This window comes from Cervus elaphus, chromosome 19 (genome assembly GCF_910594005.1).
Source record: "Cervus elaphus chromosome 19, mCerEla1.1, whole genome shotgun sequence".
In the NCBI taxonomy this organism is placed as follows: Eukaryota; Metazoa; Chordata; class Mammalia; order Artiodactyla; family Cervidae; genus Cervus; species Cervus elaphus.
This window is the reverse complement of record NC_057833.1, coordinates 3,250,729-3,394,907: the sequence shown is the minus strand read 5'-3', so window position 1 is coordinate 3,394,907 and position 144,179 is coordinate 3,250,729. Positions and strand designations below refer to the sequence as shown.

The window sequence follows — 144,179 nt, the reverse complement described above, 5'->3', positions numbered from 1 at the left end:
CTCCCATGAGTTCTCAGGTCAGTTTTTGTCTTGTTTTGTTTCATTGAGGTATAGTTAATTTCATAACCATTTGTCTTCAATACAATACCTTGCCTGTTTAAACTTCTTTTGATCTTGAACTCAAAGGATTTCAAACTCATTTTAAGAGCTTTATTGTGACGTTACAGTCATGCCATGGTGTCTTCAATGAAGCAGTGCACCTGTACTGAGTTTTCCTCTGTCTTGTTTATAAAAAAAGTTTAGTTATTCTGTCAAAGTTTTGCTGTTATCTTCCAAGGGCAAACAAACCAACCAACAAACAGATTTAAAGACAGGGTTTAATATTTTCCAAACAGTTTGCATCTGGAACTATGTTATGAACTCTTATGGAATTAACACATTTATGGGTTATTATTTTACCCCCCCGCCATGCTACATCCTGACCCTACCTAATGGGACACACTACATAAAAATAATCAGATATTACACTTTGAAGGTTTTTCTCTTCTCCTCAGAGTTTATGTTCTCTGAGATATTTGGTCAGCCTAACCCAAAGACTTTCAGCAATATCGGAAAGAAAAATGCTTTACCAAAAGATGCTTAGATTGACTGACCCTTATGGACCTGGGGAAAGTCAGTGATTTCAGTCTGTATGCTTTCTAACCAGATGTTCGTGCCGGCATTCACCTTCATCGGGCTGGACCAGGAGGACTGCTGCGGCTGTTGTGGCCACGAAAACTGCGGCAAGAGATGCGCGGTAGGTCTCCCCGCGCTGGTGGGGAAGTGGTCCCTAAGGCGCAGCTGTGATGTTCTGTGCCTCACTTCTGGTGGCCCTCCCTCCCCTAGATGCTGTCTTCTATACTGGCCGCACTCCTTGGGATTGCCGGCTCTGGCTACTGTGTCATTGTGGCCGCGCTGGGCTTAGAGGAAGGACCAAGATGCATGGATGCCAGTGGCCAGTGGAACTACACCTTTGCCAGCACGGAGGGAGAGTAAGTGATTGTACCCTAGAAGGCTGCACGTTCTTATCCACCACGTCCGTACAGTGGTAAACCCGTCAGACTCAAAAGGCATCGACCGTTCATTCATCCATCCGCTTGCCAGGTTTATTCTCACTGACCTGGGGACAATTCAGGCAATGGGTATCAGAGGATGGATTCCCAGTCTCTGACCCAGAGAAGCTCTTTAATGGATTCACTGGCTCAGTCCTCTTGATGACATGTAAGGGGGCTTCCACTGTTGCTCCCATTTTACAGAGAAATTTTATGGAGGCCCAGGGAGATCAGGTAACTTATCCAAAGTCACACTGGTAAGATGTGGCAGTCAGGATTTGAACCCAGGCAGCCTAGCTATAGTCTGTGCTTGTATAGTGTGTATACTATACCAGAGCAATTGTCTGATTCTACTATTTTATGAGAAAATCTTATGGAATCCTATGTAGCACCAGTGAAAACCATGTGCATTTAACCAAAGTCCAGGGTCAATCATACTACCAAGACGCACACACTCACATATAACATAGCAATTATGTATAATACACCCTTTATTCAAAGTGGTCAGGCTGTATAAGACAGATCTTATTCATGACTTTTTTTTTTTTTTATTCATGACTTTAACACTGGGAAAATCCAAGTGGCTCCACTGTTTTATGCTGATACTGTATTTCTTATCTATTATTGAGAAAAGGACAGAAATAGCTGATAGAAACTGATGTACATAGTGATGAATGACATACTGAATTTTGAAAGGTTTAGTCATGAGATTAATGAGTGAAAATAATATGAATCATGAATTTGAATTGCCTGTATACTTTCAAGAATGTTTTGTCTCTCATGAATTTTGTGGCGTGGAGTGATATCTTAAGATCATGAATATGGATTCAGTTCAGTTCAATTCAGTCGCTCAGTCGTTTCTGACTTTGCGACCCCATGAACCACAGCACGCCAGGCCTCCCTGTCCATCACCAACTCCCGGAGTCCACCCAAACCCATGTCCATTGTGTCGGTGATGCCATCCAAGCATCTCATCCTCTGTCATCCCCTTCTCCTCCTGCCCTCAATATTTCCTAGCGTCAGGGTCTTTTCCACTGAGGCAGTTCTTCGCATCAGGTGGCCAAAGTATTGGAGTTTCAGCTTCAGCATCAGTCCTTCCAGTGAATATTCAGGACTGATCTCCTTTAGGATGGACTGGTTGGATCTCAGTCCAAGGGACTCTCAAGAGTCTTCTCCAACACCACAGTTCAAAAGCATCAATTCTTCAGTGCTCAGCTTTCTTCACAGTCCAACTCTCACATCCATACATGACCACTGGAAAACCATAGCCTTGACTAGATGGACCTTTGTTGGCAAAGTAAATGTCTCTGCTTTTCAATATGCTGTCTAGGTTGGTCATAACTTTCCTTCCAAGAAGCAAGCATCTTTTAATTTCATGGCTGCAGTCACCATCTACAGTGATTTTGGAGCCCCCCAAAATAAAGTCAGTCACTATTTCCACTGTTTCCCCATCTATTTCCCATGAAGTGATGAGACCGGATGCCATGATCTTAGTTTTCTGAATGTTGAGCTTTAAGCCAACTTTTTCACTCTCCCCTTTCACTTTCATCAAGAGGCTTTTCACTTTCGGCCGTAAGGGTGGTGTCATCTGCATATCTGAGGTTATGGATATTTCTCCCAGCAATCTTGATTCCAGCTTGTGTTTCCTTCAGCCCAGCGTTTCTCATGACGTACTCTGCATATAAGTTAAATAAGCAGGGTGACAATATACAGCCTTGATGTACTCCTTTTCCTATCTGGAACCAGTCTGTTGTTCCATGTCCTGTTCTAACTGTTGCTTCCTGACCTGCATACAGGTTTCTCAAAAGGCAGGTCAGGTGGTCTGGTATTCCCATCTCCTTAAGAATTTCCCACAGTCTATCTGTCAAATATGTATTAAATAGATACCATATCTATCGAATATGGATTAGATAGATCCTGAGTTCAATTCCAGCTCTGTATTTACTGTCTCAGTAATTAGGAAAAGGTGAACTGAGCTTTCTGCATCTCAGTTATTTTATCTGTAAAATAAAGCTAATGGCAGTTGTCAGGAAGGTTAGTAAGTTACTATATGTAAAATATTTGTCACAAAAGCTGACAGAGTGAGCACTGCCATCTTCTTACAGCTTTTGCAACAGGTACAGCCCAATGGTAGGAAGACAGTGTTCACTGGAATTTGAAATTTTGATGTTCAAAATTGTTATTGATCATGATTTTCAGATCATACTTTTCATGCTTTGTTCTGAATATACTGAATGTATATGAATTCAGTAACCGGTAGAAACTGGTTACTCCTGTATTCAAAACTGGTTACTCCTGTATTCAAAAACACACAAACCCACGGCTAAAAACATTATGATTCATCCGAGGAGAGGTGATTCATCAGCTATAAACTTATAGGAAAGTTTATAGCTGATTATTCTATCTCCCCTCTCGTGGATCCAATCAACTTCTGCAAGAAGCCTCCAGTTTCTATGTCATTCCTCATTTCAACTTCTTTAGAGATTTCAGTATGGGAAATAAAAAGCCAGTGGTTAGTTGCTTAATAGCCAAGTGGAGCCAAAGAATTTTTTTCTATTGTGTCCTGAAATTATGGATTTTTGTTAAATACAGTGTCAGAAGGACAGAATTTTTTTCGTAATCAATCATAATTCCATCAATCAAACTGAATTTCTGATTGGCTCCATTAACCACTCCAAAATAAGGTCTGTAATCCTCAGTCCCTTTGTTCTGTTGTGGTAGGAAGACATTACAAGGAAAGAATTATTCTAGATCTCTCAGTGGAATTAAGTCAATCCTAGATTTTCCCATATGATTGAATCCTATTTTATTAAGAAAATATATATATTCAGATAATGACTCCAGTCTGGTTTGCTGAGGCTTCCCTGCTGGCTCAGTGGTAAAGAATCTGCCTACAATGCGGGAGATGTGGGTTCGATCCCCTGGAGAAGAAAATGGCCACCCACTCCAGTATTCTTGCCTGGAGAATCCCATGGACAGAGGAACCTGGCAGGCTGCAGTCCATGGGGTTGAAAACGAGGTGGAGACGACTTAGCGGCTAGACAGCAGCAGGTGGTCAGCTGACATTTCACAAAATGACTTCAGATTGCTCTCTGTCACTCAGTTCCTTTTCCAATGTGTTGAATACTTACTATGGGCCAGATACTGGTCTAGGGGTTGAACAGACAATGATGAATAATAGCTCTAGTTCCTACCTTCATGGAGTTCAGACTTGTGGATTAGATACATAAGCAACTCTTCTCCCTTGCCTAAGTTTCCTGTCCTTCCTCTGTGACCCTTTGACACTTAATACACCTGATCAGGGTACTGGTTGCATTGAGACTGCCTGTCATTTCTTCTCTTAAGAAATGCTTTTCCAGGACAGAGTTCAGGCTCTTGTATCCTTAGACTTGTCTAGATGTCTAACTCACACTGAGTACTCAACAGTCTTTGCTGAATTTTCTATCTATTATTGCAACAAGATCTGGGCTAAATTCCTTATTCTGTGGAAAGACTTGGATTGGAAGCATCTGATATAAGGCGTTGAATTAATCTTTTTTTTTTTTCCTAAGTGAAAAAACACGGCATGAGAAGTATGTTTATGAGACACCCCACTGGATGTGGCTGTGCGTCAGAAGTTTCTCTTTTTATCCACAGCTACCTTCTGGATAGCTCCATGTGGTCCAAATGTGTGGAACCCAAGCATATAGTGGAATGGAATGTTTCTCTGTTTTCGATCCTCTTGGCACTTGGTGGGATTGAATTCATCTTGTGTCTCATTCAAGTAATAAACGGAATGCTTGGAGGTGTCTGCGGTTATTGTTCCTCTCGCCAACAGGTAAGAACCTGTGTAAAAATGCACTGTTGTTTTCATCCTAGAGAAAAGAAGACAAAAATTAAACCCTGCTCTACCTACTAGTGTTTATCCCATTTTTGTGGAAAAGCATTTACAGCAGTTGGGTTTTTTTAACTTTTTATTTTATCCTGGGGTAGAGCCAGTTAACAGTGCTGGGATGATTCAGGTTGACAGCAAAGAGACTCAGTCACACATATACATGTATCTATTCTCCCCCAGACTCCCCTCCCACCCAGGTTGCCCTATAACACTGAGGCAGAGTTCCTTGTGCTATCCAGGAGGACCTTGTTGGTTATCCATTGTAAATATAACAGTGTGTACACAGTGATCCCAAACTCCCTAACTATCCCTTTCCCCGTTGGGCTTTGCTCTCAGGGGTAAGCTTCCTTGAGAGTCACAGTTCCTGGGTTATCTTGGCTCTTTGCATTTGGCTCTGTGTAAATAAGACAATGTCGCCCATAGACACAGTGCTCCTTCAGGATTTAACCCATTACCCCTTTCACCACTCCTGCTCTGGCTACACAGACACAAAAGAAACGTCCTCTCTCTGCCTGCTGTCACATTCCCAACTAGTATACACAAGTAACTGCTATCACCCATTGCCCTAGGCATCGCGTTAAACCCCTATTCCAGAAGAGCGTATGATGCAGAGATTAAGCAATGTTTCTAAAATCACCTAGTCAGGAAGCAACAGGCTTCAAAGGCCACGGCTCCTGCTCTTAACCTGTATGCAGGACTTGCTGTTCTGTTGGGTTTTCTACAGTTTCTTTCTAATAAGGAGTCACAAAAATGCCCCAATAGCTAAGGATAGAGAATCACTAGTAGCCTTTGAATAGAGCTTATTAAAAACCTTTCACTGTCAAAGAAAACCAGGAAGCGCTTGTTCCCTGGGGATGTGATTTGGAAAAGAAATATGCATTTGTTAGTAGTGGGGAAAGTTCTTGTTTCTTTATTTTCCTAAAAAAACATATATTACCGAACTGATGGAAGTCCAGCTTTGGTTGAATTTGGGGGAAGGGGAGGGTTGTTTTATGTCTTGTTCTGTAAAGCAGGATTAGGAAAACTGAAACTTACTTAATTTGTATTTTCCTAACCATTCACTTCTCTGGTTTGGGGTTTCCTAACTTTCTTTGAAAGTAAGACAAAACCTAATGAAAAATGAAAACCCCATGGCTATCATGAAAAGCTTTGCTGTAAATAGATGGAAACTTTCTATAATTTTTGAGGGGAAGTTAAAATAAAAATCTAGATGTCCTTATCAGGCAAATACAGCAAGATTAATAATTGCTTTGGGAGCCTGCCAAATTTCTGAGAAAACAGCAGAGTGGAAAACTTTCAATATGGAATTGTTTCCAGGCAATACGGTTGGGCAGAGGCAAAGAAGGCTCTTGGGATTACTATAATATAACCTATCTTTAGCCTTGAGTTTCCTACAATTGGGTGAGACCCCACTGTGCTTCAGCACTGGTGCATTTCGGGAACAGGTATCCACCGGCCAGAGCAGGATCCCTGGAGAAGGAAGATCCCCTGGAGAAGGAAATGGTAACCCACTGTCCTATTGCCTCATGGCAAGAATCCCATGGACAGAGGAGCCTGGCGGGCCACAGTCCCTGGGGTCGCGAAGAGTCAAACACGACTTAGTGATTAAACAACAATATAATGTGTCAATGACTAAAATTGCTGCAGTGGTTTAGCAGAATGACTCTCGTTTCCGGGTTAAGGGAGCTGAGAGTCTTACTGGGTTTCCCAGTCACTATAGGGGTGGCTTCTTCCCAGACACTGCAGGTCAGATCTGTTATATTTGTTTGCAAGACAAAAGACAGTTTCAAAGAGCAAGGCTTTTAGTATAGATTGGTCAACTCTGTATGTAGCATTTAATTCAAAAGTTGCCCACATTGAGTTGGCACCAACGTAAAAGTCCCATGACATTATCTCTTAAATCCTTGAGGTTAAAAACCCACCCTGAGCATATAAAAGCCAGCCAGGCCTTGTAAGCTGCACTTTCCAAGGCCTCTTTCTTCAGCTTTTACTTGGGAAGGACAATGGTCCGGTTTGTTTAGGAAACTTTTTGTGAGCATTGTCCAAGCTCTCATTGTTGTTGGCCCAACCCCTGCTGAAGCTGAGATTGGTCGGCTTTACGTTTGCTTAAAACAGATTTAAAGCACCAAAATGTCATCATTGTTTGTTTAGCCTGATCAGAACCTGATACTTATTTCATTTTCTTTACAGCAATATGACTGCTAGAAGAATTACCCCAAGACAAACCTGAAATCTCCCTCAATGTCACTGTAATTTATATATTTTACTTGTATTAATTTGTACGACTTTGTACTAGTGTATCATATACCACATGTTCTACTTTTATAAGTGTGTATAAAGACTGGCATCTTCTCTGGATATTGGTGTTTGAACTTAGCAGGGAAATTCTTTTTATTTTTTTAAGAGTAAGAAAATAAACCACACTCTGGAATTAATTTAACAGACTGACAGTTCTCAGCCCACCTGAGATAAACTCTGGCTAAAATCATGTTTTTGAGAAACATTACAAGGATAAATATCACATTCCAGTTACTATTCTATATATTTATATGTGCATGCATTTATTAAATGAAAGATTTCTAGTTGCTTTTTTTAAAGACCATTAAGGAGAAAAATCCAACAACCTGAAAAGACATATTTTTTCACTGTTTATATGGTGTTTCCCATTTGTATGCAAACCTCTAACAAGGGGCCTTTTGAACTGATTCATGTTATGAAAGAGACATGTAATTCCCTAGGTTGGGGGTTGGGAGGTAGATTGAGAATACTTGAATCTAAATAAATGAATGAGTCAAAATAGGCAAGGCAGTGAGTTATTACAAGGACTGCCAAATCCTGAATTTTTCTGACACTTGGAAAACTTTTTGGCCTTCAAAGACAAGACTGAGGATCATGGATGTAAAAAGAGGAAGGCCTGGACAAGAAGAAAGATGGGAAATGGAATAAAGCAGTTGATCACCATGGGAACATGGGGAACGAGGGGCGGGAGGACCGTGAGGAAATGCCCGCCAAATTTACTGGTTTCATGCAACAAATAAAGCGCTCACTACCATTTTGTTGTTTGGTGTCATCGTCCTTCGTTTCATGTTCCTCCTTTTTTCTTCCTTTTTTTTTTCAGTCTGCAGACAGTACAGCCTCCATTGCTAGGGGCTTTGTGTCTTCTGGGTTCTTGATTCCACTTTCTCTTCTTCATCCTCTTTCTCCTTTTCTGTCTTCCTCTGCTATCCATGCATTTGGGCCATCCACCTCATCAGGCAACTTTGCTTTGCGTTGGGTGCTCCACACAGCAGGCTCCTCCGGAAGGTAACAGACATTTTCTCTCTTGACATCTCGCATCTGTTGTCTTGTTAGGTTCTTTCAAGTGACAGAGTCCCCTGCCCTACTGGGAATTGTACACAGAAACTGTCTGCATTTGGTGTTTACTGGCCTAGGCAACAGACAAACTAGTTAATAAAGAAGCCTCACTGGCTGTTAGATGGCAGAGCTCCTCCTGAGACCAAGGTCTCCTGCCTGAAGAGTTCTAATCTTTCTTATGCTTTGGTCTTTCAGGCAGTCTGGTGAAGGTTATGGACTTCTTTGAAGAATACTATTTAAAATGCAAAAAACAAAGACATAGGATGAGAAAGTAAATCCAGATATTGACTATTTTAACAAGACATTTTTTAAAATCATAAGACAGTTGTCTTGCAAGGCACCTGCATCACACCAGGACCTGTAGACAGGAAGGCAGTGATCAAGTGTGATCTAGCAGTGGGCTAAAGAGAGGGTGTCTGAGAACTACTGTACTTCTTTTTATTTATTTATTTGGCTGCATGGGGTCTTCATTTCGGCGTGTAGGATCTTTACTGGCATGTAGGATTTTTAGTTGTGACATATAAACCCTTAGTTGAAGCATGTGGGATCTAGTTCCCTGACCAGGCAGCAAACCTGGGTCACCCTCATTGGGAGCATGGAGTCTTAGCCATGGGACGACCAGGGAAGTCCCAGAACTACCGTACATTTGAGATACAATTCCAATTGAAATGAAATTTTGAGATATATCCAATGATTTTGATGTGATACAAAAAGGTGTGTAATTTTGTATTGTTGTTCAAAGTATAATCAGTATCCTGATTCTGCTGTGACTCCTTCCATGCAGTCACAGTAAAGGATATATTAATACAAGATTTTCATTAGAGGTTAATAAAAACAATGATAAAATTTCTTTCCATCCAAGTTTAACAACTTCCCTCGCCATAGATAGTAATCCCTGGGCCTCTTAGGAGTCCTTAGGCCTTAGATTACCCAGGTGGGGCTAGCAGTAAAGAACCCGCCTCCCAATGCGGGAGACATAAGAGACACAGGTTCTATCACTGGGTTGGGAAGATTCCCCGGGAGGAGAGCAAGGCAACCCACTCCAGTATTCTTGCCTGGAGATTCCCCTGGACAGAGGAAACCGACAGGGTACACCGCATAGGGTCACAAAGAGTTGGACACGATGAAGCGACTTAGCAAGCACAGGCATAAATAAGAACTCCTGCAATAGAAAGAAAAAAGCAAATGTCATATATTAACATATGTACATGGAATCTTAAGAAATGGTAAGATGATCCTATTTGGTAGAGATACAGACATAGAGGATGAACGTGTGGACACAGAGGGGGAGGGAGAGAGTAGGACAAGTTAAGAAAGTAGCATTGACGTATATACACTACCACGCGTGAAATAGATTTATAAAGCAATTATACTCCAACTGAAAAAGATAAATAAATACTTTTAAAAAAGAACCCCTGCAACAACAGAGGATCCAAAAAAGAGGCATAATGATCCCCTGAGTGAGCACTTTTCCCCCCAAATCTATCCTCAAAGGAAATGGCAATAATGATTATTAATCATGACAGTAATGATAGCAACTCAACTGAGTTCCTTCAGCGTGTTCATTACTCTCTTAGTTTCTACACAGATTTCACTGAAATCTCTTAACAGAACTCTGAGGTGGGGCATGTCTCCACTTTACAGAGCTGAAGATCAGAGAGATTGACTAGTCTGCCCCAAGCCACATTTTGCAAGTGCAGAAACTATGTTTAAATCCAGGTGAGTCTAACATGAAAACCCACTAGTTTCCTCGGCCCCTCCTCTTTCTCTGCTGCCCCTGTCCAGAAGCTGGAGTCTTGTCTCTTGAACTCAGACCCTTCCCCCACCAAAGGGGGCTTTGGCAGGCTCCTGTGACCCTTTGGAAAAGGGTCTCATTGGAAAATGAAACTCATTGGAAAAGACTCTGATGCTGGGAGAGACTGAAGGTAGTGGAGAAGAGGACAACAGAGGGTGAGACGGCTGGATGGCATCACAGTTCAACGGACATGAACTTGGGGCAAACGCTGGGAGGTGGTAAGGGACAGGGAATCCGTGCATGCTGCCATCCCTGGGGGTCTCGAAGAGTCGGACACCACTTGGCAACTGAACAACAGACCCTTTAGTCATCCCCATCAGAGCCCAAATTTGAGTGACTCAAAGTTTCTCCTAGTTTGTAGATCCTTTAACAGAAATTGTCCAGAGGCAATAGCTTACACAAATTCCCTTCTACCTTAGTTTATTTCTATTCATAGCTCATATTCTGCATCTGTCATCGTCTGAACTCCTCAATTTGGCTGGGAATTCCCCCCGGGAACTGTACTGAAACAGCTTATTATCACCTGGCAACACGAAAACAAAAATTCCTGTAGAAACGGAGTCACCTTGGCTTCAAGGTTGGGTAGTTCCCTCTGAGGATCGGTTCTCTGTTGTTACCAAATTTACAAGCGAACACTTGCATCAAGGAAAACTCTTGAACTGAAATCTAAGGAAACTGATGGGATGTACCTTCACTACCATTTGGTTTTTATGGGTTTGTGAGAGCTCTTCGACTATGTTTTCTCTGACACTTAATGCTAGTGGGAACGGGTATGGGACTTGGTGCAATTTTTCAGAAAGGTGACAATCTAGAACGTCTGCACATCCTTTTTAAGCCAGTATTTTTGCTTTTAGAAATTTAAGAGGATCATCAAAGATGTTCCGTTTCCAGGGATAATTTTGGGAGTATTGTTTATACCTAGAAAACTGACAAGAGCCTTAGCGTCTGACAACAAGGAGCTGGTTTGATAAAACATAGTCAGCACAGTAAAATATTATGCATATTTATATTTCTAGCATATATGTATACATACTAGAAAGTATTTTGGGTCAGATTCTTGGTGGCTTTTGTTTTGATTCATTTTGCTTATCTATACTTACTGAAATGTCTTCCATAAACACATATTACTTTAGGAAAGAAAAGAAAAAAGAAAGATTCAGTCCTAAAATTTGAGGAGCAGTCCACAAGTCTTGGTGCTTCCCTGGTGGCTCAGAGGGTAAAGTGTCTGCCTAAAATGCGGGAGACCCTGGTTCGATCCTGGGGTGGGGAAGATCCCCTGGGGAAGGAAATGGCAACCCACTCCAGTACTCTTGCCTAGAAAAGCCCATGGACGGAGGAGCCCGGTAGGCTACAGTCCATGGGGTGCAAAGAGTTGGACACGACTGAGCGACTTCACTTCACTTCCACAAGTCTTTAAAGGACACTCCCCAAGTGTATGAGAAAACCATTGTTCGTGTGGGCGAACAGAGGAGTCACTCCGCGGTAAACACTGGAGAACAATTGCACCTGCAATTAAGTAGAGGGATGGGCCAGCTGAGACGAGCAGTGACCACAGGCTAAAAACATGACAGGGAAGCCGTAATTCCCACTCTGTTTGGGAAACGCAAGCACGTGGTGTCTACTTAGTCTAGCTACTAAATGAGATTTTTCTAATAAGTATCAAGTGTATACCTTTTTTGGGGTTCCTTTTAAAAATGAAAGTAATGAAGAGCTCTACTTTGAGCGTTTTATCAGGACATTTTGTAGTGCAGCCTGAGTGTTTCTCATTTCACGTCTCTGAGATGAGAGGAGGATTAACAACAGCCTAGGTTTAAAGGACTTGGCTCAGCCTGGTTTGTGAAAATGGTCCAACAGGTCTCAACAAGTAGAGGAATTGAGTCACCTACCCAAGGCTAGTACACATTGTTCTTCCTTCTCTTTTCACATGAAATATTTCTCTGTGTGTGTGTCTTGGTTAATTTAGACACTTATTTCGATTATTGCAGTTACAGAAGTCTACCAGGCCTTTCTGGAGCTGGGTTTCATGTGAACTCTTGGAATCGAATTGATTAACCAATCTCTCTCTCACACTCTTACACACACACACACACACACACTTGCCACATACACACATATGTTTCCTGGCAGTCTGGTGAAGCTTGTGGACTCACTCACTTGCATAAAACAAAGACATAAGATGACAAAGTAAACCCTGATATCTGACTCTCTTATCAAAATGCTTTTTAAAATTATAAGATAGTTGTCTTTAATAGACAGCTCCTTCACAGCCAGTTAGAAGGAACAGACTACTGCAAATGAGACATCATGGGTGAATCTCATGGACAATGAGGGCAGGACCCTTCTGCACTAGCCCCTTTCCCAGTTTTGTCTACAAGATTCTGGATGTCATACTGACTGATGGAGTCAAACCTTTAAAATAGAGGGAGAGATGGTGAGTCCCCTTATACAAGATGTCACATATTAGGTTTTTATAGGAACAACACTATTAAGTCCCCAAGAGGGGCTGTTTCAAGATGTCAATATCCACAAGTTGCATCCTGGAAGTGGAAGACTCTGCGTCAAGTGTTCCACTTGCTAATTTTCACCACAACCCCCTTCGTAACATGTGTACAAATATCACTGATTCGTGTGCAGGGTTTAGGGTCAACGGCAGTGACCTCTCCTGTCTCAGCTGTAGACAATGCTACAAGGGTCTGAGAGTAAAACTGAGGTCACCAGGCTGAGATCTCTCTTGGTACCTGATTCCATGTCATTTAAGGCACACCTTTCACTAAAGCAATAACTTTATTTTTTAAATTTTATTTATTTATTTTTAAAACGTATCTATTTTTAATTGGAGGATAATTGCTTTACAATATTGTGCTGGCTTCTGTCATATAGAATGGCCATTATCAAAAAATCTACAAGCAATAAACGCTGGAGATGGTGTGGAGAAAAGGGTACCCTCTTGCGTTGGTGGTGGAAATGTCAACTGACACAGTCACCATGGAGAACAGTATAGTGTTGAGTTGCTCAGTCATGCCCAACACTCTGCAATCCTTTGGGTTGTAGCCAGTAAGGCTCCTCTGTCCACGGGATTTTCCCAGGAAGAATACTGGAGTGGGTTGCCATTTCCTCCTCCTGGGGATTCTCCCAACCCAGGGATCAAACCAGCATCTCCTGTGTCTCCTGGATTAGCAGGCTCATTCTTAATCTGCTGAGAACAGTATGGAGATTTCTTGAAAAACTAGGAATAAAGCTATCATATTAAAAAAAAATTTTAATGTTGACCATTTTTAAAGTCTTTATTGGATTTATTACAATATTGCTTCTGTTTCATGTTTTGGATCTTGGCCCCAAGGCATGTGGGATCCTAGCTCTCTGACCAGGGATTGAACATGCACTTCCTGCAATGCAAAGCAAAGTCTTAGTCCCTGGATTACCTGGGAAATCCCCCAAAACAGTAGTTTTAAACCTACAGTCAGCTTTCCCCGCAATCTCTAACAATTATTATATTTTGAACCTTAAAAAAATTTTTTTGTTACATGCAGTAAAATACATGCAAAAATGTACAGCTCGACAAAGTTTTACATGTGTTTATTTATACTTGTGTAACCACCAACTACATCAAGATACAGGACATTTCCAGCACCCGGAAAACCCTCTCATGTCCTCACCCAGGCAATAAGTACTCCGGGAGTAACTACAGTTCTGATTTCCATCAGCATAGATTAGTTTTGCCTGTTCTTGAGCTCAGTATAAATTGATTCGTAAAGCATGTTTTCCTGTGTGTCTGGTTTTCGTCACCACACGTTGTGTTGTTGATTGCTGACTCCCCAGATATCAACAGAACAATCTGTTCATAAGACGAAGCTGTGTGTGTTACTCTCTGCCATCAGGGAGGGCATCACCTTGACAGAGCTTTGTTGGAGGGGGCAGGAAAAAGATGAATTTGAGATTTTAATTCTGGTTTAAGGTGAGTCCTTTGATGGGAAGGCTTGACTAGGATTAATAAGAATTATGATATCTTTTTAGGATTGATGAGAAGAGCAAGGCAAGGATTTTGAGGTGAGAGGTTCAAAGACTCTTTGAGATGGAAGTTGCTGTCATTCACTGTTGAAGAGATAATGGGTCTCTCAGGAAGTTCCTGTAGTGAATAAAGTTATTTGTCTCGGCAAGAGCATCCTGGAATAGGGACCTTCACTGTGCTCCAGTGGCCAAGACTCTGTGCTCCCAAAGCAGGGGTCCTGGGGTTTGATCCCTGGTTGGGGGTCTAGATCCCACATGCCACAACTAAAGGCCCTGAATGCTGCAACTAAGACCTAGTGAGATCAAATAAATACAAATAATTTTTTTTAAAGAGTATTCTGGAAGAGTAAAACTGTGCCAACAAAGACTGTGTGGGCGCTTAGTCGCTCAGTCACGTCTGACTTTGTGACCCCGTGGACTATATATAGCCAGCGAGGCTCATCTGTCCATGGGCATTCTCCAGGCAAGAATACTGGTGTGGGTTGCATGCCCTCTTCCAGGGGATCTTCCCGACTCAGGGACTGAACCCGGCTCTCCCACATCGCAGCAGATTCTTTATCACCTGAGCCACCAGGGAAGCCCGTGCTAACAAAGACTGTGGAGGAATAAACCGTGAAGTGGCTTATAATTTCAGTCCTCGGTATCCACGTTCAGGGTGGGGGATAGATGGTTCGAGTTTGTGACATTTTTGAGATTCATCTGTGTCACCTCATGTAGCAGTAGTTTGTTCATTTCCTTTGTTGTATAGTACTCCATGGTTTGAATATACAACAGTTCATTTACCCATAATTCTATTAATGGATATTTTGTGTGGTTTTCAGGAAATATGTTGCTATAGTCATTCTTGTACACGTTTTTTGGTGCATATAAGAACTTGATGTAAGTTTATTTTTGTCTTGTGAAGGAATCAAACTGTCAATGGAGACTGTTTTGTTGGGCTTTAGTTGGCATCTCAGGGGACCCAGAGATTCCCCTTGGCCCAGCAATCCCACAGCTTGGTTCATATCTTCCTGCCAGGGGACTGTCAATCACTTACTGGTTCAATGCATATCTTCCTGCCAGAGGACTGCCAATCACTTACTGGTTCAATATTTCTGGATTGTACATTGTGAGCCCTATACTTCCTGACCCAGGGACTGAACCCATGTTTCCTGCATTGCAGGTGGATTCTTTATTATATGAGCCACCTGGGAAGTCCCATTACAATGGAAGTGGAGCACAATGAGTATTGTTATTCTTAAGCTTATTATAAAATTTCTCAAAAAGTTTACAAAAAGAAGTAGAGAGAGAAAAAAGGGAACCCAATTCACCTGCCATCTAGCTATAAGCATGGATATTAAGGGATGTATTAGTCCCCCCGTGACTCACCAGTAAAGAATCTGTCTGCCAAGAAAGAGACCTGGGTTCAGTCCCCGGGTCGGGAAGAACCCCTGGAGAAGGAAGTGGCAACCCACTCCAGTGTTCTTGCCTCAGAAATCCCATGGACAGAGGAGCCTGGAGGACTACAGTCCACGGGCTCGCAAAAGAGTTGGACATGGCTTAGAAACTAAACAAAAACTAAACAACGACAATAGCTTCCTAGTTTCCTAGCTGTAACAAACTACCACAACTGGATAGCTTAGAACAACAGGAATTTATTGTCTCATGGTCTGGAGGCCAGAAGTCTGATATCAAGACCTCAGTCCTTCTGAAGATGCTGTTTCAAGCTTCTCTTAGCTTCTGGTAGCCTCAGGGATTTCTTGGCTTGTAGACAATCATCTTCTCCCTGTGTCTGTTCACATCATCTCCCTTCTGCGTGTCTATTTCTGTGTCCAAATTATAAGGACACCAGTTGTGTTGCCTTAGGCTCACTCTAAAGATCTAGTTTCAACTAGATTATCTCTGAAGTAAAGTCACTCAGTTGTGTCTGACCCTTTGCGACCCCATGGACTGTAGCCTACCAGGTTTCTCCATCCATGGGATTTTCCAGGCAAGAATGCTGGAGTGGGTTGCCATTTCCTTCTCCAAGATTACCTCTGCTAAGACCATATTTCCATATAAGGTCACACTCTGAGGTGCTGGGTAGTATGACTTCAACGTATCTTTTTTGAAGGGGACACAATTCAACCCAGAACAGAGGAAGGGATAGCAGTCTCTGACTGAGACTTTATCAGTACCTTCTAAACCAAACTGATGTCCTATGACATGTCCTTGAAAAGTCTGGGAGGAAGAAAGACAAAAGAAAAAGTCCGAGAAAGAGTGCACACAACACACATCTTCCCGAAGATTCACCACACGCATTTCCTGAGCACTGAGAAGTCTTATGGAAAAACCTGTTTAACTCAAAACTTCCCAGATTATTTAACTATCAAACCCTACAACTGCAGCTTTGGAAAGAAGTGAAGGACAGATGAAAAGAAAAGCACAGAGCTGGAAAATGAGAAAATCATTAAATGATGACAGAGGATACAGATTAGAGGAGTCCTTCCCTGCTGGCTCAGAAGGTAAAGAATCTCCCTACAACACAGGAGACCTGGGTTCAATCCCTGGTCAGGAAGATCCCCTGGAGAAGGGAATGGCTACCCACTCCAGTATTCTTGCCTGGCGAATTCCACGCAGAGAAGAGTCTGGCGGGTTACAGTTCATGGGGTCACAAGGAGTTGCGCATGAGTGAGCAGCTAACACACTCAGTGACAACAAGGAGTTTAGAGTGAAAAGAAAATTTCGTGTAATTAGCTGCTGCCTGTTCAGTGGACAGGAACTCTGACGTGTACTCTGTCCATTTCTTCTACTCTTGAATGGGTGTGCCGATCTTGCTCCAATTCTAAGGGAAAATGTTATGTGCCCTTTAAGCAATACAGCTCCCTAGGTTTGGGAGGAATCCTGACTCCCAATTTTAGAGAAAAATTTTCTCCAAAAATTTTCACAATTTTGGAGAAAAATTTCTATTGTAGCTATCTTGGCCTCCAAGGGGAAGACCTCTCTGAGTGGGAAAGGCAAGAGAATTTCACAGATATGATAATCCAGTTGTCAGACGTTTCATCCCTCCATAGTTTAGGATCAAGTCAGTCCACCCGCAAATTCCATTTCTGAGTCCATATGTGTTTATCACAAGGTGTTCTTGTATTGGGTTGGCCAAAACATTCACTGGGTTTTTCCATACGATGTTACAGAAAAATCCAGATGAATTTTTGCCCAATCCAATATGTGCATATGGGCAGTGGTATATGTAATCTACAAAGACCTGCAAAGGTTGAAAAACAACTTCCTGCATTTGCCAATAGTTCCCTTGGGCATTGGTGCAGAGGTAGGGGCCGGGGGCAGGTAGGGGAGAACGACATTCCAAAGGTGTGTGACAGGCAAGACTGGAGGTTGGAAAGAGACAGAAATGAAATGACATATTAGTAACCAGTTTCTGCAAAGGCAATCTTGGTGATTCAGTCTTCAGCGTCCATGGCCAGAGGGTCAGGGAGTCATGAGTCAGGTAACCTGTGAACTACTGTGTGTTTCTTTGGCTCAGGGAAGCGTCACCCTAGAGGCAATGATGAGTCTCATGCTGAATAATGAGAGAAATATTCATGTCCACATCCTCAGGGTTCCCTATGCAGCTGAGGACATCAGAGTTTGGTGGTTCGTGGAGACGGCCCAGATGGAAGCATGGGGCTCAGGTATGGCATGTATAACACCAACAGTGAACCCCAATGTAGCCAATGGACTTTGAATGATTATATTGTGTCATTGTAGATTCCTCAATTGTAGCAGAAGTACACGCTGGTGGAGGAAGTTAATAATGGGGGAGGCTGTGTCTGCATGGGGGCACGGGGTATACAGGAACCCTCCGCACTTTCTGTTCAGTTTTCCTAAAATTGAACCTAAAACTACTCTAAAAAATTAAGTCTGTAGAAAAAAAATTTGCTGTAGCTTTTGAGATTTCCAACATCTAAGCCACACCCCAGATCAATTAAATCAGGGCATACAGGGTTGCAATCTAGACATCGATAAAGTTTTCATACACATTTACGTACAACTTTTCATACAACCCATGTAATCCCAGTGTACGGTCAAGACTGAGAGTTACTCCCTGCTGCTGCAGCCCACCAGGCTTCTCCGTCCACGGGATTTTCCAGGCAAGAGTACAGGAGTGGGTTGCCATTGTCTTCTCCGATTTACTGCCCCAGGAAGTGATAATCTCACAGCAGTGAATCTCAGCTCGGGATGCCAATTAGACTCACCAGCACTTTAAAAATATGTAGATATACTTACTCCCTGGAATTCTGACTCAGTTGGTCTAGGATGAGTCCTGGGCACTACTGTTTTTTAAAAAGTTCCTCAACTGATTCCAGTATGCAGCCAAGGTTGATCTGCAGCAAGAAGGGCAAATTCCTGGACCTATGCTTTAAACTCTCCAGTCCGGTCCCCAAGGGAGACATCACCAATCCGTGCCAGTACCCAGACATGGCCTTAGCATCCTTCCCTACTCAGCCCATCAGGCAGTCACCGACAATGGATCAGAAGAGCCAATGGAATCCCCTTTGGCAGCTCCGTGTGAAAGATTTGCTCCCTCTCCAAGGCAGAGCCAACAAAGCCATCTCTGGTTTGGAGATCAGAGACGGCTTTGTTGGCTCTGCCTCCCTCAATTCCACCTCTATCTCCGTGACTTGGAAAGTCTGACACTTTCACAGAAGAACTCACTAAGGCTGTGACTCTGTGACGGCTGTTCGGGCTTTAGAATAATGTTGCACCTTCTTCATACTGTGCCTATGGTCTTCAGATCTCAAGGACTGTTCTGCAAACATTAACTCATTTGTTTGAAAAGCTGTGGTGCTGTAAAGACTAATGAGATGATGTTTATGAAACACTCCTCTGTTCCCAAGATGAAAGGCAGCATGCTATTCATGTAAAAGACAGATTCCGAGCCACTGAAAACTCTCCCAGGAATTGGCAGCTTTTTTTGCTTTGCTGTGAATATTGTTTAAGGTCAGGAGAGGGGCCACCCCACTGTTCTTTGGAGAAGGCTCAGTGACGCGGGAGGGACAACAGCAAGAACAGCTTGGGTGAATGCCAGGCTGTGTCACCTTCTAGTTTTGTTACCGTAAGTAAGTTTCTTCATGTCTCTTCCCTCATACGTCCAGTGGGAGTGATGATGCCTAATATGTGTGAGAATGCTGGCTTGGACCCTCAGGTCAGCTCTTATAAGGAGCTTAGAAGCCGCCTTGGGCTGGTGTGAAAGAGCCATATGTGAGTACATTTTCTCATCACAAAGAGGAAATGTACAGGGCAGTTCTGAATAAGAATCCAGAAAAGAGGGACTTCCCTGGTGTTCCAGTGGCTGACTCCCTGCTCCCAATGCAGGGGGCGTGGGTTCAGTCCCTGGTCAGGGAGCTAGATCCCACAGGATGTAACCCCGGGTTCCCATGCCACAGCTAAAGGCCCCATATGCCACAACTAAGATTCAGCATAGCCAAATAAACAAATGAGAAAGTGAAGGTGCTAGTCATTCTGTCGTGTCTGACTCCTTGTGATCCCGCGGACTAGCCCACCAGGCTCCTCTGTCCATGGAATTCTCCAGGAAAGAATACCGCAGTGGGTAGTCAATCCCTTCTCCGGGGCATCTTCCTGACCCAGGGAGCAAACTCGCATCTCTTACATCTCTGATATTCTATCATTAAAAAAAAGGGGGGGATCATTAGGCGCTACGTGTATGTGCATGCTAGTTGCTTGTTGTGTCTGACTCTTTGTGACCCCACGGACTGTAGCCCACCAGGCTCCTCTGTCCATGGGATTCTCCAGGCAAGAGGACTGGCGTGTGGTGCCATTCCCTTCTCCAGGGGATCTTCTGGACCCCGGGATTGAACCCGCGTCTCCTGCATTGCAGGCAGATTCTTTACCATCTGAGCCACCGGGAAAGCCCAAATAAATAAATAAATATTTTTTTAAAAATCAGGAAAAAACTTTCCCTTGACTAACATGAGAATTGTGAGAATTAGAATTCTGAGAATTGCAATTGTGAGATCTATAATCAAGAACAAAATCTATACTGAGTCCAGCTTGGCCCTAGCAATCACACCGACCTGTCTAGTGAAAATAAAACCTCTCAAAGGGTGTATACTAAGCAGTCGCGTGGCCCTGGGCAGGGAGCTTCAGTCTCTTGCGATGTGATCCTTCCCGCTGAGCTGCTTGCACCAAGGCAACTGGTTTCTCCTAGAGTGAGTTATCCGAGAGAAAGACAGAGAGAGCCCAGGATGGAAAGATGAGAACTGCAGATGTTACATGCCATCTCTTCTGGCATATTCTATTGGTCACAGGCCCTCCCTGGTATAAGATAAGAGGGGAGAGCCTGGAAGGCAGGGATCCCTGGAGCCATCTTGGAGACTGGCTACCACAACACCCAACACAAGGACTGATGAAAAGGAAATAAGAAACAAAAAGTTAGTTTTTCTCCCTTGTTCAGCATTTTCCTTTTTACTTCACATGAGTTTTGTTGGAAGAGATTGAGTCTTCCAATCTCCTGATTGATGGGTACTATCCTAGGTTGTACCACCATCAAACTTACAGCTTCAGTTTATTCAGCAGTATAGCCATAGTGGCAAATGGGATGAAGGTGAAAGGATGCTGAAAAGAACATTTTGTGTTTGGTTATTTGGTATAGCTGGAGGTGAGAGTCTTTCCTTCTGGCTTCCAGGTGCAAAATGGAGACTCAGGGTTTCAGTAATCCCTCTTTTGAAAGAAATGTGTCCAAGCTCTAGGGGCTAGTCACCCAAGAGAATTTGGCCACCCTAGTTCTTCTGACCTTTGCAGAGCCGTGGTTTGGCACCAGATGGGCGCTCTAGATATAGCAAGAGCTCATTGGACCTCAGACCCAGGCTTTTCTGGTTGAGCACAAGGGGATCAGCTAAGCAAATCACCATCAGTTGGCATAGGGCAAGGAATAAATATGTGCATTATGAAATTCTGGAGCCATGGAACCCTGATTTTCACAGTATTCTTAGAAAAAAAGAAGCCTGGTTATTAGAAGATGAATTTATGACATCCCTGGATATCACTCCACATATCCTAAGTATATGATTCTCAAAGTGTGGTACTAACCCAGGATCATCAGCGTCACTCGGAAACTGGTTTGAAATCCAAAGTCTCAGTCCTCACTCCAGATCCAGTGGACCACAGCCCGCGTGGACATGGAGCCCAGTGAGCCGTCTGGGTTTTACTCAGCCCTCTAGGTGATTCTGATGCTCGTTGAAGCTTGAGAACCAAGCCCTGAAAAGCTTGAAAAGCACTGCCCACTGTAAAACCCTCTTCCTTGGTGTAAGACACATTCTTTCTTTAATACCCCACCCCGCTCGCCAAATACACACACACAAAGGCAAAACTGAGTTTTAGTATATAGGGATGCACTTGGGGGATAAAACTATAGTCATGTCCGACTCTTAGCGACCCCCGGGACTGCAGCCTACCAGGCTCCTCTGTCCGTGGGGTTTTCCAGGCAAGAGTCCTGGAGCGGGGTGCCATTGCCTCCTCCTTTTAGGGAAGAGGGAAGGACAAATGGGCTGCGAAGGAAGAGGCACACGGAGGGCTTCTGATGTGTGTTACCCATTCGAAGGAGCGTGGACATTATGTGTCTAGCTGGGCTTCAGGAAGACAGACAACACAAACATGATGGCTGGGCATTAGATACACATACATAACTGTTCCCAGCACAGAATAGCTAGGCAGCTCTCCCCATAAAGCTAGAGTCTCCAGCAAATGAAACCCAGTATATTTTGACAAAATATGGGGTGTTTTTCAAAACCCACAATTGGTTTTCCAATTATCTGGACACCAATTGGGGGTCAAACAATTAAATACAATTCTGATACTAACTCCCTGGAGTTAACTCCACAGATTTAAGGGTTTGGTCCCCCCAAGACTGCCCCTACTTCAGATGCCAGTTGCAAGTCCTGGCCACTCACACTTCTGAGCAAATGGCTATAGGTTGGAAGTTCTCACCACCCCCTTCTTAAGCTTGATAATTTGCCAAAATGACTCAGAGAACTTGAGGAAACACAATGTTTGCTAATTTACTATGAAGATATAACTCAGCAACAGCCAAATGAAAGAGGTGCTTAGGGCAAGGCCCAGGAAGATGGACACAGAGTTTGACTCCATCTCCGGCTGGACCACCCTCCCCAGCACCTTGATGTGCTCACCAGCCTAGAAGCTCATCAAATCTTATTGTTCTAGAGTTTTTATAAAGCTGCATCTCCAGCCTTCCTTCCACTTCCCAGAGGCTAGTGGGTGGGGTGGGGCTAAACCTTCTAACCTTCTAATCGCTGGGTTTTTCTGGTGACCAGCCCCATCCTGAGGCTCTCTAGGGCTGTCATCCTAAGTCACTGCATCAGCGCAAACTCAGGTCTGACCAAAAGGGGTTAATTACGAATAACAAAAACATCCCTATCACTCAGGAAATTCCAAGGGTTTTAGGAGCTCTGTGCCAGAAACTGGAGACAAAGGCCAAATCTATTTCTTATTATCCAGCACAGAGGAAAAATCTGAAAGGGGAAGTAAGTTAAATGTGACCGAAACTGGACTGGGACGTCAATGAGTTCAAGAGACTCCAGGCCTCACCCAGGGCTGTCTATACATCGTGTCCTCTTCCTCTCTGCCATCTTCCATCTCTCCACCACCTGCTGTGCGGCCCTCGTTTCTCTTATTGCAGATGACCCTCCTCCATGTGGCAGTGTGTGGGCAGAATGCATAGTGTCCCATAATTCCTGAATTAAATGATTTATCATCCTAGCTCATGGACGCCAGAGGAAAGCGCCATCTCTTCCAGTGTTCATAAATAAAATTCCGGGGAGAGGCCATATTTGCCTCGCTTGTGCCGCAAAGCCAACTTGCTGTGGCCCTGGAGTTTGGGTATTTTGACTGTCTGGTGTAGAAGGAAAATAAAAATGAAGTGAACATTACCAAGAGAACACTCTAAAATAGAGCCAGGGGGCCGTTGAAAAAGTGTGACATGTACCCGTCTCAGCCTGGATGGAATCTGACCTTTTGACCACGCATTGTCCTACTCCAGATACTTATCAGACGCTTACTCTAACATAACTCATGGTGGCCTATCTACTTATCAAACTCCTGCCCTAAAATTATTTTCTGACGTGGGTCAGAGTGATCACAGTCTTCACTGGGCAACTTTAACCGCCCTGTGGCTTTTGTCTTTGTAAGCGCTTGACCTTTTCTTTTTCCCAGCGCACTCTTTCAATTTACTTGAATCTGTGTCTTCTGAATTATAATTCTTAAGGCCTCACATAAGGCTGTCTATTCTTTGTGGCCTCAGTACTGGGCATGGATCATACAAGCGGGTGGCGAGGGGTGGTTGGGACTGGCCAAACCCACCAGGGTCACACAGAATGCTAGAGGGTAGCTCCCCAAGGAGAACAGGAACTCCAGGTGGCCAAGACAATCATACATGTTTGCTGTCAGTTTTGATGGAAACCCCACATGGGGGTATTTTTTGCCTGGGATAGAGAGAGGGACAAATAGGGAGGAGAGTGAGGCTATTCTGAAGATAGGCTATAGTCTGAACTCACCGGTCCCTGGAAAAAGACATGTGTGGTCAGCGGAGGGATGCAGAAAACTAGAACAGATGCCTTGGGCTCTGCCTTGCCCATCTACCTTGAGTCATTTCCATCTCTCATCAAACATCTAAGGAAATCCTTGACCTTCCCAGACTGGGAGTATTCTCCAGAAATGGAGATGCAGTGCTGTGTGGCAGAAAGGGCACTGGACTGGATCAAGTTCACCCCCTTCTCCATAAACATGTCATTAGACCGGATCAGACTGCGTGCTGCAATCCATGGGGTCCCAAAGAGTCGGACACGGCTTAGCGACTGGACAACAACAATAAGACCAGATCAAGGTTAAGCAGAATATTGTAAAAACAGGGACAGGTCTGGGACTGGGGAGAAATAGAAGGATGAAACACTGCCAAGGGGTTGGATACACTGACTATCACAATGTTATTATACTGCAAATCTATAACTTCATCGAAAAATAAAAATGATAGATAGCAATATATTTTGTATTATTTTATTTCAGCCCTGTCAAAGGAAATGATCTGCTCTTGTATCTCTTCACTTTTTTAGTGAGAAAAGTACAAGCTACCTTTCTCTATGAACCAGGATGAAAAATACCTTGTGGACTCCTGGGGAGAGTTTTCCTTTAAGAGAATACGTATCATTTATGCCATAGGAGACACGTAAATGAAGGGTGAATAGCACAGACTGCCTAGGGAAAGACAATATTGAGAAAGCCTTTCTGTTTGGGAAGCTGGGAGTCAGGAGGATAGATGGTAGAAAATATGCTGCCACCTTCTCCCTCGGCCGTCACTGGAAGAAAGCTTGGGAGGGAGCTCCGTGAACAGAAGTATCTATTTCTCATCCTAAGGGCTCCTCCCAGAGAGGAAGCATTTTAAGGTGAACCAACTTGGCTTCGACAGCGACACCGTGTGGCCGAGAGAAGTAAAGACAGCCCTGGATCAAATGCCTCTTCTCTGGGGTTGAGGCTGCCTGGCCAACCTGCGTCCAGACTTAAATAATTGGAGAGGGTGCGCTTCAAAAGGGAGACAATGACCTCATTTCTAGGCCACAGGGAGCTACAGCGATTTTTTTCAGAATTGCTGTTTTGAGTTGTTGGGGCAATTCATTTTGGTTACATATATTCTGAAACGAACGTTATAAATAGACTAACATTTCTGAAAATCTATAACCACATCATTTGACTTTTGCAGGTTCTGCTGGAGTCCTGAGCATCACGCTCCAGGCCACTAGACATAGCTTTGTTTCACTTCCTCTTTCACCAAATGATATGCCGACTTGTTTTCTGAAAAGGGGGAACAGGGACGAGGGGGAGAACTCAGTTTTTGACTTTCAAATGGGACTCCTCTGGGGTCATTACATTTTCCTCTAAAGTAACGTTAGCTCAAGGGTCTACATACTTAAATGGAACTGTTTAATATTTTAAGAATTTCCTGGGAAAGTTACTCATGCTACTCACTGTCGATTTCCTGTTGAAGAAATGTTTCATTTTTTTTTGTCCCTAGCTGAACACCATAGCATTGATTTCTCAAATCACTCTTAGATTTATTGGGAATATGTGTCATCTCCAACTCTGTGACACTGTGGGCTGTAGCTCGCCAACCTCCTCTGTCCATGGGATTCTCCAGGCAAGAATACTGGAGTGGGTGGCCACACCTTCCTCCAGGGGGTCTTCCCAGCCCAGGGATGGATCCTGTGACTCCTTCATTGCAGGCAGATTCTTTACCCACCGAGTCACCCGGAACGCCACCTTATTAGGAATAGGACCGTGTCAATTAGTCAACTGGGTGTAGACCACGTGGCTTGGAGTGTCATACATTCAATCGGGAGTGTATGAGCCCCACCGTCTATCAGATGGGGCTGGGCATTGAAGCCCCGAATTGGTACCGAACAAAGCATTGCCCTTCTTGGCCGGACAGAAGCATAGGAAGAGGAGAGAGGAGGAAGATCCCAGCCAGTCTCAGCTGCCGCGACTGATTCTGAGAGACAGAGATAGATGCCAGTAACCAAACACAGAACCAGTCCACGCAGTCAGTCATTCACATGGTGGGCAGCGCTGTCTGAAGTTAGGTGCGTCGAGTGCTAGATTCCAATTTCTCAGTTCCACCGCTTAGCAGCTGTGTGATCCCGGGCAGGTCGCTGAGCCCTAAGTACCCCAGTTTCCTCACCTGAGAATTGGAGAAAATACCCACATCTAAGGAGGTTTCAGTCAGATAATACCGGCAAAGTGCGCTGCTGAGCAGAAGTGCTCTGTAAATTGAGCTTGATTGTAATAATGAGAGTGACTCAAAAATTTGTAGACCAATCAGATCGCCCATGTATTTTTGTTGTGTTCAAATCAAGAGTTGCTCCATTTAATAAAGAGTTGTGGGTTTAAACCAGATTAGATTCACCATGTTTCTCTAACTCTTTGGATCTTGACCAAATACAGACTACATATCAGGCTCTTCGGGGAAGTTTTGAAACTACAGATGCCCAGATGCCAACTCAGAGTCTGATGCTGTTGGTTTGGACTGTGTGTTGGGTTTCAGGATTTTCTGCACGTCATGAATTGACGTGCAGCCAAACTTGGAACCCACGGGTCTAACTGAACATAAAGAGTGAGCAGATTTGAGTATGAAGAGTGAGCCGATTTGTCCTTTGGCCCCAGGCAACCAGGGAAGTTGCTAATGGCTTTATCCTTACATACCCACATTTGTGCTAGAAGTTGTCTTGGAAACAAGCAGCGGGAGAGAGCTCTAAAATCTGTCACTAAAAATTGACTGAGGGACCAATAATTCTGACTTCCTGAGGCATTCGGGAGTTCTTTCAGTACTCAGGCCTGTGTCTCAGCCAGCAGTTCTGGGAGGCCTGGTGCAGCTGGAGTTAGAAAGATGGGTACTACCAGGGCCACGGGGCACAACCCAGCCAAGGGAGTCTGCAAGTCCATCCTATGCCTTCTCAGCATGCTTATCTGCGTGTGTTTATGGAGGTGAAAATGTTCTTCCTGCAAACCTCACGGAGCTGTTCTTAGGTCACCGAGATTATGTCGAGAAAACGTTTCACAAACTGTAAAATACTGTATGAATGAAATCCAATACCCAGTAGAGATTAGACATTGCATTTTTTTAGACAACAACAACAAAAAAAACCCCTGCAAATTATGGTTTTTGTTTTCCACCGCCCTGTAACAAAGTTGTGATAGAGACCATTTTACATAGCGATTCTATATGCAAGGTTTCACAAAAGCAATACTGCAGTGCACTTTATTTACTATTCTAATCAGTAACTTATTATGATAAACCTGCAGAACACTGTCTAGGAGGTGGGGGCTTCCCAGTGGCTCAGCTGCGAAGAATCAGCCTGACGATGCAAGAGATCAGGCTTGATTCCAGGGAGAAGGAAAGAGCCCCTTGAGAAGGAAATGGCAACACACTCCATATTCTTGCCTGGGAAATCCCATGGACAGAGGAGCCTGATGGGCTACAGTCGGGGTGGCAAAGATTTGGACATGACTGAGCAACTGGTCAGGAAAATGATTAGGAATTAGGCCTACCTGGTAAAAATGACTCGTTTTTTGCAGAAAAATAACTACTGTAAAAAAAAAAAAAAATAACTACTGTAATGAGTTTTTGTTATGCAAATATAAAGCACAAAGGTCCATGCAGTTTTACTGAGGATGAAAAGTCACCAGCATTCAAATGAATGGTTTTAATTTGTTATGTAAATCTAGGGTTTTTTGTTTATTTGTTTGTTTCATTTGGGATTTGGGTCCCTTTGTTTGTTTTAGCAGAATTCTTTCTTTCCAGGTTATGGTGACTCTTGAAAGCATTTCTTTTGTTAAACAATGAAAGGTAGTGGAATAAATTTTAAAGATCTTATTGGTTCATCAGTTCATGAATCTGGCAGTATCCTGTCTAGCAAATAGAAAGGAGCTCCAATTAGCTGTAGAGTTCGAGGCGGGGTGGTTATGGGCCAAAATGACCTGGAACAAAAGGTTACACCAGGCAAGAGCAGACTGGCTATTGCAAGGCTGATCCTTACACAGAGCAAAGAGAAGCCTTGCTTGGAGCCAGTTGGTACGTTGTGCTGAGCAGAACGCTGATTAGTTGATGCAAACCTTCCTTTTCTGGGAGAGCCCAGCCTAGGTTTCTACCTAGCTGAAAGTCCTGATTTCCTGACCATGGACGCAAGCTTCAACGAGGGCCCAATCTGGTTAACACTTTCCTAAATCTGATTAAGACGGCCTAGCAAGTGTACACTATTGCGTGTTCTAAGGGGTTATGTGTGTTGTGCTATGAATACCTAGATGCAGAGGTGGAGCTTGTCTGTAGGGACCATGGAAGAAAGCTGCTAGCTGATTTCTTTATCTCACACTGCAGAAGGGTTACATGGAAAAGGCAACCGCCCATCTAAGGAAAGGTTAAAGGTATATTGAGAAGCCCGCTGGAGCACAGACTCCATCTAGAATCCCATTGCCTTGTTTGAATCCCAGTTTCAATTCTTACCAACTGTGTGACTTCAGTCAAAAAATTAACCTCTGTGCCTCAGTTTCCTTTTTCATTAACTAGAGATAATAAAAGTACATAAAAGTCATTAACTTGTTATAAGAATTAAATTAGTTAATATTTACAAAATGTTTAAAACAGCCAGAACACTGTAAGTACCTTTTAAGTGTTAAATAAAATTTTTCATATGAGAAATTTTTTATTTGGGAAATGAATAATTAAATAACCAGTTAGAGAGTCCACGCTCTGCAGAAGGCTAGAGCTGAGTTTTGTTATGTAAATGTGTACCAGAAGGTGAGCTGTTTGAGTTATTGGTAAGAGGAAAATATAGCAAATGATAACAATAACAAACAAGCAACTTATTGGATAATGGGCTTTGCACAATGTCATTTAATTAATACATTCATTCATTCATTAAAAAAAATTTATTAAGAATCAGCTGTGCACCAAGCATAGTGGAAGGCACTGGATATACTACATTTGTCTAGGATGGGTGTGAAGCCTGTCCTGTGGGCTCCAAGAGGAGACGTGAAGGATGAGATGGTGCCCAGGAGCCAGGACAGGTAAGCACCAGCAAGGATAGGGCCTGGGGGCAGGACAGACTTCAGTTTTTATTAATAGCAGCTGAAAGGCAATTTGGGTGGTTGGATAGTGGAGGCAAGAAGATGGCCAGCAGTGGGTGATTCTCTGGGCATGTTTCACTTGATGTCTCCAAGGCACTAGATCTACTGAATCTTGATATTGACTCCCCTTGATTTTCATGTTGCTTCTACCCCCTTGGTTTCCTCCCTTCTAATACTGAATTGAATAGTGTCCCCCTTCACCACTGCAAATTAATGTTTACCTAAAACCTCAGGCTGTGACCTTATTTGACAATAGGATCTTTGCAGATGTAATTGGTTAAGATGGTTAGTTAGATGGATTAGGATAAGCCTTAATCCAATGACTAGTGTTCTTACGGGCTTCCCTGGTAGCTCTGTTGGTAAAGAATCTGCCTGCAATGCAAGAGACCTGGGTTTGATACCTGGGTTGGGAAGATCCCCTGGAGAAGGGAAAGGCTACCCACTCCAGTATTCTGGCCTGGAGAATCCCATGGGCTGGTCCATGGGGTCACAAAGAGTCAGACACGACTGAGCGACCTTCACTTTTTCACTTTTCAGTGTTCTTACAAGAAGCCCTTGTGAAGACAGAGATGAAGGCCATGTGATGACGGAAGCAGAGACTGAACAGATTCGGCTCAAGCCAAGGAATGCCAAAGATTGCCAGCAAGCACCAAAGCTGGATGATTGAGCACAGAATAGATTTGGCTTCAGAAACTCAAGGAACCAAACCTGCTGCCACTTTGATTTTGGACCTCTAGTCTCCTGAACTGTAAGACAATAAATTTCTGCTGTTTTAAGCCGCCCAGTTTGTGGTAATTTGTTATGGCGGCCTTAGCGGACGCATACGCACCCCTCCAACTGGACATTCTCAGTCCTCTTCCTGCTCACACACTTGGTGTGATGCAGGGTTCCCATTCTTGGCTGATCTGCTTTCTCTACACCCTTTCCTTGGCGCCTGTCAACAAACAGCTTTACTACCAACTCATGGCAAATAGGAAAGAAGTCTGGGAGTCAGCCTGGATACTTTCCTTTATTTCAACTCCCACATTCTGTTGCAGGAAGGGGGACCCCTTCCAGGGCCCGAAAGTGGGCTCTTGGCTAACACTCAGAAATGAATTGTCTGAGGAGACACACGTGCTGACAAAGCAAGAGATTTTATCAGGAAAGGCCCCCGGGCGGAGAGCCGGAGGGCAAGGGAACCCAGGAGAACCACTCTGCAGTCTTGGGTTGGTGATGGGATTAGTTTCCGGGTGGTCTTTGGCCAATTGTTCTAATTCAGAGCACTTCCTGGTGGTGCACACATCACTCAGCCAAGATGGACGCCAATGAGAAGGATTCTGGGAGCTGGTTGGACACACGGTGTCGCCCTTTGACCTTTCCAGAACTCTTCCAGTTGGTGGTTCCATGTTCCTTACCAGGACCTCCCGTCATAAAACAACCCATGCAAATGGTAACTATGGTGCCTGGCCGGGATGAGCAGTTTCAGTCAGTATGCTTCCCCTAACAATTCCATTAGTCATCAAGTACATGTACACTGAACTTTTACAAAAAATTATTTTCAAGAGTAATGGGGAATAACATTTGCATATGATTCTTTAAAATATATCATGAATAGACAATATCTGTTAATCTCATACCCCTAATTTGTCCCACTCTCTGCTCCTCTACCCTTTGATAACCACAAATTTGCTTTCCATATATTAATGTTGTAAATCAACTAAACTTCAGTTAAAAAATATATGACTAGATAGACATACAGACCCATGGAACAGGCTAGACATCTCAAAATAAACCCAAGTGTATATGGAAATTTAGTAAATGATTAAGACAGTCACTAGGGAAAATATCAACATTAACCTTAAAAAAATGGTGTAGGGACAACTGAACTACCATTTCAAAAATGATAAAACTAGATGTCTATCTTATACCATGAAAGTGTGAAAGTGTCAGTTGCTCAGTTCAGTTAAGTTCAGTTGCTCAGTCATGTCCGACTCTTTGTGACCCCATGGCCTGCTGCACGCCAAGCTTCCCTATCCATCACCAACTCCCAGAGCTTACTCAAATTCATGTCCATGAGTCAGTGATGCCATCCAATCATCTCATCCTCTGTTGTCCCCTTCTCCTCCCACCTTCAATCTTTCCCAGCATCAGGGTTTTTTCACATCAGGTGGCCCAAGTATTGGAACTTCAGCTTCAACATCAGTCCTTCCAATGAATATTCAGGACTGATTTCCTTTAGGATGGACTGGTTGGATCTTCTTGCTGTCCAAGGGACTCTCAAGAGTCTTCCCCAACACCACAGTTCAAAAGCATCAGTTCTTTCATGCTCAGCTTTCTCTATAGTCCAACTCTCACATCCATACATGACTTCTGGAAAAACCATAGCTTTGACTAGATGGACCTTTGTTGGCAAAGTAATGTCTCTGCTTTTTAATATGCTGTCTAGGTTGGTCATAACTTTTCTTCCAAGGAGCAAGCGTCTTTTAATTTCATGGCTGCAGTCACCATGACAATGTGACGGCTAATCTTGGACAAATCCCTTAACCTCTTTGTGCCTCAGTTTTTTCCAGTATAAAAACTGGGTCTTAGAAGAGTAACTGCCCTGGGGAAAGGTTAGCTGATTTAGTGTAGTTAAAGCATTTGGAATGATGACTGGTGTACTACTATCATCAACAGCATTATTATTTTACAATATGAAATTCAGTATAATGCATTAAAGAAATTTTGCAATGCCCCTCTGCCAAATCAAACAGTAGCAAGACGAGCAGTGAAATGTAAATTTCTCTTTCACATCTGAGCCTGATAAACCAGTTTTCCTCCCCAGGTACAATTGTTACCAGCTGTGGCATTTATGAATTTATTACCTTTTAGTCCCAAATGCCCCCTTCATTTCTCTGCTGGTGATAATGAAACAGCTTTCTCTTGCCAGCTGACACAGTGTTAAACTCTGCCAGTAGAGGACGCCGAGAGACTCTGGAGGACAAACAGGCCTATTTTCCTGGTTCTAGTGGGCTTTCTGGTCTTGTTTCTGTGGCGCTGTGTTGGTCCCAACAATGGATCTCACCCAGCAAGTTCCGTGGGTACCCCAGCCGGCTTCCCCTGGGCCAGCTCAGAGACACAGCTTCCTGGCAGCTTTCCAGTGAGTCCAGTCGTGGCCCAGTCAGTTTCCCATCAAGTTCCACAGCTCTTTCCACAAGGCAGTTTCTTGTTGAATTTCTTCAGCTCTCCCTCCCCACCCCCTGGCAAGTGATTTCTTTCCCGCCAGCCTCAGCCTCCAGGTTTCCTGGTTGAGGAATTCCCCGCTTGTCAGCCTGGCCTGTGACCTGAAGTTTGTCAACTGTGAACCAGTTCAAGCAATCCAGCAATCCAGCAAAATACTCCACCATCAGTGGGCCTGCCCCTTCTCCAAGGAGGTCTGTGTCCAGTGTTGAGGAGCTCATTCCTCCAAGTTCATCCCTTTCTCAGGTACCCTTTCTCAGCCCTAGTGTGTGTTGACTCATGTCTTACTCTTTGTGATCCTGTGGACTGTAGCCTGCCAGGTTCCTCTGTCCATGAAATTCTCTAGGCAAGAATACTGGAGTGGGTAGCCATTTCCTTCTCCAAGGGTTCAAACCTGGGTCTCCCACATTGCAGCAGGATTCTTTTCCATCTGAGCCACATTTTTTAAAGTTAAAGTACAGTTGATTTACAATGTTATATTAGTTGCAGGTATACAACACAACAACTCCATATTTTTATGGATTATATTCCATTTAAAGTTATTATGGGGACTTCCCTGGTGGTCCAGTTGTTAAGACTTCATGCTTCCAACGCAGGGGGCCCAGATTCAATCCCCGGTTAGGGAACTAAGATCCCACAGGCCACATGGCATGGCCCCCAGAAAAACTTAAAAAAGTTATTTTAAAATAATGGTTATATTCCCTGTGTGGTTCATTAATCCTTGTATCTTATTTATTTTATACATGATAGTTTGTACTTCTTAATCACTTCTGTCTATCTTGCCCCTCCCCAATTTATAATCACTACTTTGTTCTCTATACCCATGGGTCTGTTTATTACTTGTTATATCCATTTGTTTCTTTTATTTTTTAGATTTCACATATATGTGAAATATGAAATATGTCTTTTTCTGACTTATTTAACTATGCATAATAACCTCCAGATCCATCCGTATTGCTGCAAAGATCAAAATTTCATTCTTTTTTATGACTGCATAATATTTCATTAATATTTCATATGTATATATCACATCTTGCCTCTTCATCTGCTGATGGACACTTAGGTTGCTTACATAGTCTGACAGTTGCATATTATGCTGCTATGAACATTGGGGTACATACATTTTTTCAAATTAGTGTTTTCATTTTCTTTGGACGTCTACCAAGGAATGGAATTGCTGAGTCAAATGGTAGATCAGTTTTTAATTTTCTTAGGAACTTCTATACTATTTCATGGTAGCTACACCAATCTACATTCCCACCAACACATCCTCATCAACATTTGTCACTTGTGATCTTTGTGATGATAGCCATTATAACAGAGATGATATCTGATTGTAGATCTGATTTGCATTTCTCTGATGATTAATGATGTTGAGCATTTTTTTATGTGCCTGCTGGCCATTAGTATGTCTTCTTCTTCGCTTTTTATACAGTTCAACTTCATATATATGAGATTGTCACAGTGAGTATACTGGGGTGGTTTGCCATTCCCTCCAGTGGATCACATTTTGTCAGAACTTTCTGCTATGATCCGTCTGTCTTGGGAGGCCCTCCATGGCTTGGCTCATAGCTTCATTGAGTTACACAAGCCGTTTTACCCCAACAAGGCAGTGATCCTTGAAGGGGACTAAATGTTAAAAAAAAAAACAAAACTAAAATCATGGCACCTGGCCCCATTACTGCATGGCAGATAGAAGGGGAAAATATGGAAGTAGTGACAGATTTCCTCTTCTTGGGCTCCAAAATCACTGCAGAAGGTGACTGCAGCCACGAAATCGGAAGACGATTGCTTCTGGCCGGAGAGCGATGACAAACCTAGACAGAACGCTAAAAAGCAGAGACATTCCTCCGCTGCCAATACATTACTCTGTGTAGTCAAAGCTATGGTCTTCCCAGTGGTCACATACGGTTGTGAGAGCAGAACCATAAAGAAGGCAGAATGCCAAAGAATTGATGCCTTTGAACTGTGGTTCTGGAGAAGACTCCTGAAAGTCCCTTGTTGGGCAGCTAGGAGATCAAACCAGTCAATCTTAAGGGAGATTAGCCCTGAATATTCACTAGAAGGACAGATGCTGAAGCTGAAGCTCCAGTATTTTGGTCATCTGATGTGAACAGACGATTCACTGGAAAAACCCCTGATGCTGGGAAAGATTGAGGGCATAAGGAGAAGAGAGTGTCAGAGGATGAGATGGTTGGATGGCATCAGCAATGCAATGAACATGAACTTGGGCAAACTCTGGGAGATGCTGGACGCCGTCCAACTATCTTGTCCTCTGTCGTCCCCTTCTCCTCCTGCCTTCAGTCTTTCCCAGAATCAGGGTCTTTTCCAATGAGTCAGTTCTTCACATCAGGCATTTTACATATTAACCCCTTATCAGACATATCATTTGTAAATATCTCCTCCAATTCAGTAGGTTGTCTTTCTATTTTGTTGGTAGTTTCTTTCACTCTTGAGAAAGCTTTTAAATTTAATGATGTCCCATTTGTGTTTCTTTGCTTTTGTTTCCCTCGCCTGAGGTGACAGATCAAAAAGCAAACAAACAAACAAATAAATAAAACATTGCTGCCGTGATCCTAGCAAGTGAAGCCAGCAAACCAGGTGGTTTTCCATCTGCTGCCTCCATGCCGTGAGCACACTTTTCAAGAGTGGAGTCTTGGTTTCTTACAGCCCTAAGGTAACTCCAAAGCTAAGTCTTCCCAGTGTTGGAAGCCCTAGAGTTTTCTTCAGAATTCTCTTATGTTTAGTAAGTTATTCATCATTTTCCACATTAAAGCTTCACTACTCAAATTATTGTGTAATTTCTGTCTCCTGAATGGATCCTGACAGATAAAACAGCTCCTTGTCATGGTCTTCCAGAGATATCCTACACCTGTAGAGTATAAGCAGATAGACAGGTATCTAGATAGAGACATAGATCATACCCTTTTGTTATATAAATAGTAATGTAACGTACTGTGTTTTTCTAACTCAGACATCATTGCATATCAACACATATAGATTTATCTCACTTTAACAGTGGTATAGTATTCCATTATTATATAGACTGCCATTACATGGCATGAATTATGCCATAATTTATTTAAGTAGTTTCCTACTGGTAGGGAGGGAGATCATTTCCAGTCTTTTCTCTTAACAAATAGTATTCTTACTTGATTGGTCCATATGCCCACGTGCAAGCATATCTTACCTGAAAAATCACTCCTTGGAAAAGATTCTACCTTCTTAAATTCTCTCCAAACTATCTCCATGCCAACTTCTGTCACTGTATTATAGACATTTTTCTTTTAAAAATTAATATTTACTACTTTTTATTAATTAGAACTAAGAAAGCATTTTGACACATTTTAATTGTTTAAAGAACATAAAATCAGTGAAAAACATATTCCAAGGAAAAGTATCATCAGATGCTTTGAGACAGGCATGGGCATGCATATTTATACACACAGAAACTTTCTCTGTGTGTTCCCAGAACACAAACTTCTCAAGAATCCATTATATGCTTTTAAAAGTTAGTAACACTTTCCTCAGACCTGTGCCAAATTGGCCACTGAAGTAATAACATAAAATGAAATTATTTTAATACATTCTGAAATACTCCTCAATGTAACTAAGTTCAGCATTTGATTCTTGCAGCAGTTAACTGGCTATATCAGGTACTGCTTCTTTTATTAATATTTATGTTTTCTTGACCATTGGAATATATCTTGTTTTTCTTTCCTTTATTCTCTATCCAGTCATTCCTCAAGTCTTATTATTCTTCTTCTCTTTTTTCTTAAAGTGAAGTATGTTGAGATATGATTTCTATATAGTGAAGTTCACACTTTATAGGTACACAGCTTTGATAAACGTATACAACTGTGTAATCTCTACCGCAATGAAAATGCTGTATAAAGTATATGAAGTATTTCTATCACCCAGAAAGTTCTGTGTGCCTCTTTATAATCAGCTCTTCCCTGCACACCGGCCCCTTTAAAACAATGATCTCATTTCCATGCCAATCGCTTTGTGTTTTTCAGGATGTCCAATCAGTGGACTCATCCAGCGTGCAGTCTGGCTTCTTTCGTTTAACGTAACGCTTTTAAGGGTCATCCACGCTGCTGTAGTATCAGTAGTTCCCTCCATCTTTATTGTATAGTATTCATTCATTAATGTGAAATTTATTTATTATCTATCACCAGTTGATGCTTCCAGGTTTTAGTGGTTATGAAAAAAGCTGCTCTAAACATTCCTAAACATATTTTCACTTTTCTTGAGTAAACATCTCAGAGTGAGATTGTTGGGGTTATACGGTATGTGTACATTTGGTTTTGTAAGACAGGCCAAACTGTTTTCCAAAGTGGCTGTGCCATTTTGCATTCTCACCAGCAATTTCTCACCAGAATTTCTGCTGCTCTGCATCCTCACCAGCATTTAGCCTTCCTTATTTCTGATGAAATTACTGCAGTAGTTTCTGGAATGATATCTTGGTTCCATGCCTTCCAAACTCTGATCTATCCTTCAAATTGAAACCAGAACCAGTCTCTAAAGTGTCCTCCACTCTTTCGTGACTTTGACTTTCTCAGGTTAAGTCAAAGTCAGACTGACAACTTTCTCAGGCTCTCCAGACTGGCATACAGCTGAGACTTTTCGAGCTCTGAGTTCCTTCTCACCAACCCCCTCCACCAACAACATCCACTGTGTCCTACCTGCGCAGCTGGACACACCCAAGACTACTGACTCCAAGTTACAGGGTGGACCACGCTCTGGCCCGACGCAGTGCTTCTGTGCAGCGTAAGGCAATTGTTTGGGCAGAGCATTTATTCTCCACTTTGTATTCCCTCTGAATTTTGGGTAGTGTTGGTATTTACTCAACTGTCTACCAGGGAACTATTTTTTTCAACTATTTTTCATGAAAACTTTCACAAATTCAGAAGGGTTAAAAACTAGTACAATGAACATCCAAATTCAGTTCAACAATTGTTGTCATTTTGTTGCATCTGCTTCATTTGTCTGTCTGCATTGCATCCATTCTTCTTCTCCCCCTTCTTCTTCTGAAAAGCCATTTCAGATTTCAGATTTTTGCTAAACCACTTGCCAAATATGTTTCAGGCATATCTGTCTCCTAAAAATTAGAACAACCTACTATATAACTACACCACCACTATCTCCCAAAAAAGCTTAAAACCACTTCTAATATTGTCTAACATTATTTATATTGATATTTTCTCAACTGTCCCCAAAATGTATCTCATGGTGCTTGTTTTCCAAACCAAGATCCCATCGAGCTTTATACACAGCCTTTATCCACCAGTCAACTTTTATCTTGGACTGGCTCTTGGTTTGCCCTGCTACCTGCTTCTGTTAAACTAGATGGCTCAGTTCTGTCCCTTCCCTTCCAAGGAATCTCCTATGAACTTCCAGCTGCATTCAGGCAGGTTCCTGCGAATTTCTGTACTTTCCAGAAGCTTATGCTTAAAACTACTGGAGAGCCAAGATTTTGTATTACAAAGGTTTTGTCGAAATTTCCTATTTCTTCTACCAGACTCTGGGCAGAGCATCTTGCGGGCAAGGACCAGTGTTCTTTGCCTTGCAGTCTCCCAGCTGTAGTAGCTGCTCAATACCTATTCAAAGAATAAATGAGAGCCTGGAGCTTCCCTGGCAGTCCACTGGTTAAGACTTCACCTTCCAAAACAGAGGATGGGGGTTTGATCCTTGACTGGGGAGCCAAGATCCCACATGCCTCATGGCCAAAAAATCAAAACATAAAACAGAAGCAACGAATTGTAACAAATTCGATAAAGACTTTTCCAATGGTCCATTTTTAAAATGGTCTTTAAAAAAGACTTTTTAAAATCTTAAACAAGAAAAAAGAATAAGTGACAGAATATGGTTTCTCTTCCCTGTGAAGAGCTGGGATAAATAAATGGACTCAGGGCTGGGAGCCGGGGAGAAGAGAGAGGGTAAAGGGAAGTACAACAAGGTTCTGAGAGGTCATTCAAATACAGAATATTGCTTGGGGAGCTGTGGATAAAAACTGTATTAATATATGCCTTCCTGTCTCTCAGGAGGCAATATGCTAGATATTTATCATTAGTTGGTGATAAACCTAGAATCTAGCAGCCCTATAGACATTTTGGGCCAGATAGAGAAAGAATTATAAACACCAAAATCAAGGGGACTGCATCCCAGCGGTCCATGTCTGTTTACACAGCTATTCAACTCCTGCTGTGTTTTTAAGGAAATATCCATTCCCAGCGGGTCCCTACACTGGACTGGGATCCAAACTTTGTACCCACGGTGAGTGAGGGAAATCCCAACGCACCTACTCTGAACTCCCAGAATGAACTTTCTTTCTGAATGTTAGCCTTTTCTGCAGTTCAGCTTTTATCTTGGTGGCAGATTTTTCTCTTTGCTAAACTTCTTTCAGATATTTCCTTCTTCTCCACTTCCCACCACCTGTGGGATTAATTCCAGGATCATATATTAATTCTGACTCCAGAGTGACTCAGAAACTGCACACCAAGACTATTTTAGGTGGAGCCTTTCCTCCTGAGTCACCCCATCCCTTCAGAGCAGACATCCTGCGGATTTCCTCAGCTCCACTGTTGAGAACAGGAAGCCAAAGCCAAAAGTAGCCAGTAAGCACAGCAAACCAGTGACGCTTCCTGCAAGAAAATCCTGATTTAGGAAGAATTCCTTGGCAAGAAAATTGGGATTTTGCTGGAGACACATGGCTTTAGGAAGGTTTTTAAAAAATAAGTCCAGATATTTTTTTTTTAGGAGACAGGTTAAGAATGAACTCTCTTAGGAATGAAATTAAATAACTTCTTTAATTGTCCAGGGAGACTTTATTAGATGCTCTCGTTAATGAGAACCAAAGACAAGGAGTTTGCTCATCTCCCCTTTTCACAATTTTATCAAGTTTTTCGTACCCTATTCATTCACTTCTGTCACCCTTACTAAACAGTCTTCCAAATGGTGATGGATTGTGCACCCCCCCCCCCCCAAAAAAAATATCTATAGCTATCTGCGACATGGAAGCATCAGTAGAGACATCTTTTGGGGCTTGACCAAGACTGGGAAATAGCCAGGCACATTGCTTCTCCCTGACCCCATGTCCACAGCAGACATAAGTAATCTATCTAGCCAAACTATCTGGCCTGTATGCTCTCACACTGAAACCAATGTGTCTTCAAAACAGCAACGTAGGCAGCCATTATCAAGGAACCCAAGTATCCAAACTCGAAACCTATTTGTAGGACTTCCCTGGTGGTTAAGAATCTGCCTGCCAATGCAAGGGACATGGATTCGACCCCTGGTCTGGGAAGATCCCACATGCTGCGGGGCAGCTAAGCCCTTGCTCCACAAACATGCCTGGAGCTCTGCTCTGCAACGAGAAAAGCCACCGCAAGAGAAGCTGGCGCACCACAGCTGGAGGAAGACCGCACGCAGCAACAGAGGCCCAGGGCAGCCAAAAATAAACAAATAAAATCATTTTTCAAAAAAGAAGAAAATAATTTGCAATGAAGATGAGGGGGTTTAATACATAGAAGTGTATCGGATCAGGGTGAACATGGTGGAAGAGTCCAAAGATTATGTCTTAAGTCTTGGGCTTAACTTCTAGTTCCCAGGCAAAGATGTCTTAAGTCTTGGGCTTAACTTCTAGTTCCCAGGCAAAGTTTTAAAATTTTTTTCTTAGAGCCATTTTTTTACATGCAAAATGAAGTTAAGGCCTTCACCTTAGTATAACTGTAAGAATTCATTTTGTGACTGTTTTTAATGTATGTGAAAGCTTTTAGCACAATGCCGGGACAAAGATACTCAATGGATGTCAATTCATGATAATTTTGAGGGGGGCTCTGACTGGGAGCTCACCTTGCTGACACTAAAAATTCCTGGAAGCCATAGCAATGATGCAAGGTAGGAACTGCTCAACAATTCCACTCTCCATAAATTTTATCGAAAGGTCTTCTTAGTCACTCCTCTCCAGTGCAAAATATTGGCAATAAGAACTTCTATGAAGGCTCAACTAAACCCTCTTAGAGCCTCGCAAGTAAGTCTGGTAAAACACCATTCTTTCTGGGTTTCTTGGTAACCAGTTACCCTCTTTAGAGATTATCCTGTTCTCCTCTTCATGTTCACCTTATTTCAGTGCCTGTTAGAATCTCTAAGACAGAAGTCTCAGGGTGAGAAAATCTAAAAGCCAAATCAAGCATTTTAAATTTTTTTTAAACATTTTTGCTTAAAAGTGGATGGGAGAGAGATGGTTAACTATTGGCTGGAGAGACTGTAAATTTCAGTGCTAGATGATACTACAGTCTTCTGCCCCACCTCAATTCACATCCCATCAAAGTTCCTTTCTTTTGTTCCTTGAAGATTTTAGTACCTGGCTCTCCCCGTGCAGTCATTCTCTCCTGGACTGACATTGTCATAATCGTTGATTTTAACATTCATTTCAAGGCATTGGTGCAATATTCAACCATCTCCACTGCTTTCTTCCAATTCTCTTGCTTTGGGTAAAGTAGCCACCCTACTTCAGCTACTCACTCCCGTGGTCACACCTTGTATTAGTCTGCTAGAGATGCCATGACAAAATACCACAGGACAGGCGGCTTAAACAGCAGAAGTGCATTTTGTCACAGTAATGGAGACCAGAAGTCCAAGATCAAGATGTGGGCAGGCTTGGCTTCTCCTGAGACCTCTCTCCTTGGCTTGCAGATGACTATCCTCTTGCTGAGTCCTCCTATGGTCTTTTCTCTGTGCACAGGCACTTCTGGTATCTCTCTCTGTGTTCAAACTTCTTCTTACGGGGACATTAGTCAGGTTGGATTAAGGTCCACACTACCAGCCTCATTCTAACAATGCCTTCTCTCCAAATATAATCACATTCTAAGGTTATGGGGCACCAACATATGAATTTCAAGGGAACACAGTTCAACCCAAAATACACCTCTAGACTTTGTCTTCACCAAATACTGAAACATCTTTTTTTTAAAGCTTTTTTTTTTTTTTTAAATGGTAAAAGTCACGTAATATAAAACATACTATTTTAACCATGTCTCTATCATGGCATCTGGTCCCATCACCTCATGGGAAATAGATGGGGTGACAGTGGAAACAGCGTCAGACTTTATTTTTTTGGCTCCAAAATCACTGCAGATGGTGACTGCAGCCATGAAATTAAAAGACGCTTACTCCTTGGAAGGAAAGTTTTGACCAACCTAGATAGCATATTAAAAAACAGAGACATTACTTTGCCAACAAAGGTCTATCTGGTCAAGGCTATGGTTTTTCCAGTGGTCATGTATGGATGTGAGAGTTGGACTAAAGAAAGCTGAGCACCGAAGAATTGATGCTTTTGAACTGTGGTGTTGGAGAAGACTCTTGAGAGTCCCTTGAAGTGCAAGGAGATCCAACCAGTCCATCCTAAAGGAGATCAGTCCTGGGTGTTCATTGGAAGGATTGATGCTGAAGCTGAAACTTCAATACTTTGGCCACCTGATGCGAAGAGCTGACTCATTTGAAAAGACCCTGATGCTGGGAGGAATTGGGGGCAGGAGGAGAAGGGTACAACAGAGGATGAGATGTTTGGATGGCATCACCGACTCGATGAACATGGGTTTGAGTAGACTCTGGGAGTTTGTGATGGACAGGGAGGCCTGGTGTGCTGTGATTCATGGGGTCTCAAAGAGTTGGACACGACTGAGCAACTGAACTGAACTGAACTATATAATTCGGTAGTAATAAATACATTCCTCTTGCTGAATACTGAAGCATCTTAATTTCAAATTCCAGCATCTCTTCATCTCAATCACTACCTTCTATCTTTTCAGCTCTTTACCTCTTTGCTACCCCAAACCAATAATTCTTCAACTCCATTAGGACACACAAATCCAGTCTTCTTCTTCTTCTTTTTTTTGTTTTTTTTTAAACTGTTGCTCAGATTCTTTCATGTCCTTACTTCCCTCCTTCCTTGGATTAGATTCCATAGTTGATCACTATAATCACTCTCATATATTTTCTTGATTCCTTTCCCCTGTTTCTCTCTCTCTTTATGATGTTTGCTTGGCAAAGTCCAAATCCTGGCTGATTCCAGCTTTCTTACCACTCTCTGCCCATGCCTTTGCAGTCACACTGCCCTGGGAAAAGCTCTTGACCATGCGTCTAGTCTCACTATAAACTCTTGACCTTAAGTGGGCCCTCCATGCCTTCTGGCATCTGCCACCTCTCTCTAGACCTTTCACCATCTCACTTTCCTAGGGAACAGTTTCATACCTTCTTCTCTCTCTAAAAACCTGTAATACCCTCTCCCCATCTTCATTCTCAACCAATAAGCCTGCTTCCAGTCTCACTGGAAATGCAGGAACCCTCAGAAGTTCCCACACTTCCAATCCCACATGCTCCGTCTTACTTCTGTTACTAAGAATGAACCAGCCGGGCTGCTAGCTTAGGCCAGTTCCTCCATTTGTGCAGACCTCTTGCTGCTTCCCGCTGACTCAAGAACACTGCTGCAGGGACTTCCCTTGTGGTCCAGTGACGACGACTCTGTCTTGCAGTGCAGGGGACACAGTTCAATCCCTAGTTAGGGAACTAAGATCCTACATGCCGTGGAACAGCTAAGCCCATGCACCCCAATTACTGAGTCCACTCGCCACATCTGAACAGTCTCTGCACCTCAGCAAAAGGTCTCACATGAGGCAACGAAGAGTCTGTCTTCCATGGCTAAGACCTGATGCAGCCAAATAAATAAATTAAAAAAAATAAACACCACTCTATCAATTCTCTCATTTTTCTCTTGCGCTCCCCTCCCCTCCACCATTCCCAACAAAAAATTCCTATCAGTATACAAATGTGCTATAATTTTTCCCTTTAAACTTTTTCCCTTGACTCCTACTTTCCCTTTAGCTAAACTCTCCAAAAAGTGTTCTCTCTTCTCTCTGTTTCCACTTTCTCCTTTCTTATTCTCTAATGAACCCATTCCATTTGGACTCAACGTCTGTCCTACCACTAAAGCTCCTCTTATCAGGCTCACTGATGACCTCCATATTGCTAAAGCCAATACCCACTTCTCGGCCCTCCCACATTACTTGCTTTATAGGCAGTCTTAACTCTAACTGACTACTTCTTTCTCAACTTAGGAATTCAACTCTCAGGATAAGTTCCTGGTTCTTCCAACTCCCTGGCCACTGCTCAGCCTCCTTTGCTGACTCCCCCTTCACATCCCCAAACTCTATTCTCTGGACCCCCCAGCACCTAGTCCTTGAACCTCTTTTCTAATCTACATTCACCCCCAGAGTCTTGTGCCTTCAGATACTGTCCATACACTGACAACTATCATACTCCACCCCAGTCCTATTCCTTGAACCTCATGTTTGTGTATCCAACAGCCTGATTGGCATCTCCACTTGGATTCTAAGAAGTGTCTCAAAACTTGAGAAGTCTGAAACAAACCATCTTCTCTTCCCCTCTCAAACCTGCCCAACCTGCTGTTTTGCTCATTTCAGTAAATGGCAGCTTCATTCTTCCTGTTTCTCTGGCCCCAAACCACATAGTCATTTTGACTCCTCTCTTTCTCTTCCAGCCAGTATGTCACCAAATACTATTGGATCTATCTTCAAAATATAGACAGAATCATTGTTCGAACCACTGTCATTGGTGGGAACACTGGATTGGTGAAATGGCTTCAGAATTCATCTCTTTCTTTCACCCACACCCTTTATAACCTAATCATGATGCAACAGCTAGAGTGAGCCTTTTAACATGCCAAGTCATTTTTCTATTCAAAACTAATCCCAGAGATCTGGTTAGAGGTTCAGAAATTTCACCCCCACTCTGCAACCTCTGGGGAGGGGAAAGGAGCTGAAGACTGACATATCAACTAATTGCCAATGATTTAATAATGTCTATAGAATAAACATTATTAATGTTGAAAACTGACAGAGGAGCCTGGTAGGTTACAGTCCATAGGGTTGCAAAGAGTTGGACACAACTGAAGCGACTTAGCTTGGATGCAATTTTGATATTGGGGTCTGCCCTGGTGGCTCAGGGGGTAAAGAATCTGCCTGCCAAGCAGGAGACCTGAGTTCCATCCCCGGGTTGGGAAGATCCCCTGGAGAAGGAAATGGAAACCCACTCCAGTATTCTTGCCTGGGAAATCCCATGGACAGAGGAGCCTTGTCGGCTATAGTCCACAGGGTCATAAAACAATCAGACATGACTTAGGGAAACAACAACAATTTATAGTTTAAGACAACTAGTTTCTGGGTTTGTTTTGTTTGAATCCAAATATGGCTCCATGTAGCTTGACTTTTTAAAAAAAGTATAAGTACAGTAAAATTTTAAATATTTATATAAAATAAGTTTTTTTCTCTTAAATTAAAAGCAAATATGTTCTAGAGAATTAATACTTTCCAAAAGATAATAAATTAAACATAAATATTTTTGGGATCAACATTTTAAGGTTTCATGATACAAAATTCTTTGGGTATCAAGAGAAATAAACAGACTTTATTTCTGATTTCTGTACCATTTTTCCCATTGTGTTCCTGTAACTCCTGTTTTCATTATTAATGATAACTTCCATTTATTGTTTGCTGCATCTCTATCATCTGACACTGTTCTGCACATATAATCTTGTTTAACCCACACATTTATCTTTGTGGGAAATGTACCATTTTTTAATTCCCATCTCACAGATTAGGAAGTTGAGACTTAAGAAAGTTGTCGAGCAGTGTTCTGAGGCTACTAGTAGAAACAGTGGCAATGAGGTCAGGCAACCCTTGAATTCTTTTGTTTTGTTTTGTTTTGTTTGGCTGCACCATGCAGCTTGTGAAATCTTAGTTCCTCAACCAGGGATTGAACCCAAGCCCTTGGCAGAGTCCTAACAATTGGACCACTGGGGAATTCCAAACCTTGAATTCTTTAAACCACTGTCTACATTATATTTAACATATTAGTGCCAAGGTTCCTTCCCATAACCTTCTCCTTATGTCCTCAGAGTTAGAGAGGTCTGTGGTTCTTTAAATTTAGGGCAATAATTTGGAAGGGAGCATTCCTCAATTCACTTCAGACTTATTACTCATAAAATGATAATCAAATCACCCAACTTTTTTTAACCTCCTTTTCCTAGACAGTAAGAGATATGAATTTATTCCTGTTATTATTTCTCAGAGAAGTAGAGATAAAGATGTGAACTCTTAAGAGGAAAGCTGTTTCAGTCTTCCACCAATAAACTCATCAACTGCGATATCTTGTTTCTTCAGCCACCAATTTGCCCCTTTCTTTGTCCTTTTTGTGTCCCCTGTAGTTTAAACAGTGCTTGGTGAATAGTGAGCAAAGAGAAACAAAAAGAATACTAAATAAAAGACAGATACATAGAGTCAGAATACTTGAGCAAATTGCACATCCCATGCCGGTATAAGATCCTTGGTCGTTTCCTCCTTAAGCCCTGTCCTTTGCTTGGAATGAAACCTGCGAGACTCAGTTCCAACCCCCACCCCAGCTTCCTTCTGCAAACACGCTCAGGGTTCCGTCCTGAGCGCTCTAACTCAGAGGAAAATGACTTATTTTAAAAAGCGGTGAAAGCATCGCATTCCTTTGGCACAGGAGGAAGACCAGCTCAGCTCCTCAGCCAGTCGATCTTTGTTTATTGTTCTCCAGACAGTAAACCACTATTTCCACATCGACAAGATCCTGGGCTGCGTTTCTGTCCGAGTCCTGGCTCCTCATGAATATGAACTGAAGGGCTCTGACCCAGAAAGTGGTAGGTAATCTCGAAAAAAAAAAAAAAAAAAAAAAGACAGGTAGGGGGGAAAACAAAACAAAACAGGCTTGATGTAATTCTACACTCTTGAAATCTCCTGCAGGTTCTGAGCAGGGTAGAATGGGGTCTCGGAAATGCGGAAGCTGCCTGAGTAGTTTGCTGATTCCTCTTGCACTTTGGAGTATAATTGTGAACATATTATTGTATTTCCCCAATGGGCAAGCTTCCTATGCATCCAGCAATAAACTCACCAACTACGTCTGGTATTTTGAAGGAATCTGTTTCTCAGGTATCATGGTAAGTGTAACTTTGGAGAACTTGGGATTGCTGAAGGGGAGTTTTTACTAAGAATTAACTTGTTCCTAGTGAAAATGATGAATCATGGGAAAATCATTCTATGAGTCCTGGGTTTGGGATTTGGAAGATGGATGGGGATAAAAAGGCAGGAAGTCTGTGAGGACTTGGAAGGTAGCTTTGTTTTCAATAAACTGCTTATTTATATAGCTTCAGCAATGCAGGAAATTAGTCCTATTAAAAGTTGGTGGGTCGTAGAAATATGTCCTCATGAAAGCTGTGGACATAATATTATGTCCTCATGAAAGTTGTATATGAACTTATGCTATTTAATCTCCAGTAGCACTGCCCTTTTCCAGAATGGATTTTCTGTTTACACTCATGGTTTCACTAGCTTGGAGGGGTATTGAGACCATGGAAAAGGCATAAACTTGAAGATTCAGACAAACTTGAGTTCCAGCCTAAGCTCTGCCATTTGTGTCATGAGACTTTAAAGCAAGCTACTCGATGTCTTTGGGCCTCTGTGTCCTCATTTGAAGAATGTGAATGATGACATTTACTTTTCAGGGAAATTGTGGGGATTAAATAAAATCTCATGTACGAAATGCCCAGGATAGAGACTGACATGTTGTAGGCAGCCAGTGACTATTGTGATTACTAATACTGAATGAAGGATGGGCCATACCATCATTAAATTGTCTGACATTATACCCCTAATGATAGTGGGTGTTTTTGAAAACTAAATCAAGGTATCTACAGTAAGAATCCATGAACGTTTTCCTGATGACTTTGTGCTGTTTAAAAACAAACTGGTAATAAGTCACGTTGGCATTTCAGAGGAAAAGACATTTTTCCTGGTCATATCATTTCTAAAAACTCCCGCATGGTGTGCTGTAACTTTCCTACGCTAATAATAACAGAAAAGAAAATCCATTGTAGTCTATCTCTACACCTTTGTGGGTGTTTAATTTTGTAATATTTGAATAGCTATGCTGAAAAATGGTTTCATTTAGTTACCACTTTCACATTAAATTAATAAACTTTGAATTATTAATACCCAGTACTACTGCAGGTGCTATATGCTAGGTATATAATCGATGTTCATGGTGATATTATAAATAAATGTAAGCCTTTTGGAGATATGATATGATATATTAAGGTCCGTGAAAATGCTTGTCTTTTGACTCAGTGATCCTAAATCTGAGAATTCGTTCTGAGGAGGTAGTCCAAAATAAGGAAAGAAACGTATACACAGATGCCTATGGCAGCACGATCTGCATGCATGTACTCAGTCACCTCAACGGTGTCCGACTCTTCGCGACCCCATGGACTGTAGCCCATCAGCATTATTTACAATAGCAAAAAGCTAGAAGCATCGTAGTACAGACATGGCCAAATAAATCATGGTCTATTAATTTCATAACTGATGAAAGTTGTAATTACGAACATGTAACAACGTGGACAAGTGCATATTATTTTGTGTTAAGGAAAATAGATATAACAAAATTGTGAATACATTATGGTTGCAGCTATATAAGATACACACATATGGGAATAAATAGTTAAAACACGAGAAAGTGGAATTTTTGGTGATTTTCCTCCATTATTCTTGAGTCCTCTGTACTGCAGTTATACTCGACAATAAAAAGAGAAAGCAGTTTCTCTTTCAACACAGAACATGCCTGTGTTTCTGCTTTGACACAGGACTCCAGGGTTTAGGTTTAATTATTTCTAACAGTATTGTAACGAAGCTGGTTTTGGCACCTAATTTACTGTGTCTCATCTTGCCATTCTTTCTCTCAATACATAATTGTAATAAACAGGAGCTTTGCAAGGCATTATTAAAGTTAAACCAGAATCTCTTTGAAACTGTGATAACTAATGGTGTTGAAAGAAGGGGAATATAGGACTAACTTTTGCTTATAGTCCATGTAAAATTAAAAACTGTGAAAAGAACCTATTTTCTATTTTTCACTGTTTATGACTTCTTGAAAAATACTCTTTCAAGAGCAAATCCTTTTAGGAGAAAAGAGAGGAGTATAGATAAATAATTAAGTGCATAGATAAATAAATGATGGGCTGAAGGAATTTGGAAACTGGGAATGCTCACTCCAAGCAGTAACATAACAATGGGCTAACTCTGCTGCAAGATTCAGTACTGAACAGTGGGAGAAAAGGATAGGTGGAGAATTTGCCAGAAACAATTCACGACTCATACTTGGCCAAACCAATAACTGTAATATAAAGAAATCCATGTTCTTTCCAGAACTTAAATCTTTTGCCTAAGATATCAAGAGAGGGAAGTAGAATACACTGAATTTTCCCAGTTTGTTGATACAGGCAAAATACGTTGGAAAATTTGAATCTGAGATGATCTGAATGTACTTTTCTTTGGATTAAGAGATTTAGTTTCAGATTAACCATACTTTTCACCTGCCTTCTCAGAGGGCAGAAAGTGGAAAGAGGATGGAAAATGCCAAGGTCTGGAGGATGGTTTTCCTTTGTTCTACAACCGAGTCAGTAAGAAGTGTAGGTTTGCTACAGAGAATGGTAATCTCATGTCCATATTATTTATTCCTACTTAATCATTGTTTCTTTAAAGTTTTGTTTATTTATTTTTAAAATTTTAGTTATTTAATTTTTACTGTGCCAGTACTCTTGCCTGGAAAATCGCATGGATGGAGGAGCCTGGTGGGCTGCAGTCCATGGGGTCGCTGAGAGTTGGACACGACTGAGCGACTTCACTTTCACTTTTCACTTTCATGCATTGGAGAAGGAAATGGCAACACAGTCCAGTGTTCTTGCCTGGAGAATCCCAGGGACGGGGGAGCCTGGTGGGCTGCCGTCTACGGGGTCGCACAGAGTCGGACACGACGGAAGCGACTCAGCAGCAGCAGCAGTGCTGGGTCTTCTTGCGACGCGCATGCTTTCTCTACTTGTGGCAAGTGGGGGATACTCTCTTGTCGCAGTGCATAGGCTTCTCACAGTAATGGCCTCTCACGTTGAGACCCACGGCCTTAGTTGTCCTGGGCCATGTGGAATCTGCCCAGAGCCAGGATAAAACCCATGTTCCCTGCATTGGCAGACAGATTCCCAACCGTTAGACTGCAGGGCAGTCCAATCATTAGCCTTTCATAGTTGATAACCATGATAATAATAGCCAATATTTATCAGTCACTTGTTATAAATCAAGCACTCTATTTAAAATTTTACATGCAATACTTTATAATAATCTAAGGAGGTGAGTTCTCAGCACCATTTTATAGGAAAGGACTCTCAAGTTTACACAGCTATTAAGTGGAAGAGCTGGGATATGAACCCAGATCTACCAGATCCCAGAGTCTATGCTCTGAAACATCGAGTTCTGGTTATGAGCTTGAATGCAAACTGTATTCCATTTCTTATATTTTTTCTCTTCCTTACTATAGATGCTTGTAGTAGCAGCAGTTCTTCTTATATTGGAGAGTGACAACAACTATAAATGTTGCCAGAGTGAAAACTGCAGCAAAAAATACATGGTAAGAGCAAACAGTATTTTGAATACAGTATTTGAATACTCAACTGAGAACAGTTGAGTGGGCTCTGACTTTCTTTCCTCTCACTCAGAAACACAAGGATACTGACACTATTGTACCCTTTCCATGATCCTTTCATTTCAGAGTCCAAGAGTTTCCTTCCACAAAAATTATCTTCCACTTTGCATACACTTTTCCTCCACTTTTGTTCTGCTTATATTCTTCTAGAAATTCAAGATTTAAAGATACATGAAGTTAGAATATAATACTACCTCTTCCTAACTGGGTTTCTGTGAATCTATTTTTTCCCTTATCAAGTTTACAGAGGCTAATTTACAAACAGTAAATGGCTTCAATTAAAAGTGCAAAATTCCATGAGTTTTGACAGTTAACTCCACCCATGAAACTACCATCATAGTCAAGAGATGGAACATTTCCATCATCCCCAAAAGATTAGCCTTTAATCTGCTTTTTATCATTATAGATTAGTTTGTATTCTATATAAATGGAATCACAGAATATTCATCTTCTGTGTCTGGTTCCTTCCAAGCAGCGTGAGATTTATCCCTGTATGTATTATGTACATTTTTAAATTGGAACTTTAAAAATAATTAAAATAGAATCAAGAAAGAATAATACAACCACATTTTCTAAGCTTATGCTCAACAAGAAGGTGCTGGGCTCCTGTATTTCCACCATTATCCAACTTCCCCTCCTCATGTTCATTATCATTTATTCATATTTGCATAACACTTCACAGTTCGTTCACATTTACTCAGTGAATTATATTATTGCTATTCCTTTCTTATAGATAAGTCACTTGTGACTCAAAGAGAATATGATTCATTAACTAGGAGGAGCTTTACCAGAGTCTTGGAGGCATTCTTTGCAACAATAGCTGTACACAATGGCTGTACACTGCAATGATCTGGGAGCTTGGTGTTAGAATCCCACCCCCAGAGACCCTGACTTAGTTGGTCCCAGGTGCAATCAAATTTAAATGTGCAGACAAGATTGTGTGGCTTGCTTTCCTTGACTGTTGCTTTTGAAAGATTGAATTAGCTGTTTAATTTACCACTGTGGCTCTTGTGGAGGTAGAGTTAGAAGACTGAAATATGTTCCCTCTGTGGGTCTGTTTTCTTAACCGATTGACTCAAACAACCCTCAGTTACTGCTGGTATGATACTACAGAAAAATTTTCAAAATTGTTTAGGTGAAGCAATGGATTCAAGTAAATTTTAACGTATGATACTCAGGAAATTTCTAGAAAATAAATGTTTGTACCATTAAGTATCTAATAAAAATCCATGTGGTCAGTTTGCCTTAACTCATTATTACCATCTCCAGCACAAATTGATGCTAGAAATAGTGTAGCGTTTTGATACTGTCTTACAATTGACATTGCATGAGACGACTGGCATCTCAGCAAGAAGAGCAGGAGGAAGGGAGAAAGAATTCCTTGGATTCCCTGCTTGGTTCTTTCAAAGTATGATCTAGAATAGGGATCCCAACTGATGTGCTCCCAGACGCCAAATATTTGATAAAGATGAAATATGCGAGGCTGTAGACTTTAGAGCAAATTTTGTGTTTAAGGAGGAGAGGGGACCGCTGCTCAGATCCAACCAGTGGTTACCACTGCAACACTGGGCAGTAATTCTCAGCTTTCAACAGGAAGTGGAAATATACAGTTTTTAAGTAGCACTTACAATTATAAAATGTTGGCAATTAATTCTCATTTAAACACATCTTGCAGGCCAAATTTGGGCCTGAAGCAGTTTGTAACTTCTGAAGCTCTAGAGTGGAAATTTAGGTCAGCCAAGATTTATTTTGTAGAGGAGAAGGAAGTTTTCCTCAGCCCTCTTAGGATCCCTGGTTGGGTCTGAGAATTAAACTGATGACAGATTAACGTGAGAAAAAGCATACAAATTATACTGAATTTTTACATGTATATGGTGATTTTCATAAGAGAATGAAGACCTGAACATGTGACTAAAGCAGCAAGCTTCTGAACTTTTTAGACAAAGCAATAAAATTGTGAAGAATGACTAAGACAGATTTGGGTTAGGATAGAGAAAGGTGAAGAAGTAACTAGGAAGACAAAGGTTTATTAGTACAGATTTCTTGACCCCAAATTTCAGACTCTGGTAATAAGAATGTTTCCTCCTGGCTCAGAGATGGTACCTCTCACCTGGGTGTTGTATGACTTGTTTCAGGGAAGAGGGGTGAGAGGGTAGGGAAGGTCTGAGTGAACATTCTGCTTCTGTGGTCTCCTCAAACTCCTTCAGCTTAGGATATTAATGTGCCAAGGTGCCGTATTTTGGGGTAGTGTGTCCTCAACCCCATTATTCTTCTGTCTGAAACTTCCCTGAAGAAGTTTCACAGTCCAGAAACTGAGGGCATAAATTGTCCAATAACCCAATGAATCAGTCTCTCAGTCCTGGGCACTCGCATGAAAAAAAAAACAAAAAATTAATAGCTAGAATGAACTATGAACTCAGTTTTTGAGTCCCGAGTGTGGCCAGTTGAGAAGGTTTCTAACTGAGAAGTCTACTAGTTGCTGAAACTCTGAGTCAGATGGAGTGAGAGCTGGGAAAGCTCTGACAGAGCTTTCTGCCTCACAGCTTGAATGTCTCTGGAAAAGTCATCAAGGGTTCTGCTGAACTTTCTGAGAGCTTCACACAGCAGCAGGGACTGATTGCCTAACATGAGCTATTGTGGTGTTTTCTCTAAAATTTATATCAAGTTGCCTAGCTTTAGCTTGTCCAGTTTTAGAAAAGGGGGAGTTTTAGTTCTTAATGATTCCAAGTCAGAAGAAGGGTGGAAGAAAAATTTGGAAACCTTAATCTGGGGAATTGTAGCCAGAAATTGAAAGAAACTAAAAGAATTTAGGATCCAATCCAGTGCATAGGTGGATAATGAAAACTCAAAGACAATGAATAAGACTAGAATCTGATATCCAAAGTTTGTTATGATTTTCCAATGATTTTCCATTTTTTTCTATACAATCACCCTCATTTCTATCAGAGACAGCCAAAGACTAATTCATTTATGAAATAAGTCTAGTTACATTAAACTTGGCCTGATTATTTACATAAGTTCAGCAAGAATAGTGATGACCATATAGGCTCTTTTAATGTCCTCTTTGCTGGAATTTTTCATAAGGAACCTCGGATGAGACTTTTCTAATCCTCTCCCCAGGCTAGGAAGACAAGCCAAGGATTGCCATCAGACTTTCTGTAAAATTCCCATAGATTTGAGTTAATGTCTTTCTTCTTTAGGTCCCCCAAATATCGTGAGATTTCTGCACCTGCCAGGAAGTGACTTTCCTTACCCACCTGCTAAAGCCGCTGGGAATCCTGTAAGCAAGGTACCAGGCCACTGTTTCCAAGGGGCTTCATTGGCTCCACAAAGTCAACCTTAGTTCCTTAAAGTTGTCTGGTCACATATAATTCCATGCACATTCTCAAACACGACATTCTAGTCAAAGCCTTGGTAATATAACCAAGGTTTCCAACTGTGTCATGTTAAAGAAGAGCAGATTCTTATTGAACTTATGCAAATAATTATATTGCCAGAAAAATAAAAATAGTCACTAAGAGTTTTCAAATTTTGGAGGGATCAGGTAGGAAGATAAAGTAATTATTTCATCTTTGTTCATAAAGGTATACTTTACCAAATTGCTCTAAGACATAGATAGCTGAAGAGAAAAGAGAAAACAGTTTCCTTAAATATGGAGAGCAAAACATTAAGGAACCAGCAGTATTTTAAAGAGAAAGTAATAAACAATTATAACTCATCAGTTCCACGTACTTAATTTTTCTTCTGCATGACCTTGTGTTAACCATTTTATGGATCCATCAGTTGTATAAGAGTTTTGGAAAGTTTTACTCAGTTCAGTGATATGCTGTTAAAGTTATCACAAACCTGTACTTGTTAGCATTCTTTCTATGAATCTCCTTGAAAATAAACACTTCTGCAAAAGCATCAGAATAGAACAATGACTCTCTGTAAATGACAAAAGTCTTTAAAATGGCCATGGTCAAAGACCTGATGAGAGTTTTTGTGTGCTTACTTATTCAGTCATGTCCAACTCTCTGGGACCCTTTGGCCTGTAGCCCACCAGGCTCCTCTGTCCGTGGAACTTTTCACGCAAGAATACTGGAGTGAGTTCTCCTTTTCTCCTTCAGGAAATCTTTCTGGCCAAGGACTGAGCCCACATCTCCTGTGTTGCAGATGAATTCTTTATCCATCGAGCCATCAGGGAAGCCCTAATAAGAGTTTAACATAATACAAAAGACAATAAACTTTGATTATTTCTGAGACATACAACATTTTAAGATAATAACTAGAATCATGACTGATAACATTATACTGGGGCTCCCCAGGCGGCACTAGTGGTATAAGAAGACGCCTGCCAATGCAGGAGATTCAGGTTTGATCCCTGGGTTGGGAAGATCCCTTGGAGGAGGAAGTGGTTATCCACTGTAGTATTCTTGCCTGGGAAATCCCAGGGACAGAGGAGCCTGGCAGGCTAGAGTCCATGGGATCAGAAAGAGTCAGACATGACTGAGCGCACACACACACACATTGTATTAGGACATACTTTTCTAGGAATGCCATATAATTCGTGGAACATTTACATTAGTAACACGCACCCTACAAATATAACTTAGAAAGGTTAAAAATCACTTCTTATTTGACAAAGCTTCCCATGTAATTTAATATATCAAGTAAATCTAATTATTCTCTCCCTCTCCTTCTCTCTCTTTTTTTAAGGAAAGAGAAAATATTATAGAGACGTTTCACTGGTCCTCGGAAAATCCCAAATTTAGTTGGAGGTCAAAAAGACTTTAGAATGTGATTTTGGGTAAATTTGTCAAAAATATCAAATATTAATATGATCACAAGTCACTGTGAAACAATACTTGTGATCCATTTCACTAAAGATAAACAATTTCAAAGGTAAATACAGAAAGTTACATAGTTGTAAGACAAAACAGACAAACAAGCAAAAACCTTTGACTCTAATGAAGACTCTGTTGCCTTAAATAATCAAAGATGTGGTAAAAACAACATGAAGCCCAGGAAATTATTTTGATAAAACACAAAATCTTTGCTTCTGGGTAGATTACACAAAAGGTTAAACACCTTTCATGATTTCTAATCAAGAGGAGACCAACAGTCCAATAAAATTTGGAATAAGACCCCATTCTAGCCTTCCAACCATGTACTTTTGACACTGGGGGCTTGCCAGGTGGCTCATTGGTGAAGAATCTGTCTGCCAAGCAGGAGACACAGGTTCCTGATCTCTGGCCCCGGAAGACCCTTTGGAGAAGGAAATGGCAGCCCACTTCAGTATTCTTGCCTGGGAAATCCCATGGACAGGAGAGCCAGGTGGGCTACAGTTCGTGGGGTTGCAAAGAGTCAGACACAACCTAGTGAAACAACAACAACTTTTCAAGCCAAATTGACGGCATAAAATTTCCTCTCTCTCTCTTTCCAACTCTCTATATTCAGCCAATTTGTCCTTTTTTCTCCTCTTCCACTTTCTGAAACAACCAATTATTTTATTTGGAATTACTCTTTTCCCTTAACAAAAACTCATCTCTGTAACTCATACCTTTAATCAAAAGCACATCCCACTTTCCTTCCATACAGAGTCATTCCTTTATTTCTTCTAGTAACTTTGATTGAGTAGGCTTTGTGAGTTGGTGATGGACAGGAAGCCTGGCGTGCGGCAGTCCATTGGGTCACAAAGAGTCGGACATGACTGAACCAAACTTTAATTATATATGTTAATTAGAATTCTTAACCTTTAGAAAATTTAATTTTTAGTGTAAACTAAGAAGCAAGCAATTATGAACTGTTACATATCAACATTCTATTGATTGGAAAGTTTGTGAGTATATCATATTATGTCATAATTTCTGGAATTATACATTCCCTCATAATATTAATACATTTTTTCAATGTGGCACAAGACGTGTTCACCTACAAGCTCAAATGTTTTTATTTCCACTGTAATAGGAAGAAAAAAGCAAGCAAACTTATGTTCAGTAATTAAAGTTTCAGTATATCTTATTCAGAAATGATCTAGATATCTAATTAATTTCTATCACTTAACTTATAACTTTAAAGTTTCAAGTTAGCAAAAAGATTTAGGAAGTTTTTTGTTTTCTTTTGCTGTATATCTCAGCTGTGACTAATTTATTTTTCAACTGGAAGTTTGTAAATCTTAATCTCCCTTAATCTTCCTATTCGGGGAGGAAGCTATTTTAAAGTAGACATTTTATAAAACATAATTAGTGTTGAAAAGTTTATTTACAAACTTTTATCATACATTTATTTAATTCACTTGTTCTTAATCATGCTTAGGTTATTCATAAAAATTTTATGAGACGCTAGACAAAGTTAGCTATTATCTTATTATTTTTCTGGTTGACAAATTTTATAACATATATATATGAAGCAAACATAAGAATCATAGAAACAAAGCACCTAAAAATTAATCATACAACTTCTCTCTCTTTTTTCTTAACTACTGTGCTCGGCAAACATTAAACAATTCACTTTTTTTATTTGTTTTGGTTTTAGGCTGAATTTATAGTTGTATCATCTCAAACATCTAGTACAGATTAGTATGGTTGTTTCACCTAGGTAGAAAAATATTGTATGACTGCATTATATTTAATGCTGACAACTCTAAAGACATGCCTTTTAAAAAATTTTTCAACAATTTAAGAGCTAGCTTTATTGATGGGAAGTTGCTATATAACACAGGGAGCTCAAGCAAATACTCTGTGACTACCTAGAGGGGTAGGATAGGGGAGGGGTGGGAGGGAGGTTCCGGAGGGAGAGGATATACGTGTACTTATGTCTGATTCCTGTTGTTGTATGGCAGAAACCAACATAACATTGTCAAGCAATTTTCCTCCAGGTAAAAATAAATTTTTAAAAATAAGTAAAAACTAGCTTTATTTACCAGATTATTCCAGATCAAGACTGAAGCTTTGGATCGGTTTTTATATTTTTGAGAGTTTAAGTAAACTTAACTTTATCTCTACATTAATTTGAATAGAACTTTGAGAGATTTTACAAATTAATTTGGTGATACCATTGGGAGGTAGGAAAATATTGTACAACTATAACATAAACATATTTTTAAAATTTTTATTATTTTTAAAACTTATTTGTTTTTGGCCATAGTGGGTCTTATTCGCAGCGCATGGCTCTTTGTTGCTGTGTGAGGGCTTTCTCATTTTTTTCTCATTTCTTTGTGGTTGCTCATGGGCTCAGTAATTGTCGCCCACTGCTTAGTTGCCCTGCGGCATGTGGGATCTTAGTTCCCAGACCAGGGATTGAACCCATGGCCCCTGTATTGGCAGGTGAATTATTAGCCACTGGACCACAAGAGAAGTCCCTATAACATACACACATGGAAGAAGCAAGCATATGGGCCTATGTGTGTCCTAAATCGCTTCAGTCGTGTCTGACTCTTTGTGACCCCATGGACTGTAGCCTGCCAGGCTCCTCAGTCCATGGGGATTCTCCAGGCAAGAATACTGGAGTAGGTTGCTATGCCCTCCTCCAGGAGATCTTCCTGACTCAGGAATGGAACCTATGTCTCTTAAGTCTTCTGGTTTGGCAGGCGGGTTCTCTACCACCAGCTCTACCTGGGAAGTCCAAATAAGCATATAGACAGACACAAATAGAGATCTTATAGCTTTTGTTTTTTAAATTCTAGCCATGTGTCAGGTACCTTAATACAAAACTCATTAGTTTACAGAAGAATCCAAATTTTTCTATAATTCTTCAAGTGCAGATAAAACAAGTTATGGTTTTCCATTCTTATATCCAAAGCTTTTTACTGATACCAGCAGAGATCACTTTTAAGATTTGTACCTGCCTTTGACAGGTAAACTTATGGGGACTGTGGGCTAGATTTTGAGTCAGGAAGCTTTCATAATAGCTTGATTTTTTTAGGTCTCTTCCTTTTTTCCCTTCAACTCAGATGGTTGTGAACAGTGGTTTAGCTGTCTCCTGGGATGTTTACATTTCAATGACATGGTAAGAGTAACCTCTGAGGGACAGAGAAAAGATACAGGTTTCTCTCAGATGGAGTTTTAGGACATATTTGTCTATTATCAGAGGACTGGGGTAACCCTGCTTAAATTTTTTCTTCTTTTTCTTAAGTGCAGAACTGTTCTGTTTCCAGTCTTTCATAATGTCTCTTATAACTGTTTCTTATTTTTCATAATTTCTGCCAACATCTTGTGTTAGAAGAGGCTTGGGGATTGGTAAGGTTTGGTGAACTTTTGGTTTTACAGCTGCATTTCTGGTTTTGTAAAGACTCAGTTTGTAAGACAAGGACAATTGCATTTTCATTCCTTGAAGAGTTGATTTGTAGCCTGAGTGACAGCAAGAGGCTGACCTGCCCATTAGACTACATTATCCTCAAGTTGTTTCCTTATATCAGGGGGACGATTTCCAGCTATGATGCAAATGGAAATATCTCTATGTTCTAGATTTAGATCTGTGTGTGTTTGGAACATTTTCATAAATCATTCTACAAAGCCTTCCGCGTGTTTTCTTTTCCTGTGAGTTCAGAGCGTTATTGCCACTTAGGAGAGAAAGCTTTTTTAAAAGAGTTTCTATCAATCTCTGAATATCAACCTCCAATTCAGCCAGCTTCTAACCATACAGCGTTTTAAAAAAACATTTCAAGTGTTTAAACCAAAGGTATACTTATCAAGTGACTCAAAGTCAGCACTTGAGCATGGGCACAAATGTGAAAGCTGCTCAGTCGTGTCTGACTCTCTGCGACCCCATGAACTATAGTCTGCCAGGCTCCTCAGTCCATGGAATTCTCCAGGTCAGAATACTGCAGTGGGTAGCCATTCCCTTGTCCAGGGGATCTTCCCAACCCCGGGATCGAGCCCCAGTCTCAAGCATTGAAGGCAGGTTCTTTATCGTCTGAGCCACCATGGAAGCCCATGGGCACAAAAGATGTCCCTAAATAGCGTATAAGAGATACAGCCTTCTAAGATCCAACACCTCTTCCAAAGATGGCTGTTGGGCTACACCCCACAGGCCTACAAGCTTCAAGACAGAGGAGAGCTCCTGGAGTCAGCAGCTGAGACATTAGAGATTTAAGGGATGGGGGCCCTTACACCCTTGAAGCAAGGTCCTGAGTGACACTCCCCCCATCCACATGCAGTGGACGGCAGGCAGGATATGGTGGCAGTCTTCACTCCCTGGGGTGGTGGGGGCGGGGGAGTTTGCCAGCTATAGTGGAATTTATGTCAGTTGGCTCATTAGTTACCAGGGAAACCATCAGAAGGGCACGCCTCTCACTGGTCTTTTAATAAGAACAATCATTAACTGAGGCCTGAGGCAAGTACATAGGATGGTCAGTGTAGGTGAAGCAGGCGCTGGTTGGACAGGAAATGTACAGACAGCAAAAGAACGGCCATCTTGAGGGGCCTGACTATACAATAGCCAAAAGAAAAAAGACTTAGACAATCTCTCCAAAGAGCAGTTGGGAGGATGCTAGCCACAAATTGGGCACAATCACATTTCTGTACAGTCATACTTACAGGGCTTACAATCTGACATTTGGCTGTCTGCAAAAGCAGGAACTGACATTTGCATGCCCCGGTGGGCAGAAAGCCAAGCCAAGTTTTGAGGACACAAAACAAGAGACAATCAGGGAAGCAATACCTGTTTTTAGGAGGGAAAGGATCAATAACCAATTCGGGGACTTCCCTGTTGCTACAGTGGCTAAGGCTTCGAGGCCCCAGTGCAGGGAGCCTGGGTTTCATCCCTGGTCGGTGAGCTAGATCCCGCATGCTGCAATGAAGAGCAAGGACCCCGTGTGCTGCAACTAATACCCAGCATGGCTAAATAAATAAATAAAAATAAATATTAAAAAAATAACCAGTGAGTATCCCAAAACCAAATTGTAATCAGAGTCACAATCTCAAAAACTAATTCTTACAAACGCTTTTCTCCTGCCAATCTGAATCTGGAAAGGAATGGATCTTTATCACCTTTGTCCATCTGGCCCACCCAGGTAGAGATCTAAGAAACTTAACTCAGCAAGAATTCTTCTGCCAGCTTATGTCAGAGGTCTAGGGTCTCTGACTACAACCTCAGGATTGAGCAGGGTGTCCTCAGGAGATGGCGCTCCATGGTGGGTGACAGAAACTGTAAGAAAGAAAAGAAGTTTTCCTCCACCTTTTGAGGGTCCCTAACTAGGTCTGAAAATTAAACTGACAAAGACAAGTTGAGAAAAGCATACAGATTTTATAAAATATTTCTGTGTTTTGGTGAGACTTCCACAGGAGTCTACACAAAAGAATGAAGACCCAAAGATAAGACCAGAGTAGGAAGCTTCTATACCTTTTAGACAAAGAAACAACAATAAATTTGCAGAGAATTGGCAAGTCGGAGGGGTTTGGGCTAGGAGTCCTAAATGGTGAAAAAGTACCTCGGAAGGTAAGGTTTAGCTTAACAAGTTTACACAGATTTCTTGTCCCCAAATTTCCAGTCTGATGGTAGGAATGTCTTCCTTCCTCCTGGTGCAGGGAGGGTGCTTTTCACATGGGAGTTTTATGACCTGTTTCAAGGAAGAAGGGTGAAAACGTGGGGGAGGTCAGATAGAGTGAACTTCCTGCTTCTGCTGTTTCCTCAAACACCTTCAGCTTAAGATATTAATAGGCCAAGATGCCATATATTGGAGCAGCAAGACTTGAACCCCATGACCTTCTTGGTTGCTATCATTGCCTCTGTGGAGTGTCATTTTCTGCCAACATTCTGTGGGTCATTATCTTTGGAAAACAAATCTTGGCCAAAGAACAGCACTTGAAATAGTAGATAATGTTTCGATCATATTGTTCACTTTTCAAATAATTTTTATATGCATTCTATCCTTTAATTTTTGAACTAGCCCTAGGTGCTATAACCATCTGCATCATCTACATTTTATAGAAAATTAGACTGTGACTCAGAGAGAGTCTTATTCCCACTTTATTTTGAGACTACTTTAATTGTGCATCCTCTCATTAGAGTGTAATCTATATATGTATACATATATATGTATTATGCTATGGTTGCAACTTCTGCAAATGAGAAAATTCTCCACTTATCCTTTCAGCAAACTGCTTAAGGCTACATTTGGTAAATAAGGAACTCAGTCTTTCGAAAACATCCTTCTTCCTTTTTCAAAGATGGCTTTGATGAATAGGTAATATGTTTTACAAAGTATAAAAGAAATCTACAGCAAAAATAACTATTTGTTTCATCCTATGAGGAGGCAAAACTCTATTATAATCAAGATGAGAAACATAATTTAAAAAAGTTTTCATCCTATGTGAAGCTGCCAATGAGATCACTAATATCAAATAGGAAAACAAAACATAATTGTTCTTTCTTTCTTTCATTTTTTTTTTCTTAGTTCATTTTTCTTTTTTTTTTTTAATTAATTAATTTATTTTTTCAGTGGGTTTTGTCATACATTGACATGAATCAGCAATAGATTTACACGTATTCCCCATCCCGATCCCCCCTCCCTCTTTCTTTCATTTTTAAAATACTTTCTTTTCTGATTTTCCATAATTATCATGTATCATTGTTCAGTTCAGTTCAGTTGCTCAGTCATGTTCGACTCTGTGACCCCATGAATTGCAGCACGCCAGGCCTCCCTGTCCATCACCAACTCCCGGAGTTTACCCAAACTCATGTCCATTGAGTTGGTGATGCCATCCAGCCATCTCATCCTCTATCGTCCCCTTCTCCTCCTGCCTTCAATCTTTCCCAGCATCAGGGTCTTTTCCAATGAGTCAGCTCTTCGCATCAGGTGACCAAAGTATTGGAGTTTCCACTTAAACATCAGTTCCACCAATGAACACCCAGGACTGATCTCCTTTAGAATGGACTGGTTGGATCTCCTTGCAGTCCAAGGAACTCTCAAGAGTCTTCTCCAACACCACAGTTCAAAAGCATCAATTCTTCAGTGCTCAGCTTTCTTCACAGTCCAACTCTCACATCTATACATGACCACTGGAAAAACCATAGCCTTGACTAAATGGACCTTTGTTGGCAAAGTAATGTCTCTGCTTTTTAATATGCTGTCTAGGTTGGTCATAAGTTTCCTTCCAAGGAGTAAGCGTCTTTTAATTTCATGGCTACAGTCACCATCTGCAGTGATTTTGGAGCCCCCCGAAAATAAAGTCAGTCACTGTTTCCCCATCTAATTGCCATGAAGTGATGAGACCGGATGCCATGATCTTAGTTTTCTGAATGTTGAGCTTTAGGCCAACTTTTTCACTCTCCTCTTTCACTTTCATCAAGAGGCTCTTTAGTTCTTCTTCACTTTCTGCCATAGGGTGGTGCCATCTGCATATCTGAGGTTATTGATATCAATGTTACATTCACCAAATAATTCTAAAGAAAGAAATATAATTTGAGATAACTTGTTCCAAAAATCACAGGTCTTTTCTTCTCATTTTTAATGATCTCATCTTTTGAATTTATCAACTGGCTTCTCTATGTTTTTGTTTGGCCATCCTACTCTCACTTGAAATCAACATTTTTAAAACTAAATTAAATTTTCTCCCTAACCAAACTACATTTATTGACATCCCAATTTCTGTCTCTTTTTCATTCAAGTCCCAAACTTTGGAATTTTTTTCAGCCCATCTCTAGCTACTCATTGCCTCTTTAATGTCTTTCCATCCAGTGCATGTCTTTGTCAACACGACTTGACGTTTTCTCCACACGTAATTCTTCTTTGGGGCTCACTCACTTCTGGTTGTTAGGCCACCCTTGTTATAAGAAGTTTCCAAAATAATTTATTGGCTCATGTCATTTCCTTGCCCAAAAGCTAATTCTATGGCTTGTTGGGAAAAGGGCTATTTCAGGGCTACATGCTAAGTTGCTTCAGTTGTGTCTGACTCTTTGCGACCCCACGATCTATAGCCCACCAGGTTCTTCTCTCCATGGGATTCTCCAGGCAAGAATACTGGAGTGGATAGCCATTCCCTTCTCCAGGGAATCTTCCAAAGCCAGGGATAAAACTCACATCTCCTGCATGGGCAGGTGGACTCTTTACCACTAGTGCCACCTTGCAGATCTAGGAATACCTTGTGCCGGAAAGCAAGGATGGGCTCAAGGATGACAGGCATATATCCAAGGGCCCAGGGATCGACGTGAAGGGCTGCTCCTACTGGTCATATTTGGGCTGTTTGAGCACCTAAAATAATAACAATTATGAGTTATAACACCATGAATTAGAAAATCCATGAGTCCACAATAAAGCAGAAAGAGAGAAGCAGAGAAGAGAAACAAGAAATAGAAGTTCTACTGTGCAAAAAAATGACAACTTACAAATGTGTGAAAAATGATAGAATTAGAAAGCAGCATTGGGCTTCCCTGGTGGCTCAGATGATAAAGAAACTGTCTGCAATGCGGGAGACCTCAGTTTGATCCCTGGGTTGGGAAGGTCCCCCGGAGGAGGGCATGGCAACCCACTCCAGGATTCTTGCCTGGAAAATCCCCATGGACAGAGAAGCCTGGCGGGCTACAGTCCATGGGGTCGCAAAGAGTCAGACACAGCTGGGCGATGAAGCAGAGCACATAGTGCAACCACTGATTATGATAATTGGCCATCAGTGAGTATGAGGGTCAGTAGATGCCAAATCCATCCATTGAAATGTCTTTTGGGAACAAGATATGACAGTATCTAAGTACTAGCTTGCAAATTACTTCCTAATTGCAAAGTAGAAAATATCCATTTATAGATCCAAAGGACAGCACTTTAACCAAGAGATCAAATTTAGCATCATCAGTAGCAGTGAGAGGCCCATAATGGACACACACAGATCAAGTGTTCTTGCCAAAATGTTTCATCCAAGTCCAGTTGTGAGGAAACAATCAGAAAACCCCTAAATGTGAGACTTTCTCCAAGAAAACTGGCTGGGACTCTTAAAAAATAATTGAATATCTTGAAAGAAAAAAAGTCAGTATGAATAGTATAGATTAAAGGAAATTAAAGAGATGTAACCTTGTGCATAAACCTTCATTGGCTCCTGTACAAAAAAGTGAAAACCAATTGCCGAGTAATAGAATAAAATTATTCTTGGAAGATAAGTACTGGTGTTTAGGGATGAGATATCCCAATACCTGCAACCTATTTGCAAATGGTTAAGCAACAAAAATGTAGTAAATGTATATTTAGATAAATAAATTGATGTGTGTATAGATGTACATATACCTACAGAGAAGGAGGGAGGGGGAGCAAGCACAAGTGGTAGATGCCACAAGAGGTGAGTCTCAGTAAAGGGCAGTATACTTTCAACTTCTGTGTAAAGTTGAAAAATTTTTAATGAAAAGTTGTGGGAGGAGAGAAGCCACTTGCCCAGAAGGATGAAGTCTGATCTCCTTGACCCAGCATCCAAGGACATCTTTTGCCTGGATCTCCTAAGCTGCATTCACTTTATAAGCTGGGTCGTGTCCCGTCGACCCTGTTTTCCCAGTATCAGCACGATGCCCATTTGGTCTTCATAAACTTCTCCCCTCTACTCCCCTGCAGGAATTCCTTCTTATTCTTTTTACTGGAGTATAATTGCTTTACAAAGTTGTGTTGGTTTCTGCTATACAATGAAGTGAATCAGCTGTGCATGTGTGCATATATCCCCTCCCTCGGGTATATTGAGGCTCCCTCAGCACCCCCATCCCACTCTCTAGTCATCACAGAGTACCAAGCTGAGCTCCCTGTCCTTTATAGCATGTTCCCACTAGCTATCTATTTTATACGGGGAATATTACTCAGCCATAAAAAGGAACAAAATTAGGTCATTTGTAGAGATGTGGAATTCCCTTTTAGAGCAGACCAGTCTACTTAATCTCACAACTTAGCTTGTATAGATCTATCAGTGAACATTGCTCATTCTTTCTACTCAAATGGAAACACTTTGCTCCCCATCAATCCATTCTCACTTGAGTATAAATATGACCATATAGGCTAGCACCTGCTATTTCCCTACATATTCCTATATGTGAAGATATTCAATTATGATCTTAAGAGAAATACAAGGATCATAACTTTTGATTCTTAGAGAATCCACCCTACCTAGGAAATAACGTCTTCAATAAAGAAGTATAGATTGATTGACACACATCTCTTCATTGTATTCATGTATGAGTTGATCATTATTTTGATATCAAACTTCCAGAAAAAAGGGAAGAAATTCAGTAAATTAACTAATTTTCTCTGTGACATGCCAAGGAAATAAGGCTAACACCTGCTATTTCCCTGCATAGTACTATATGTGAAGATATTCAATTATCATCTTCTTAAGAGAAAAACAAGGATCATAACTTTGATTCTTAGAGAACCCACCTTAGCTAGGAAATAACATGTCTTCAATAAAGAAGTATAGATTGATTGATCATATCTCTTCACTGTATTCATGTATGAATTAATCATTATTTTGATACCAAACTTCCAGGGGAAAATAAGGAAGAAATTTAGTAAATTAACTAATTTTCTCTGTGATATGCCAAGGAAAAAAATCATTTAAAAACTTATTTTTTCAGATCAAGTGGGTTTGGATTAAATGTTTCTATTTTTCTGTGAACACTGGTATTGCACAGACTGCACTAGGCTTGGATGAGTAGGGGAAGGTTACCTACCTGATCATTTGCTTACAGTATCCTCTTATCTCATTCTGTGGCACTAACCTCCTTCTGTGTTTAATTTAGACAGTGCTGTCGATGATCTTTTCTGCTCTCGGAATTACTTTCTCTGGATACTGCCTGGTCATATCTGCTCTGGGCCTTCTTCAAGGCCCATATTGCCGTACCCTTGATGGCTGGGAGTATGCCTTTGAAGGCACTGCAGGACGGTAAGGAATAATTCCCTGATTTGGGAGGATATCTGAAAGTCAGGAACACGTGACTTCATGCTCATACTCACTTTCCGTGATCCCTTTGCGGTTCTGTGTGTCTACCTTAGTCCAGAACTTTCTTAATAGTTTACTGATATTCTGACCAATTTGTTCCTACATAGATCATTGTTTATATATCTATTTTTTCCTCCAGTCTTTTAATGCCACATGCATGACAGCATGTTGAGGCTGTCATGAGCATTTCCAGATGAAAGACATGTTTCTGCTCTACTGCAGAACAGCTTCGTGGTTACTGTGGTCTGGCAATTGCTGGAGCTTTGGGGATCTCAGTTGTTCTGAGAGGTCAGTCTTATTTTGTGACCAAGGCACGCTGGAATGTAGACTCTTACAGATGTACAATGGCTTGGCTGGGAGAGCGTCACAGTGCGCTCGGATGGTGTCCGCTGGGGCTATTCCATCAGCAGCCACACAGAGGTAGAACCAGGCAGGATGGGCAGCGAAGTGCGGTCTGAGATCCAAGAACACAGTGGGTGCAGGAGTTTGTGGAAGCAGCCGGGAGCTTACTGAGTGTGTCCTCAAGAAGAGTGCGAGGGGTGGTCTTGCTCTGAAGGCTGGTAGTTCAGTCAGGCGCTGAGGGACCCACGCCTGGATTACAGAATGCCTCGCACTGGCATTGTGCTGGACTCATAGGCCCTTCAGCTCGAGAAGAAGGGCCCAGACAGAGATATATGAGAGATCCACTGAATCTCTCCCTGGCTCATTCTGTGCTCAGAACTCTAACGGAATAAATGAGGGAGGGTCTGTACCTTTCCTTGGGGAAGTTACACTTTCTTCTCAATTCCCCATGACTGGCTGTATCGTTCAGTCTCATCCATGGGACTGCCCTGGTGGTCCAGTGATTAAGAATCCACCTCCCAAGGCAGGAAGAGCCTTCCAATGGCAAGAACTAAAGAGCCTCTTGATGAAAGTGAAAGAGGAGAGTGGAAAAAAACTGGCTTAAAACTTAACATTCATAAAACGAAGATCATGGCATCTGGTCTCAGCACTTCATGGCAAAAAGATGCAAACAGTGACAGACTTTATTTTTCTGGGCTCCAAAATCACTGAAGTTGGTGACTGCAGCCATGAAATTAAAAGATGCTTGCTCCTTGAAAGAAAAGCTATGACCAACCTAGACAGCATGTTAAAAACCAGAGACATTACTTTGCCAACAAAGGTCAGTCTAGTTAAAGCCATGGTTTTTCCAGTGGTCATGTATGGATGTGAGAGTTGGACCATAAAGAAAGCTGAGTGCTGAAGAATTGATGCTTTTGAACTGTGGATTTGGAGAAGACTCTTGAGAGTCCCTTGGACTGCAAGGAGATCCAACCAGTCCATCCTAAAGGAAATCAGTCCTGAATATTCATTGGAAGGACTGATGCAGAAGCTGAAACTCCAATATTTTGGCCACCTGATGCAAAGAACTGACTCATTGGAAAAGACCATGATGCTGGGAAAGATCGAAGGCAGGAGGAGAAGGGGACGACAGAGGATGAGATGGTTGGATGGCATCACTGACTCGATGGACATGCGTTTGAACAAGCTCCAGGAGTTGGTGATGGACAGGGAGGCCTGGCGTGCTGTAGTCCACGGGGTCTCAAAGATTCAGACATGATTGAGCGACTGAACTGAACTTTCAATGCAGGGGACATAGGTTGGATACCTGGTCTAGGAACTAAGATCCCACACGGGTACATGCTGAGTCGTGTCCGATTCTTTGTAATCTCATGGACTGTAGCCCACCAGGCTCCTCTGTCCATGAGATTCTCCAGACGAGAATACTGCAGTGTGTTGCCATGCCCTTCTCCAGGAGATCTTCCTGACCCCGGGATCAAACCCAAGTTTCTTGCATCTCCTGCATTGGCAGGTAGATTATTTACCACTGAGCCGCCTGGGAAGCCCAAGATCCCACATGCCCTGGGGCGACTAACTGACCCACTACTGAGCTAATGCAGCCAAAAGTAAAAGTAGAAAAGCAATTATTTTAAAAAGGAAAACAAAGCTCACATGCATTTCAGGTCTTACATGGTCACCTCATCCTGCTGGAGAACATAATTGCTTCTGCGCCCGTAGTTGCTTTTATTCCAAAGCTTCCACAAGCTGCCACATGCTGTGAGCAGAACTCTCCTTCAGGTCTGAGAACCTAGAAAATTATTTCAGTTTTCTTCTGAACACCTGGAGGAGACACTCCTTTGGGACTGAAGGGGCTCGGGAAAGCGAGCCTTAATGTAGAAAGTCCCAATGGGTACAAGGAGTCATTTTTTATGCTGTCAAACCCTTAAAATTTTCCCACCACCAAACCAAATAAGGCTCCAATTTCAATGTGAAAGTTGCCCAAATCAGTTTTTTTAAAATATTTACTTTTATTTTATGTATTTTTTGGTTGTGCCAGGCCTTAGTTGTCCCTTGCAGGATCTTTGATCTTCGTCGCGGCATGTGGCATCACAACTGGGCCCCCTGCATTAGGAGCTCAGAGTCTTAGTCACAGGACCACCAGGGAAGTCCCCCCCACCCCAGACTGGCTATTTGTATGTACATTTATTCAACAAATATTTATTAAGCACCTACTATGTCCAGGCCTTGGATTAGGTGCTAGAGAATCAAAAATAAATCACACAGGTTCACTTCCCTCTAGAAATTCACACAAACCTAAGAGAACATTCTGCTGAGATGACAGCCTTGGAGCACAGGGCTTGTATGCTTGTGAATCTAGGTTCAAGTCTCCCCATCTTCTACTTACAAACTGTATGGCCTTAGACAAATGTCTGGATATCTCCGAGACTCTGTAAACTGGAGGTAATAATCATTTCGCATAATTGAAAATTAAACAGAAGTGAACTTCCAGATGTTCAAACTGGTTTTAGAAAAGGCAGAGAAACCAGAGATCAGATTGCCAACATCTGCTGGATCATCGAAAAAGCAAGAGAGTTTCAGAAAAGCATGTATTTCTGCTTTATTGACTATGCCAGAGCCTTTGACTGTGTGGATCACAATAAACTGTGGAAAATTATGAAGGAGATGGGAATGCCAGACCACCTGACTTGCCTCTTGAGAAACCTGTATGCAGGTCAGGAAGCAACAGTTAGAACTGGACAAGGAACAACAGACTGGTTCCAAATAGGAAAAGGAGTACGTCAAGGCTGTATATTGTCACCCTGCTTATTTAACTTATATGCTGAGTACATCATGAGAAACACTGGGCTGGAAGAAGCACAAGCTGGAATCAAGATTGCTGAGAGAAATATCAATAACCTCAGATATACAGATGACACCACCCTTATGGCAGAAAGTGAAGAAGAACTAATGAGCCTCTTGATGAAAGTGAAAGAGGAGAGTGAAAAAGTTGGCTTAAAGCTCAACATTCAGAAAACTAAGATCATGGCATCTGGTCCCATCACTGCATGGGAAATAGATGGGGAGACAGTGGAAACAGTGTCAGACTTTATTTTTTGGGGCTCCAAAATCACTGTAGATGGTGATTGCAGCCATGAAATTAAAAGACGCTTACTCCTTGGAAGCAAAGCTATGACCAACCTAGACAGCATATTAAAAAGCAGAGACATTACTTTGCCAACAAAGGTCCATTTAGTCAAGGCTACGGTTTTTCCAGTGGTCATGTATGGATGTGAGAATTGGACTGTGAAGAAAACTGAGTGCCAAAGAATTGATGCTTTTGAACTGTGGTTTTGGAGAAGACTCTTGAGAGTCCCTTGGACTGCAAGGAGATCCAACCAGTCCATCCTAAAGGAGACCAGTCCTGGGTGTTCATTGGAGGGACTGATGTTGAAGCTGAAACTCCAATACTTTGGTCACCTGATGCGAAGAGCTGACTCATTGGAAAAGACCCTGATGCTGGGAAACATTGAGGGTAGGAGAAGGGGACAACAGAGGATGAGATGGCTGGATGGCATCACCGACTCGATGAACATGAGTTTGAGTAAACTCTGGGAGTTGCTGATCGACAGGGAGGCCTGGCGTGCTGTGATTCATGGGGTCGCAAAGAGTCGAACACGACTGAGCGACTGAACTGAACTGAAAGCACAAATTGAATGTGATAATCTGTCAACATGCCAAGTTTTATTATTAAAATCATGGCTTTGCATAACCTTCTTTACCATGTAATGTCTTCCATCTGATAAGTGGTGGGCAAGTTCAGCCATTGGCATCCAGACCAGTGAGGATCCTGAATCAGTCCCATTCAACAAGCATTTGTTGATCTTTGCAATATGCCAGGCACTGCCTTAGGCCTTAGATGTGCCTGTTCAGAGATGGATAAATCACTGCAGTGTTCTCACAGTACACTATTTAGTGAGGAACTAGATACACAGATATAGCTGTGGATATATTTATAACATAATGAAGTAAATGCTGTGTTAAACTGTGTATAGAGATTGTGGAAAGAATGAACACCAGGGCAAACTTCTCTGTTGCTTCCCAGATCCTGCCAGTGTACTATTCCTGCTAGTGCCTCACTCTGTTTATGCAAGGAAAATAAATAGAACCATCTCCTAGGATAAAAATAGAAATCTTGCAAGTCATCTTCCTTTAAGGTGTTGGATGATCTGTGCAAATGATAGACTGGGAACAGTCTAGAGAAAGGATCTTGAAGTGATTATCTTTCCCAGTACCTGAGACTGAACTAGGGCTAGGAGGGTGTATGAAGTGGCTCTTGGGAAATGATCACAGGAAATTACATCTGCATCATGCTTTATAGATTCCAAAGCATTTCTACATTCCTCTCATCAAATATTCACAATAACCCTAGGGTTAGGTATTTTACACCCATTGTCCAGATCGAAGAGGTAAAGTCCCTAGCCCTAGATCTTACAGATTCAGGAGTTCTGAGTCCATATTCAGTACTGTTTACCACTTGAGACATCCATTAGCAATATCAAGAAATTTTCAAGATTGCCTCTGAATGTCCCAAAACACTGAGAAAAGGAAACGAAGAAAGGGAAGAAGGAGAGTTACGTGTCACTTGGCTGGCACCAAGGTTGCCTGAATGGCTGCTTTGGGAAAAATCATCTTGTTATTAACAAGATATTTATAAACAACTCTGCCCTGAAATTGGACTTGATTGTTTTTCTTCGGGGGATTTTTTTTTTTCAATTTTTTTGAGGCGATCAGTTTTTGTTTCAATTTAGTTCAACAAAGCGTGTCACATTTGGAGAAATACTAATGGCCATAACTGACCTGGAAGTGGGCAAAAGTCAGTCAGGATAATTCAGCGTGGTTTTAAGATTATCTTAAAGTGAAGATGGTTTAATCCTCAGAATCCTGTGCTTAGCTAGATGAATCAAACCGCTGGGTCTTTTGCATTTTCCCTTCATAAGCTCAATCTTCTTAAAAGCTGCAGAACATACAGTGGACCCCAGGCCAGCAGCATCACCTGAGAACTTAGAAACACAAAGTCTCCAGTCCCATCCAGACCTTCTGAATCTGAAGTTATGGGCTGGGGCCCAGGAGTCCACATTTTCACAAGCCTTCCAGATAATCGATGTATGCTCAAATTCACTCTTTTCCAGTGGCTCAGCAAAAACCTGCCTGTAATGCAAGAGACACAAGAGACTCGGGTTCAGTCCCTGGGTTGGGAAGATCCCCTGGAGAAGGAAATGGCATCCACTCCAGTATTCTTGCCTGGGAAATCCCACGGACAGAGGAGCCTGGCAGGATACAGTCCATGGGGTCGCAAAGAGTCGGACACAACAGAGCATGCATGCTCAAATTTAAGAACCACTGTTACAGAGGACTTTGGGACCGAGTATAGGAATAACTAGCATCCTTTCTCTTTGCTGTCTTACCACCTGTTATTTTATATCCACTGCTAGCTCAGCCCTGTTCCTGAGAGCCCAAGCTAACTTCGGGCTCCTAGGAAATGGTCAGTCTCTGCCTCTCTTGGTGTTGACATGTGCAGCTTCTCATTGCCGCTGAATTCATCAGTATGCATCTTGTCTCCTAAGTGAATTAGAATTGTCTGAGGCATGATCACCATAAACATAGTCCAGTGCTGTGCATACCCCATGTTCAATATTTATATTTGATAATTTGACAGATTAATTAATGTTGAATAACATTATGTTTTTAATCATACACATTAATTTCCCAAACATACAACAACTTGCAGCCTTCTTCCTTGGACCAAGTCTTTAGGCTTGGCCATGCATCATTTGACAAATGCCTTCTTCTCTCAGTTTCCTTACAGATTCCAGAGAATGGATTCAGTGCCTGGAACCCGCGCATGTAGTGGAGTGGAACATCATCTTATTTTCTATTCTCATAGTTCTCAGTGGGCTTCAAGTGGTTGTCTGCCTCATCAGAGTGGTCATTCAGCTGTCCAAGACCCTCTGTGGAACCTATTCAGTCATTATCCAGGTAACAGACCCCCCACTGGCATCTGTCCCTCCACGGTCCAGGATTCAATGTGTCTTGCTGAAAGACTTTTTGGAATTGCATCATTTTCCTTCCATTCCTACTGCCCTCATCTTTACTCAGCCTCTAATATCTCAATTTTTTCTTATATTCCAGTCTGTCTGTTGGCTTGTCTAAATGGACTGAACCAAAGGAATAATTGTAAAATCACCTTCTGTGTTCCATGGTGAAAACAACACGTGTTTTGAATGAGCAACATTTCTATGTAGAAATAACTCAAAGCTCAAATAAATCTGGCCATTCATTGAGAATGTCCCTGTTCATAAAATTGTTGAAGGCTCACAACCTAATCCCAGTGAAGTAACTTCTCTTTTGAACGCTGCTACATTCAGCTATTCATAATAATCTTTCTTTATTATGGAGTTATTAGTGGTTTTGAAGAAGGGAAATATGTCTTTATCCTGTTGAAATGACAGTACTTCTGTTTCATCTGCTAAAATATTAATGTTAATTTAATTATGGTTGAAACTGCTAAAACTATTCAGCAAGTTCAGACTAAAGAGAAATCAAGAATGAGACATCCTGCATCTTGTTTAGCAACATATAATAGTTAATACCTTTTCTAGTAGTTTCAAATAGATATTTTCTAGTTCTAACATGTTTAGAATGTAAACTATAAACTTAAGTTGCTACTTGGATTATGGATCATTAATCAAGTCAAGTTTACTCACTTTGTTTTTCTTCATTTTTTATAGCCTGGAATCATTTGACAAGGACAAGAATGTTTTTCTTTATCAAGATATGGCCATCCACCTGTGTCTCCTGAATGGACTGGAGGGTCACATTCAAACGATGTTTTTTTCTCTCCGGATGGTGTTTGCTGTCCTCACTGCAATGCTGTCCTTTTAAAAATTTTTTCAAGGCTATGTGTGTCAGGATCTTCAGAAATGTTCATATCTTTTTGATCAAATAAAATCAAATAAAATCAAATAAATCCAACTTCAATAAACTTCACTCTGAAAATAAATAAGAATACAAGATAAAACTTAATGCAAACATATATATTTGAACATCACTTAATATTCTGGAAAATTAGAAATACCCAGAAAATAGAACTTTATGGAAAGGATTAAATAAAGCATGGTACATTCTTTGTAATATGATATAAAATGATGTTTTAAAGATAATGAGTACTGGGGCCTTCCCTGGTGGTCCAGTGGTTAAGACTCCAAGCTCCCAGTGCAGGGGGCAAGGGTTTGATGCCTGGTAGGAGAACTAGGATCCCACACATTGCATGGGGCAGCCAAAAAATAAAAAAATAAATAAAGATTATGAGTTGTACTAGTGAAAAAGCAGGTCACAAATTTATATTTGCAGTATAAGCATAGCTATCTAAAACAAACAAAACCAAACAATCAAAATATAGGATAAAAACTAAATCTAGATGGATTTACACAGAAATGCCAGCCGTGGTTGATTTGGGTCACAGGTGACCCTTCCCACTCTTCTATATATTCCATGTTTTCTTTATTACTTTTTACTCTTCAAATACTTTTAAAAAAACATATTTTTACTGTAAAAAGTAAAAAGTTTAAAAGAATATGCTTTTTCCAAATGTTTTCCAATCCTGACTATCTGTAAACATCACAGAATAACACTTCAGTCAATGTTCAGTGGGGAAAGTAGTGAGATAGATTAGCCAAAAAAAAAAAAAAAAGTTGTATATAAACTTATACAATGTAACTGAGCCCTTGGCCTTATTTTCTCACTCCTAGTGAGACTATGTGGTGTCACCACCAGTCACAGTGGTGACTATGGTGGCCTACAAGAGGTTGACTTGAAATGAATGAGCAGTTGAGGACACGCTCGGTGGTTTAGAGAAAGTGACCACTGACTAGTTGATGCCTGTGTCATGGGAAGTTACCACTACTGTATTTATTTTTTTTTAAGTTTTTTAAAAAGTAAAACACTTATGAGCTTTCTACCTATACTTGGTGTAACTTCCTGGAGGACAGCAGTCATGTCTTATATTTTCCCATCATCCATAGGGCCTAGCACAAAGTGGGCATAGGAGTTGCTTGACATTGGACAGTCATGCCAGGCTCTTCTGCTCTCTGTGGCTGCCCCACTGAATATCTGTCTCCATTATGGGCCCACTGGGCCTTAACACTTCTGTCGCTTCCCCATTGCCTTTCCCCATTGACACTGTCAATGTTGCTCTACCAACACCTGCTCTATGCCAAAGCTGGGCAATAGTAACCAGCAGTCTGGAGAACGGCTCTTTCCTTGGTGCCTGTTTGACCTATTGTTCGTTGTTCAGTCACCCAGTCATGTCTGACTCTTTCAGACGCCATGGAAATAGCTATAGCTCACCCTATAGCTTCTTTTAAAGAAGCTGCCCAGTCCACAGCTGTTGCTGAAGCTAGTGAGTATCCTAAAGCAAGCCATGTTGGATACCACATGATCCCCATGCCTGGGACCTAACTAACAGAGCTGGGAGCAGCACCCAAGTCATAGGCAACCTATTGTTACTCTAGCAGCAGGTGATTTAGGCTAAAGGCAAACACTGTCCAAATGAGATTGGTGGTTATTCTTCCTTGAAAATTTGAATTGCAAAACAGAAAATGAAGCAATGCAGACAATGCCATCAGGAAAATAATTAAAGATAAGGAAGAAAGTCAACATCAGAGAGGTTCTCTGATTACTTTATCATGTCCATAAGCTCTTCATGCCAGCAGTCTCATTTTTCAGGTCTCTGAAAGCCTCTTATAAGTGAACTTATAGCAGGTCAGCACCCCCGGTTTTGTCAGTAAGACTCTCTCAGCGGTGTTTAGATTAAGTATGGTACCACACATTGAGTGGACTGTGAATCGATGTCAGCTGAACAATTTCCCAATATTCCCAGTTGGGAATATTCTCTAACAAGAAAGAAGAAAGAAAGTAGAAAGTGTTCGCTGCTCAGTCATGTCCAACCCTTTGTGACCCATGGACTGTAGCCCACCAGGGTCCTCTGTCCATGGGATTTTCCAGGCAGAATACTGGAGTGGATTGCCATTTCCTCCTCTAGGAGATCTTCCCAACCCAGGGATCAAACCCATGTCTCCTGTGTCTCCTGCATTGGAGGCAGATTCTTTACCCGCTGAGCGATCAGGTAAGCCACAAGAAGGGCACAGTCAAATTCAGTACAGTATATCTATCAGTAAATCAAATATTAACCAGCCATCCAATTTTCTTTTTTATATTTAAAGAGTATATGCTAGGAATTCCCTAGTGGTCCAGTGACTAAGACTCCACAGTTTCACTGCCTAGCCCAAGTTCAGTCCCTGGTCAGAGAACTGAGATCCCACAAGCCAGGCAGTATGGCCAAAAAAGAGTATATGCTGATGCTGCAATTTTAAGTAAAACATCTGTATACAAACCTTTCTATGCAGTTTGAACCCAAATTTTCAAATCACCATGAAACTACATGTGGACATGTACAAACATTCAGACATAGAAAAAATACCTAAAAGTTAATTAATAATTATCACCTAATGACGAGACCATGGGTTGTGTTTCTTTTCTTTGTATTGTTCTATGTTTCCACATTTTCCTTTGAAAATGCATTACTTGAAGAATTAGAAAAAATAATGTCATTTAAAAAAAAAGTATCCTCTAATCCTTTCTGAACAATCCATTTGAGGACCTTAAAATAGGAAAGAACTGGACATGAAACTGTGTATGATAACCTTTTCCTTACACTTTTAAGAAGGGACCTATTTCATTTTTTAAGTCTCAGAGAGGTTGAGTATCGCAAATTAATCCTAACGGAGAATGATTTCTATTTTGTCCATTTATGCTCTTATATTTATTATCTCTCTCTTATTTTCCTTGCTTCTTCCTCATTGTACTTTCTCTGACTTAAATTGAAAGCCTAGTTTATTAATTTTTAATTTTCTTCTTTTTTTAAGCATGTAAGCATGTAAATGGTCCTAGAACTTCCCTGATGATCCAGTGGTTAGGAATTCACCTGCCAAAGCAGAGGAAATGGATTCAACCCCTGGTCCAGGAAGATTTTGTGAAGCAACTAAGCCCATGGGCTGCAACTACTGAGCCTGTGGGCTCCGGCTGCTGAAGCCCATGCCCTGGGGCCCGTGGTCTGCGACGAGAGGCCCCTGCAGTGAGCACTGCAGCTGGAGAGGAAGCTCCACTCGCCGCCCGAGAGGAAGCCTGTGTACAGTGACAAAGGCCCAGCGCAGCCAAAAATCAGTTAAAGAAAAAAGACTATAGTGGTCTCCTCTTATCTGCAGGAGATACACTCCAAGGCTCCCACTGGATGCCTGACACCATGGGTAATACTGAACCCTATTCATCCTACCTTCTTTTCCTACACCTATAAACCTATGATAGTTTAATTTACAAATTACATACAGTAAAAAAAAAAAAAAAAAGCAGCAATACCTAATAATAAAGTAGAACAATTATAACAGCATATTGTAATAAAGTTTGTGAATGTGATCTCTCTCAAAATATCTTACTGTACTGTGCTTACCTTTCTGCTGCTGCTGCTTATAATATGAGAAAATAAAATGACCATGTGATGCGATAAGGTGAATGATGAAGGGATTGTGACATAGAGTTAGGCTACTATTGATCTTCTGCAGGAGGATCATCTGTTTCCAGTTATCTGGATCATTGAGCCATGATATCAATAATGATCAGATGTGGGGAGTGGATGATGTCAATGGTTGGGGATCTCAAGCAGGACAGAGTAGGACCACATAAGATTTCATCACACTGCTCAGAAGGCATGCAATTTAAAGCATATTTAATTAAATTTTTGAATTTTCCATTTAATTTTTTCAGACCTCAGTTGAAAATGCAGAAGGTGAAACCATGGGCAAGGATGGGACTAGTTTATTCATTTTTATTTAAGTACTACTTTGGCTGCATCTCACAAACTTTGAAATGTTGTCTTTAACTTGTTATTAAGTTATACATATTTTCTAATTTTCTTTATAATTTCTTTCTCAAGCTATGAATGTGCTTTAAAATTCCCAAATATATGAGTTTTTGTTATTTTTTGAGATTTCCACTTTATATGTATTTTGATCGTAGAATGTGGCATATATGATTCTGATACTATGAACATTTTAAGGCTTGTTTTCTGGCTGAAATTTATAAGTGTTCTTTGTACTTAAATATTTTGTCTTCTTCAAATACTGGGTATAGGATTCTATAAGTGTCCATCAGGTAAACTGCTAATTTTGTTGTTCATATCTTCAATATCTTTCCTTTTGTTTGTTTGATCTATAGTTTCTATGAGGATTAAATGAGCATATATGTGTGTGTGTGTGTCTGTGTGTAGTAACTTTATCTATTATATGTGTATATTTACTTTATCTATTATATATGTATATTTATATTATATAACATAAGATGTATTTATATACAAAATTATATCACATATATATATAAAATGGGGTCTGACACATGGATGAGATTTATAAGTGGCCTAAACATCGTGGATTAAAGATGTACTCTGGAGTCAGATTGCTCAGATTCAAATCTGGGCTCTGCCTTATTTGCTGGGTGACCCTGGTCAAGTTTACTTAACCTCTCTGTGCATCAGGTTCGGAATCTGTAAAACAGGAATAATAATAGAGTTGTTGCAAAGACTGAGTTAGTACATATAAAGCTCTTAGAACCATGGTGACTTAACCCTGAATCCAAGTGCAGCTAGAGAAGATTTGAAAGGGTTGGACTTGGAAATGCCACAAATACGGCAGAAGGGACAGAGGGTAGAAGGAAGTCACGGTCATAGGAATAGCACAGGGTGTAAGGTTTGGGGAGAGAATGCAGTTAAGGTAAGAGGAGGCATTGCTAGGCTAGACAGAGTGCAGGAGAGACCAGCTTTTACCGCCCGCTCTGAGACTGTGACCATAATGGCCATCAGGTTCCTAAAACCCCAGCCTCTGGCCAACACACTTCCTTCTCACTGAAAAACTCTAAGTTTAGTTCGGTTGCTCAGTCATGTCTGACTCTTTGTGACCCCAGGGACTGCAGCTTGCCAAGGCCTCCCTGTCCATCACCAACTCTCAGAGCTTGCTTGAACTCATATCCAACCAGTTGGTGATGCCATCCAACCATCTCATCCTCTGTCGTCCCCTTCTGCTGCTGCCTTCAATCTTTCCCAGCATCAGGGTCTTCTCCATAGAGTCAGTTCTCATCAGGTGGCTAAAGTATTCGAGTTTCAGCTTCAGCATGAGTCCGTCCAATGAATATTCAGGACTGATTTCCTTTAGGATGGACTGGTTTGATCTCCTTGCAGCCCAAGGGACTCTCAAGAGTCTTCTCCAACACCACAGTTCAAAAGCATCAATTCTTTGGTGCTCAGCTTTCTTTATGGTCCAACTCTCACACCCATACATGTGAGAGCTTATGGTGAACGATGTCGGATTTGTGATCTCCGAAGAAGATTTAGCTTCAGGACCAGGGACCAGGCTTGATCAGTCAAGAGCTTTTGTGTAGCAGAGTTTTATTAAAGTGAAAAAGGGGCAGAGAAAACTTCTGACATAGACATCAGAAGGGGGATGGAGAGTGCCTCTCTGCTAGTCTTTAGCTGGATGTTTTATATCTGTTAGAAATCTATAAATCAGACAGGAGAGATACCTCAAGGCTGATGGAGTTTCACCAGGCCGCTCTCCCACAATAGGCGTTTTTGAAATAGGAAAGCATGAGGTTTGTCATCCCCCAGCGGTAAAACAATTGATATGAATACTGGTTTCTTGAGCTATTATCAGCCCAAGATTTGAGAAAAGTTAAGTTCTGGTGGAACCAGGTGTCGTCATGGTTCCATAGAACCATGAATTTTAAGAGAAACACAGAAAACACAGAATTTTAAGAGACACTTGCAGTCAACACGGTAGGTGTTGTGAGAGGGCATCAGAGGGCAAATACACTAAAACCACAATCACAGAAAACTAGCCAATCTGATCACAGGACCACAGCCGTGTCTAACTCAGTGAAACTAAGCCATGCCGTGTGGGGCCACCCAAGACGGTCGGGTCATGATGGAGAGTCTGACAGAATGTGGTCCACTGGAGAAGGGAATGGCAAACCACTTCAGTATTCTTGCCTTGAGAACCCCATGAACAGTATGAGAAGGCAAAATGATAGGATACTGAAAGAGGAACTCCCCAGGTTGGTAGGTGCCCAATATGCTACTGGAGATCAGTGGAGAAGTAACTCCAGAAAGAATGAAGGGATGGAGCCAAAGCAAAAACAATACCCAGTTGCGGATGTGATTGGTGATAGAAGCAAGGTCCGATGCTGTCAAGAGAAGTATTGCATAGGAACCTGGAATGTTAGGTCCATGAATCAAGGCAAATTGAAAGTGGTCAAACAGGAGATGGCAAGAGTGAATGTCAACATTCTAGGAATCAGCAAACTAAAATGGACTGGAATGGGTGAGTTTAATTCAGATGACCATTATATCTACTACTGTGGGCAGGAATCCCTTAGAAGAAATGGAGTAGCCATCATAGTCAACAAGAGAGTCCGAAATGCAGTACTTGGATGCAATCTCAAAAACGACAGAATGATCTCTGTTCGTTTCCAAGGCAAACCATTCAATATCACGGTAATCCAAGCCTATGCCCCAACTAGTAACGCTGAAGAAGCTGAAGTTGAATGGTTCTATGAAGACCTACAAGACCTTTTAGAACTAACACCCAAAAAAGATGTCCTTTTCATTATAGGGGGCTGGAATGCAAAAGTAGGAAGTCAAGAAGCACCTTGACTCCAGGCAAATTTGGCCTTGGAGTACGGAATGAAGCAGGGCAAAGGCTGATAGAGTTTTGCCAAGAGAATGCACTGGTCATAGCAAACACCCTCTTCCAACAACACAAGAGAAGTCTCTACACATGGACATCACCAGATGGTCAACACCGAAATCAGATTGATTATATTCTTTGCAGCCAAAGATGGAGAAGCTCTATACAGTCAGCAAAAACAAGACCAGGAGCTGACTGTGGCTCAGATCGTGAACTTCTTATTGCCAAATTCAGACTTAAACTGAAGAGACTAGGGATAACCACTAGACCATTCAGGTATGACCTAAATCAAATCCCTTATGACTATACAGTGGAAGTGAGAAATAGATTTAAGGGACTAGATCTGATAGACAGAGAGCCTGATGAACTATGGACGGAGGTTCATGACATTGTACAGGAGACAGGGATCAAGACCATCCCCATGGAAAAGAAATGCAAAAAAGGCAAAATGGTTGTCTGAGGAAGCCTTACAAATAGCTGTGAAATGAAGAGAAGTGAAAAGCAAAGGAGAAAAGGAAAGATATTCCCATTTGAATGCAGAGTTCCAAAGAATAGCCAGGAGAGATAAGAAAGCCTTCCTCACTGATCAATGCAAAGAAATAGAGGAAAACAACAGAATGGGAAAGACTGGAGATCTCTTCAAGAAAATTAGAGATACCAAGAGAATATTTCATGCAAAAATGGGCTCAATAAAGGACAGAAATGGTATGGACCTAACAGAAGCAGAAGATATTAAGAACAGGTGGCAAGAATACACAGAAGAATTGTACAAAAAAGATCTTCAGGATCCAGATATTCACAATGGTGTGATCACTCACCTAGAGTCAGACATCCTGGAATGCGAAGTCAAGTGGGCCTTAGAAAGCATCACTACGAACAAAGCTAGTGGATGTGATGGAATTTCAGTTGAGCTATTTCAAATCCTAAAAGATGATGCTGTGAAAGTGCTGCACTCAATATGCCAGCAAATTTGGAAAACTCAGCAGTGGCCACAGGACTGGAAAACGTCAGTTTTTATTCCAATCCCTAAGAAAGGCAATCCCAAAGAATGCTCAAACTACCGCACAATTGCACTCATCTCACACACTAGTAAGGTAATGCTCAAAATTCTCCAAGGCAGGCTTCAGCAATACGTGAACCGTGAACTTCCAGATGTTCAAGCTGGTTTTAGAAAAGGCAGAGGAACCAGAGATCAAATTGCCAATATCCGCTGGATCATCGAAAAAGCAAGAGAGTTCCAGAAAAACATCTACTTCTGCTTTATTGACTGTGTCAAAACCTTCGACTGTGTGGATCACAATAAACTGTGGAAAATTCTGAAAGAGATGGGAATACCAGACCACCTGACCTGCCTCTTGAGAAACCTGTATGCAGGTCAGGAAGCAACAGTTAGAAGTGGACATGGAACAACAGACCGGTTCCAAATAGGAAAAGGAGTACATCAAGGCTGTATATTGTCACCCTGCTTATTTAACTTATATGCTGAGTACATCATGAGAAACACTGGGCTGGAAGAAGCACAAGCTGGAATCAAGATTGCCGGGAGAAATATCAATAACCTCAGATATGCAGATGACACCACCTCTATGGCAGACAGTGAAGAGGAACTAAAAAGCCTCTTGATGAAAGTGAAAGAGGAGAGTGGAAAAGTTGGCTTAAAGCTCAACATTCAGAAAACTAAGATCATGGAATCTGGTCCCATCACCTCATGGGAAATAGATGGGGAGACAGTAGAAACAGTGTCAGACTTTATTTTTTTGGGCTCCAAAATCACTGCGGGTCTATGACCTGACCAGTAACACTGAAGAAGCTGAAGTTGAATGATTCTATGAAGACCTTCTAGAACTAACACCCAAAAAAGATGTCCTTGTCATTATAGGGGACTGGAATGCAAAAGTAGGAAGTCAAGAGATACCTGGAGTAACAGGCAAGTTTGGCCTGGAAGTACAAAATAAAGCAGGGCCAAGGCTAGCAGAGTTTTGCCAAGAGAACACAATGGTCATAGCAAAAGCACCCTCTTCCAACAACACAAGAATAACTATAAGGAGTAGAGGCAACTCAAGTATAGTATTGTGAAAACACTACTTACATCCAGCAAGACTCCAGCCAGTTCTGCTTCCTGCTTTGTGAGTTGAAAATGGGAATTAGGGACAAGATTCCAGTCTTGGCAGGAAACCTAAGCAAAGAATCAAGTTTGAGGGTATGTAATGGGGCAGGTGGGGAGGTTTTGCAAACCTGGCCACCCAGGTAAGAGCCAACCCATGCCTGACCCAAGGAACACAAGCGATTCAAAATAAAAGATTTTTCTAGGTTAATATGAAAACACACACATGCATACAAGTGCACACATGCACACACACATATAATTTCATTCCTGCCTAATATTACATTAGATTTACAATAAATAGGTTTTTTTGTTTTTTAAGACATTATGTCTTAACAAATGTGGGCAAATCATGGGAGGAGACAACAGCAATAAAATTTTGGAAGCTATGAAGCATACTGATGAGATGTAACTGAAAAAAACAACTCAAAAAACATGAAAATCCCAAGCTATCACTGGGTAAACTGTGAAAACCTGACTTATATCTTGAAATCTTCAAAATACTCCCAAGTGGATAGCACCAGATTCCTCTGGAACTGGGAATAAAGGAAGACCTCTAAAACAAGAAGGTTTGGGTGGATCCCTACGTCCCCTCTTCTCCCCAAGCCACTGGGAAGGGGCAGACATCTGAAAGTATATTCTCTGGAAATGGTCAAACAGAGGGTCTCTGAACAGGAGAACCAGGTTCACCAAAGATAGGGCTACTGCACCAAAACCAGAGATTAAGGGACTGGTTGACTGATGACTATGAAGGCAGCCCCATCTCCAAGCCCTCTCATCCCACTAATAACAGCAGCAGCCATTATTTTACTTTCCAAGCTGGAGTCTCTTTCCCACGAGTCTGGCCAGTACAAGAGGAAAAATGTAGATACTGTGATAGACTGAATAAGTGAAAAGCAAAAGTGTTAGTCATTCAATCATGTCCAATTCTTTGCCACCCCTTGGACTGTAGCCCACCAAGCTCTTCTGTCCGAGGGATTCTCCAGGCAAGAATACTGGAGTGGATGGCCATTCCCTTCTCCAGGGGATCTTCCCGAGCCAGGGAGAGAACTCAGGTCTCCTGCAATGCAGGCAGATTCTTTACCGTCTGAGCCACGAGGGAAGCCTGATCGGCTGAATAATACCCTCCACCTCTGCAAATGTCCACCTCCTAATCCTTATGACTGTAAATATGGCAATTTTGGGCTTCCCTGGTGGTTCAGGCAGTAAAAAAACCCTGTCTGCAATGCGGGAGACCTGGGTTTGATACCTGGGTTGGGAAGATCCCCTGAAAGAGGGCAAAGAAACCCACTCCGGTATTCTTGCCTGGAGAATCCCCATGGACAGAGGAGCCTGGTGGGCTACAATCCATGGGGGTCACAGAGTTGGACATGGCTGAGTGGCTACACATGCATTTGAATATGTTACCTTGAAATGGACTTTGTGGATGTGATCAAATTAAGAATATTAAAATGGGGAGATTATCCTGGATTATGCAGATGTGTCCAATGTAGCCGCACGGGAGGCAAGAGCAGCAGAGTCAGAAAGAACAGAAATGGGAATCGGAGAGGAGAGAAGCTGCTGCTCCGGAGGCTTTGAGGATGGAAGGGGGTCAGTCAAGGAATGCAGCCAGCCTGGAGAAGTTGGGAAAGTCAAGGAAATGACTTCTTGCCCAGAGATCCCGGAACGAATCCAGGCCGGCTGAAGTCTTAATTTTAGTCCAGAGACACTGATGTTGGACTTCCTGCTCTCCAAAACTGTAAGACAGGAAATGTGTGTTTTATGTCATTAAGTTCATGGTTATTTGTCCCAGTAGCCATAGGACAGCGTTTTGTTGGCCCAAAAGTTCATTTGGGTTTTTCCATAAGCTGGTATGGAAAAACCTAAAATAATTTTTGGCGAACTCAATGTTATAATGATATTTGAAATTTCTCAATAAATGGCTCAACCAATTCACCCAGAAGCGAAGTTCAGAGCCCATAAGCCACCGCCCCCCCCACCACACACACTCACTCACACACACACAAACACTCAATCCCAGTCAGCTGTTTCCTTCATTCATTGCCATCAGCAGATAGACAAGGACCCCCAGACATCTGATGAAAGCCTCCCAGAGAAAAGACAAGAGATCAGAACAAATTTAAATAAACACCAATTTGGAGGCAACCAACTTGCAGAAAAAAAAAGCTTAAAAAAAACACAAATTATCATGCATTCCTCAGAAAGAGAAGAGAAGTTTCTGTGCTCATGAAAAAAAAAAAAAAAAAGAAAGCTATTTTAGCAGGAATATTCATAGGACAAAAGAAGAGCTCTGGGGAATTAAAAATAAGACCGCATAAACAAAATCTCCATAGAAGACTGGGAAAATTAAGTCAAGGTATTACTCAGACATTAGAGCAGCAAAAATATATATATTTTTAATGGGGTAAAAACTAAGAAAAATAGAGAACCAGTCAGTCTGAGAAACTGAATACTAAATAACAGGAATTTCTACAACAGAAAAAATGGAGGGCAGAAGTCATTATAATTCAAGAACGTTCCATGAAACTGAAGAGCATGCATATCCAGATGGAAAAAATAGACCAAATGAAGTTTAAACTACCCTCTCCCCAACTGAAAGAGGATAGTTTACATGCTTCGAGAGAGAAAAGAACAGGTCACATATAAACACAAAATGTAGGGAATCATATTGGCTTTAAGCTTCTGAGCAGCTCTATTAGATAAGGACTGTGGAGCTGTGCCTTTTAAATTCTGAAGGAAGTTATTTCTATGATGTGTGTGTGTTCGTCGTTCAGTCTTGTCTGACTTGGCAACCACACAGACAGCAGCCTGCCAGGCTCCTCCATCCATGGAATGCTCCAGGCAAGAATACTGGGGTGGGTGGCCATTTCCTTTCCCAGGGGTCGTCACTGACACAAGGATCAGACCGGGGTCTCCTGCATTGCAGGCCGATTCTTTACCTTCTGGGCCACCAGGGGGCCCCCCGGAGAGAATGCACTTCACCAAAAGGAAAGAATTATTCTTCCTCCAAGAAGAGGACGGAATAGGGCCCAGGAAGCAAAAGACGAAGCATAGGAGAGAGGTCGGGGGAGCCCCTGAAAGAAGGGAGAGAAAGTTCTAGAATAAAACCTGCCCACACATGTAGAGGAACCAGCCCACTGGCGTGGTGTGCCTTGAGAGACAGAAATGCCCAGGACAGTCATCACCAAGAACCCTGATGCCAATATCCTATCCTTTTGACCTCAGGCCAGTAAGCCTGGCCACAGTTTCTATCTGTATTTGGTTTGGCTTAGCCACGTGCAGCTGATGTTCCTGCTCTTTCTGTTCGTGCAGCTGATGTTCCTGCTCTTTCTGTTCTCCATGGTTTGGATCTCCTAAGGGCACTCCACTCCTGAGAGCTGGAGTGGAACCAGACTGTGACCCAGAGACGTTCAGCTTATCTTCTCTCAGGAAAAACAGTGGCATTGTTGCCCTTTCCGAACACAAACAGGTTTGTTTGCTGTTATTTTTTCTTCAAAAATAAACAGCATATTGTTTAGGGATAGATATCCTAGTAAAAGGGCTTCCCAGGTGGTGTTATCAGTAGAGAAGCCACCCACAAATGCAGGAGATATAAGAGATGCGGGTTCAAACCCTGGGTTGGGAAGATATCCTAGAGGAGGGCTTGGCAACCCACTCCAGTATTCTTGCCTGGAGAATAACATGGGCTACAGCCCATTGGACCACACAGATTTGGACACGACTAAAGCGACTGAGCATGCATGCACGAAAGTGAAAGTGAAGTCGCTCAGTCGTGTCCGACTCTTTGCGACCCCATGGACTGTAGCCTGCCAGGCTCTTCCATCCATGGGATTTTCCAGGCAAGAATACTGGAGCATCCTGGTAAAATCTTAAAACGATGCAGAATAGAAAAATTTACTTTCCAGGGTATGAGCTGTGTTCACCAAGGTAGATTCCAGTGTCACCTTGGCAATTCCTGGATCTTTAACTATCATTTGTGGCTTTCATACAAAATGTTTCATTGACGGAACTTTCCAGAACGCTCGGTGAAAGGCAGAGGAGCAGTGACTGCCCAAGCTGCGCATAGCAACGCGCTTCTTCCCGCTCCCCAACACCGGCATCTGCCCGCACACCGGCTGTAGAAAATGGTGAAAGAAACCACTTACTATGCTGTTTTGGAGGTCAAACCCAATGCCACCCAAGAAGAACTGAAAAAGGCTTACAGGAAACTGGCCTTGAAGTACCACCCTGTTAAGAATCCAAATGAAGGCGAGAGGTTTAAACGGATTTCTCAAGCTTACAAAGTGCTCTCTGATGCAAAGAAAAGGGAATTATATGACAAAGGAGGAGAACAGGCAATTAAAGATGGTGGAACAGGTGGTGGTTTTGGCTCCCCCATGGACATCTTTGATATGTTTTTTGGAGGAGGAGGCAGGATGCAGAGAGGAGAGGTAAAAACATTTTGCATCATCTTATAGTAACCTTAGAAGATTTACATAATGGTGCAACAAGAAAAGTAGCCTTGCAAAAGAATGTGGTTTGTGACAAATGTGAAGGCCGAGGTGGTAAGAAAAGGAGCGGTAGAATGCTGTCCCAATTGTCAAGGTACTGGAATGCAAGTAAGAATTCATCAGATAGGACCTAGAATGGTTGAACAAATTCAGTCTGTCTGCATGGAGTGCGGGGGCCATGGGGAGCAGATCAGTCCTAAAGATAGATGTAAAAGCTGCAACGGAAGGAAGATAGTTCGAGAAGAGAAAATACTAGAAGTTCATACTGACAAAGGCATGAAAGATGGCCAGAAGATAACATTCCATGGTGAAGGAGACCAAGAACCAGGACTGGAGTCAGGAGATATTATCATTGTTTTAGATAAGAAGGACCATGCTGTTTTTACTGCAGGAGGAGAAGACCTTTCATTGTGTATGGACAAACAGCTGGTTGAGGCATTGTGTGGCTTCCAGAGGCCAATATCTACTCTTGACAACCGAACCATAGTCATCACTTCTCATCCAGGTCTGATTGTCAAGCATGGAGACATCAAGTGTATGCTAAATGAAGGCGTGCCAATTTATCGTAGGCCACATGAAAAGGGCCGCCTAATGATTGAATTTAAGGTAAACTTCCCTGAGAATGGCTTTTTCTCTCCTGATAAACTCTCTTTGCTGGGAAAACTTCTGCCTGAGAGGAAGGAAGTAGAAGAGACTGATGAAATGGACCAGGTAGAATTAGTGGACTTTGATTCAAGTCAGGAAAGATGGCGCTGTTACAATGGAGAAGCGTATGAGGGTGATGACCATCATCCTCAGGGTGGTGTTCAGTGTCAGACCTCTTAGTAGGGCCTGTGAATAACACTCACTGCTGGGGTTTTATTTGCAGTAGTGATTGAGTGTGAAGGACTATAATCATAATATGCTCACTACTTGCTTTTGTTTTAATATTCAGCTATAGTAGTGTTTAAAAGTTAAATGAAGAATAAACTCGAATATAAAAGCTCTGACTTTGCCCTGTACGTATGATGACTTCAGTGTGCAAGATAAGTTTAATACTTGTAAAAACAACTTAAAAAAATTTCCCCTAGCATTTGTCAGGCCATACTTTGTAATTGATTTCAGCTATGTACATGGAATAGCTTAGACTGAAATGCCAGGTATATGTATTGACTTCAGTGTATGACCCTTGATTATTAAGCTATGAAATTAAAACTGTATTTAACTGGCAGTCAGACAAAGAACTTAATTTGTAGAGAGTGTTGGTCTGTATAGTTGTATTAAGTGGGATTCATTGTAATGCTTTTGCATTTATTCTGTTGCCTCAACTGTTACTTGAAGATGGCCTGCTATATGATTTAATTTAGCCTGTGGTAGCAGTGATAGAAAGGATACCTTTCTAAAGAAGGGGTGTCTCATAACATGCTGCTTCTTGAGGGCTTGCACTTGTAGAATTGCATTCCCTTCTGCTGTGCCATCTTTTATGAATATACGTAGCTATTGGTCCTGGTTACTTTTTCCACCACCACCCCCTTCTCTCTGGACCACAGTAAGCCTTAGAGTAGAGACTTCTGGAGCAGGAAAACTCAGAGGTTACAGTGATGAGAACTTTACATGGAGAAGTGATTTGCATATATGATAGAGGAAGGTGTTTTTGTAGGTATGTTACAGGCTTACTTTAAACCATTTAACTTATGCTCCAGAGTAACTGTAACTTGATGTTGGTAGTATAGCAAATTATGATGAATAGCTTTAATTGTATCTAAAGTCATATGTTCACAAGCTTAAATCTGGTGCCAGAGTTTAAGCAATTCTTGAAATGTATGAATGTCTCTTTAAAATACTGATTACAAAGCAAAAAAAAAAAAAAAAAGTTTCACTGAAAGTCTTGGGAAATTCTAGTTCAAGGAAACCCCCAAGTACAGCATGCAGAGATTCACATTAGTATTGAGATCTTTATCTCATACTCTCCAAAATTTGTCAGCCGGCTTCGTGTAACCCAGACCCAGTCCTGTGGTTCTCCCCACGTGCCTTCAGATATCTGAGCCCTGGGTGCTGGGCTTTAGAACTCGTCACTCCGGCACCAGGGTTTATATATTTGAGCGATGCTCTTCCCCGTGGCTCAGTGGGTAAAGTCTGCCTGCCATGAAGGAGACATGGGTTCAGTCCCTGAGTTGAGAAGATCCTTTGGAGAAGCAAACAGCAACCCACTCCAGTATTCTTGCCTGAAAAATCCCATGGACAGAGGAAGCATGGGGTTGCATGGAGTCAGACACCACTGAAGCAACTAAACCCACCCAGAGGCATGTTTGGAGAAATTCATTTTTTTTTTTTTTTTAGAAATTCATTTTTATCTGTAGACCAACTTGGGGTCTGAGAGCTTCAGAAAGCAACTTCCAAACCCTCCCTCCACCCTTTTATCTTCATGAGACTCTGGTTTTTCCACTTGCAGAACCACAGCATCTAACGTAGAGTACAGCAGAAGGTACTCATTGTAGTTGGAGATCTTTAAGGCTGGGAGCTGAGGTTTTTTCTGTAGGTGAAGAATACAGAAACCTACTGATTGAATACTACTGAGTTCTCTTGGCCTCAGGGCACATAAAGTTATTATTGAAAGATCCAGGGGAAAAAAAAAACAAAAGAAAACTAGAAATAAGCCTGGGAAATAAGCAAGATAAGACCCTCTGCCCTCAGGAGGTTACAGGATTAAGGCTTGCTTTAAGTGATTTAAGAGGGTGTGGAAGGAAACAAGGCTTTGCTCTGGATTGAATGCAGTAAGGAAGCAGGGATAATTCTACCGCTGGATGTCTTCATAAATCTTGTCTATGAGGCAAGAGGGTTGAAACCAAAGGTGTAATTGGTAAAGAGGTAGCCAGTTCTGGCCAGAATGAGGGAATGCTCGGTTACCTAAAGGTTTGGGCAATATTCATGCTCCCTCGTGTGTGTTCAGACATGATTATGGATCCTGTTTTCATCTTGATCTGTCCTGATCACCAGTGGTGGGGCCTGATGGTGTTCTAGAAATTATGTTCAACAGAACACCAGGCCTACCTGTGAACGCCAGGCCAATTCTGGATATCAGGGGCTGCTTTTCTCTTTCTCATCGGCCCTGCATATCTTCCCTCTCTGCCCTTCCTTGCCTTGTTTTGTGGACGTCTGGTCCTTCATGGAATCTAGAACATATTGTCAAAGCTGGCAATTTCTATAGTCTTAACCCAAAAAGGACAGAGGGCTTTATCTCAAGTGCACCCATCTGTCCCGGCTCCTAGCTCTTCTGCTTATTGAATCTCCTCTAATATCAATATCCTAGTTGATAGTTTGCCACAGAGTAACCTAGATTACAAGGCAGAACATTTAGTAGTAAGATCATCCACCAGCCTTTAAGGCCTTCATTTAAATTCTAGCTTTAATATCGAGTTGGCCAAAAAGTTTGTTCAGAAACATCTTATGGAAAAACCCAAATGAACTTTTTGGCTAACCCAAAACCTATTTGCTTTGGCAAGTTGTTTAAAGCACTCAAGTTTCAGTTTCCTCCTCTAGAAAAACAGCTTAGTAAACTTCCCTTTCCAGATTGGCTTACACAATTAGAACCAGTGTTTAGAAGGCAGCTAAGGAAAATCTGATGGCCATTTCAACGAACAGCGGTTAATAGAAATGGTTAATAGAAATGGTTAATAGAAAAAATAGAAATGGGTGTGAAAGTCGCTGGCACGTTCCTCTTGTTTTTAAACTCCTCGTCTTGCCCCCACACCATTTATACTCCATTGGTTTGCCTTGTTGGAAGATATGGTTAGCATCATACATTCTGAGCAAAACTTAACATTTGTTGATATTAATAATATAGAAGTATGTGAAAGTGAAAGTTGCTCAGTCGTGTCAGACTCTTTGAGACCCCATGGACTTAAATAGTCCAGGGAATTCTCCAGGCCAGAATATTGGAGTAGGTAGCATTTCCCTTCTCCAGGAGATCTTCCCAACCCAGGGACTGAACCCAGGTCTCCGGCATATTGCAGGCAGATTCTTTACTAGCTGAGCTGCAAGGGAAGCCCAAGAATACTGGAGTAGGTAGCCTATCCCTTTTCCAGTAGATCTTCCCCACCCAGGAATTGGGCTGGGGTCTTCTGCATTGCAGGCAGATTCCTTACCAACTGAGCTAAATTGTGGGGAAAAGTAAGGTCACTTGAAAGAAACATTTGACTTGGAGTCCAGTGGTTTATATTTGAATCCTGGCTCCATAACTGGGGAGTTTACATCCTGCAGCTACTTACCTGGCCATTTGAGCTGTCCATACCTCAACTGTGAAACAAGTGTGAAGGGGGGAAGTTAGGGGACAGTGTTTTGAAGATCACATTGGATAATTTTGTTTTCTGTAAGGTATTTTAAATATTGTAAAGCTTTCTACAAACATAAAGTTCCATTATCACTGGGTCTTTATGCATAGTTTTATGTGCTTAGTTTATTTCTTTAGCTTATTTTCAGCTATGAAAGAGGAAAACCAGAGGAGAATTCAAATTCTCTCCAAGGTGTTTGCGCTCACATCTTGGGACAAAATTCAGTGAAGCTTCTCTAAATCAGTCACATTATGTTCCTGGGCTACCAACCAAGAATCTAGCCAAATAATGATGACCAACATCAAATCCTGCTGTACCAAAAAACTGACCTATGATGGGCTAAGCAGGAAGAGAAGGACAGGACTGCAAACATAATTTGTCTATCGGTGCGTGTGTGCTAAGCCACTTCAGTCGTGTCCAACTCTTTGTGACCCTGTGGACTGTAGCCTGCCAGGCTCCTCAGTCCACGGGATTCTCCAGGCAAGAATACTGGAGTGGGTTGCCATGCTCACCTCCAGGGGATCTTCCCCACCCAGGGTCTGAACCTGCGCCTCTTGTGTCTGCTGAATTGGCAGGTGGGCTCTTTGCTACTAGCGCCACCTGGGAAGCCCAATTCCCCTGTGAATGAGCCGTAAAGTATAATATTACCCAAGACAAAGTGTTCCCCACCCCAACTCCCCAAAGAGAAGTCAGTTCTAGTCATTTGTTGAGAAGAAAACAAAGGAACGATGGACGTTTACTGACACCATTTTCACTGTCTCAGGGGAGCATGCTAACTCTTTTTGAATGTGTACCGTGTGTCAGGCCAGAAGGGGAGCCCTGAAGTTTAATTATTATAAACTTCATATTACAAGTAGGAAGGGATGGGAGTTCAGAAAGATCATGCAACTCATTCCCAATCACACATCTAGTGAATGGCAGAGTGGAAACTGGAGATAGATCTGTTTGAAGTGAATACAGTGGATGTCTTTGGACTTACTGGGGTAACTTACTGAGGGAACAATGTGCCAGCTCAATGGCTCTTCTATTATCTACATTGCAGACTAAAATTAATGTGCCTAAAAGAAAGAGGAAAGACATTACAGAAGATAAAGGAACATCTGGAAGTCCTTTTAAGGCATCTTGCCCCCTGTCTGATGGGTGGACCCTTCTACGGCAGCGAGTCTCAGACGCAGTGGCAGGGAAGGTTGTAAGGTTTTTCCACACATAGAGCGAAGTGAGTGACTCTAGCATCCAACTGCTCCAACCCAGCTGAATCTCCTTACTGAGCCCAGAGAGCCCATCCCTAGCTCCTCTTCTACGAAACCCATCACACATGACCTGGGTCCTCCCCAACCCTGTTCAGCTGCTTCCCCAAGGGTGCTTGCTCTCTTGGGACTGATTTCTCCACCCGCCATGGTCCCTCCAGGCCTAGCTTCTCTGAGTTTCTTCCAGAACCTGCTGGTGACATATAAATCTCCCAAAGCAGTGGTCTGTTTCCCTAGCTTCCTCTTCAAGCTAACCAGAGCATTCACAAATGTGAAAAACTTAGTAATATGGCAGCCTAGATGTCTTAGCCTTTGTAGAATTTAGTAATTGTCATTTATAAGGAAGATACTCATATTCTCATTATTTTTCAATGAAAAAAGGATTAAAAATTGCAAGTACTTTGTTGATTTTTAAAATCAAGTAATATGGAAATGTATTCTTCTCATAAAAAAACATTTTTAATATAATAATCCTCTCTTTTCTTTTCAGAGCTGTATCTGGTTTGTTTTGTCCTTAAGTATAAAGATACTTTGCTCTTGTGTGTTATTAAAAAATAAATGAAGGGGCTTCCCTGTGGTCCAGTGGTTAAGAATCTACCTGTCAACGTACAGGACAATGGGCCAGGAAGATCCCACATACTAGGGACAGCTAAGCCCAAGGAACACAACCACGGAGCCCGCGTTCCTCAGCAAGAAAAGCCACTGTAATGAGAGGCCCATGTGCAGCAAAGACCCAGCACAGCCAAAAATCAATCAATTAATTAACAAAAAAAAGACGCCCTTCACCACCTCCTGTAAGTAGTACCTCCAACACAGGCACCTTAATGCGTGTGCTCAAGCTGTGTTTCAGAGCTCAGAGTCACCTCTTACCCAGGTCAAGTCCACAGACACCGCTGAGCCCTCTGCTGGGCCTGCTCACGTATCTGACGGGTGACCTTTCGAGATCAGAGGGCCGAAAACCTCCCCCTCAGAACGTACTAGTGCCACCTTTTCAGGCCGTGTGTCCCACGGGGAAGCACGCTCACGTGCACCTGTGCAGAACAGCGGTTACGTCACCATCTCCTTACCTCCGCTCACCTTTCCCATGCCTCCGACCACTCTGCTTCTCTAACTCATAGATCTCCCAGCTTTGGGGAGACAGATGTGAGACTTGTCCTCCTCTTTGTGTAAGAATCTTTTCTTTGCCACAAACCCTGGCATCTCCGCCTTTGGCTTGCTGCCCGTTGGACAAATAAACCTGATTCGGTAACATAGGAAATTGAGAAAGAGCGGGCTATCTGTAGACTAGACTAACCTGGAGGTGATTCCTATCAGGCGGAATAGATAACAGTCTCAAGGGGCTGATGAGTAATCTGTGTAGCCCATCTACTCAGTAATTCAAGCAAGGTCTTAACTGCTAAGGTGTACTGGGTCAAGAAGCAGCATCCTCTATGTGTTGTGCAACATTTCACCTGAGCTGACTAGTGAAAACCAAATGCATTTGGAATGGACATGACATATATGCAGATGAAGCATTTGATGAGCTCTTATGCAACCCTGACTTATGTAAACGAACACAAATAAAGGAAGAATGTGTGGATTATAAAAGGAAGGGAAACATAATGCAGTTAGCCTCTCCAGGAGCTAGGTTTGAAAATGAAGATCCTTTTTTCACTGACCTATCTGGTTTTTATTAGTTCTCCAGCTTGGACAATAGATAGGTACTATTACATAGGCATTGAAGAAACTACTTGGAACTATGCTCCTACTGGTAAAAACATGCTCAATGGAAGGCCTTTTTCAGAAGATCAGTAAGTAACACCTTCGCATTGAAAAATTTGCTATCAAACGCAAATGTTGGTCATTGTTATTCACTGATGAAACGTTGCTGAAGAAGTTTCCATGGGAGACTCTTCAAGGGCACATTTTGCTATTAGAACTGCTTCCTTCGAGTTTTTTAGTATAAGCATAACATGGAAGCCAGCTATTAACATAAATCAGAAACTGCTCCTTCCTGGGATTACTGCCACTCTTGCCTTCACGATACATACTTCAGGGATCATCTCTAAGCCTGTATTTATCATCGATTTTGCATAAGTGGTTGTTGTTGTGGCTGTTCAGTTGCGTCTGACTCTTTGTGACCCCGTAGACAGCAGCACACCAGGCCTCTCTGTCCGTCATCACCTCCCGAAGCTGGCCCAAGTTCATGTCCATTGCATTGGTGATGCCATCCAACTGTCTCATCCTCTGACGCCCTCTTCTCCGTTCTCCTTCAGTCTTTCCAGCATCAGGGATGAGTATGAATGGTACTCAAGAGCTAAAACAATGCTTTTCCTTCTGGTATGGAGTCTGTGGCAGAGATTGTAAAAATTGCAGCTCTCTTCTTGATTTTTCTGTTCAGGTGATTGGGACAAAGAAATCTAAAGGTTATATGTGGGGTTCTGATTCACTATGTTTGTCCACCAAAATGCCCCCAATTCTACCAACAAATCCCTGAATCATTGAAATGTATAAAGAATCTTAAATTGTAAGCATTGATCTAATGTTTGAGAGCTAAAGTAGCCCTGAAGTAGGGTTAGAAACCTTCCATACATGGTTCAGTACAAAGAATTGCTAAGTCATTTGAACCGAAATGCCATGCATATGACTTGATACCTTTGCATTTCATCTCTTCACCAGACTTTCCAGTCTTATCCTTGCCTATTGTATTGTTTCTGATTCATTCTAGATTTTCACCAGTGTCTGGGTTTTCTCTGTGAAATTAGACTGGAAAGATTCTTACTTCTAGTTTCAGTTGATTTGATGTTGGTTTCTTTTCAGTCAAAATTTGTTAACGTTCTTGCTTGTTTGTTTGTTTACAGAGAGTTTCAATCCAAAACATATCTCCAACCAAGCCAAGATAGGATAGGATCTGTCTATAAAAAGGCTTTGTATTTTGGGTACACGGATGATACATTTCAAACCACCATTGAAAAACCATCCTGGTTGGGATTTTTAGGTCCAATCATAAAAGCAGAGACTGGAGACCTCATTCATGTACATGTGAAAAATAATGCTTCCAGAATGTATAGTTTCCATCCTCATGGACTCAGCTACACTAAAGATAACGAAGGTAAGTGAGTTCCTTCTCCTTAGGTTCCTGAGTGTTTGTTAATGAAGAGTACAAACCCAAAACCTCAGGAAAAGCAAGGCAATCATGAGCTAAAGGAGTAGGTTGGGTGAATATAGACTTTTACTTTATATGTCTCTAATTTTTGTATCCCAGATTGTTCTTCAATTTCTCATTTGAAATGAATGAATGACAATCCCCCTCCCCCATTCAACTTCTGGGAAAGAAAACACACTTTTCTCTCATGTAAATAAATAAATACATAAGTTTGGAGGGTAGGAGACACTCAGGAGCTAAGTGTTATGTTGGCAGAAATATTGTCCTGCCATTTCATATCCATGTCCTGTCATCTCATTTTCTAGTGAATGAGGGTTCAGTTCAGTTCAGTTCAGTCGCTCAGTCGTGTCTGACTCTTTGCGACCCCATGAATCGCAGCACGCCAGGCCTCCCTGTCCATCACCAACTCCCGGAGTTTACTCAAACTCATGCCCATAGAGTCGGTGATGCCATCCAGCCATCTCATCCTCTGTCATCCCCTCCTCCTCCTGCCCCCAATCCCTCCCGAAAGAGGGTTACCCTCTTAGAAAACATCAGTGTCAGGTAAAGTCACTATTTTCCAGACAGTTGTCTTCTCTCCTAAACGTCCACACTCACAACCGCTTGATGGTGCTGGGAAAAGGAAGGGAAGAGAATACTAGCACAAAATAGGGCTTTGTGTTCTACATGGAGCAGGTTGGCCTCAAAAGATGATTAAGGATGAGAGGCTGGTCATGCTTCAAAGTCTCCCACTGAATGAGGAGATGATATTCATAGTTATTAGATTCCAGCCTCAAATGGTGGCGATCTGAGGCAAAATTCTAGGATAAGAAGAAAGCAGAAGAGGGCAAGGCCCCAGATTCAGAACAAAGGTAGATCAGAGCAATGTCAGCCATGCTGAAGGCCACTTCCTGACATCAGCGGGCAGCTTGTAGGTAACATAGATGCTCTTTTTTCTTTTTTAAAAACTTTATTTTGTGTTGGGGCGTAGCCAGTTAACGTGTTGTGATAGTTTTAGGTGAACAGCGAAAGGACTCAGCCATACGTGTACATGATTCCATCCTCCCCTAAACTCCCCTCCCATCCAGGCTGCCACATAATATTGAGCAGAGGCCCCTGTGCTGCTCAGGACGTCCTTGTCGGTGACCCATTTTGAGCACAGTGGTGTGTACAGTAGCACGGATGCCCTGATGCCCTCTGGAAGATGTAGTGCAGGTAAAGCCCTGTCGCGGGGCTTCCCCGGCGGCTCAGTGGTGAGGAATCTGCCTGCCAAGCAGGAGACCTTGATGCCCGGGGTTGGATCCCTGGGTCAGGTAGATCCCCTGGAGGAGGAAATGGCAACCCACTCCAGTATTCTTGCCTGAAAAATCCCATGGACAGAGGAGCCTGGCGGGCTGCAGTCCGTGGGGTGGCAAAGGGTTGGACTCGGCTGAGTCCAAGCTACAACAGTAGCGTGGATGCTCCTGATGCCCTCATTCCCAAATCTGATTTGCAATGACGATGATACAGAGCTCAAGTCAGGAACTCTCTGTATCCAAGACCTACGCAGATGGTAGGTGCACAATGAATATTTGTGGCATCTATCGATAAAGGTGATGATAGTCCATTAATACGCTGCCTGACTCATTCCAATTTAAGTCTGGAAGCTGGCCAAGCTGGGCATCCAGGTAGAAACCAACTAAGAGGAGTCTAGGGAGACAGGAGGCAGGAGATAGGAAGGGGGGAACACACACTTTCTAAAAGTACAGATTAACATACTTTCATGGCTTAATGCAGAAAGCATGAGTCACATTAAGAAAAATGTTGTCCATTGATTACTTTGACCACAGCGCAAGTTCCGTTTTCCAGGTGCTCTCTATCCAGACAACACTACGGGCCTGCAAAAGGAAGATGACCGTCTACAGCCAGGGGCAGAATACACTTACGTGTGGTTTGTAGAAGAAAACCAGGGGCCGGGCCCCAGTGACAGTAATTGCGTGACACGGATGTACCACTCCCATGTGGACACCCTAAGAGATGTGTCTTCGGGCCTTATCGGACCCATTCTGACTTGTAAAAGAGGTAACATTTAAAAAATCTCACTGTAGCAAATAGAGCCAACTAGGATCTGTGGGGTCTCCCTCAGTCTCCTAGTGGAATTTTGCTAACAAACTCTCTTCCTGTCTTGACCTCGATTCTCCAGTCAGAAAAGTAACGTTGCCATTTGGCTTCTGAGCACCAGATGGCGATCTTGAGTCTAAAGTCTCCATTCAAGTCCAATGGGGCAGGTTGGAAACTAGACGATAGTCAAACCCAGTAATCTTCATCCGGGTCACCCTCGCACAAAATTCTGCCACCTTTGTCCTATAGAGAAGAGGGTGGGAGGAAATAGGGAGAAGAGAAACTGCCTGTTCCTTGCATTCTTAGCTCCTTAGGGTTCTGTCTATGGAGGTGAAAGGTTTTCCTTTCATATTTTGAATATCAGAATCAGAATCACTAGTTTATTTCATAGCAAAAATAATTTTCTCAAAGAGTAAGTTTTGTCGTTCTTTTCGTTTTAGGAACCCTGGATGGAGATATGGAAAAATATATCAATGAGTATTTCATTCTGGTGTTTTCTATAACTGATGAAAACCGTAGCTGGTATATCGATGACAACATTCTAATGTACACTGAAGCTGGTCAAGTTGATGCTAATGATCCCGACTTCGAGGAGAGCAACATCATGCGCTGTAAGATTATGAAGAAATTTCTCATTCCTTATATCCTATAGTTCTAACTTCTATGACTTTATTTTGTGGTTTCCTTTCCTTTCAGTTTGCTTCGATGAGTTTCTGTTTCCCAGTTCTTCATTCTGGGTCTGGCGGGCTATGTTTCACGGGGTTGCAAAGAGTCAGACACTGAACACGCCGTTTTTGCTGTGTAAGAAAGTGGAAGTGAAAGTCGCTCAGTCGTGTCAGACTCTTTCCGACCCCATGGACTATACAGTCCATGGAATTCTCCAGGCCAGAACACTGGAGTGGGTAGCCTTTCCCTTCTCCAGGGAATCTTCCCAACCCAGGGATCAAACCCAAGTCTCCTCCATTGTGGGCGGTTTCTTCACCCGCTGAGCCAAAAGGGAAGCCCAAGAATACTGGAGTGGGTAGCCTATCCCTTCTCCAGCGGATCTTCCCCACCCAGGCATCCAGCCGGGGTCTCTCACATTGCAGGCGGATTCCTTGCCATCTGAGCTATCAGGGAAGCTCAGTGTTGCTATGAAGGCATCGAGAAAATCCTGCCGGTTTCCAAAGTGTCGTAGCAAGTGGAGTTAGATAGATGCATTGTTTTCCTAACATCTGACATTGATAAAGACGGATGGTGACAACAGAGAGCTGTAATTTTTGGAATGTTCGTTGGGCTATGTCAGACCTGAGCCGCGGCCTGTGGGGCCTTATGTTGTGGTGCCCGGGACTCAGTAGCCGTGGCCTCAGCGTTTGGTTGCTTCACGGCCTGTGGGGTCTTAGTTTCGGACCAGGGACCAAACCCGTGTCGCCTACCTTGCAAGCTGGATCCTTAACCACTGGCCCGCCAGGGAAGTCCCCACATATGTGACTTTAGGGTAATAAAATATTACGGAAGAACAAAGACAAAACTGAGCAGCTCTTTCATGGGAATGTGTTTTGACGTAGAACTTTTCAGAAAAGGTGCTCTTGTCATCGCAGTTACCCTCAGCTCTGTTTCCTTCTTCCACAGACTTCGCTTCTTTCTATTCTTCTCCCCTTTTCACTGTTTCCTATCGTGCAGCCTAGCTTTCTTCCTCTTGCCCTTAAGTGCGTGTTGCCCTCAGCTTTAATCAGAGGTAATGTTTATAGCCTCCTTTTGGGGGGAAACGAACGAAATCCTGTTGCAGATTATGCATGAGAACAAGGCTGGCACTGCCGGAGTGATGTGATAAGGAAACGTATAGGCTATACACCATGTGGCCTTGATGTGACATGCTTGCTCGACGGGTTAATTTACATCTGCTTTCAGCGATAAATGGATACTTGTACGGAAATCTACCTGGTCTCACCATGTGTGCAGAGGACAGGGTCAAGTGGCATTTAATCAGTATGGGTAGCCTGTTGGACATACACCCCATCTACTTCCACGGACAGACTCTGATATCTCAGACTCACAGAAGAGACACCATTATCGTCTTCCCCGCCTCCATGCGTGATGCCTTCATGGTGGCCAAGGGTGTTGGAGAGTGGCTGCTGGACTGTCGGATACATGGTAGGATTTATTCCTTTTACATAATACAGGGTCAGGGGACTCTCAGTGTTATGACCCATAACAGACTCCTCATCTTGCAAATGGGGAAAGATGTCACCATTAGGCAGGTGACAGGATTGCCTTTCGGAAAGTCAGTAACACGGTCAAAACCAGAACTCAGGTCTCTGACACTTTCAACTTTATGGTAATAAACCCTTTTAGTCATACAGGGATTATTTTTGTTGCTGTTTTTACCAAAAAAAAAAGTATGTGTTTATTAGCCAGTGAGCCTTACAAGAGCCTTGAGTGTCTGACAGAGCACATGTAGTTACTCTTCTTTTTTAAATTGAGAAGACAAGTTCCAAGAGGTTGAAACACTAACCCCAAACCTCGTGAGAGTCAGAAATTATACAGGCCCAAGTGTTGTGCAAATTCTGAACCAGTACCCAGTAATGGCTTCCTGGTTTATTTCCCTCTTCAGTCACCCTTCATGTTTAATGATAGAAAGGCCCCTTGTGAAATTACTGATCTTCTCTATTCTTAAATCTGACTAAACTATCCTTGCAATCATGTAAATGTTTTGTATGATTTTTCAGTCAGAAAACACAGTTGTTACTTGAACTGAAGAATTTAACTTTTCTCCGTTTTTTAGAAAAAATGGGATTTACTTCTCTGATCAAAACCTTTCTTATTTCTAAGTCCCATACTTTGGTCAGCATCACACTTCAATTAACTGTTTAAATGACTAAAGCACACGTACTTATTGGGATTTCCTGCATGCTGTGTCCCTCCCTCTGAGGGCTGTGAGAAAAAGGAGACCCACACACGGCTATTGTAACTCAAGGACAGAATCTAATATTAATGCAAGAGTTCTCACTTAGAAAGGAACATTGTCTTAAAATATGTTTTAAAGGTTAAAATGTACACCAGACCCACTCCTCCTCTTGACCTCATTTATAGATGTTGCCCATCTATAAGGGCAGATCTTCAAGACCTTAAGACAGGTCTCGCCTCTTCAACTCTGCAGGAAAGATAGGGTCAACCCTGGACACAACCAAAAACGCTTGGCTAGTGGACGACATAGACTTCCCTGTGTTTCTCTCCCCATGGTGTAGTTTGGGGTGGTTTTTTTTTTTTTTGTCTGTTTGTTTGTTTTTGGTTTCTTGGTTTGTTTGATTTGTTTTGTTTTTAGCAATTGTAAGAATGCATGAATAGACTTGCTGGAAAGAAAGGAAGAAAGCAAAGAGGAAGGAGTGGAGGGAGGGGAGAATTTGGTGAAGGCAGCAGGCAGAAAGAGTGAAAGTCTAATGTGGTATATGAGAACCACATCTTAGGAGCTCCAGAGAGTTGAGAATTAAATAAACCAGGTGATAAACGTGTGGTCGCTTCAAATTTGGCCACAGGAAAGTGCTTACACCACCAAAATTAGCGCGCACACACATACACAAATCAGATTTAGCATTCATCTTTGGAGGAATAGTTTAAGACTGTGCCATTAGTCCAGCCCTATCCCACCACCATCCCAGTTCCCTCTCCAGTGAATAATCCCTGTAAGCCATTTGTGTTTACACCAATGTGTATTTGTGAATCCTCGCAAAGCTGTTTACTATGCACTTTCATACAACATACATGAAAACTTAGAAATAAAAATGCACAGGTACTGTTTTAAATAAGTAGATCACGCCCCATATAATAGGTTTTATTTAACTATTACCTTTTAAAAAAGTAGCTTATTATTTGTATACAATAGGTTTTTCTATCTTCTGCTGCTTGCTTTCTTCACTCATCCATATGTCGAAATCTTCTCCATGACATTCCCTACACTTCTAAGCTACTCTTTTATTTTTTAAGTTTTATTTTTCAAATTTTTATCATATAGTTGCTTTACAGTGCTGTGTGACTTCTACTTACAGCTAAGTGATTTAGCTACACATGTACAGAGACATATATCCCCTCTTTTTGGATTCCTTGCCCATTGAGTTCACCCAGGGCACTGAGGAGCGTTCCCTATGCTCTACAGGAGGTTCTCTTTAGTTATCTATTTTACGCATCGTATCAATAGTGTATATATGTAACCCCAATCTTCCAATACCACCCCCTCCCCTCCTTCCACTTGGTAAGGAGGATACCACTTGGTATCCATATGTGTGTCTAGCCTGCTTTTCTAAATAGCTGTACCGTTTTCTGTGTTTGTTTGAGACGTAGCCTGATTTATTTAACCATTCAGCTATTGATAGACATCTCAATTGCTTTCACTTTCTCGGTTCACTGTGTGTGTTTGTGTGTGTTAGTCGCATCCGACTCTCTGCGACCCCATGGACTGCAGCCCGCTAAGTCCCTCTGTCCATGGAATTCTCCAGGCGAGAATCTCTTCCGTGACATTCCCCAAATAAAGCTACTCCTTTATTTTTTGTTTTATTTTTACGATTTTTAAAGCATAGTTTATTCACAATGTTATTAGTTTTTTCTGTACAGCAAAGTGATTCAGCTATACATATATGTAAATCCCCCTTTTTTTGGATTTCCTTCCCATTTAAGTCACTAACAGTGTTATAGCTAGCCACTGTTTATTTGTATCTTTTTATGTCTGTGCAAATTTTTGTCTTGCCTAACCGAAAGAAGCGAAAGTTTTTAATGGAAGCGTTCTTAATTTTAACAAAGGCTGCCTAATCACCTTCCGAGAAGTCTGTATGAATTTACACTCCCACCACTGATGCTCTCATGGAAACGTACCTGCCTTGATTTTCTTCCTGCCTGCCAACTAGTTAATCTAGTAATTAATGGTAACACCTTCAGAACCATAAGGGAAGATACTTTTGATTAAACAGACTCAAATTCCTCTCAGTAGGCAGGTACCACATTCCTCAGGAGTTGGTCCAGCGCTGGTTATTAATCTCCACTGATATACACTCCTCAACATTCACTTTGGCATCCTGAGTCTTATACTTGCTTCATACATTTCAGGATTTTAACAGATTCCGTAAATAAAATACCTCAAATTTCTCAAAAGAAAGGGAAGTTGCAATGTTGTTCGCTACAATTTTAAAATATATATATACGGACTAAGAAAAATGTTTTAATGTTTTCATAACATTCTCTACTTGGATTTACTATTTTTCAGAGACTATGCAGGCTTTCTTTATTGTAAGGGATTGCCAAAAGTCTTCAGCAGATGTTACAGGGACACAAGTTGTTCATTATTACATTGCTGCTAGAGAAATTTTCTGGGACTATGCACCATCTGGCATAGATTTCTTCAGTGGAAATAGTTTAACAGAAGCTGGAAGGTAATGATTCAGTGATTAAAATATTTATGGTTAAATAAAGATAATTGGACTTTTTCATAACCTAGCTATTTCTACAAGGGCTTAGGCATTTTATAATAAAAAGATACTGATAAAATAATTATAACAATAATTGGGAAATATTCAGCTGAAGGATCATTGCTATACAACGTTTTTCTCTAAATGCCTTAGAAGCCACTGCAAAGAAAAACATACTTCTCATCTTTTTCTTAGCATTAAATTTTAAAATGGATTTGTTTATAATTGTGAGATATTTAAAAACATAGTGAATTATGTTGTCACTAGGAATTTTACAAAAATTCAAAAATATTCCTCATGTGTAACTTGTACTTTCCTGCTAAGATCTGAGGGTATAGTCAATTATTTCTTGTGTCATCCTTAAATCATATTATATATATATATGTATATTTATTTACTCAATATATATATTGACTATATATATATTTACTCAATATATATGTATATTTACTCAATACCATATATATGTTTATATGTTTACTCAATATATATATATTTACTCAATATATATATATTTACTCAATATATATATTTATATATATATTTACTCAATAACACCTAAGAATATATTACCAATTATTTCTTTGATAACCAAAAACTAAGACTAAAATACATTACTGTGGTATCAGCATTTGGAAGTGCACAAAAAGTTTTTCTATAGTCTTACTGCTAAATATATTTACCAACTTGAAGATTACAGGAGTTGTAATTCTTTTAGTCTATTGAATGAAAGTTTTATGTCAGAAAATATCAAGTTCTATAACCACCAGAAAGTAATATTCCCCATAGTATTTATTTTTTAAATTTACTCATAGAAAATTTAAGAAAACTGAGAATGTTCTATCAAATGAATATTTTCTTTTTTTACTTTAAAGCTCATCAACAAATTATTCAATCTGTGTAATGGAAATTTTGTGTTAATTATGAGAAGCTTATCAGGGCTTAGAACAAAAATTAGATTCAACTCTCATTTTATATTGACTAAAATAAGTATGAATTAATAGATTCTTTCAGCTCACATGATTCTCCTGGTTATGAAATTTGGTGCTGTCTCAGCATTGCAAGCCATTATTTCCTCCTAGGAAACACTTATCCTCATTTTATGTTATTACAATAGAATTAAAAAGTTAAGAATGACATCTCTCATCTCAGTACTCTAGCATCTCAACACAGTTGTTTTAAAGGCAATGTTTATTACTACCTGCCTTAAAAAAAATCAGACTTAATGTTTTTAAAATTTTATTCCAAAAGAAAAATGTATAGATAAACTAATAGATAGTCTACAGACAGAGACTTGTATACATGTACAGACAAAAGACTAAAAATGTTGATAGTGATTATATAGAGACAGTGGAATTATGAAGATCTTAAATTTTTTGTTATATATATTTTTTTATTTTCCAAATTCTCTACAATGAGCATGCATTATTTTTGTAAATACATCACTATGGTTCAGCCTCTGTCATGTCTGACTCTTTGCAATACATGGGCTGCAGTGCACCAGGCTCCTCAGTCCTTCACTGTCTCCCAAGAGTTTGCTCAAATTAAGGTCCATTGAGCCGGTGATGCCATCCAACCATCTCATCCTCTGTCGTCCCCTTCTCTTCCTGCCTTCAATCTTTCCCAGCATCAGGGTCATTTCCAATGAGTCATCTCTTCACATCAGATGGCCCAGTGGAGCTTCATGATCAATCCTTCCAATGAATATTCAGGGTTGATTTCCTTTAGGACTGAAAGGTTTGATCTCCTTCCAGTCCAAAAGTGAAAGTGAAAGTCACTCAGTCATGTCTGACTCTTTGCGACCCCATGGACTGTAGTCCATGGAATTCTCCAGGCCAGAATACTGGAGTGGGTAGCCTTTCCCTTCTCCAAGGGATCTTCCCAACCCAGGGATCAAACCCAGGTCTCCCACATTGCAGGCAGATTCTTTACCAGTTGAGCTGCAAAGCTCTAAAAAGTCTTTCAAGCACCTTGATTCGAAAGCATCAATTCTTTTGTTCTCAGCCTTCTTTAGTCCAACTCTCACATCCATATACGACTACTGGAAAAACCATAGCTTTGACTAGATGGACCTTTGTCAACAAAGCAATGTCTCTGCTTTTTAATGTGCTGTCTAGGTGTGTCATAGCTTTCTTTCCAAGGAGCAAGCATCTTTTAATTTCATGGCTGCAGTCGCCATCCATAGTGATCTGGGAGCCCAAGAAAAGAAAATCTGTCACTGCTTCCATTTTCCCCCCTTCTATTTGCCGTGAAGTGATGCCATTATCTTAGTTTTTGAATGTTGAGTTTTAAGCCAGCTTTTTCACTCTCCTCTTTCACCCTCATCAAGGGGCTCTTTAGTTCCTCTTCACTAAAATCTTCACAAAAAGGATTTTGAGCATAACCTTGCTAGCATGTGGAATGAGTGCAATTGTATGGTAGTTTGAACATCCTTTGGCATTGTCCTTTTTTGAGATTGGAACAAAAACACCTTTGCCTGTCTTGTAGCCACTGCTGAGTTTTCCGCAAATAGGTTACAAGTACTTAAAACAGATGCATGCAGGTTCTTGCTTTCTTTTCACGTGGTCATTGTCAATTTTAAAGTTCTCTGTTTTACTTTCTCTGCACAGTGAATCCCGCTTCTATTTTGAACAAGGCCCAAGCAGAATCGGAGGAACTTACAAAAAACTAGTTTACTTTGAATACACAGATGCTTCCTTCCAAACCCAGAAGGCAAAAGCAACACACCTTGGATTCCTTGGTAAAATTATTTCATAGCTTGTGGGATTATAAGCACAATTTATACATATTCTGTGCCATCAAAAGAGTATTCACCAACTCACAGTTTTGGGGATTCTCTGGTGGTTCAAATGGTAAAGAGCCTGCCTGCAATGCAGGAGACCAGTATCAATCCCTGGGTTGGTAAGATCCCCTGGAGAAGGAAATGGCAACCTACTCCCATATTCTTGCCTGGAGAGTCCCATGGACAGAGGAGTCTGGCGGGATTCACCCAAGTTGAAACTACACTTTTTTTTGTCCCTGCAAATCTGTGTGTGTTTCTAAGCTCCTGCATCACCTAGATTTTTCATTGGACATATTTCTGGTTCATGGCATCATCCCTTTAATTTGTTCCTAGAGGAACCTCACCCAAGTAACACAACGTGAAAATGACATTTGTGAACACCAAGGACAACTGCTACCTCTGTTGGTTTCCAGGCCCTGTCATCAAGGCAGAAGTGGGGCAGATCATCCAGGTCACTTTCTACAACAACGCTTCCGAGCCGCTCAGCATTCACCCCCATGGATTGCTTTACAACAAGAACAATGAGGGCTCCTTCTACAGAACGCCGGGAGGAGGCAAGTACCACAGCCCAACACAGGCACAAGCAAGGCAGACAGCAATACAGTGTCCGCAAGAAAATCAGACTCCTCCTAAAATCCTTGGGCAGCCTACTTTCCACATCATCACAGATCTGTGTACTTACGGTGGCAGAGGGTGTCCTTTGGCCCTATCCAGCTGTCACCCAAAGTACGACAGTGTGAGCAGGACAGAGTCTGTGATCTCAGAGATCTCCCAGGCTAGACTAGGGTACTTTGGATCCTAGGTCCTATTTCACAAATGTTTCTTTCTTACTAGGTACCCCATCACCCTCCTCGTATGTAAATCCTGGGGCAACATTCGTTTATACATGGGAAGTTCCAATAGGTGTGGGACCCACTTCCACAGACCCCAACTGTCTGACCTGGTCATACTTCTCCTCGGTGAATTTTAAAAGAGGCATCAACAGCGGCCTCATAGGGCCTCTTCTCGTGTGCAGAAACGGAAGTCTTGGAGAGGACGGCCAACAGGTTAAGTGATGGGACCTCTGTCCGGGGTGCCGTGGTGAGAGGCTGCCTGAAGCAGGTCTTCAGGGGAAAGGCAGTGTGCAGAGGGCACCTCCAGCTTTGGTGTGCCCGTGTCTCTCGGTTTTCCTCTTTCCTCAGCTTCAGGCCTGCGTCTTCTCGTGCCAGTGAATATCCACCCTGGCGTGTTTCAGACGCCTTTAATTCTGCTGGACTGTTCTTTTACTTCTTTAAGATTTTTTTTTGATGTGGACCACTTTTAAAGTCTTTATTGAATTTGTTGCAGTATGGCTTCTGGTTTTTTATGTTTTGGGGTTTTGGCCACGAGGCATGTGGGATCTGAGCTCCCCTACCAAAGGTCCAAACCACATCTCCTGTGTCGGAAGGCAAAGTACCAACCCCTGGACCACCAGGGAAGTCCGCACTTGACTGATTTACCTCCTCATCTCCCTCTAGGCAGCCACGGCCTGTCCCACCCCTCTCTGAGCCATCTCTTTTTCCTCTGTCCTGTGTCTTAGAGAAGGACGCCAGCAAGCCCAGGACTTCGATCAACAACTCCTTGTTTCTCACCTCCAGCGTTGGTCACTGGCTCTCTGATCCCACTGCCTCATTTGTGGCAGCATCATCTCTTTCTGAATTCCTGTAGCCTCCTAACGCCTATCCCCGCTTCCATTCTGCTTCAGCATAGCTCCACATTCCTCCCTTTCTAATCAGATTGTAGCACTCTCGACCCTAAAACTCACCCTACGGTCTGTTGGCTCAGAATGCAGCATATCAGACCCCATGGATCCTTCCAGATCCATGCTCCGCCCGCCCCCCACCCTGCACACTGCTTTCTGGTCTTACTGCAAAGCGAGCCTGTTAGTCCTGAGTAAGGATGGCTGGTTCACGTCTCTTTGATTTTGCCCTTCTTCTCTCTGTCTGGAACAGACTTTCCTCACGGTTTTACCTGCTAAAAGGGGAGAGTTTTTAATAAAAACTCAGACTGAGGGCCCCTTCATTTTCTTCAAACAATATTCCCCGACTAAAGTTCGTTCAAGCTCCTGCAGGTTACCGTGACTCCTTCTGTCGGTTTGTGCTGTCACTTCAGCTGTGTCTGGCTCTTTGCGACCCCAAGAGCCCGCCAGGCTCCTCCGTCCATGGGATTTTTCAGGCGAGAATACTGGCGCGGGTTGCCATTTCCTTCTCCAGGGGACTTTCCTGACCACGGGATTGAACCCGTGTCTCCTGCACAGGCAGATTCTTTATCACTGAGCCACCTGGGAAGCCTCTTAGAGCACTTCCCCAGGCACTTATTTTACTGGCCTGTCTCTCCCACTAGACTCCAGGTGCCTTGAAGCCATAGATAGGGTTTTATTAAATTTTTGGTAACAAATCCAGTCCTTCTGTGGCATGTAGTAGGTGCTCAGTAAATGCTTAATGAGTGAATTTCCCTTGTTCTTCACTCACAGGTGAAGTAATATCCAGGTTCTTTTCTAATTCATGTGTTGGAAAGCCTTGAAAGGGCTTCCCAGCTGGCTCAGTTGGTATAGACTCCTCCTGCAATAAAGGAGACTCAGGTTCGATCCCTGGGCCAGGAAGATCCCCTGGAGAAGGAAAGAGCAACCCGCTCCAGCATTTCTGCCTGGGAAATCCCACGGACAGAGCAGCCTGCTGGGCAACAGTCTGTGGGGTCACAGAAGAGTCAGACACATTTTAGCAATGAAAGAACAACAAGAAAGCCTTATAAATCCCCAGTGTAAATATATAAAATTGAATGTATATTTTATTTTAAAATATGACTTGTATTTATAGTCACCTATATAATGAAAATCATATAGCTTCAAAATTTTATAGTACATATAATTTTTCTACATTATCCAAAAATATAAATATATACATATATTTCTTCATAAACCCTAAAATATAGACTTTCTAGAATTGAAAACATTTTATTTAACTTCCTTTTTACAAAGCTTCCAAGAGAAGCCACTATAAACATCTGTGATTATAGTGTTTAGTTTTATGGAGTTAAGATATAGGGGGTCCCTAGAGTAAGAGCTTTACATGAAGACAGTGGTAGAGATTTCTCCTAACTTCTTAGTTCTGTGATAAATCTATTCACTGGGATTCATACATTTGTATAAAAAGTCCATAAGTGGGGAAGTTAATTGATCAGTTTTTCCAGGAACATACAAATCCCATTGCATGGGAAATCCTATACGAGGGCCGACCATTTGACTAGACTTTGAATATGTACTACGCATATTTTGTGTCTGTTTATTTTTTCTATTCTCATCCACAGAAAGGAATAGACAAAGAATTTTACCTACTTCCCACAATATTTGATGAAAATAAAAGTTATCTCTTACATAAAAATATCAGGATATTTACCACAGACCCTGAAAATGTGGATACAGAGGATCCAAACTTCCAAGACGCTAACAAGATGCATTGTAAGAGAACACTTAACTTAAAAGATAAATGTATTAAGCAGTTTAATTTCACTAGGCCTAAAGAATTACAGATTTTTTAAGAGAAACATATTTTCCCCTCAATGGTTGGCTAATATGTTTCATGTTTTCTTTAAATATAATTTCCCAATAAAAACAGTGCCTACTAGGGTGGTTATGTTACATTCTATCAAATATTTACCAATGCCTTTTTGGTGCAATACATTATTTTAGCTATTGCTAAATACGATACAGAAAAGTCACATATTTCTGTATTGCCAAAGTAATGGAGTGGCTAGGTGGGGTGTTTGTTGAGTTGGCTGGTTGGTTGGTTTCTGAAGACTTGAAAGTGTGGCGGGAGAAAAGAATGGTCTAGAATCTGGACACTTGGACTCTGGTCTCAGCAGTTTCATTCATTAGCTTCATGACACTGAACAAGTCTCTCTGACCTTAGTTTCATCAAATCTAAAAAGAAGGGGTTGGCTTGGGTAATCTTGATATCTTACATGAATGAACTGCTTAGTGAAGAGTCCTTGGGTGAGTTCCAGGAGATGTCAAGAACCAATAAATTAAACAATCTTTTCTTTGTCACAAATGTCTTGCAGCCATAAATGGATACATGTATGGAAATCTGCCTGGACTAAATATGTGCTTAGGAGACAATGTTTCATGGCATGTTCTTAGTGTGGGATCAAGTCAAGACTTACATGGGATATATTTTTCAGGAAATACCTTCACTTCCTTAGGATCAAGGGATGACACCGTAGTTGTGAATCCCCATATCTCCCAAACACTTCTTATGACACCTGATTCCACAGGTAAGTTGTGGATCTTCTCCATCAGCCTGAAATATGCCCAAACTATGAAAAAGCAATGTCTTCAGTATGCACTGAATATTGTTTGTACAGGAAAAAAGGAAGTTATCCAAATAGTGTTTAAACATACTTTTGCCCTGCTCCATTTAATTGGTAGGAGTGTTAGTATATCATTTTCCTGCACACAAAAACCCTCTCAGCCCTCTCCATTTTTATCTTCCCAGGTATCAGGCCCTAAATCTACTTTTCGAAAGCAATGAAGATGCTGTGAAGCGTTTTAATTTGCTTTCATTCCATTATCTGCTGCATTTCTTACTCCTCTGTCCTTTTGTTTCCCGGGTCTCCCTCCATCATCAGCCTCACCCTCCTCTCTCCCGCCTTCCTCTCTTACTCCTCTCCTGGCTAGTTTCGCCCCCTTGGGAAATGTTTTTACTTCAGTGAGGGTGACTACTTCTGGCAGTTTTTTAAAGGCACCTTGTATCAGAAAATTGTTAAGGGAATCCGAGGAGCCTCCCCTCTCCTCTCAATCTGATACCCTCATCTATAAAACAGGGATTGTAATAATTCACAATCCATAAAAAGCAATAAACACAACCATACGAGATGGATGCAGTGTAGTAAAGGGTCTGGAATATATTAGACTTAAAATTTTAGTATTTTCTTTCATCCTACAGATATACCTTAACAAAAAATAAACAAGCAAACAAAACCCTTTATGGTCAAAAAGTCCTGACACCAGTTGAATACTGGCTATACAACAAACAAGTCAAAGTGAAAGTCGCTCAGTCATGTCTGACTCTTTGTGACCCCATGGACTATACTATACAGTCCATGGAATTCTCTAGACCAGAAAACTGGAGTGGGTAGCCTTTTCCATCTCCAGGGATCTTCCCAACCCAGGGATCGAACCCAGGTCTCCTTCATTGCAGGGGGATTCTTTACCAACTGAGCTATGTGAGAAGCCCTACAATAAATGAATTACTCTATAAATACCATGGATTTGTATCTTAACTCTTTGTGATATCACAAATTCATCTGACTATATATTTACATTTCAAAAATTTTTATTCTACTTTCCAAACAAACAATGTTGGTTATTATGAGTAATCAGAAGATTATTCAGCCACACATTATTATACTAAGTGAAGTAAGTCAGACAGAGAAAAACAAATATCATGTGATATCACTTACAGGTGGAATCTAAAAAAATGATACAAGTGAACTTCTTTACAAAATAGAAGTAGGCTCATAGACATAGAGAACAAATTTTGTTTATCAAAGGAGAAAGGGGGATAAATATGCAGTACTATGTATAAAATAGATAAACAACAAGGACCTACTTACAGCACAGGAAACCATATGCCATATCTTGTAATAACCCATAATGGAAAAGATTCTGAAATATATATATGTGTGTGTGTATATATATATATGCACAGATATATGCATATTACTGAATCATTATTGTATGCCAGAAACATCTGGCATACACTTTAAAAACTACACTTTAAAATCAACTACACTTTAAAAAATAATATTTTTAAATGATCATCCAAAAAGAAGTAATCACAAGGAAAAAAGAAAGGTCTTCCTTCACCACTCTCTCTTTTCTGCTGCCCTCACTCACCTGGTGGCAAGTTATCATCCATCCCCTCCCACTTCTTCCTCTCCTTTTCCCTGTAGAAGTTACCCTGGTCTTAAAAAAAAAAAGGTAGTCTGCTTTTTCTCCTCTTTGGCAAACAGCGTCCACCGCAGTAAACACACGGCCATGTCAAGCGCTGTGCTGTATGCAGTCACTGTTTTCTAAACATGTCCTCTTTCCCCAACCCTCTCAGTCTGAAGAGTATGCTTCCACGCCCGTCTTCTTCACGCCTCGCCTCCACAGAAAGTGACCATAACCTCAGAAGCACGTGCAGAGCCGAGAGAGAATGCTAGGGCTGATGAAGGTGATATCAGTATTCACAGAAACAAAGTCAGACCATGAAGGGCCTAGAATTACCAAAATAAAAGACTGCTGGAATTTAGGTGCAATTTTCTGGGCTGATCCGTGCTGGAGTTTGTCACTATTGTGGTTGAAGTGGTTCGTTTCCCTTGGGGTCATTGTTCGGGGTTCTTAGTAAGAACATATTATTCTGATTTCCTCCAACTTCCCTTCACTACCCCCGCACTACCTCTCTGATCCAACGTCATCATCCGTTGTGGGGCATTGTAGGAGCCTTCTACCAAGTCTCCTTCCCTCTTCCCTTGCCCACTGTAGTCTGTTATCAGCGCAACTGCCAGAATGTTCTTAGGTCACTCGTAGACTCGGAGTTAAGGCTACAGAGTTTTCAGCGGCCCACGAGAGCCTGTGTGACTTGTCCTCCATCCCCCCCATCCTGGCTCCTAGGACCCTCAGCCGTGCTCACCCTAACCCAGACCCCCAGGCTTCTTAGATGGCCTTCAAACACACCAATCAGACTCTCAGAAGGGAATGATGATATCTGTTTCCTCTTCCCGGATCGCCCTTCCTGTAGATCCACCATCCACCTCTTGTGAATCTTTGCCCACATGTCACTCACCCATCGAGACCTACCCTGGTCGTTGTAGAACGTATTGTTCATTGCCCCCTCCCTCCACACATGCATCCAGAATTCTCAATACTCCTTACACTGTCCTACATTTTCCTTAATCCATAGCACCTATCGCCTTCCAACCCACATCAGTTTTACTTACTAGGTTGGCTGTCTGTCTTTACCACACCCTGCAATATAAACTCCAAGGGCAAGAATGTTTACCTATTTTATTCATTAATGTTTCCCAAGAGCCCAGAAATATGCCTGGCATAAAGAAGATAGTCAATAAGTACTTGTCAAATTAGTGAAAGAATGAATGGACTATCTTATAGTATTTCTCTGGGGGATTTATTTCTTATAGATGACTTAGAGAAAAGAAATCTGAATGCAATGCCTTAAGTATTCTTTTTTTATTCCCCTCTAGGCATTTTTGATGTGATGTGTATGACCTCAGAGCACTATATTGGAGGCATGAAACATAAATACCAAGTGAGGGAGTGTGCAGAGCCAAACCCGGATCAAACACAGTACCAGGAGGCGAAGGTTATTTATATCGCAGCAGAGGAGATTGTGTGGGATTATTCTCCTAGCAGGGACTGGGAGAGAGAACTGCAACATCTCCAAGGACAGAAGTATGGTGGTGACTTCCACCTCTAATTGGGCGGGGTTTATTCTGTAGTCTTCAGTCATGTGTGTGTGTGTGCGCATGCACATGTGTGTGTGCGTGTGTGTTCATGTGTATGTGTGTGCACACATATGTGTCTGTGTGTGTGTGTGGTGTGTATTTATTTGTGTGTGGTATGTGTGTGGCATGTGTAGTTTAGGACACATTCAATTTCAAATAACTTCAAAATGTGTGTGTGATGTCTTCAGCTATAAATACTTCTAATCTTTCCAAATATTAACATAACTTAATTCTGCTTTGCTGTATCTGCTTGTCTCGCTTTTCACTTCTTGTCTTCTCTCTTCCTTATGTGTTTTACCATCCAATCTCACCACTTTAAGGTATAATAAGTATAATTTCAGCTACATTTAACATTTGGAATCCGTCAAAGTGTTTTTGTCTTCATTTGTTTCCGGCTATTGCTATTCTTCTATGAACCTCAAATTGAAGCCACTAATTTTTCTTTTTGTGTAAAATTTGATATCTTTCTCTGATTTTTCTCTCTTACTGTTTATTCATTTGATCAAAATTGAATTTCATGCTAAAAAACATGTTTTAAGGTACAGGATTAATATACAATAATCTTACCAAAATAAATATATATTTTTTTAAATTAAATGAATTTCTAAGGTAAAATAGACTCTAGATATTAATAAATTGCATTATTCCAGTAAGTTCTTCCATATGAGAATTTGCATAATTTAATGGTTAAATTAATTAACTTTGTGATTTTTTGTTTTTATTTTCTCAAAGCGAAACAAACATATACTTGGATAGAGTTGAGACATATCTTGGGTCCCAATACAAGAAGGCCGTATACCGCCAATATGATGACATCACATTCACAAATCAAACAGTACGAAATGACGATGAAATGCATCTGGACATACTAGGTATTGACGCACTAGAAGATTGCTTTGGGGTTTGTCCTCTTGTCCTCAACCACTGGAACGTGTTGCCGACCTAAGGGTGTTGTCAACCTCTACCTCAGTGGAGAAAAAAGCCTGTAATTCTAACTTCAATTTGTTTGCTGGTAGATACTTTTATTGGTAAAAGAAAAGGGATTCAAATATTTTTAAATGTAAAACAAAGCTATCATAGACAATGAATATGGTTAGTTTCAGATTATCTGGCTTCCTGCACACAGAATCCCAAGATTCTGGGAGGGACCTTAGAAATAACGTTTAGAAATAATTTCTTTGAAATTAAAACAAATGCCAGAAACCCTCATATAGTTAGGAGGGGGCCTTCTTTGTTTAAATTTAAGTGTTTAAGCAGTTAATTGGTCAAGATTTAATTTCATCTTCTGTCTAGGAGTGAGAAAAATATAGCCCATACCTCCGCCTTTGACAGATCAGCTAGAAAACTTGTAAATGTCTCCCAGGCACCCACATGTAACATTTCTGTAAGTCACACGGCACTTCCATAGGCCACACAGTGTATTCATTTGTTCTGTAAGATGGCACGTCCATACACCGCATAGGATTTCCAGAGGTCACAAGGCATATCCATACGCCCAGATCTTATTTCTGTCGTGATATCTGTGTGTCTATTGGAGGCCATATTCTGGCAAGGCACCCTGAGAAGATGGATATGCCAGCTGACAAGGAGGAATTTTTACTTTTCTTGGCTCCGCATCAGCCTCTTGGGCTTCGCAACCCCTGGAGGGAGGTCTGTGGTGTTCAGTTCCCAGTGCTTTTGAATGGACCCTTCAAAAAAAGTAGCAGTGTTATATTTGTTTCTCTAGGATTCTGGCCAAATGCACTAAGATAACACAATATGACCCTCTAGATTCCTTTATTTACACACACACACACACACACACACACACAGACACACAACCCACTTTTTAGAAAAGGAAAAGCAAGCATAGTGTTTGAGATGGTAGAATTGCCATGGGAGGCAAAGAGGTACTTTACTTCATTAGTATCTGGTATCTACCAGGTCTCTTCGGGGTTCTGATATTAATAGTTAGAGCATGTGTTTAAGGAGAGTTCTGTCTGATTTTTGTTGTTGTTTAGTCACTAACTGGTGTCATACTCTTTGCAACCCCTTGGACTGTGGCCCCCCAGGCTCCTCTGTCCATGGGATTTCCCAGGCAAGAACACTGGAGTGGGTTGCCATTTCCCCGTCCAGGGGATCTTTCCAACCCAGGGATCAAACCTCCATCTCCTTCATTGGCAGGTGGATTCTTTACCACTAATCCATCAGGGAAGCCTTAGTTCATCTCAAAACCATCTCTGTTTCAGAATTTTTAGAGCCACAAATTCAATCTGCCTTCAAATAGAAAGAAGTTTTATAATAATATAATTATATATATAATTATATATAATATTATATATATAATATATTATAAAATATATAATAATATATACCTCCAGCTTTTCAGTCAGTTCAGTTCAGTTCAGTCGCTCAGTCATGTCCGACTCTTTGTGACCTCATGAATCGCAGCACACCAGGCCTCCCTGTCCATCACCAACTCCCGGAGCTTACTCAAACTCATGTCCATCGAGTCGGTGATGCCATCCAGCCATCTCATCCTCTGTCATCCCCTTCTCCTCCTGCCCCCAATCCCCCCCAGCATCAGGGTCTTTTCCAATGAGTCAGCTCTCTGCATGAGGTGGTCAAAGTACTGGAGTTTCAGCTTCAGCATCAGTCCTTCCAGTGAACACCCAGGACTGGTCTCCTTTAGGATGGACTGGTTGGATCTCCTTGCAGTCCAAGCGACCATCAAGAGTCTTCTCCAACACCATAGTTCAAAAGCATCAGTTCTTCAGCACTCAGCTTTCTTCACAGTCCAACTCTCACATCCATACATGACCACTGGAAAAACCATAGCCTTGACTAGATGGACCTTTGTTGGCAAAGTAATGTCTCTGCTTTTTAATATGCTGTCTAGGTTGGCCATAACTTTCCTTCCAAGGAGTAAGCATCTTTTAATTTCACGGCTGCAATCACCATCTGCAGTGATTTTGGAGCCCCCCAAAATAAAGTCAGTCACTATTTCCACTGTTTCCCCATCTGTTTGCCATGAGGTGATGGGACCAGATGCCATGATCTTAGTTTTCTGAATGATGAGCTTTAAGCCAACTTTTTCACTCTCCTCTTTCACTTTCATCAAGAGGCTTTTTAGTTCCTCTTCACTTTCTGCCACAAGGGTGGTGTCATCTGCATATCTGAGGTTATTGATATTTCTCCTGGCAATCTTGATTCCAGCCTGTGCTTCTTCCAGCCCAGCATTTCTCATGATGTACTCTGCATATAAGTTAAATAAGCAGGGTGACAATATACAGCCTTGATGTACTCCTTTTCCTATTTGGAACCAGCCTGTTGTTCCATGTCCAGTTCTAACTGTTGCTTCCTGACCTGCATACAGGTTTCTCAAGAGGCAGGTCAGGTGGTCTGGTATTCCCATCTCTTTAAGAATTTTCCACAGTTTATTGTGATCCAAATAGTCAAAGGCTTTGGCATAGTCAATAAAGCAGAAATAGCATGGGATAAAAAAGAGTAAAACGAAGGGTCAATTTGTGAGAGATAACAGCTCTGGGTCAATGAAAACACCTGCAGTTTCTCCCAATCTTCCACTGGGTAAAGGTGGGGGGAAAGAATAAAAGGTTTAAATGGTGAGGTTGGTCAAGAAAGAAAATGTTCCATTTCCAAATTGTGTGTTTTCATAGGCATTAACTAATGCTCATTGAAATAAGTTTTCCAGAACTGGAGCTTATAAAAATTGTAGATGATTTAAATTTTCCAGGCAAAAACCATGTGTCATAAACCAGCAATGATCCATTTGTTAAATGTGTCTGTGTTTCATTTGGCTGCATGTTAAGGAATATAATGAGTCACTGTGTATATACTTAAGGGGGCAGATGACTCATAATTTAAAATAAATAACAACTATCCATCCATTTTTCTTTTTTTATTTCCTAGGTCCTATAATATTTCTCAGCCCTGGTGAGAAAATCTATGTTGTCTTTAAAAATAAAGCCTCAAGACCGTATTCTATTCATGCTCACGGCGTGAAAACAGACAGCCCCACTGTTGCGGCAACACAGCCAGGTACCTGCTTTGGGAGAAAGAGAAGTCCCAGAGCTTTTATGCAGGACTGTGAGGATAACGTCTGCTCTTTCCCCCCCTTTTTTGGTTTCCTTCTTTCTTTTGTGAAATACCTACTATACGCCATGCTTTTTTCTTTATTGAGGTATAGTAACAGATTTACAATATCATACTAGTTTCAGATGTACAACATAGTGATTCAAAATTTTTATAAATCATACTCCATTTATTATAAAATGCTGGCTTTATTCCCTATGCTGTACAATGTATAAGCATATTACATATTATGTAATGTATATGTAATGTAATGTATAAGCATGTTACATATTACATATATTACATAAATATACATAAGCATATTACATAAATAAGCATATTACAGCTTATTTATTTTATACATAGTGGTTTGTACCTCTTAAACCCCTGGTTCTATCCTGCCTTTCCCCTCTCCTCTCTCCCCAGTGGTGACCACTAGTTTATCCTCTATATCTATGACCGTTTCTTTTTTGTTATATTCACTAGTGTCTTATTTTTAGATTCTACATATAAGTGATAGTATAGTATTTGTCTTTCTCTAGTTGACATTCCATTAAACATAATACCCTCCAGGTCCATCTGTGTAGTTGCAAATGGCAAAATTTCATTCTTTGTAACGGCTGAGTAGTATTCTATTGTATGAGTATATATATATATTCATCAATATATATATATTCATCTCCTTCATCTATTCATCTGTTGAAGGACACTTGGGCTGCTTCCATATCTTGGCTATTATAAACAACACTGCTATGAACATTGGGGCCCATGCATCTTTTCAAATTAGTGTTTTCATTTTCTTTGGATGTATATCCATAAGTGGAATTGCTGGATCATATAGTAGTTCTATTTTTGGCTTTTTGAGGAACCTTCATACTGTTTTCCATAATGGGTTGTTCCAACTTACAAATGAAATCAAAGTTAGTAGAAGAAAATAAAACATTAAGATCAGTTCAGAGATAAATGAAATAGAGATTTTAAGTGCAATAGAAAAGATCAGTGAAACTAAGAGTTACCTCTTCAAAAAGGTAAACAAAATTGATAATAATCGATGATAATCAGATTCATCAAGAAAAAAGAGAGTGCAAGTAAATAAAATAAAAAATGAAAGATAACTTACAACTGACACCACAGCAATACAAATTATCGTAAGAGATTACTACAGTTATATGCTAATAAAATGGACATCGTAGAATGAATAGATAAATTCCTGGAAATATGCAATCTTCTGAGATTGAATCAGGAAGAAAAATTGAAAACATGGAATGAAACTGAATCAGGTGAAAAAATAACAACAAAGTCCAGCACCAGATGGCTTCATGGGTGAATTCTACCTAACTTTTAGAAAAGAGCTAACACCTATCCTTCTCAAACTCTTTCAAAAAATTGCAGATGAAAGGATGCTTCCAAACTTGTTCTATGAGGCCAGCATCACCCTGATACCAAGACCAAACAAAGATACCACAAAAAAAAAAAAAATTACAGCCCAATATCACTGATAAATATAGATACAAAAATCGTCAACAAAATACTAGCAAACTAAATCCAATGATACAATAAAAGGATCGTATACCATGATCAAGTGGGATTTATCCCAGGGATGCATGCTAAGTCACTTCAGTTGTGTCCAACTCTTTGTGACCCCATGGACTGTAGCCTGCCAGCCTCTTCCATCCATGGGATTCTCCAGGCAAGAATGTTGGAGTGGGTTGCCATTTCCATCTCCAAAGGATCTTCCTGACCCAGGGATCAAACCTGCATCTCTTATGTCTCCTACTGGCAGACGGGTTCTTTACCACTAGCGCCACCTGGGATAATTCAATATCCACAAGTCAATCAATGTGATACATCACATCAACAAATCATCAACAAATTGAAGACGAAAAGGATATGATCATCTCAATAGATGCAGAAAAAGCTTTTGAAAAATTAAACAACTATTTATGATAAAAAGTCTCAACAAAGTGAGTACAGAGGGAATATACCTCAACATAATAAAGGCCATATATGACAAGCCCACAGCTAACATCATAGTCAACAGTGAAAAGCTGAAAGTGTTTCCTTTATGATCAGAAGCAAGACAAGGATGCCCACTCTCACCAGTTTTATTCAACATAGTATTCAAAGTCTTAGTCACAGCAAACTAGAAAAAGAAATAAAAGGAATCCAAAACTGGAAAAGAAGAAGTGAAACTCTTACTGTTTGCAGATGACATGATACTATATGTTGAAAATCCTAAAGCCACCACCAAAAAACTCCTTGGGCTCATCAATGAATCTGATAAAGTTGAAGGATACAAAATTAACATACAGAAATTTATTGCATTTCTATACACCACCAACAAGATATCAGAATGAGAAATTAATGAATAAATTAAGAAATTAATCCCATTCACAATCACATCAAAAAGAATAAACTACCTAGGAACGAACCAACCAAAAGAGGTAAAAGACCTGTACTCAGAAAAGTATAAGATGCTGAGAAAAAAATTTGAAGACAACACAAACAGAAGGAAAGATATTCCACTCCTGGAATGAAAACAAACTATCCCACTGAGAATAAGCAAACACAGCCAAGTAACTGCTTTGGGGAAAAGCAAAGCCCCAGCGCTTTTATGCAAGACTGTGGGGCTAATGTTCTTTCTTAAATAGGGGTATTGTTCCAGGTGAGAGACATTAGCAGACTAGCAAGGAGAAGGGGGCGACAGAAGATGAGACGGTTGGATGACAACACTGACTCGCTGGACATGAGTCTGAGCAAATTCTGGGAGAAGGTGAAGGACAGGAAGCCTGGTGAGCTGCAGTCCACGGGGTCACAAAGAGCTGGACCTGACTTAGCAACTGAACAGCAGCGAGAAGGGCCTGAAGAACAAGTTTGAGAGAGAAGTTCCTTTTGCAGATGAAGTTTGCTTCCAGGATAGGGCGCCGTGTGTGTACTACTTCCGGGCAGCTCTCCCACCTCTTTACCTGTCCAGCCGTCAGATATTTATGCTGTGTTCCTGCCTCCAACTCAAGTGCTCAAGTAGGAGCTGAGCACAGGATGCAGTGTGTGAGGGAGGAGGCAAGGCAAAGCGCGGAGCAGCTAAGAAAAAGGGAGAAACCTCAGGTGCTAATCATCGGGACATCACTCTGTACAGCGTGCCACCCAGCATTCTAAACTCAAGGGAAATGAATGCTTTTTAATATAAATGCCCAGGAGGCAGACCCTAAGATGAAGATTTGTGTGCAGACAGTGGTCTTGGGATAAACAACTTTGGGGGAATAAAAAAAGAAAGAAGCAAAATTGGACAGGGAAAAAAGGTTTAACATAGATGCAACCTCAACAGAAGTCACAGCCACAACTGAGAAATTTCAAAGATTGGGTAGCCCTCAGCTCCCCTGAGCTGGGATATGAGAGCTGGCACCTGTGTGTCCCTGCCCAGTCACTGGATGTAGGCATGGGGGACATGGCTGTTGACACCTGGTGGAGTGTATTTTTCAAGGGGGACATAAAAGGGACATCCGGAATGTCCTCTAGGAGAAGGAAATGGCAACCCACTCCAGTATTCTTGCCTGGAGAATCCCAGGGACGGGGGAGCCTGGTGGGCTGCCGTCTATGGGGTCGCACAGAGTCGGACACAACTGAAGCGACTTAGCAGCAGCAGCAGAATGTCGTCTGAAGGTGCCCGTCAAAATAAGTAGTTCTTGGAATTAAGGGTATCAAAGGAAGAGTCAAATTCAGAAGAAAAAAAAAGACCTGTGGGACAGAAAGACTGAAGATAGACTTTGATGATAGGTGAAACATTCCCTTTTGATTTTAAAAGCAGACAGTCCTACCATGGGACCAAGATGAATCTCCTGCCAAGGGAGTTTGCAAGTCAGCACTTTGTTCTGATTAGCCAGGAAAGGATCACATTACATGCGTTTCACGAACACTTCTGAGTACCTGCCGTGTTCCCGGACCTGTGCGGTGGGCTGGCAAGAGAGGACTAGTACTAAGATGATTATTAAAGATCTGGAACTGGGGAGGCTGAGGATGGGGTTGGTTAGTGGAGAAGGAAGACTATGTCACAGGTGCTTGAAAACACCTCTGCAAGGGAAAGATGTAGAATGATACAGCAAGGGGTGAGGGTGGGGACCACAAGAACTTTCCTGAAAGAGTCAAGAAGGTTCAATTAATGCAAACAGCAGTGGAGGTGGGGAGAGGAAGGAGGTGCATGTGATCCTCAGATTGGAAGGTTTGAAGCTGTGATTCAAAACAATTCTGTCACATTTCAAAGACTGAGTTATCTTCATTACAATAAGTATTTGCTGAACAAATGGATTAGGTTTAACAATTGATATTTTTCAATGGCAGAATCACTATAAAGGTTTTTTTTTAAGATTTATTGATTGATTTTTGGCTGTGCTGGGCTTTCTCTAGTTGCACGGGCTTCTCACTGCGGTGGTTTCCTTGTTGCTCTAGAGCTCTAGAGCACTGGCTGAGAATTTGTGGCACATGACTTTGCTGTCCCTTGGCACACGGGATCTTCCTGGACCAGGGACTGAACCCATGTTCCCTGCGTTGGCAGGCCAGTTCTTTACTGCTGAGTCATCAGAGAAGCCCGCATTATAAAGTTTTGATCCTGTAGTGCTGAGAAGGGAGCAGGCCACACTGAGAGTGACCTCCGCCTTGCCCTGTGGGTCAGGCAGTGTAACACCAAGGGCTTCCTTCGCCCCGTCTTGTCTAATCCCTAAGCTACCATTTTATGTGCGTGAGGAAAAGCAAAGTGAAGTAAAAGTGTTCGTCTCTCAGTCGTGTCCAACTCTCTGTGACCCCGTGGACCGTAGCCTGCCAAGCTCCTCTGTCCATGGGATCGTCCAGGCAAGAACACTGGGGTGGGTTGCCTGCCCTCCTCCAGGGGATCCTCCTCACTGCGCATGAAGAAAGAGAAGCCTAAAGCATGTAAACACATCCACTAAGATCACAAGGCAAGAAGCCGCGGAGCCAGGAGTGAAGACAAGGACTATGCGGCTTAATGTCTGTGTAGCTTTAGGGTTCGTTCATTTCTGGTTTTCCATAAAGAAATGTGATTTCAAAGGTTCTGTTTAAACACATTGCGTTTACCTATTTCAGGAGAGATCCGAACATACATTTGGCAGGTTCCTGAAAGATCTGGTCCTACCTCAAATGACTTTGAGTGCATACCTTGGTTTTACTATTCGACTGTGGACATGGTCAAGGTAAACTTCAAATTCCAGTTTTTGTACTGTCTGCTCTTAGAAATTATGACAAAAGAAAGGTTTTATTTTTCTTTAAAATACAATCTCAGTTTTATGTAAACTTTCTAAATACTGCTTAGTTTTTAATTCTACACAAGTTTGCCTTTTTCAAGAGCAAAATAAATTATTACATTATGATTACTTAGATTTAGGATATTTTCCAACATGTTACTGTGGATTGAAGTGGAATATATATAAATATATATATATGGAAAATATATATATATGTGGGATACACACATATATATGTATAATTATATGATAACACACTCTTCTTTGTTTCATTGAATAAGATTTAGTTTCCAGAAAATGAAGGATGAAGTTTTAAAATTCTGTAATTAGTTACAAATTAATGGATACACAGTATTTATCTTTTAAAAACTCTCAACTTGAGGTCCAGTTCATTTGTATTTAAAAAAAAAAAAGAGTTTCTTTCTTTGGCCTTTTAGTTATTTTTGGCCTACTCGCCACGAAAACCAAGAACAGACACAGACACTCAACCCCAAAAGAAAATAAATATAAACAAACCAGGGATCCCAACAGAAAGTGGCTGCAGGAACAAACGTATCATGGGTGGAAGGGGATCCGAGACCTTTAGACAAATCTGTCAACCGACTCTAACACAGGGGAATTCTAATTAAAGCCAAAGTTCTGTTTTTTAATTAAAATTTCAAAGATAAAGCCAAATCCACTCAGGAATGTGTCTAAAATCCCTTTCAGAAGTTTGTTGTTCACTTTAGAGTTCAACTCTAATGAGTGAGATGATCATTTTTTTTTTTCCAATCAAGAATTTAGTAAGTCATTTGTGGAAGTTCTGATTTGAAAAAAAAGGAAAAGAATTTAGCAAGTCAAATATTGTTCCTTATGTTCAGAGTTAGAATCCTAATCATTCAAAACTCAGGATCTAACCTCACTCAAACTAAAACTTGTTCCCACTCTTTCCCTTGTCTGGGGGTGTTTTTTAGTTGTGGACACAGTTCATCCTCTTGCTTTGTCTCTCCAGGATCTTAATAGCGGACTGGTAGGTCCTTTGATTGTATGTCGAAAAGACACCAAAGAAAACATAGTTCACCGTGTTCTCTTCTTCATGACTTTTGATGAGAATGAATCCTGGTACATTGAAGAAAACATCAATACCTATGCTCAAGAACCAAACCAAGTAGACAGGAATGATATTACTTTTAAACGAAGCAACGAAATGCATGGTAATGTCCACTCACTAACTCACTGGCTGGCGCCTACAGGTGGTTCTGCCCAAAGGGAACAGATAAAGGTTTGCATCCGTCACTCTCAGCACAGTCTAAGGAACACAATCCATAGCGCTGGCGTGCAGATCACGTAGACCAGGGGCCAGCAAACTTTTTCCATCAGGGGCTGGATAGTAAAGAGTTTAGACTTGTAGACCATAGGGATTCTGCCTTGAACTCTTCTACTCAGCCCTTGCGATACAAAAACACTCACACGTAAGTGAGTACTTACACGCAAATGTAAGTGGCTTCAAGTCAGTAAAGCTGCACTGGGAATACTATGTCACACAATTTCCACATCAGGAAGTGTTATTTTTTTCATTTTGTTCCAACTGTTTAGAAGTTTAAAAACCAATCTTTGCTCATGATCCGTAGAGAAAAGGACAGTGAGTGAGCTGGAGTGGGCACTCAGCCTGTAGACCACTGTGCTAGCAGCATGGTGAGTTCTAATGTCCCTGGAGCCCTGAGGACAATGTAGCACTGGGGACATCAGCTAACATTTCTTGAAGGTCTAACTACTCGCTCTGAAGCACTGTCCGAGGCCTCAGGAGATACAAAAGCCGCGAGGCGGATCATCTCTCAAGTCGTTCAGTGTATTGCTGCAGTAAAAGGCTGACTCGAAGGGATGCTGTGACAGGATTATAAATAGCGCTGTGTTTTAAATTCTTATTTGGGAGGTCAAGAAAGGTTTCATGAAGGTGAGGAGAACTTTGAGTATTTAAAGATGCCTAGGAGCCTCTCTAGTAGAAAACTAAAGGAATGAGCTCCCAGGTGGACGGAAGAAGGTAAGCTAGGTCACAGAGCGCATGGAAAAGAAAAAGCCATCAGTGTGGGGAATGAGTACCCTGTTAAGAACTTAAACTTGATCTAAACCAGGGTTTCTCAAACTTGACACTATTGACATTTTTGGTTGGATAACTCCTCGTGGGGGAGCTGTCCTGAGCACTGTGGGAGGTTTAGCAGGAGCCATCCTCCCGACCCCCTAGACGCCAGTAGCCCTTCTCCTCAAGTTGTGAGAACTAAAAAAGTTGTCTGCAGACACTGCCTCCCTTGGAGGATGAGAACCGTTGAGAACCACTACGCTGAAGGTTCCCAGAGCACTGAGCGAGAGGACGATAGAGACAGACGTGAGCTTCCCGAACAATTCTGGCACTGTGCTCCGAGTGTGGTCCGTGAACCAGCAGCAGCGGCATCCCTTCAGAGTTCGTTAGAAGCGCAGTACACCTTCACACACCCAGGGGATCACAATCTGCACTTTAACAAGATTCCCAGCCACGCACACACTGGAGTTTGAGAAGCACTGGTCTAAAGCAGTGTCTCAGCATCTCCTAGTTTTTTCCTATTACTGCCCTCCATCAGCTAAAAGCATTAGAGCCCAACCTCCATAGATGAATGGTTATTAATTGCATACGATGTGTGTGTGCCTATGTGCTCAGTCGTGTCTGACTCTTTGCGACCCCGTGGACTGCAGTCCACCAGGCTCTTCTCTCCATGGGATTTCCCAGGCAAGAATACTTAAGTGTTCCCAAGTATTTCCTCCTCTAGGGGATCTTCTTGACCCGTGGATGGAACCTGTGTCTCTTGTGTTTTCTGCACTGGCAGGGGGATTCTTTTATCACTGAGCCACCTGGGAAGCCCAAAGAAAGGGCTTCCTGGATTACTTATATATTGCATCACTGTAAGAATATATTCCCTGTATTTCCAAAGACAGACACAAAATAGAAAAGTAAAAAGAAGGATATATAGTTTTTTTTTTCTTAATATTTTCTTCCTATTACCCATTGGAAGCCATATCTGGTGAGGATTAAAGAGGGGGCAAGACAAGACCTCAGGCAAATGGCCATTCCAGGAGAAGAGAATGGCAACCCACTCCAGTATTCTTGCCTGGAGAAGCCGATGGACAGAGGAGCCTGGCGGGCTACAGTCTATGGGATCACAAAGAGTCAGACGAGAGAACTTAGTGACTAAACAACAAATAGCCATTCCAGTCATACTCATGACAGGTCATGAAGGAAATGGGATCACACTGCTGATGTTCGAAGCCTATTGAGATGATTTCAGGTATGCTTTAAATTTATAGACCTATTCAAGTACCCACCAACTTAAGTATCCTTAGTTGTGAATTATTCTAGAACAACCCAATTATATTAAAGTCGGTGCCTCATTTCCTCGGGCAAGGAAAAACTCTCCAGCATCAGACACACCCGTGAAAGGGTGGCTTGGTCATGTTTGACAGCATCCTTAGGCTATCTCGAAAACCCTCATGGCCTCTGAAACATCATGGTGCTTTCTATAAGGTGTTTTTTAAAAAAACATATTATTTCAAATTCTTGTCGAATATAACAAACTGTGTCCCCCTCTCCCCCCACAGCCATTAATGGAAGAATGTTTGGAAATAACCAAGGCCTGGTATTTCACGTGGGGAGTGAAGTGAATTGGTACCTGATTGGCATAGGGGATCAGGCTGACCTGCACACAGCTCACTTTCACGGCCACAGCTTTATCTTCATGGTAAGAGACCTGGGCAGCTCCTTTTAATCACTAAAGGACCTTGTTATTGGGGCAGCATCGAAAGATAACAGGATGGGAAAGGACATGACCACGCCAGAACGCAAGTGCATTACATGCCATCTGCAGCATGTCTGATGCGATAGTTACACATTTAGCTCTTTATAGCCCACAGACATTTGATAAAAGGTTCTGAATACATGAATTGCATTTCTTACTCCATTCTGATGTTTCTCCATAAGTAAATAAAACATCTATAATCACCTTTAGTTTAACCCCTCTTTCCCAACTTATCTTTTTAATTTTCAAACTCTCAGACACATAAAAGAAAAATACCTTGAACACTCCTATACACTTTTGCTGCATTTGTTTTCTTTCTGTTTTTTTTTTCTGTGTTGCTTTCTTTCCTTTAATAAAAAAAAATTATTCCTTGTAAACTGAAAGTAAATTGCAAACATCATGACTCTTCACTCCTAAACACTAAGGCATGTGTATCCTAAGAATGAAGACAATCCTGCCTCAACCACAATAATATTATCATACCCTTCAAATTAACATCCATTGAATAATATAATCTAACATACAGTCCATTCAAATATCACTAGTTGACCCCAAAATGCTAGTTGTAATGGTTTTTCTTTTAATCCCAGATCTAATCGTTTATACTTAGCATCTGGTTGTTCATGTCATGCTGGTTTTAGTCACTAAGTCGTGTCCAAGTCTTGTGACCCCATGGACTGTAGCCCACCAGGTTCCTCTGTCCATGGGATTTCCCAGGCAAGAATACTGGAGGGAGGTGCCATTCCCTTCTCCAGGGGATCTTCACAATGCAGGACTCAAACCCAGGTCTCCTGCATTGCAGGCAAATTCTTTACCAATTGAATATCTTTCCTAAAATCAGGATACTGTATGACTTTTATTTCCCTGATCTTTCATGATATTTCATTTTTGAAGAGTCCAGGCCAGTTTTGTAGAATATGCCATATTCTGTATTGTTCTGATCATTTCCTTGTGATTGGATCCATGTCAAACCCCTTTGGCAAGAACATTACCTAGGCGATGCTGTGTACTTCTCGTATATAACATCAAGAGGTACAGGGTCAACAGGTCCTAATACTGTGAAGGCTAAAGTTTGATAACTTTCTGAAGGTGATGGGGACCATTCTCCCCATTTTGAAAGTACCACTTTCCTGTTGTAACTAACAAGTAATCTGTGAGGTGATCTTTATGTAGTTTATTACAACAGCTTTTCATCTTATAGTTTAAAAAGTATCCATTGATGATCCTTGCCTGACTCAGTTTTTCTAATGGGGATTCCAAATGGTGACTTTCCAATTCTGTCATTCTTTTAACATTTGCTATAAAATTAAAATATGGGACTAGGTGTGAAGTGGCTTTACAGTATCTTTATTTTGTTGTTATTATATTGCCATCTTTTTCTACTTATGATTTCTTAGTTTCCTTATAGCTTCTGTCTGAATTGTTTCCCATCACTCCACCTGTCATACTTCTTTACACTTGTTTCTACTGACCATTCTTGATGGCTATTTCTCTAGTTTACTATAAGTATTTTCAATTTTATCCCTCCTCTATATCCAAGTTAGTATCATTTATTTACTTAGAGAGCAGTCTCTTTATTTTCTCATCCTAATCCCTTATATAAAATTAATGTGCAATGGAGGATCAATTATATTTTTTGCATTTGACACCTCAAACTTTTAATCTAACCGCTTGGCATGATACACTCTATCTTTTACATATTTATAGAAGTTTCACATAAAGCTTTCCTGAATTCTAGATGCATTCCGTTCATAGTTTTAACTTTAATGCTTTGGGTCTATCATGGAAATAAATAGTTATATACGACTTAATTTACACAAAGCTTTATTGGTGTGTTGCTTTCTTTCCTTTAATAAAAAAAAAATATTCCTTGTAAATTTTATTTGCTTAAAAACTAGTTTTATTATAGGGAATTTTATATAATAAAGTACACAGGATAATATAATGAATCTCTTTATCGATTGCCCAGGTCCAACAGTCTTGACATTTCCATGCTTCTATCTACACTCCTCATATTTGTTAAGGAAAAACCTAGATAACAGGGTTGTTATTAAATTCTTAGATGTTTATATTAGACTAAAAATTAGAATAAAAGAGATTAAAACTCAGTTATAGTTTTTTACAGTGTACTTATTGTTCAGTTCAGCAATGCCTGTGATATTCCTAGAACCATGCCAAGTGCTATGTGGAGATGAAATCAGAGTTATCTTTCAGGAGCTACATTTACATAAATGATCACAGTATAAGGTGTCAAATTAAGTGGAATTTATGGCCACACTTCTAGAGTGATGATTATAGCTAACCTTTAAGTTTCTATGTGCTAGATGATATGCTTTGTGTTTTGCGTGGATTTTTCATTGAACCCACACAAGAACAAGATGCAATCAAGAAGAGTTAAACTTAAGATTTGAACCTCTGGTCTCACTCTGAGCCCCTCACTCAGCCTCTTCACGAAACTGCCTCCCTTTAGAGTGACCCAGTTTGTGCCATGCAGACTGGCACCGCCAGTTACCAGCCCTAGCTGCCCGTTCTAAACTCATCACGGAGGGACACAAGTAGTCTTTCCCTTCCCTTGAGGCTGAATTTATCTTTATTTAAAAAACTTTTTTTATTGGAGGATAATTGCTTTATAGCATTGTGTTGATTTCTCCCATAGAACAGCATGAATCGGTCATAATTATATACAGAGTGAAATAAGTCAGAAAGAAAAAAACAAATATATACTAACATACGTATATAGGGAATCTAGAAAAACGGTACTGAGGCTGAATTTAATTACTCCAGCAATGATCCAGCTGCTGGGATCTACTCCCCGGCACATCTAGGGACAGCAGAGCAGCCCCCTGGGGTTACTAACTGGGTCTTGGGACACACCAGCCAGTCACCTCCTATTCCCTAAGGCTATGATTTCCTTCCTATTTATTTCCAGGTACAGATGGTACATTTCCCAGTACCTCGTGCATGCCTTGGACATTGTCAATTCATTTAAATTGTTTCATCTCGTTCCTTAAATTTTCTGACATCTTGGAAATGTATCCATGTCATCCTTATTATTGTCACCTTTGATGGAAAATTAATTTCCCTAAATAGCAATGACGTTAGGCCCCACTCTCTGTCCAGTGGGGGATGGCTCGGCCTCCCTCCTCTCTACCTTCCGGTTTCTCCAGAGTCTCAAGAGCCTAAATTTCTTCTCGCCATTTACAGCGCTCACTTCCTGCGTCAGCTCAGCTTCCTGCCTTCTCCCCTAACTCCTGTGGCTGGTATTTTTTCATCTCTCTGAGCAGCTCCAAATTGGAATATATCCCCACTACTTAAGATTTACCTGTGCAAGCGTAAAACCAAGGACATAGATTTCAAGTGAAATTTGGGGGGTAAGTTAGAGGGGTTTTATTATTGCTATTACACAGTGAAAATGTTACTGTTCCTATCAGTTGACATTAGATGTCCTTGTCTTTAATTATCCTTCCACCAGGAACCTCTGGCTCTCTTGCTTTTTGCTCTCACTCTCAACACTTCTTTCTCTGCATTCTTCCTCTCCTGACCCTCTTCTCTCCTCTCCTCAAAATATTCTGGAGCCCATCATGAGCTGCACTCTCCAACACATCCCGCACGCTCCAAACACCTCCCATCTATCAATATTATGCAGAGAAATTCATTCTCTCTTACTCTTTTTCTAATCCATCCAAGCCAGGCCTTGCCCGTCATTTATCAAAATCAGAGTAGCCTACAGACGAGACAGTCTCCTAAACCTCGGGTTTCCTGTTTAGGCGAGAAATTAGCCATTAAGCCCTCAGCCTTCGGGCTCAACCCCGGAGAGCAGAGATGTGGCTCCTCTCTCTCCTGAAACTGTGAGTTTTCCTGATTAGTTACATCTTGAAAAATGACCATATTCATGTCACCAACATCCCTAGTTAGAAACATTTCAGTTAGAACATTTGGGATTTGTGAAACTGATGTTCTCTGAAATCTGGAGCACTGTGTATGAGACGCCGACAAGGCATCTAAAACCTATACTGCCACAAGCACCCTTTTAGAGCGAGATGTTTTTCCTGCGGCCTGTCGCTAAAAAGCCCTGGGACTTCCTTCGCCAAACTCTCAGTTGTATTCAGAGGAGAGGTTCAGTGGCACCTAAAGCTCTCTAATCATCATCTGACGAAGTAGACACGAGAGGAGTTAGAGCAAGCGGTAAGTTGGGTGAACCAGGAAAGAGCGAGGGCCAGGGACGCTGGTGTGGGGCAGTCTTGGGGTTGCAGAGTCGGACATGGTTTAGAGGCTGAACGACAGACAACAAAGGTGTGAATGACAGATATCTCTTACAAGCCATTTAATTGTGTTTTGTCTTTTTGTTGAGAACATGGGAGTGTTTCGCTCTGATGTGTATGACCTTCCTCCTGGGAGCTATCAAACTCTAAAAATGTATCCAAGAGATGTTGGAACATGGTTATTTCATTGCCATGTCAACGTTCACATCGAGGCAGGAATGGAAAGCGTTTACACTGTAATCGAGTGAAAAGGTATGCCAAATTCATTAGAAGTGATGATATTTAAATAAATTCAGCTATTCCTTATAAGGATAGCTGATCTACTGAATATTTATGTTTACAGTAATTAAAAGATTACTGTTTTGATGTGGCCAAGATAATCTAGCTTACTTTCTTTGTAAATTTAGGTAAACTGTATCTAATCTGATAAAAGATATTTTAGAGTTAAATGTAATTTCTGGATTCTTATAATATCTGCATCTGGATTTGAACAGATAGTTCATGAAGATGAAATACAAGTGACTACTGAACCTATAAAGATATATAAACTTGCTTATAATCAAATCACTTAAAATTGTATTTAGACAACAATGAGATACTTTTGAATAAGAAAGCCATCAATTTGGCAAGGTATTTTTTCACTGATAGTATCAATACCAGTGTGGTGAGAGGGTCATTGCACATACTTTGGTGGAAGTATATACTGTTTCCACAGTTCTGGAAAGAAACTATTGATAAATAACAATTCTAATAATTCATTTTCACATTCAAGTGACATTTTATTTTCTCTCATTCCCATCTCCTCCTTCTCCAATACATTTTATTAGCAACTTTTTATGAAAATAGTGTCTTTGTTACTGAGATTTTTATCAGTTCCTTGGTTACTTAGACTATTCATGAAGTCATTATCCTTTGGTCGTTTAACAGAATGATTCTAATATTTTGACTCAGTAAATTTATGTGACAGTTGATCTCAGAAAATTGTCAGCAATACTGAAAAATATTTGTCACTATGTTATTTTGTGCTGGTGGAAAACTGAAAATTAGGAAATGATCTACTATAAGTTTTGCTACATTTATTATCTGAAGTATTATCCCATTTAAAAAAATCATGCCTTAAACTTTTAATGGGAAAATGCTTATAATATAATACTAAGTGGTTAAAAGCAGTCTACAAAATAGTATTTTAAATATAATCCAAATTTTATATATATATATATATATAAAATAGATATATGTACATTAACAGAAATGTTAATGGTAACTCTCTCTAGGTGGTGAAATTCTGAGTGAGGTTTATTTTCTTCTTGTATGTTCTGCTTCTGCTGAGGTTACTTTTAAAATCAGGAACACTATTGAACATATATGACATATACTATTTAAAATATGCTGTGCCACTCTTGAGTTCTATGGGATCCTCTTTGAATTTAAGGACCACATTTCTTACAAAACCAAAGATGTATTAGCTCCAAATATAATTTTTACCTACAATAAAATATTAATATCAAGAATAATATTATTAACAGAGTAACAGTAATTATTACTCTTATTCCTGTAATCATTCATATTCATTCTTTTTTAACTGAAGTATTGTCGATTTACAATGTTGTGTTAGTTTTAGGTATAGAGCAAAGTGCCTCAGATACACATATATTTTATACATGTACTTTATATGTACATAATATACATGTATTCCTTTTCAGACTCTTTTCCCTTATAGGTTATTACAAAATACTGAGTGTAGTTCTCTGTTATACAGTAGGTCCTTGTTGGTTGCCTATTTTATTTTATTTTATTTTTGGCTTACGGGGTCTTAGTTCCCTGACTAGGCATCGAACTCATGTTCCCTGCAGTGGAAGTGCTGAGTCTTAAACACTGGGCCACCAGGGAAGTCCCAGTGATGTGTTTTATGTATATTAGGGTATATACGTTAATTCCAAACTCCCAACATATTCATCCTTAATAAACGATATTTTGGTGTGCTGTCCAAGAAACAAACCCCCCACTTTTAACATGGTTTCTCTGGGAAACTAGCTTTTTGTGTTACAAATACTCTAAAGCAAAACTTGGTTGGGTCTTCAGGTCTTTCTGTCCACAAGGCAGAGTGGCAGTGATGTTGCTATTGAATTAGTAAGCAAACTTTTCTTGCAAAAGCACTGGTAGTCATTTTAAGGATGTTCTTAAAATGTATTCAAACTTAATATTTTTTCCTTAAATTTATGTAACCATTTTAGTTTAATAGTCCAACCTGAAACTGTATGAAACTTTCTTTTCTATAGCACAAATATATGCCTGCTATGAATGTTGACAAGTCCAGGAGCAGAGTTAAAGTTGACGAAGAAGAAAAACTTCAGGAATGAAGGAGTATAGGAGGGGCTGTCTAAAGATGTTCATGGCAATATGCCAGGAAAATTAGCGAAAAATAAAAGTTTTCTTGGTAAATTTTTTGTATGAGCTGCTTCATCTTTCTGTCCATGGAATAGCATCTGTAGGGCTGTAACAAGGCTTTTAATAAATAGCAGTGGAGGTGGGCAAGCGGGACAAATAGAGCAGGTGTAAATAAAAGTCTAGCTCAGTTAGAAAAAAAAAAACATACCACCCAAGATTTTACCCTAAATTGCAACATTTGCAAACATTTAGAAAATTAAATTCTCAAATCATGGGTAAGTGTTTTAATTGGTCTTTAAAATGCAAATCCATATACTGTACAGTGTCTTATGCTTGGAAGACTAGAGTTTTCAGAAACTATAAGCTCCAGTTTCCCAGAACCAAGAATAAGGACTCATGCTCCGTCTTTCTATCTAGCAATATTAACAGTAGGGATGCCTACTGCTTCCCTGGTGGCTGAGAGGGTAAAAATCTGCCTGCAGTGCAGGAGACCCAGATTAAATCCCTGGGTCAGAAGACCCCCTGGAGAAGGGAATGGCTACCCACTCCAGTATTCTTGCCTGGAGAATTCCATGGACATAGACTACAGTGCATGGGATCGCAAAGAGTTGGACATGACTCAGTAACTAACTTTCACACTTTTCACTTTTCATGGCTCCTGCTATAAGAAACAGAAACTTCAGCTAAGAGGGGTTATCATGGCGTTTGCTCAAATTTTTAAAAAAAGTTAGGAGGTAGATGGCTACTAGGGTTTGTTGAAAAACTTGATGATATGAAGGACAGTTTGTTTAATGCCTTTGTCCTTTTTCCTAGTGACTGTTGGCTCATGCTTGCAAAATGGTTGCTGTAGCTCCATACATTACTTTTAGGTTGAAGGCATAGAAGAAGGAAAACTAACCACATCCTTTCCTTTTATCAACAAAGCAAAAATCTTCCAAGGAGACCCAGCCAATTTCTGCTTATGTCTCATTGGTCAAACTGCTACTATCTGGCTACTCTTAACTGCAAAAAAGGCTGGAAACAAACTTTTGTAGCCTCTATAATGTAAATAACAGGGAAAAAGAATTAGAAATTTCTTGTGGATTGGCTAACAAGTCTCTGCCTTAGACAATAAGTAAGAATATTTGCAAGCAGGAATTAGTTAAACAAAAGCATTCAACATGAGAATTGAAACCAAAATCAGACTTTTCATTCTTTTCACTTTCTTACCTCTGAGTTTTATAAGTAATGCATGAATACCTGGAATATTATCAAATAAATCCTGGACATGATATCATTTCACCACAAAATACTCCAGTATGTGTCTCCAGAAGACGACTTTAAAAATTAAATACTAATAAAGTGATTGTAACATGAAACAAAATTAACAATACTATTTTACTCTTTGATACTGAAACTAATAAGAACATGTAAAGTTTAGAGGCAACTAGTACCCCCACTCACCCCAAGAAACATCCAAGACTGAAAGTTTTTAAAAGTTTTGCTGATAAAACTAGAATATTCTTTAAGAAATTGCAAAAAATATTGACCAAATCTCACCAAGAATAATGCCTAATTCATGCACTCATTCATTTATTTAAGAGCACAATCCTAGATTTGGGGATTCAGAGATGGACAGGAATCATAGTCTATGAAAATCAACCCTGATTTAATGGATATGTGGAGTGTGATTTAGTGAATGGAGTTGAGTGGAAGAGTAAAAGTCTGCATGCATTCTTTTTTTTTTTTATTTGGCTGTGCCAGATCTTAGTTTGGCATTCAGGATCTTCAGCCTTTGTTGTGGCATGTGAACTCTTAGCTGCAGAATGTGGGATCAAGTTCCCTGACCAGGAGTTGAACCCAGACCCCCAGCATTGGGAGGGCAGAGTCTTAGCTATTTGACCACCAGGGAAGTCTCTGCAGTGCAGTCTTAACAGGGAAGAGTCAAAGACAGAGAACGTGTCAGTGGGCTGCGTCTCCTATACAATTATCGGAAGGTGCTTCCTATTCTAACCATTAGTACCTAACAATTAGTATCTAAACAGAAACACTGTTAGTACAAAAGAAAAGTTTTTTTAATTAAAAAACAAAAGGAATATGCTTTAAGAAAATACACTTGGGAATTTCCTGAAGGTTCGGTGGTTAAGACTTGGCACTTTCACTGCCGTGGATTTGATCACTGGTTGAGGAAACAAGATCCTGTAAGCCGTGTGCTAAGGCCAAAAAAAGGAAATACACCTTTTTGCTCAAATTCTATATTTACCAAGACAACTTTGTTCCAAAATATTTTCTGAGTAGGTCTATAAACAAAGTTTTTCAGAGGCCAATAATATATGCCCATCTTGCTCTACTTTTCAATGTATAAATTACTATATTGATTTATTCTCCAAGTTTGTTTAAAATCAATTAGCCCTCTGAACCTGGTCATCTTTATGTAAACCGACAAGAAGAATATTCTGAATCAATCAATTGCCAATCAAAACCCTGAACAGAATTCTTGCAAAGGGCAGAGTGACTTGGAGGCCCAGCCTGACAGTCCGGAGCCACGCTCTCACGCCCCTCGGCCCTCTGCGCATCTCTGGGAGGCAAGCCTGTGATTGCATTCCAGCTTCGCCACTCACTAGCTATGGAATCCTGGACAAAGTATAAAATCTCTCCCTTCCATAGCTTCTTTATCTTTAAAATGAAGATATTCTTGATGTTTAAAGAAAGAGGAAGAGAATAGGCCCCAAATTGACTCACATATGCTAAGCCCCATGTCACCAAACTGGGACTTAATACTTACAGTGTTGGCTTCTCCCAAGAATGGAACTTTAATCCAGTTGATCTGGACTTACCTGGTTAGCACTTCTTGCAATTCAGTTCTAGAGGGCTTTGAAACCCAGGTGTCGGAGAAGGCACGCAGAGTTTAAACAAGCTCCGGGAGTTGGTGATGGACAGGGAAGCCTAATGTGCTTGGGGAGTCGGACACGACTGAGCGACTGAACGGACTTACTGATGGCTGATTTGTGTTGGTATACAGCAGAAACCAACACAATATTATAAAGCAATTATCCTCCAATTAAAAATTAATACATTTCCTTAAAAAAAAAAAAAAAGAGACACCCCTACCCCTGTTGGTTTTGAAGATGGGAGGGGGCCATTAGGCTGTGATCAGCCTCTAGAAACTGGAACAGACTGGAAATAGCTTCTCCCCTAGAACTTCCTAAAAGAAACAGGCCCACTGACTCCTTGATTTTAGTCCAGTGACACATATGTCAGATTTTCAGCATACAGAACTGTAAGATAATAGATGTATGTTGTTTGAAGTCACTAAATTTATGGCCATTTGTGACAGCAGCGATAAAAAACTAACACATCTGTCTAATTGGTTGCTGTGAAAATTAAATGAGATAGGGCTGATTCATATCAATGTATGACAAAACCCACTGAAATGTTGTGAAGTAATTAGCCTCCAACTAATAAAAAAATTTAAAAAAATAAAAAAAAAAAAAAAAAATTAAATGAGATAAAATTTATAAGGCTTTTTACACTGTGTTGGCATATAGTAACCACCTAATAATTACGAGTAGATTACAGGCTTCCCTGGTGACTCAGTGGTAAAGAATCCACCTTCATACAGGAGACGGGGTTCAATCCCTGGGTCAGGAAGTTTCCCTGGAGAAGGAAATGGCAACCCACTCCAGCATTCTTGTGTGGAAAATCCCGTGGACAGAAGAGCCTGTCGGTTTACAGTCCATGGGTTCGCAGGAGAGTCAGACATGACCTGGTGACTAAACAACACAACATTATTAGAGTTAACATTCATCCATTCTTTCAACATCCATTAAGCTATGCGTCAAGCACTGGGCTAGGTTCTCGAGATGCAATGTAAAACAGAGCATAGTTATTTGTACCAAGGAGGCCATCTGAGGAGACAGTCATGTAAACAGATCATTCTGATACAAAACATGTACAAATTATGTTTTTAAGTTTTAATCTTTTATGATACGTGTGACATCTTTGGGGGACCTTGCTAGCTGGGGAGGGGCTGCTGCTCCCAGAGCTAGTTAATTCCCCAAGATTGTAACAACTTGTTGGTGAGCCAGACTTTTATATACAAAACCCACCCAGTCCCAAGTCCATATCCCTGGTTGCCTCCTGTGGTTTTCTTTCATTGTTAATAAATGATATCCTGTGATTTCTATATTATTCAAGGGAGTGAAAGAACAAGGATGAAACAACAATTGAAAACCTTATGCCATTAAAAAAAAAAAATCCCCTTTCCCTTAACGCTATAGACGTCAATACCATAGATGAGAGTTTTGGCTAGATTAGAGTTTTGGCCTTCTCTCTTCCCCTGCCTAATCCCTTGACCTGGCAGAAGGTAATGAGCGAGACCTTGGCCCAAAGGAGATGAAGTCATCAAGGACCCACCTGCCCATCATTCCCTAAGCAGTCCTGGATGGACCCAGAGCAGAGAAGAGGCTGGCCTGGGCTCGCCCTGCCCTGGGTCAGTCAGGGACTCATTATCAAAGTCCTGTGCATGACCCACTCGCTGATGAAATTCCGGAATCATGCGATTTCCTGTGAAAAAGACAAGACTGTGGGGAGTCTGACGGGTCAAGGCCAGAGTGACCTGCTATTTCGTATTCACTGTCTCCTGCTGTCTCAGTGGCGGTTGCTTTGTTAATAATTCCGGAGACATAGAGCAGAGGTTAAGAGCCAGTTCTCATGAGTCAGCAAGAAGCAGATCAGAGGACTTCCCCATGGTCCAGTGGTTAAGACTCTGCCTGCCGATGCAGGGGGCACGGACATGGGTTCAATCTCTGGTTCAGGAGGACTCCACGTGCCGCGGGGCAGCTAAGCCCACACACCATGGCTATTGAAACTGTGGTAGCGCCCGAGAACCACAGCTACTGAGCCTGCACCCCTAGAGCCTGTGCTCCCCAGCAAGAGAAGCCGCATCAATGGGAAGCCTGCACCCTGCAGCCAGAGAGCGCCCCCGCTCCCGGCAGCTAGAGAGCGGCCCCCGCTCCCGGCAGCTAGAGAGCGGCCCCGCTCCCGGCAGGTAGAGAGCAGGCCCCGCTCCCGGCAGCTAGAGAGCGGCCCCGCTCCCGGCAGGTAGAGAGCAGGCCCCGCTCCCGGCAGCTAGAGAGCGGCCCCGCTCCCGGCAGCTAGAGAGCGGCCCCGCTCCCGGCAGCTAGAGAGCAGGCCCCGCTCCCGGCAGCTAGAAAGAGCTGGTGCGCAGCAACAGACCCAGCACAGGCAGAAATAATGAGTTATTTTTTAAAAAAGAGACAAATTAGAGCATAAGCACGAATAGATGTTGGATGGCATCACCGACTCAATGGGCGTGAGACTGAGCAGGCTCCGGGAGCTGGCGATGGACAGGGAAGCCTGGCGTGCTGCCGTCCACGGAGTCGCAAAGAGCTGGACACGAATGAGCCACTGAACTGTTCCAATAGTGCAGGTAACAGAAAGACTGCGTCTTGCCAGACAGATAGGGCTGGAGTGATATTCTGTAGCCATTCAGCATCTTGATTGCTAAATGCAGAGAAGAACCACGCAGTCCAGAAGTCTTTATGTTGACAAGAAAAGCATTTGTGGAAAATAATGAAAACTGGTGATATGCGGGAATTCCCTGGTGGTCAAGTGGTTAGGACTCTGGACTTCCACTGCTGAAGGCCTGGATTCAATTCCTGGTTGGGGAACTAAGATCCCACAAGCTGAGGCCTTCACTCTCCCGACTCGCAAAAAACCCCCAAAACTTATATATAACTCTATTTGGGTTACTAAACAGTTAACTCTGGAATACAGTAATTAATTATAACAAGCTACAAAATTATATCCTGGGGTTCCAAGGTAAAAATCTGACAGGGACTTCCCTGGCATTCCAGTGGTTAAGACTTGGCCTTCCAATACAGGGGTTGTGGGAAAGCATAAAACAGAAACAATACTGTAACAAATTCAATAAAGACATAAAAACAAAAAAAAAAACTAAAAAAAAAACAAAACCTTCTGACATACACAGCTAAGAGAATGGGTGTGTGATCCAGTCTAGATTTCTCTCTTCTCTTTTTCAAAAATGCCCTAGGTCAGCTGAGCCTCTCCTGCTGGCTCCTCTGCCTTCTTGCATCATCCTAGTCTGAGTGCAGAAATTCTCAATTGCAACATTATTCAAAGTTCACTTTTGAGTACCAAGTCTGGAATCACTGTAAGGAGGCTTGCAGGGTTAACTGCCCACCGCTGGCTGCTTGTTAGGGCCCAGTGACCCCGCCTCTTACTGAGGCAGCCCTGACGTTCACAGCCATCTCCCCACTTCCTGCCACACTGGAAGGTCAACTGTCTCAAAACAGGACAGAAATATGACTTCCTTACCCTTCCTGTATTACACAATAAAATGTTTACTTGCACTGGTCGGGGGTATTACTATTTAACCGTTTCGTTTCACCACAGATATGAGTGCTATGGGCTTCCTTGGTGGCTCAGATGGTAAAGAGCCTGCCTGCCGTGCAGGAGAGCTGGGTTTGATTCCTGGGTCGGGAAGATCCCCTGGAGAAGAGAATGGCTACCCACTCCAGTATTCTTGCCTGGAGAATCCTTGGACAGAGGAGCCTGGCAGACCTCCATGGGGTCACAGAGTCAGACACGTCTGAGCGACTAACACTTGATGAGTGCTGTAAGGACATATTCTGGAGCCTTCAGCTCAGTAACTATCTGAGCATGAGTGGAGAGGGAGGGTAGAAGTTTCTGGAAGAAGTTATTTTCGGAATTGCTGTGGTGCCCTGAGCACCATCTTTCCACCCTACAAGGCTGAGTTTGAACACAGAGTGGAAAACGAGTAAGAAGAAAATGCCTGGAAACTCAGATGACAGGGAACGAAAGGGCTCACCTAAATTGGAAGGTATCTTGAAACTAAAAAATGAGGCAGACAGCTCCAAATAATCAGTGAATCCATCTGCTACAGAATAATGTACTCACTGAGCAGGATTAGGTGGACAATGACCCAGCAGCATTTATAGCTGTGCTCCACACCACTGAGGGGCCACTGAGGCAACTTTATAGTTAACCCAGACTATGGAAGGGTTTCCCTGGTGGATCACATGGTCAAGAATCTGCCTACAATGCAAGAGACCCAGGTTCTATCCCTGGGTTGGGAAGATCCCCTGCAGAAGGGAATGGTTACTTCTCCAGTATTCTTGCCTGGGAAACCCATGGACAGAAGAGCCTGGTGGGCTACAGTCCATGGGGTTGCAGAGTCAGACATGACTGAGAGGCTAAGCACGCATGCATGCATGCAACTCATCTCATGGTTCACCAGGAATATGTCAGACAAGGTCTTCATCATTGGAGGCTAACAGAGTACAGAGGCCAGCTGGACCTAACAGTCATTAAGCAATATCTATTAACTACAAAGCCCTAGATGATAGAGAAGTGATTTCCCATGTACTGCAGTCCTGGGTAGGGTTAGTGGAAGGACAGGAGGAACTGTATGAGACCAAGATGGCATCAGTTATGTCAGCAGCCGTACACTCCACCCTCAATAGCTTGATGGCTCAACAATCTTATCATTATTCTTCTTGAGAGACCCAAGGGCCAGATACCAGAGGTGGCTTGTGCTCCAAACCCACAGTAACAATATGAGCAGTAGCAAGAACAAAGAATCCCTACCAATGGTAAAAGAATACTAAGAACTACGTTTCCCCGTTTACCCAGAGAGAAGTAAGCCAGCCACAAAAGCGTCAGCAAAGGGAACTGACTGATGATGTGTTTCGGTTTCTTGCTGGAACCAGATGCATGTCTGCATCTTTGAAAGTTTGCGACTTGAAGGTTCATATGTGGGAGACTTACTGTATTTTATCAAAAACAACCTCAGGCAGCACTTTAGTCTTACCAGAACACGTCATTCCCAAGAACTTTAGTGACTGTCCTGGTCCTTGCACCTTGTCAGCATTTGCCTCCCATACCATTGCTTTTAAATGCCCCTGAGGTGATGCAGCAGCTTGAGAAGAGACAGCAAGTCTTCCGGGGTTAACATGATGTCATCAATGTAATGACAGAGAGAGAGAGAGCGAGGGAGAGCCCATTTCTCCAAGTCTCAAGCCAACATCCTGTGACAAATAGTAGGGCGTGCAGATAACCTTGGGCTAAGACAGTAGAAGTGCATTGCCTCCCTTCCCACATGAAGGTCCTGGTACCCTGATCCTGATACCCGTTACCTAAGAGAATACTGAAAAAGGCATTAGACTATGGGACTTCCCTGCAGCTCAAATCGTAAAGAATCTGCCTGCAATGCAGAAGACCAAGGTTGGATCCCTGGGTTGGGAAGATCCTCTGGAGAATGATATGACAATCCACTCCAGTATTCTTGGAGAATCCCATGGACAGAGGAGCCTGGCAGGCTACAGTCCGTGGGGTCGCAAAGAGTCAGAAACGACTGAGCAGCTAACACACACACAATTTTAGACTCAGTGATTTGTCTTGAGAGAAAAGGAGATTTGTGTCCAAGAGTTCAGCTGTATTTGGAACTGCTGCATAGATACAGGGTGTTATTGTGCTTAATTCTCTACAGTCTATGGTCATGAGCCAGGTGCCATTTGTTTTTTTCTACTGGCAACATAGGCTTTGTGCAGTCTTATAGCCCTTACCTTCTCTAATCCTGTGACGGTACCCACATTCCATCCTGTCCCCCTGGTAGGCGATACTATTTTATAGTCACCACTCTCCTAGGGATGGACAACTCTACAGGGTCCCATTTAGTGTTATCCACCACTACACACTTGACAGTGTGGATTCATAAGCAGAACTTGCTGGTGGTGATTGTGAAGTCCAGGTCTTGTAGGACATCCACACCCAAAAATATATCCAGGTATGGGTATTACAGATGTGAGAGTTGGACCATAAAGACAGCCAAGCACCGAAGAATTGATGCTTTTGAATTGTGGTGTTGGAGAAGACTCTTGAGAGTACCTTGGACTGCAAGGGCATCAAACCAGTCCATCCTAAAGGAGATCAGTCCTGGATGTTCACTGGAAGGACTGATGCTGAAGCTGAAACTCCAATACTTTGGCCACCTGGTGCAAAGAAGTGACTCATTGGAAAAGACCCTGATGCTGGCAAAGATTGAAGGCAGGAGGAGAAGGGGACAATAGAGGATGAGATGGTTGGATAGCATCACCGACTCGGTGGACATGAGTTTGAGCAAGCTCCAAGAGTTGGTGATGGACAGGGAAGCCTGGCATGCTGCAGTCCATGGGGTCGCAAAGTGTTGGACATGACTGAGCAACTGAACTGAACTGAACTGAAGAGTGAAATATAAACCAGAAAGGGATGGGGAGGCAATCTTCCAATTTGTAAATACAAGCTCATATGCTTCATCCATACTGTTCGGCCTCCATATCCATCAATGGCTCATATTGCCCCTTGGAACTTGGATGGATTCCCATAAATCTGGGTGCACTGGGCACATATATCTCTAAAGCCAGAGTGGTCTTTCTATTGGTGTGAGACTGATAAACACTTCAACATAGGGCCTCCACAGTTAATGTACCCGTGGCCCTGTGGCCCACACCAAGGCCTTTACCCCAGCCCTGATCCCCAGAACCAGGAGTATCAACCCCTCTTCTTCATCGTCCCAAAGTGACAGAGTGCAGGCTTGTGCCTCTTCCTCTTGCTGTCAGTAGAATGAACTGTTTTTCTTTGGATAATACTTTCCGTAAGGTTAAAAGGACCCAGTTAGGTTGTTTATATTCTCTTCAGGGGTCCCGATTAATACAAGGTCTTGCCATAACTGTTCGTGGGAAATTCTAGTCGAGCTCCCTTTAATTGCCTCACTGTTTTTTTTTTTTTTTCTCTTTGGCTTTATCTACCTGTTTATTTGGGCTTCCCTGGTGGCTCAATGGTAAAGAAACCACCTGCAATGCAGGAGATGGGGATTCAGTCCCTGGGTTAAGAAGATCCCCTGGAGGAGGGCATGCAACCCACTGCAGTATTCTCGCCTGGAGAATCCCATGGACAGAGGAGCCTGGTGGGCTGAGGTCCACGGCGTCACAGAGTTGTACCTGACTGAAGCGACTCCGCACAGCACCTGCTTATTTCCCTTCTGCCAGATCTTTTCAGTCTCACTTTATTCAGTTGTCGTAGCCAGCATAGTCTGAATGGGTTGATTAACCATCCCAGTCAAAACTGCAACTAAAGTCCCTATCTCAGGTCAGCAACCAAGCTCCCGGAGTGGGCTGCAGGATACTAGCCTTCATACCTGCTACAAATAACTCCTCTACAGGTCTTAGAAATTAGGAGCATAGAGAGCATGTTTCATTCCTGATTCCCTCACTGTTTCTTGTAAATCTTGCAAAGATGCCATCCTAAGGGTGGGGACAGCACGCCTCACTCATTTGGCTAAGCCAGACAAATACTTGCATGTACCAATTCAATCAAGTTAGCTAGGCCACCTTGGCCACACACACAAACATTGCCGGAGGCCAGGATGCTCTGTAACTGTGGTAATTTTAGGCATCTTAGACATTTCTGACCCATTGAACATGACGCCATCTCCCCAAGTATCCCATGAATGGAGCCCCCAGGCTGCCACGCCTTCTCTACTATTTTGGTTAAACCTGACAGTTAATTCTATGAACTCAGGAGAGGAATATTCTGGCGCTGCTGTTTCGGAGTTTTTGAGGGTCTCCTCTCAGTTATCTCCTGGTTCCCTAGTGGCCTGTGTTTCAGCTTGCATCAGAGGCCGTAATTATTCTTCCCCCTCTATAATTATGTCCTCATCTTCTGACAAGTCTTTATCCCAAAGATCACACCTGCAGGTCCCAGTTCTGCTGTGAAATAACAGGCCTCACCTCTGAGCCAACTGCCCTGCATTTTAGCTATCTTCCCTGCCATCACTTCTGTATGCTCTTCGTGGTGTATTTTCTTTGATACGAAGTCAGAAGCGGCAGAAGTGGGTTTCCCTGGTGGCTCAGTGGTAAAGAATCCGCTTGCCAACGCAGGAGACACGGGTTTGATCCCTGGTCCGGGAAGATCCCTTATGCCACGGGGCAGCTTAGCCAGGTGCCACAACTACCGAGCCTGAGCCCTTACCACTGAGCCCACACGCCGAGGCCCTCCCCACCCTGCCCTCCTCTTTTTCTCCCTCTCTCCAAATCTGCCCATCCTCCCGGGCCTCAGGCCCCACCTCCTTTAGGAAACCCCATGGGGATCATTCTCCCACTTGACTTGCTAACCTTTGATGGGGCCTCACGAACCGTGGGACACCCACGTGTCCCTGCCCAGCTCAGGATTCTGACTGCCCTGAAGTGTGTGGGGCAGGCTCCCTTAGGGAAAGAGAGGGGACTGAGTCCTGAACGGAGACGAGAGGGTGCTGCCAGCTGCCGTGTGAGACAGGGGGCCAGCTGGCTGGGAGGCCTGGGGCCCAGTCCCCTCTGCCATGCGACCTTGGGGAAGCCCTCCTCCTTGGCCTCCGTCTGTCTGTCTGTGAAGGGAGGGCTGGGCTGGCTCATCTCCCCTTTGAATGTCTCTGTGTGTGTAGGGAGCAGACAGAGGTTTTGGGAGGGGCAGAGGTCACAGAGAAGGACTTGCTTCGGGGACCCGCATCACCAGGGCAGCCTCCAACAGCCTCAGGCAGCGCAGCACCCCAGAGGGTGTGCAGCTCCCCCCGGGGGCCGGCAGGGCCTGATGTCTGCCTTCTTCCTGTCTCACGGCATGGACTCCT

The 144,179-nt window shown here is 41.7% G+C and overlaps 3 protein-coding genes and 1 pseudogene across 4 annotated transcripts in view; all 4 read left to right on the top strand.

The window, feature by feature from the left end:
• TM4SF1 (transmembrane 4 L six family member 1) overlaps positions 1-7,957 on the top strand; it is a 9,111-nt gene extending 1,154 nt beyond the window's left edge. Inside the window, exons 2-5 of the mRNA XM_043874865.1 lie at positions 647-736; positions 826-971; positions 4,668-4,848; positions 7,096-7,957. Coding sequence (XP_043730800.1) covers positions 647-736; positions 826-971; positions 4,668-4,848; positions 7,096-7,110 — 432 coding nt within the window. The 3' untranslated portion in view covers positions 7,111-7,957. The remainder of the gene's footprint in view (positions 1-646; positions 737-825; positions 972-4,667; positions 4,849-7,095) is intronic.
• A 37,448-nt stretch (positions 7,958-45,405) lies between these two features.
• Positions 45,406-72,948, top strand: TM4SF18 (transmembrane 4 L six family member 18). Of its 2 annotated transcripts, none has more exons than XM_043874950.1 (6): positions 45,406-45,669; positions 45,769-45,962; positions 49,388-49,477; positions 65,237-65,379; positions 71,613-71,793; positions 72,546-72,948. In XM_043874950.1, the coding sequence occupies exons 2-6, from the start codon at positions 45,786-45,788 to the stop codon at positions 72,558-72,560; spliced, it is 606 nt and encodes a 201-aa protein (XP_043730885.1). In that variant the 5' UTR covers positions 45,406-45,669; positions 45,769-45,785; the 3' UTR covers positions 72,561-72,948. The 2 variants fall into 2 exon arrangements, with proteins under 2 accessions (XP_043730885.1, XP_043730884.1); XM_043874949.1 differs by having other exon boundaries at positions 45,410-45,665.
• A 12,884-nt stretch (positions 72,949-85,832) lies between these two features.
• Positions 85,833-87,023, top strand: LOC122676132 (annotated as a pseudogene).
• Positions 87,024-93,388: 6,365 nt separating this feature from the next.
• LOC122676131 (ceruloplasmin-like) lies at positions 93,389-132,550 on the top strand. The gene is made up of 19 exons (XM_043875471.1): positions 93,389-93,545; positions 94,596-94,846; positions 96,728-96,940; positions 97,420-97,590; positions 98,870-99,112; positions 102,213-102,378; positions 105,024-105,154; positions 105,610-105,750; positions 106,031-106,242; positions 108,521-108,671; positions 109,274-109,486; positions 112,460-112,667; positions 113,453-113,592; positions 116,630-116,758; positions 121,886-121,992; positions 123,035-123,236; positions 125,650-125,789; positions 130,198-130,360; positions 132,388-132,550. Exons 1-18 carry the CDS (start codon positions 93,391-93,393, stop codon positions 130,354-130,356), a joined length of 3,132 nt encoding a protein of 1,043 aa, XP_043731406.1. The 5' UTR covers positions 93,389-93,390; the 3' UTR covers positions 130,357-130,360; positions 132,388-132,550.
• The last annotated feature ends 11,629 nt before the right edge of the window (positions 132,551-144,179 follow it).

Coding starts and splice junctions, on each gene's coding strand:
- TM4SF18 (XM_043874950.1), top strand. CDS start 45,786: ATGGGGTCTCGGAAATGCGGAAGCTGCCTGAGTAGTTTGCTGATTCCT. Junction 45,963..49,387: donor TCTGTTTCTCAGGTATCATG/GTAAGTGTAACT, acceptor TCCTTACTATAG/ATGCTTGTAGTAGCAGCAGT. Junction 65,380..71,612: donor TTTGAAGGCACTGCAGGACG/GTAAGGAATAAT, acceptor TTCTTCTCTCAG/TTTCCTTACAGATTCCAGAG.
- LOC122676131 (XM_043875471.1), top strand. CDS start 93,391: ATGAAGATCCTTTTTTCACTGACCTATCTGGTTTTTATTAGTTCTCCA. Junction 96,941..97,419: donor CATTCTGACTTGTAAAAGAG/GTAACATTTAAA, acceptor TTTTCGTTTTAG/GAACCCTGGATGGAGATATG. Junction 105,155..105,609: donor AACACACCTTGGATTCCTTG/GTAAAATTATTT, acceptor GTTGGTTTCCAG/GCCCTGTCATCAAGGCAGAA.